At 38.2% G+C, this 144,179-nt stretch overlaps 1 protein-coding gene across 1 annotated transcript; it reads right to left on the bottom strand.

The window, feature by feature from the left end:
• Positions 1–24,876: 24,876 nt before the first annotated feature.
• SPATA6 (spermatogenesis associated 6) lies at positions 24,877–126,496 on the bottom strand. The gene is made up of 13 exons (XM_080922146.1): positions 126,296–126,496; positions 106,780–106,917; positions 105,521–105,569; positions 86,260–86,301; positions 85,119–85,243; positions 80,405–80,485; positions 75,333–75,626; positions 70,888–70,975; positions 66,917–66,957; positions 46,725–46,909; positions 41,116–41,215; positions 28,040–28,131; positions 24,877–25,694 (listed from the first exon to the last, which is right to left on the bottom strand). The coding sequence occupies exons 1-13, from the start codon at positions 126,344–126,346 to the stop codon at positions 25,514–25,516; spliced, it is 1,467 nt and encodes a 488-aa protein (XP_080778272.1). The 5' UTR covers positions 126,347–126,496; the 3' UTR covers positions 24,877–25,513.
• Between the last annotated feature and the right edge of the window lie 17,683 nt (positions 126,497–144,179).

Here is a 144,179-nt window from a genome sequence, read left to right as displayed (position 1 = left end):
TCTCCAAGAAAATATCTGGAGGGCTGGAAAGACAGTTCAATTCCTAGCACACATACAGTAGGTAGTTCGGAACAATCTATTTAGTTTCAGGGGAATCCAGTACCCTCTTCTGGCCTCTTTAGATGCTCCATGCATATGGTGAACTTCCTCACGTGCAGGTAAAACACATTTGCATAAAATATAGTTTTATTTAAAAGGAAGAAATAGAAGGCCTGGGATGCTGGGTACTGGTGGCTATGTAGAGGCAGCCATCACCTACCAGACTGATCAAGACTGCTCTAGCTGCGGATCCTTCTTTCTAGAGGACTGGCCATGTGGAAGGCAGCACAAACTCCAGAGACTAATAAGGACAAAACACATCGACCTCTTCAGCCTCACAAAGCAACTCTGAGATGCTAGAGATTCTAGAGATTTTGTCAAGGCTGTCATCCATCGGACCTGGATCTCAGTTTGACATCTCTACCCAGCTCTTTACTCTTCTCTTCCTCACATTGGGAAGGATTCAGAAATACTCCCTAATCAGCATCGTTTACTTTCATTGCAGTCTCAGAGGCTGAGATGGGACCAGACTGAGGAAACAGACGCATTGATCTTTTCATCTGATGGTTTATAATACTGTCATCCCATGCCATGCCCCTGTGACTTCTGAAGATGGGTTCTAGCTGAACCACAAACCTTTCCATTTCCTACACAATGCGGGGAGTGGCTAATGGCTATTTTCTGTTTTTTAAGACAGAGTAGTAATAGGCTTCAATTAACCCAGTCAGACAAATAACAAAAAGGCTTTCGTGTGTTCTATATCTAACACCTTCCAACCTGCCCTACAGACTCCCACAGCAGAAACCATTAGTCCTTGTGTGTTTTATTTCCTTTCTGCTGCACCCCTAAAGTGTTTGCTGATATTTGAAATCTGGTAATAATTGTTGGCCCCTAGCTATGTTTCTGAATCTTCAGCCAAGTTCATGGCCATCCCATTTTCTGAGTCAGACAGTATAATCAACTAACCGGTCTTGCTTCTAGACATAAAAGAGGAAGGAAAAAAATATCTCTCTAAACTTCAGGACCACAAAAATGTGCCCAGTGGAAACATTGCATGGTCACAGAAGAGAAGTGATACTAATAAAAATAAATATATTTGAGACGTCTATGCAAGGAAATGCATGGATAGAATGAGCCAAGATTGGGGAAGAGGGGGTTCCCATTCAGGACATTTTAGGGGGTTCATCTTCATTGATTTAGTTTTCTGTGACTTGTTTCTGTCTTTGAATCACAGCAAGTTAAGCACCATATATTCTCAGGGCTTCTAAGAAAAGTAGAAATTCACAAACTCTTATAAATAAAAGAAATTTCAAACAAATTTTTTATTGGCTGTATCTTATTTACATTTTGAAAGTTATCTTTTTTTCTGGTTTTCCCTCCGTAAAACCCCTATCCCATCTCCCTCCCCCTGATTCTATGGGGGTGCCCCTTAACCCACCCACCTCATCCCACATCTCCACCCTGACATTTCCCTACACTGGGGCATTGAGCCTTGGCAGAATCGAGGGCTTCTCTTTCCATTGATTCCCTTACTGCTTTTAATATTCTTTCTTCGTTTTGTGCATTTGGTGTTTTGACTATTATGTGATGGGAAGAATTTCTTTTCTGGTCCTGTCTATTTAGAGTTCTGTAGACTTCTTGTATGTTTATGAGCATCTCCTTCATTAGGTTATGGAAGTTTTCTTCTATAGTTTGTTGAAGACATTAACTGGCCCTTTAAGATGAGAATCTTCACTTTCTTCTATACCTATTCTTCTCAGGTTTTATCTTCTCTTTGTGTCCTGGAATTTTTGGATGTTTTGGGTTAGGAGCTTTTTGCATTTTGCATTTTCTTTGACTGTTATGTCTTATGTTTTCTATGGTATCTTCTACCCCTGAGATTCTCTATTTTAGCTCTTGTATTCTATTGGTAATGCTTATCTATGACTTCTGATCTCTTTCTTAGGTTTTCTATTTCCAGGATTGCCTCCCTTTGTGATTTCTTTATTGTTTCTATTTCCATTTTTAGATCCTGGATGGTTTTGTTCAGTTCCTTTACCTGTTTAGTTGATTTTTGTGTTTCCCCTTTAAGAGCTTCTACCTGTTTACATGTGTTGTCCTGTATTTCTCTAAGGCAGTTATTTATATTCTTTTTAAAGTCCTCTATTGTCATCATGAGTTGTGATTTTAAACCAGAATCTTGCTTCTCCAGTGTGTTAGGGTATTCAGGACTTGCTGTAGTGGAGGAACTTGGTTTTGATGATGACAAGTGGCATTGGTTCCTGTTGCTTAGGTTCTTAGACTTGCCTCTTGCCGTCTGCTTATCTCTGGTGTTAGCTGGTCTTGATGATTCTAACAGTGGCTTGACCTTCCTGTGCTCTCAGGTGTTTCAGTACTTCTCGGGACCAGTTCTCTCCCAGCAGGTTCTGGTCATAGAGAGTTGTAGCACAGTGTCAGCTCCAGGCACAGGCAGAAACCAGAAGTATCCTGTCCCATACTGCTCCTCAGTTCCTGTATCCTGAGGGCCTTAGGCAGGATCATCTTGGTCCAGGAATCTGAGCAGATGTGGTGGTCTCACCTGTGTTCTCAGATGTGTCAGCACTCCTGCAAGACCAGCTCTCTCCCAGCAGGGTCTGGTACAGAGTGCTCTGGCACCAGGTCAGCTATCAAATGATTTAATATTTTATACTTAGAGCTGTATGATTAACAGAGACCAACATCAACCAGGAACTCCCTCGTTTGGCAGCCATGTTGTATCCTCTCCATGGTACCAAGGCCATGTGCACAGTAGAAATGGGGCTCCCACAGTGGGGACTATAGTAGCTCTAGAGTTTAACATTATTTCCTCTTTTTCAGATCACGGAAGGAGGAAAGAACCATTCATCCAACAATGCATACTGTCAGTAGAAATGTAGAGTTAAGAGAACCAAATTGAGACAAGCTTGAGGCTGGGGACAGCATACCATTACAGGGACTGCCAGCAGTAGGCCAGGATGGAGACATCTCATAAGCCTACAGAAGCTCTTTGTTAAAAAAAAAAAAAAAAAAAAAAAAAAGCAAAACAAAACAAACCAACAAAAACAGCTGTTCTCTTTTCTCCTAACCTTAGTCCTGGACAACAGCTATATAGATTTCATTTGTGTGACTTCTTTTCCATTGGCCTTGGTGTGCATAATTATTCTACTATATCTGACTTTCCTACTTCTTTCTCCTTCTGAAGTGGTGGATTCTGTGAAACTAGATGTTCCTTGATGAAATGATTCTTAAACAATGGGAGATTGAGGCACAGGAGACACAGCACAGTCCTAATGGCCCGGGTGCATGCTGGGTGTTCTCATCTTGGAAGCAATGTAATAATTACACAATGGTAGTTCCATATTAAATCTTGACTTGCAAAGAAAGCTTGAAGAAGTTATTAGAAAATGAATTAGAGCCAACATTGGGACCCCAAGAAAGGAAAAAGTAATTGAAGTTATGAAATAAGTTTTGTACAACATTTGAGAGTGGTTCCTGGGTAAGGAAGTATAGAATGCATGAAATTATATACTAGTAAAAACTAAATCAAAACACTGGGAGTCTTAGGAGAGTCATTGTGTACAATGTACAGGAAGAGAAAGCTAGCAGAACTGCTGAGTTAAGGGTTAACTTGACTCTTTCTGACCACTGCCTGGTAGCTTTGTCCATGTCATTTATCATTAGAGCTTCACAGGAAAATGCAAGTAGCTGACCTCAGAGCTCTGAGATACAGTAAGTTAAAAGTTAATGTTTAAATAATGGTAAGTTTGCAATTATTGTTATTTTGGCCACAAGCCTGGGAATAGGGGAAGCTTGAAACTTTGGGAAACAATTGTAATTCTTAATTCTTTGTGGTATGTGGTTATTCTTTGAAATTTGATTTGGCAATGATTATGCAATGTCTTTTTTTTCTACCTGCTTTTAGAATATCAATAAAAGACTGGAACAAGAGAAAGGCCAGTGAGTGAGTGAGCAAGTGACCGAGCAAGTGTAAGAGTGTGTTTGAGCATGTGTGTGTGTGTGTGTGTGTGTGTGTGTGTGTGTAAAAGAGAGAGAGAGAGATCGTGAAAGAGATCATGAGAGGAGCATGTGAAGAGAGTGAAGAGAGAATGTGAGGTGTGAAGTGTGTAAGGAGACTGTGTGAGTGAGAGTGGACGTGGTGTGCATGAGATCTGTGTGAGGTGTGTATGAAGAGAGTGGATGGGGAATAGACAGAGGTGTGTATGAGTGTGGGAGTTCAAGAAAAGAAAAGCATAAAGAAGAAAAGTAGAGTGCACAAGAGAATGGAGAGCATGTGCAGCCTCAAGCTGCAGGTGAGAGAGAGAGAGAGAGAGAGAGAGAGAGAGAGAGAGAGAGAGAGAAATTGTCAGCTTGTACCTGAAAAGTAGGCCGAGTTTATTAATTATGCAGCTTCCAGAGATCCCTGCTTCCAGTTGAGAACGCCAATCCTGTGTCAAGGCTAGACCCCAACAGCTTATAACTTTAATTTTTCAAAACTCTACTTTTAATGGTGGGTCTAAAATACTTTAACCTCCCTTCTAGCCTACCACCCACCACAGACAGTGGAACAGAAAGGGTATGGGGGAAGTGGGCCTGTTTAGAAATTGTTCTTTGGAGCAACTCCCATCTGTGTTGTCAGAAATCAGTTCAGTTCACAGGTCAGCAGTGGCAGCTCAGTCCACTGGCAAACACTTCACAGACACCAGCAGTCCAGTTCTGCAGTGTCGGGTTAGCAGCAGCAGTGGCACAACCTAGCAGAGACAGCCAGTTCTCAGCCACATGGGTACAAGTCAGCAGGAGGGACCACGGCCAAGCGGAATGCAAGGCAAAGTTCTCATCTTTGCCTCTCTCAGCAAAGCAGAGTCAAGACCAAGAAGCATTTATCCCTCCAAGCAAGCCATGCTCAGCTCCTTCACTGTCGGTTGAGTCCTATTTATCCTCCTTCCAAACATCACTGGTCCTCCACATATCTTCCTCAGCATGTGCATCTGTCTCAGCTGACATCACTCTGCCCATCAGCTTGATCTGCAGAAATGGCAAAAAGCCACCAGCACGCCACCAGAAGATTTTTTGGTGCATTTCTCTCTATGGAGTCCAGATAAATGCAGCTCAACTATGCAAAGTAAAGCTGACTAATATATGCATATTGCTCGTGAAGAATCTTTCATCAACTATCCTTTTACATGCTTGCTTTAGCCGATCATCCTTCCTCCTGTGTCTGCTTCAGCGAAATGTTCCTTCATGTGTCTGCTTTCGAAAAACATCCTTTTATTTGTCTCCACTTCAGGAAAACACTGCTTCACGTGTTTTCCCCAGAAAAACACCATCCAACACTTTTCAAAGAACATTTAAATTTCTATTTCATAAGCTAGCTTAGAAGAGGCCATGCCACGGATACAAAGGTCTCTTCTCTAGTCCAACGACTGCTGTTCACACTGGAAGCCAGAATTGTCCAGTGACTATGAAGAATCACATGACATGCCTTAAATATATGAAATCTTCAATAATATTTTAATAAATCTGAAAACATAAAATATGTTCAGTGTATTTCAGAAAAGTAGGTTAAATGAACTGCTAGACAAAATTAAAATATAACTACTTATTTGAGAATTTCAGATATTTAGATTTCACCCATCAGAGACACATAACACAGTTTGGTGCTTTATGAATTTATATTACACAGAGTACAAAAGCCTATTCTGACAAATACTTTTCTTCAAAGGCAAGAAAACCTGATGCAGCTAGAACTGTCTTTTCCAATCCAGCTTCAACAGAAACACCACTGCTTTTTAGCTAGCTCAACTTCTCTTAATTCTCCCCAACAGAGGCATAAGAGCTTTCCTCCAAAACATCTGTGAGGACGTGGGCAATCATGTAGAGACTTACAGAGAACATGAGACATGCATCATTGCTGAGAGAGAAATCAGGGATAATCGATTCTTGCATTCCCCAAGCCCCAGCCTGGACTTTAATAGTTGTATTGAAAACCTGCAATTTCTACCACCTGTGCTTTGATTAAACGCCATCAAATAGTAACCGTATCATAACCATTCACATGGGCAAACACTGAGGTGATTTGACACATTACACACACACACACACACACACACACACACACACACACTGGAGCCTCTTAAAGTGCACAGCCTCCCCTGATCCCTGGTCACCTAACACACAAGTGTCCAGCATTCTCCGGTCTGCTTTCCCACCACATGACAAGTTTCACAAATGAGGCTGGAACAAGATGAACTTGCGTTGCATACAAGATGCTGTCTCCATAAACGCCAGGAAGGAAACAAAATGAACAGTCGGGACATATGGCAGTGAGCTGACAGCAAACCGAAACTAGTCACACTCGAACAACAAGGAACATCTTGAAATGCTCCAGACATATGTGTTTTTGGGGAGAAGACTGAAGTGTTTCATAATAAAAGCAGGACAAAGTGAACTGTGAGCACCGAATAAAGTTTTAATTAAAAACAAGTTTCTAGCCTTCGATGTGCATGTGCAATATGCTTCACAGATGGTATATATATATATATATTTATATATATATATGCCTTATCCAAACCAGAAAAGGAACGTGAGGCAAATAAAACTTCTGAAGATGGCATCAAGGCTGGAATGTATGTAAACAGTAGAAAGTTCTGGAACAAACACCCTTCTGTCAGCCACTTACTACTCGCGCACTGCATACGCTGGCCATGTGACCCACATCTGCTGCAAGCATGCTTTTTACAAGTTTAAACATATACTAAAGGAACTAGGAAACAACCCAGTAGCCAACAATAATTAATTGCTAAATTAAGTTATGATATATAAAGGCAAAGCAGAGAGCCAAGACAAAATTCACATATTATTTTAGGAAAATAAAGAATATACAAAAATTAATATTGCATTAAAATTGGTTAATTAAAATTGTTTGGTGTTTTTTGTTCGTGACGAAGGTGGGCAGTTTGGTGGAGCTGAGACAGACTGGAGCAGACATCAGCAGAGCTGGCTATGGGGTTGTTGGCTGAAGAAAGATCTCCACTGTTTTGTTTTGTTTTTTTAATTTCTTTGTTTGTTTTCATGTTTACTAGTTTCTACACTGACCCTGATTGTTCCTTTTAGTTTGCTCTTGAAGTTTGGTTTGTTCTTATTTTCTGAGGCCCTAAAATACATCATTAAGTTGTTTATTTAAAATTTCCTAAGGTTTATGTTTTTCTTCCATTGCTGGTGGGAACAAACTAGTACAGCCACTCTGGAAATCAACCTGGCATGTTCTCAGAAAATGGGACACAGTTCTACCCGAAGATGCAGCTATAGCACTCCTGGGCATATTCCCCAAAAAATGTTGCACCATACCACTAGGACATGTGCTCTACTATGTTCATAGCAGCCTTATAAATAGTTCATAATAGCCAGTAACTGGAAGTAACCCAGATGTCCCTCAACCAATGAATGGATACAGAAAATGTGGTTCATTTACATAGTGAAATACTATTCATTTATTAAGAACATGAACATCATGAATTTTATAGGCAAATTTGGTGGAACTAGAAAATATCATTCTGAATGAGGTAACCCAGACCCAAAAGTCTCCTGTATGACAGGGGCATGTCTGTCCTCTGAGAGACTCTACCAGCATAATTCCATCTTTTATTTTCCAATTACTGTGTTCTTATGAAGGCAAGCAGTTCTGTTTGGCTACCTAAGATGCTGGAGTTCTCTGGGAAGCCCAGTGTTAAGCCTTGTGCTCCACGAACCCCAGTATCAACATTTGTTTGAAGAGTACCAAGGAGAGGAAAGCATGTGACTCAAAGCTCTAGAATGTTCCCTAGCCCAAGGAGGATGCAGCCTGAAACAGATGCAGATACTTTTGAACTGAGGTCGGGGACCCCTGTGGAAAGAGTTAGGAGAAGGATTGAAGGGGCTCAAGATGATGGCAATCCAACGAGAGACCAACAGTATCAACTAGCCCAAAACCCTGGGATCTCCCAGAGTCTAAGCCACCAACCAAAGGATGGGCTGGTCCATGGCATCTGGACACATATATAGCAGAGGACTACCTTGTCTGGTCTCAGTGGGAGAAGTTGTGCCTAATCCTGTAAAGACTTGATGCCCTAGGGAAGAGAGATGGGGGTTGGGGGTGAGGTAGGAGTTTGGGTGAAAGGGGGATTGGTGGGGGAACACCCTCTGAGAAGCAAAGAGGAGAATGGGGTGAAGAATTCTTGGAGAGGATACTGGGAAGGAGGGCAACATTTGGAATATAAATAAAACATTTTTTAAAACTATGAGTAGTTATAGCTATGAATTTCCTTCTTAGCATTACAATGAGGACATGTGAATGTAATTACGAAAATGATTAATTAGTACAAAAAGACTCTATGCAGAGGTAACAGCACCTTCTGATAGAGAGATCTGAGCAAAAGCAGGGCTGCTCTGGCCTGCCTGACTTTGTTCCTTGGTGAGTGCATCTGCTTTGTTTTTACCATTGCGGTTGCCATCTTTTGTTGACATCCGAATGTAGTTTCTTTGGACTGAAAATCATCAGTAACCCAGAAGTCCTTCAAAACCATATGGATACTGGCAATGCACCTAGCTTTGTGGACTGAGCAGTTCCTGGGTTCTCAGTCTCCCTAGAGTGCAAACACTTTTAGACTACTCAACGTGTATTATGTAAACCAGTCTAATAAATACCTTTGTACTCAATTTGTAAATTCTGCTTTTTAAGAGAACCCTCACTAATAAATACTATGTGTAGGAAGAATAGAATAGAAATAATACAACTGTATAGTAATTTCCTAAAAAGTTAAGCCTCCTCTTTTGATGGAAATCTCCTAAGACATAGGATATAAAGGGAAAGTGAACTGAGAGGGTATCTTATAATGTATAAGAAAGTGAAGCAAGAGGTTGTTCTAAGGAAGTGGTTCTCAGTCTGTAAGTTGTGATGCTTTGAGGAGGGTAAAACTCGTTCACTGAGGTCTCACATCAGATGTCCTGCATATGAGATATTTACATTGTGATTCAAATGGTATCAAAATTTGGAAGTAGAAATGAAAATAATTTTATAGTTGGGGGTCATTAAAACATGAGTATTAAAGGGTCTCAGCATTAGGAAGGTTGTAAACTACTGTTCTGGAGTAAGATGACACACCTCACTTGCAGGGAAGTTTCATTAAAGTAGAAAGTCAACAACACAAAATAGCTTCATGAAATACCTGAATCTGAGCAGATTCACTGGGGTTTCTCCATTCCCTAAGGGAATATAAACAGAAAAGGCTGCTGAGTCACTCTCAAATGAGACAAGCTGCTAAGAAGACGCTTGTACCAGCCAAACAGCCCAAAAAAGAAAGAGACAAACCAAACTGCTTAGAAGAAACAAAGTCCAGCTGAGCTGCCTAGGAGAGGACACTTTTCAGTCTGTTAAACAGCTTCCAGTTTCCAGCTTTGTTGAACTGTCACTCAGGCAGTAGTATTAAAAGCCAGTTTCAGCACCACAGGACAAGCTGAGGCAGGGCACAGAGTCAGAGACTTAGAGCCAGTACCAATAGCAGCTAGTGACTAGAGAAAAGTAAAAAAGGGAAAAAAAAATCACACACACACACACACACACACACACACACACACATTGTACTGGCTAGTTTTGTGTCAACTTGACACAAGCTGGAGTTATCACAGAGAAGGGAGTTTCAGATGAAGAAATGCCTCTATGAGATCCAGCTGTAAGGCATTTTCTCAACTAGTGATCAAGGGGGAGGGCCCAGTTCATTGTGGGTCGTGCCATCTCTGGGCTAGTAGACCTGGGTTCTATAAGAAAGCACGCTAAGCAAGCCAGGGAAGGCAAGCCAGTAAGTAACATCCCCCCATGGCCTCTGCATCATCTCCTGCTTCCTGACCTGCTTGAGTTCCTGTCCTGACTTTCTTTGGTGATGAACAGCAATGTGGAAATCATAAACTGAATAAACCCTTTCCTCCCCAGCTTGCTTCTTGGTCATAATGTTTTGTGTAAGAATAGAAAGAAACCCGGACTAAGACACATATTCACACACTAAGTAGATGGAGCAGAGCTCCAACCAAATTTATATAATATGCATATATACATATATACACATTAGGTGGATAGAATAAAGCTCCAATGAGCAGGCTCCAACAATTTTTATGTATAATATATATGTATGTGTGTCTGTATATATATTATACATATTATACATACATACATATTTGGAGGAAGCAAGCTACCACAACCTTACTTTTTTTCTCTTAGCCTCTTTATACCATCTAAAAAAAAAGATTACCTCATAGCCACAAGTTACATATTCTCTAAAAACAATCACCATGGAAGCATATTCTTCAAGAACAGATTAAAATCATTACACAAAAGGAAATTAACAGAATTAATGATTTCATTCTTCTATTGAAACACATACCTAGCAAAACATTTACTGTCTACTTTTCTCTCCACAAGTTCATTATAACCCCAAAGCAATAATTCATTTATTAATTAACAAAGTTTAAGCAAGCCCGTCTATAGTAGCAAGATTATTTCTATGCTAAGCTGATGACAATTAGTATTTACCAAAAAACAGGTCATCCTATCTTACATCTTATTTTTGAAGTCTTGTTCAGCTAAACTAGGTAATCAACTCTTTTCTACTCTTATAATTATAATAGAATTATTTAGTCTTTATTTATGACCCTGTTTTTCATGGTGCATACTTAAACCTATGGCCACATCCCTAAATCACAAGATCCAGGAATTCAGACCCAACCTAGAATAAATGTTTTCTTTGATTATTCACTGGTCCCAAGCCTATTTTTCTCTTCCTAGTACAATTACAGGCTTGCAACACATGAAAACAACTGTTTTGTTTCTAACTTATTCTAACTTACAAAGGATTGTGCACTTTCTATTCTTAATTCTAACTTTAATACAACTCAGATAATCTCCTAAACTTCCTATTAGTCATCCTAAATTCCTAAAAGTATTAGAATTAAATCAGGAATTCTGTAAAATCATTAATTCATCTAAACAATATTATTTTACAGAAGTCATCTTCATATTGATCTGCATAAAACTGCCCAACAAATGAGCCTTCTCCAGAAAGATCATCTGCCACTAGATGCAGCTGTCTTTGAGTCATTTCTGCTCTTGTAAGTTACCAGCAGTCCATACTCCTATAAATAATCCCAATAAAAGTCATTAATTCATCAACCTGACCTTTGGTTTGTCCTCAGTTTCCTTTGCAGGTTAAATAGATAAGTGTACATCACATCTCTTCAGGACATGTGTCTGTCACTCCAGTACTCAGCAGAAGAATGGGGGAACCAGGCAGAACCATCATCATCAAACACCCTAAAAGAACAACATGTATACTAACTCAAGACTACTGCAAGATATTTCTGCAAGAGGGAAGATTCTAAAATAAAACAAATATGCATATATAATTATATATGTGATTATTTATTGTTTATATTATATATTATACATAATATATTATATATTTATATTTCGTTATATAAATATAGTTTATTATAAATTTATATATTATGCTTATTCTATATAATATAGACTTTTAAAGAGTCAAAATAAGGGCAATTTTAAATTTTAAAAATTGTATCAATCACAGAAAAGATCATCCAGAAACTGCCTCACCTAGGGATACATCCCATATGTGCCCAATAAACCCAAGCACTATTGCTGATGCCCAGTAGTGCTTACTGGCAAGAACCTGATATGGATGCCTCCTCAGAGGCTCTGCCAGAACCATACTGATATAGAGGAGGATACTTGCAACTAACGATCAGACTGAACACAGGGACCCCAATGAAGGATCTAGAAAAAGGACTGAAAGAGCTGAAAAGGTCTGCAACTCAGTGGGAAGAACAAAATTATCAACTATCCAAATTCACTACAGCTCCCAGAGACTAAAACACCAACCAATGAGTTTACATAGAAAGACCCATGGCTCCAGGTACATATGCAGCAGAGGATAACGTTATCTGACATCAATGGAAGGGGAGTCCTCTAGTCCAGCAAAGGCTCATTTTCCCAGTGTAGGAGAATGCCAAGGCACTGAGGTGGGAGAGGGTGGTTGGGAGAGAGAGCACCTTCATGGAGGCAGTGGGAGGGGAGCGAGGATGGGACTATGGGAAAGGGATAACATCTGAAATGTAAATACAGATAATTTACAATTTAAAAAATTGTTCACTTCCCACCCCCACCCCTATATCCTTTCTTTCCCACTACCCGTGGTGGGTAATGGGCTAAAATGAAGGTTAAAGCATTTAAGAACCATCATGTCATTTATCAATGATGCTCTCTGTGAGCTCGCAAGTCAGTTAAAATATGTCTCTGGTGACATTCTTTACAGACATTTCTTCTGAAGTTTAAGGTTTGCCATTTAGTGTCTGGACTTATATGGATGAGTCACAAAACTTTGATATTTAATCTCTAATCTGTAAGGTTGAGATTACATGTCTCCTTTAGCTCTTCGGTATGGAAGAATGTCAGAATATATACACCAATACCAAGTAAAATAGTGACCCTTAATATAAACTGAATATTCTTGGTTTCAGAATTTTAATATTTCATGATGTATAGCTATGCAGAAAAATAAAAGAAATAAGCACACACTTCTTTCTTCACCAGACACCTTCAAATGGATCAAGTGGGAATGGGGAAAGAAGGGTGAAGGAGGAAAATAAGAAGGGACATTTAAAACTCAGAGCAATTTGAGAACAATTATGGAAACTTAAAACAGTAGAAACTTCCAGAAATATATACATATATGTAAGCAATGAAATTGCTAACGTAGTGGAGGACACAGAACCACAACTGGACTTCTCTTGTCACCAAATGAAGCTTCCAGTACTGAGAATGGGCTACATCTAATTGAGTCATTGGCCAATGGAGTCTTATGAGGACATCCAAACAACCTCAGTTATTGCCAAGGATACTGGTTTCTTTCCATAAACTGACATTTAGGTCTTATTGCTAAAGACAATTCCTGCACAACTCATTGAACACAGAGAAGTTGAGCTGTTCCCTATCTAGAGCCTTTACCCGTATAAACTAGTGTTCATAGTAGTAAAAGACACTTTGTAAGTTACAGGAGAGAAGTGTAAATACTAACCCAGCTAAAAACCTTTCTATATGCAATGCTGACAATACCTAATGCAATAGTGCCACAGAACTTGTGGGAGTACCAACCAATATCTGATTCGACTTTAAGTGAAGATGAAACCCATAGTCGTGCTGCTTGGGTAGCCAAGAACTTGAGATTAGACAGACCAGGGACCTAGGGGGAAATTAAATACTACTGTTCCATTAAATGAATATGGCAACAATGACTTCTGAGGGCAGTTTGATATACTCATAGACCATCAGTAGTACCTTGTTCAGCCAACATCAGAGAAGCTTCTTCCTCTAGAAGACAGAAATCAATATAAAGACACACAACCAGACATGCAGAAATTAAGAGAGCTTGGAACATTTCGAGACATAAATGGAGTCTCCATCGAATTCCTATATTTTAGGGCTCATTCAACTTTGCAGAAGACCCAGCATGTAAGAGCAAGAGGGTACAGAGGACATGAAGCAAACAGGACATCTAGACATACCAGTGCTGGTGCAAATGTAAACACTCAGGACCTTCACAGGTTTGCACCTTCTGTTATCTTCTTCAATGTCTTAAAATTTTTTATCATACAAGTCTTTTACTTCCTTGGTTATAATAACACCAAGATATTTTATATTATTTGAGGCTATTGTGAATTATGTCATTTCTACACGTTTTTTTTCAGTCTCCTTGTCAGCTTTTATGTAGATGGATACTAATTTACTGAGTTAATTTTGAAAGTATCAGCCATAGGAGTTTACTGATAGAATTTTTAGATCACTTATGTATATAATCATATTATTTGCAAATAAAAGATATTTTACTTCTTTCCAATTTGTATAACCTTGGTCTCTTCTAGTTATCTTTCAGTTGAAATAGACTTCGAGTACACTAGTATGGAGAAAGTGAACAACCTTGTCTTGTTCCTAATTGATTTGAGTTTCTGTCTAACTTTATATTGGCTATGGGATTGCAGCAAACCATCTTTGTTATGTCTAGGTTTGTTCCTTGTACACTTAATCTCTCCAAGACTTTTCTCATGAAGGGGTGTTGAATATTTGTGTAAGACCATTTCTCCATCTACATAAATGATGTTTTTAGTTTGTCTATATGGTAGATTGTGTGTATTGATTTATATAAGTTGAAACATCCCTGTATCTCTGGGATGAAGCCTATTTGATCATGATGAATAATATCTTTGATGAGTTCTTGGACTTAGTTTGCAAGTATTTTATTGATCTATGAACATAAGGAAAATTGGTTTGTAATTCTTTGTTGAGTTTTTATTTGGACTGAGTATCAGGGTAATTGTGGCTTCATAAAATGAAGTGGACAATGTTCTTTATGCTTCTATTCATAGAATAATTTGAAAAATATTATTGTTAACTCTTCTTTGAAAGTCTGATAGAAAACCATCTGAACTTGGCATTTATTTTTTTATTGCTAGGTTTTTTATTCTATTTTATTAGGAGTTATAGGTCTATTTAAATTGTTTATATTATGATCTTGTGATAAGTCATATGAATTGAGTACATTATCTATTTCTTTTATGCTTTCCAATTTTGTGGAGTGTGCGTTTTTAAAATATATCCCTATGAATCCCTGAATTTGTTTCACTGTCAGATGTTGTGTCCCACCCTCCTTTCACCTTTAATTTCAATTTGGATCTTCTCTCCACCTTTTAGTTAATTTGGAATGGGGTATATCAATCTCCTTCATTTTCTCAAACAACAAACTCTATATTTCATTGATTGATTGTTTGTATTTTATGAATTTCCATCCTGTGTTTATCTCTTGCTGTCTACTCCTTTTAGATATGATTTCTTCTACAAATTTTAGTTGGACTGTTAAGCTGCTAATATGAGATCTCTCCACCACTTTTCAATGTAGGCACTTAGTGCTATGAACTTGCATTTAGTAACTACCTTCACTGTGTTCCATAAGTTGATATTCTTGTATTCATTTTCATTGTCATTCTTTCTTGACCCATTTTTCATTCAATAGTAATTTGTTCAGTCTGCATGAGTTTGTAAGCTTTCTGTTTCTGTTGTTGATATTCCGCTTTAATCTGTGGTGGTCAGACAAGATGCAAGGTGTTATCTCAAGTGTCTTGTAACTGTTGAGCCTTGCTTTTCTGTCTGAGTGCATGGTCAATTTTGTAGAAAGTTCCATCGCCTGCTGAGAAGAAGGTATGTTCTTTTGTGTTCCAGTGAAATGCTTTTAAAAATACACATGGTCCATTTGAGTTATAATGTATACTAACACTAGCATTTTTCTGCTTGGTTTCATCTGAATGGCCTATCTATGGGTAAGAGTGCGGCATTGAAGTCTATTATCAGTGTGTGAGAATCAATATATGAATCTTAACTGTAATAGTGATTTTATGAGCTTGAGTGCCTTTCTGTTCAGTGTATAGATGTTATGAATTACCGTGTCCTCTTGGTGTACTTTTTTTCTTTAATCGGTATGTAATATCCTTCCCTACCTTGATAAGTTTTGTGTTAAAGTCTCTCACATATTAAAATGGCTACACCAGTTTGCTTCTTAGGTCCATTTCATTGGCATATATTTTTCCATCCTTTCATCCTGAGCTGATATCTATCCTTAATGTTATTATGGCGTATCACTTAGATGTAGTAAAAAGATGGATCACGTGATCACATTTATTCTATTGGTCTGTATCATTTAATAGAGGGACTGAGACCATTGATGTTAAGAGATCTTCAATATTCAGTATTTGTTGGTTACTATTTTATTATTGCTGGTCTAGGATTATTATTTTGTTTTCTTGGCTGTGGTTAACCTCTCTAGGTTGGACTTTTCTTTCTAGCACCGTTTGTAGGGCTACACTTGTAGATAGATGTTAAATTTTGTTTTATCACAAAATACCTTATTTTCTCAATCAATTGTGATTGATAGCTTTGCTGGGGTGGCGTCTGTGGTCTCTGTATCACACCCATTTGGCCTTTCTATATTTTAGAGTCTCCATAGAGAAGTAAGTCAATTGTTATTTTAACAGTTCTGGTCTTTTCCCCTTGCAGATTTTAATGATTTTTCTTTGTTCTGTGTGTTTAGAGTTTGACTGTTATGTGCCAAAAGTACTTCAATTTCTGGAACAGCCATAGAAAATATTTTCTGTGCCCTTGGCCATTCTTTTCCTTCCTCTCTTTCTATTATTCTTAGATTTAGTCTTTTCACAATGCCCCATATTTCCTGAATGTTTTATGTCAGAGTATTTTTAGATTTAATGTTGTCTTTGACAAAGGTATCCTCTTCTGTTGTGTTTTCAATGCCTAAAATTCTTCGATTTGTCAGGTTTTGTTGGTGAAGCTGTCCTCTGAGATTCCTGCTCAATCTTCTAAATCTTTTATTTCAGATTTTCCTCAGTTTGGGTTTTCTTTATTGATTCTATTCCTACTTTCAAGTCTTGAACTGTTTTATGCATGTACTTCCACTGTTTGTGTCTCATAGATTTCTTGAAGTGATTTATTCAATTCTTCCTTAAGGACCTCTAGCATATTCATAAAGGATATTTTAAGGTCTTTTATGCTTTGCCAATCTTGGAACTCTCACAGCCTACTGTGGTAGCATTTCTGTGCTCTAGTGAGACATTGTCCTGGATGTTTTGTGTTTTTATGCTGGATCCATGCATCTGGGCTTGAGAAAGTTACAGTTCTAGGCTATGCTATCTTGTCTTGCCTTTGTTAAGTGGTTATTTTGTTCCTTTGCTTCTGTTGCCTTCTCTCATTCTTAGAAGAACATGGTGGCTGTGTGTTGCCTACTAGGGAATTCTTCTGGGATTCTGAAAGGCATGACCAGTGGAGGTTCCAGGCAAAATGTGTTTCTAGGCACTGGGAGCTGATCCTTAATAATAAAGATGGGGAGGGAGCTGAGGGTGTTCCCAGGATTCAAAGCAGGATGCTCCACCAGGATGTGCTTAGTTCCCTGGGAATGGGGACAGAGAGTTGGAGGGACCACAACAGATAATCTGCTACAGAGCTGAGATTGAGACTCTGGGGTTGGATTTAGAGTAGAGGAGGAAAATGAAAAATGTGAAGCTAGCCTACATGCCTACTGGCCTACTTGCTTCTTTTGCAGGTTTGACTGCTGGATTCCCTGGAAATATCTGCTGGAGTTGGGTCTTCAGTTGGAGTCCCTGGCTTGTCCCATCCCACCCCCCAATATGGTCCAGCAAATTGCATTTCCTCCCTCTCCCTCCAATCATACCTACTCAGAAAAGCCTCTAAGAAAAGGTGCAAAAAAAGTCAAGTCTTGCATTCCCAACATTCCTGACAGGTGTCCCAACCCCCTCACCTGAAGTCACATGTCACCCCTACATCCCCAGTCTCCAAAAAATTTCCAAGCCAGAATCTGCCTGCAATTTCTTTCATTTTCAACTCCTGAGATTGATGAACTCAGCCAAGATCCCATTCCCAAATAAACCTGCCTTTTTTAGACTTTTAATTTGGCTAAATTGGCTTATTTCTTTGTCATAGAGAAACTATCAAGGGCAGGGCGGCTGGCAGGGGGGAAGGAAAGTTACAGGAGAAGATATGCCTGAACTGCTAGAGAATGGGCAGAGAGAAGAGGGGGGGTTGCAGCAGGCAATCTGCTATAAAGTAGTTGAGACTGGGGGATTGGATTTGGAGGAGTAGAGGGAAAAGTGAAGATACACAGGTTACCTATTTCCAGGATCTGAGGGGCCAGTGGGTTCCCAGAGAATGTCTGCTGGAGTTTGGAACTGGGATAATAGGAAGAGTTGGGGGAAAGTTTTGAGGTAAAGGTCTGTGTGATCCACTAGAGATAGGGGGTTGGGAGGAGGGACATTTGCAGCAGGTGGTCTGTTACAGAAATAGTGTTGAAACTGGAGGAATGGATTTGAGGAAGGAAGAAATAAAGATCAGCCTTTAGACTACTTACCTGGTTAGAGTGGCCTCAATTCCCAGGGAATCAAATTATTTCTTTTCAATAAAAAGGGGGAAATAAACTGTTTTTTAAGTGAACAAAGATAAACTACCACACTGGGGTAGGAAGTAATTTTCAGTTTCATTCCAGGAATTTGAAAATTTGCGTATTATGGAAAAGAGTTAAATTTTATTGGGAGAGAAAGTTCTTCAAACAATCCCAAGTCTTTGGTCCTGAGTCTCCTGAATTCAATTAGACTTACTTTATCACACCTTGCAACAAAGGTTTAGCAGCTGGCCTTCCTTAAGTGAGCTCTGAGAATCTTGGTTTGCCAAGCAATGAGCAGAAAAGTCAAAACAAAACAAAGACTACTATAAAACCTCTATAAAACAGTGGAAGCCTATCTGTCTGAAACAAAAACAAACAAACAAACAAAAACTAGAGAAAACAGCTCTCTAAAAAAGAGGGACCACTGCTTTCTTGTTTGGTAATTCAACCAAGATTTTCCCTGCTATCTTTCCCATTTCTCTCTTGGAATGGAAACATACAAACATAGAAGGACTAGATGATAGCATTTGTAAAGATTTCACATCTTAAATCCACATGAAATTAGGCTTTGCATGGCAATTGCTGGCCCTTCAGATAGTTTTGTCTGTAATGTAGGTATTTTCCTGAGGGGTAAAAGACCTGACAAAATTAACCAGTTAGAAAAAGATGAATTCATATAGAAGTTCACACATATTATAAGACCAGATTCTGGAATTGGGAATACAGAGATGAAGAAAATTGCCCATGAGAGAAGAGTCCACACATTGTATGTAAATCATAGGTCATTTCGTAGATATTAGATTACCATTCTAAGTTTTCTATCCCACCTTAATATGCAGAATAAGTTTCTTAATTTCACAGATTCTAACCTACTATATGAGGCTCATGTTTAGCACTTTCATTGAAGTAATCTACTAATATGGCAACGTTTACTTTCTTATTCTTGTCAAACAAATGAGATCAGTTAACATAAAATTATATGTATTTTAGAAATATAGGCATATGCCATAAATGAACATATAAATCAAGTTAAATAATGAACTATCTTGACATAGTTAATGTATTTGTGTTAAGCTTTATAATTTCTTAGCAAATATTAGATACAAGATTGTCATCACCAGGCTGTGCATTAATGTCCAAGATGTACTCATTTGTATGGCTGAAAGTTTGTGCCCTTTGATCTCTATTATGCACCTCTTCTAGCCTATGCCAATCACTCTCCTACTTTCTCCTTTTAAGTTTAACTATTTTAGATGCCCATATGTGAGATCATGAAGTATTTTTTCTGTCTTATTTCTCATCATTTATGAGGTCAGAAATGACAAGGCTTCTTCCTAATTATAGGTTAAATACTATATAATAAACCAGTTTTATACAAATAAATATATTTGTATATGTTTTATAGAATATATTTATATATTATACATTGAAATATGCAGAATTACATTTTAGATAGATGTAGAATGTTACTCTACATATTAACAGATGTGAAACATTTTACATATATATTAATATGCAGAATATATTGAAATATGTATTAAAATATATGTATATATTTTATCTGTTGACAGTCACATAGTGGTGACCTCATCCCTTTGCTATAATATAGTGAGGAATATAGGAAAGCAGAATTCTTTGTGATCTTGATCTTACACACAGACACACCAGACACACACACAAACACACACACACACACACACACACACACGTATCTCAGGTGGGCATTATTAGATTATTATTGTATTTGTATTATTATTGTAGTTTGGGTGTTTTGTGCTTTTAAATGATTCATATTTTTTATTGTGCTGACTTTTCATATTTATTTTTGCTTGTGTGTTGTATTGAGCAAAGCAGCTCAATTTCAAGAAACTTTCTATTTTCTTCTGAAACCCTTAGTTTTGAGTTGATTTCTGTAAATAGAATCGAATCTGATTTTATTTTGTATCTGAATTTAATCCAGCTTGCCAAATTCTAATTTACAAAGAGCTGATTCTCCATTTTCAATACTTGATATCTTTGCTAAAGGCTAACCAGTTCTGTATGGTTTGCTTCTGAGCTCTCCACTGTTCCTTTTGTCAGTGTTTGATTCTGTGCCAATGCTGGTGTTGGACTACAGCTTTCAAATGTAATTCAGATCTGAAAGTGTAAGTACTTCCAGCTTTCTTCTTGCTCAGCTGCTTTGGTTATTTGAAGATATCAATGGTTCCATATGAAAACTATATTTAGACATTGCCATTAGAGTTCTGAGAAAGGCTGTTTTGACTATGGACATTGCTTAGGGTGGCACAGTCATTGAACAATGTAAACACTTCCAATTCCTGAACTTAAATGCCTTTGGATCCTCATCCTTAAGTTTATCCATTTCATAATTTTCTCGTAGTTTTTCATTTCTTTAATATCTGCACATTTATTCTAATTACAAATGTAAGTGGTATTACTCTTTTAAAATGTCACTCACTGTAATATCTAAAATGACACAGATTTTTGTATACTGATTTTGTAACTTCCTTGAACAGTTTCTGAATAATCTTTATTTCCTATCTATAGGATCATATCATCTCAATCTTACATTTCATTCCAACATTGTGCACCTTTAAATTACTAGGACTTTCAGGAGTATGCTGATCCTAACAGAGAGCAGGCGGTTTTGCCGCATTCCAAATCTTACACAAAATGTTCCCAGCTTTCTCCTCTAGCTACATCATAGTTACACTGAGTCCAAAGTGTCTCCAACACGTTTTAACATGTTTCCCAGAGCTCAATTCTTGGGAAGTAGTGGGAACAAGAATACAGATCTAATGTGATGTGTGAGCTCCCTAAAGGAACTGGGACATTTATCTCTTCCTCTGTCTTTCTCACATGGGCAGGAGATTTAATCAGCTTTGCTCTGTCACATGCAGCCTCACACAGTATGCTGCCCCATCACAGGCACAGAAGCAAAGATCAAACTCTCATAGGCTGGAACCTTTAAAGAAGAACCTTTGCTGTTTTAAAGTCATTGCTTATATATTTAAGTTATAGAAATAGGAAACAAGGTTTTACATGAAACACAAGTCCCTTGTATCTCTATTTTATAATGAAAAGCTGCTGAAGTGTGACAAATACTTTGCATCTATTGAGGGATCACTGGCTTTTGCATTTTACTCTGTTTCTGTGGTACATCATAGAGGTTGGTTTTTTTCCATAGTGAACTATCTTTGTATCCAAAGGATACATATCACTTGTTTGCAATGTGTGATTCTTTTAATGTCCCCATGCACAAAGCCATGAGAGTTTGTCACAGGCACAACAAGGTTAGAAAATTGGGATAGTGGTGAGTCATTCTCCAATTGCAGACATGCATGCAGATACTGAGAGCTGATTTCATTAAAAACCCAGTTATGTTATATGAATATGTCTGCTTTAATTCCACATGTGGGATATGGGGCTGCTTCAGTTTCTCCATAGCTGTTAACTGTGATTGTCTTGTGCTCTAGGAGGAGCGTGATTTTTGCCAGCTGCAGATAGTTTCTGGGGACTCTGAAGAGGGTATAAATGGGAGCGTCCTGGGGAGCTTGAGGTGGCTGTTGATTGATGCTGCTCCAGTTTCTCAAGTGGTCATGAGCAAAGAGACACGAAATTGGATATCCTGGTGATTAAGACTTGACTTGACCCAAGGAACCTAACATCCCCAATTAGCAGGAAGAAGTCTAAAGAGGTCTATGACTCATTTTACCTCTAAACTTTCTCTCCTACCTAGTGTTGGGAAGGGATTAGGTAGGGCAGAATTATAGAAACTCTTAAAATATTTTTAAAGGACATTAACAGTAATTCCAGTGAGGGATAAAGGAGCCAGGCCCCCATTGGATGACTTAGTAGTAAAAAGGAATACATACTAAAACAAGTTAAACACATGGACAGACTTTGAAAACACCATGCTATTTGAAAGAACCAGGACAAGGCATGCCACACACACAGTCTAATTCCATTTATATGAACTATGTGGATGAAGCAGAGAGAAAGAGTAGATTGAATGGTGCTTTCCAAGAGTTGGGAGCATAAGGAAGCAAGAAGAGGTTACCATTTGCATACAAGAGTTCTGGGCTGATAAAATATCTGAATTTAGTGGTTATGGTTGTAGAAGTCAGGGAACAGTGTAAAAACTACAGAACTTTATATTTCAAAAGGCTGTATCTCAATAAATTTATTAATAATTAAGTATATTACCAGTCCTCTGTATTTACTCCTTATTTTTAATCTCTGAAGTCAGAGTGCACCTCTCCTGCCATGGACATCCTGATCATTCACATTAATCCATTAAATAATTAGAGAGCTGAAGACTTTAAAATTAATCCCTTTATCACCATGTATGTCTGAAAAATCAAACATGAACAATAATATAGAACTTGAAACTATAACTAGTAGAACCAGGGATTTTATTTCTTCAATGACTTTAACATTTTCTTTCCTAAATATTCTGAGGTTTTCGGGGGGTGGGGTTGTTGTTGTTGTTGTTTTGAGATAAGATCACACTCTGTTGTCCAGATTGGCCTCAAACTCAGAGATCCTGTCTCTGTTCCCTCCCCTTTTAACTTTAAATGAGAAAAAAAATACATTAAAGAGAAAGGACTGGGAAACAGAAAAAAATATTATCACCAAAAAAAGGAGAAAAATGTTTTTTTCAAGTTAAGCCTAATGATTTTAGATTTTTATAAAATACAGTAGCATTCTATAAATGATAAAATACTACCAGTCCCTAAAGGCATTCCTCTATAAACATGGTACAGCATAAGAACCCATAGCCATGGAGTAATGAAGAACTATCCTTCCCCCCAGGGAACAGGGACAGGCACATATTTAGAAATTTTCCTTCATCCTTCATAGAGATGCCAATTTCACCCCGTAGCAAACACCTTCCAGAAAACCAGTTTCTGAAGCTCCCTTTGGAGCCTTCCCTAGTTTTGTTCTCCTCATACCTAATAGTCATCACAAGGGTAGCAAGGGCTTATTTATTTGGGTATTTTGATAAAAATAGAAACATTTTTAAATAACTTTTTTCCTTATCATCAAACAATTTTCTTTCCCTTTTAAGACAAACTGTCACTGTGAAGCTCTTGATGGCTTGACACTCACAATATAGATCAGTCTATTTTTGAATTTACAGCCCTCCTCCTGCCTCTGTCTACTAAGTACTGGGATTATAGGTATGTGTCACCATGCTTGGCTAAAGAGTAATTTTAAATGAATTAAAGTTGAGCTTTTCCCCCCTAAAGTAAAATACATCAATTTGCACTCAGATTATGGATTGTATATGTGCATGTTTATGTGTGTTTGCTCGTGTGTGTCAAGGCCAGAGGTCACCATTCATTAAGTAACTTCTGTAGATACTATCCACCTTATCTTTTGAGCCACAGGGTTTCACTGGACCTACAGGTCCCTGATTCAGCTGCATTACCTTGAGCTTGAGAAGTCTTTCCTCCCCAGCACTGGGGTTACAGAGGAAAAATGCTGCACCCAGCTTTTCCTTGCATGCTGGGATATGAACTCTGTCTTCTTGCTCACATGGCCAGCACTCGACCAGCTCATTTCTCCAGTCCCCCAACATGGCTTTTAAAAAGATCAGTATTCATGTTAACCTTTAGAAACATGGTGTGCAAATCATAATATAACCTATGTCAAGGAGGTCAGTGCTCACACACTGCAACATTTTGTTAGCCTATGTCCAAGCACATCTGAGAATGGCATTTGGAAATGTGGTACAGAACAGCAGAGTAGGGAGTGGTAGTCATATCAGCAAACATTCTTAGGTTAGAAAATGCTGAGTTAACTCACTGATTAAGGCACATAAGTTGGGAATATAAACTTCTGCTAGTGCACATCATGGGCACTAAAGCTTCTCTCATATAAAGCTTCCTGTAAATGTGGGAACCTAGTCCAAGGGTGAGTTTACAAGTACATCTACTGCACCCTCTATTCCCAATGGCTGTGTGTGTGTGTGCGTGTGTGTGTGTGTGTGTGTGTGTGTGTAGCAAGCAGACAGGAGCAGTAAAATAGTTAGATCTATGTTCTTATACCCATTTCATAGAATTTTGATTCTCATCCATAGGACATGGTTTGGGGGCTACTCCACATTCATTCTTCCTACAGCAGCTAGGGAAACTAAGAACAGCATTCAAGAGACTCAGCTAGGAAATGGCAGTGGTGAGATGGGAGCCTAGATGTGTGTGCTTGCCTATGATGTTATTTTTGATATAGTAGATTGCCAAACTGAGATGCCTTGACATGTTTAAGAGTTCTGTTATGATATAACATAAAGGTATGCCACACTTTAATATCAGATGTCTTTCTTTTTAAGGCAGAAAAGTAAAATTAACAAGTAGTAGAGTCAAGGAGAAAACACTGCCTATAGTTAACTCTCAAGCTTTTCAGACTCTCATTTCAGAAACTTTACCTCCCTTCACTCTGGCTCAGTACTAATCACTTTCTCTGCACTTTAAAGTGCAGCTGGCTTCATGGGAGCAGGAAGGGGGAAGAGACACATATTTTATCAATCCATCACTAGGTTTATGAGTATTTACTAAAAGCAACTGCTGAGTTATTTTCATCTCTCCATGTTTGCTAGTTTCCTGAGTCATGTGATACCTATGAAAATACCAGAGGTAAAATTACAATATCATTATTTTTATTTTCAATTATTTATTTTTAGTTTCTACATGCTTACTAACACAGGCTGTTTCATTTATTCTGTTTGCATCAAAATGTATTTTCGTAGAAGAAAATATTGCAAATAATTCAACACTAAAACATTAGCTACATTTGGGGTCGGTCATTCATGGTCTTTATTAGTGACTGAATGTAGCCATTAGTCATTCAGGTAAATCAGCTGGTCTTCTAGAGAAGGAGTGAGAGCATCTGTGAGCTTTACAACGAAAGCTAGCTTTCAGGACCTAAGAAATATAACAGCCTCTTCTAAGAGAAAAAGTAGATAATATTTGTTAGAACAGGTTTACATTCTTAAATTTTGTTTCTGCAGAGTACATTGTTTTACTCATTACTGATAACAGGAAGCTAATATTAATTAAATACTACTCAGATGAGATAACCAGCCAAGCAGGTGGAAAGTTGAGAGGGAATAATAATGGAAGAACATTTTAGAAAGAGCCTATTCTTCAGTTTGTCAGTGGGGATAAGAGCACATGTGGCAAGAGAGACTTGTCACAAATTAGAAGTTGTGACTATATTGTACAGGTTTGACATTGGAAACAGCACATTCTTCTGTAATAAAGGCTTGACTGTGATAATTTACCATTTGAAGAACTACACTGGATTCAAGTCTGTTACTCAGCGAACATCTGTTTTAAAGAAAGGCATACAAATACAGATCACATCAAACGCTTTCATTGAGAGGCTGACATGGACAGTTCTACAGTTTATGGTAGATGGTCTCAGAAGCTTTCCTGTGTATGAGAAACAGAACTACAGGCTTTTTGGTATAAATTCCTGTACATCTTGTCCATGCTGTTCTCAAAGACGGGTCGGTAGGATTTCCCTTTAAAAGAGGCTGCTCTGTTGGTCCGGCATTCACCATCATCCAAATGGAAAGAGCCCCGCGGCCGCTGAAAGGAGCTGAGGAAAGATGGTTTTGAAAAAAAAAAAAAGTTAAAATGGTGAAATAAAGTTAGAGGCACTACTATTAGTTCAAACGTTTACTGGGTATTTATGGATATGTGATACTCTGTTGTGGCTGTGAGAAACAAAACACATTAAGACTTTGCTTTTCAAAATTGGCTTTCTATGAGGGAAAGTTAACTGTTAATGTGAAACTATGTAGAATAAAATAAAAAAAAACCTAACTCTTAACATAGAGTTAAAAGCAAGGTAAAAACAACACAGAAGCCAGGCATAGTGGCACACACACTTTTAATCCCAGAACTTGGGAGGCAGGTCTCTGTAAATTCAAGGCCAGCGTGGTCTATATGGAGAAACCTTGTAGTAACAACAAAAGTGAAAATGAAAACAGCACAATAGAGTGTCAGGGTCAGTGAAGGACAGAACTTGTAAAGCCAGAATTCTCTGAACGCTCAGGAGCCTTCAGTTATCAGCTTTTCAGTTTCTTCCTCCTTAATTGTGTTTTTATATAATCGCCTGTACAATTCAAGAGAATACACACAGAGTGCACGGCACAGTATTTAGGTGATTATGATGCAGTGAGTGAAATACTTTCGTTATGCCCGGCAATCTCACATCAGCATAACAAGATAGTAAGATTCAGAATATCAATAAGCCCATCTCGGCTGACTAGGAAACTCCCCAGTGGCTGGCACAGATACTTACGGCACTATGCAAGAAGGTCTAGCCCAGCACTGGACACTGTATGCTACAATACCAGCCTGCATGCTAAGTGTACCCACCAGTGCAAAGGGGCATGATGGTCACAGATGCAACTGCTTCTCATTAGATATGAGGTCGCTTTCCACAGGGATAATTTCATGCCTGGTACTGCAAATCTAGTAAAAGCTCTTAACTGTGAAGGCCACAGGCCCTAGGGGAAAGCTACTGTTACCGTCTATCTAGTGGTACTGTCAAACTGCCTTCCAAACATGTATGCTGATAGATTTCCCTGGTTATCAGCGTCAGTCAGAGAAACTTATTTTGGCAGTTGGTACTGGTCAGTGCAGAGTGAAGACTGGTCAAAGTACTTCGTGTAGGTAACTCTGAGTGCTTAGCTGTGCAAGCATCAAACACCCCTCCCCAACCCTGCCAGCCAAGGCTCATACAAGAGTTGGAACCCAGGGAGGAGACCTATGAAATGCTGGTTTGGGAACACAAGGTGGCTGTGATGTCGTGTCACCTCTCAGCAACTATGATTGCATAAACAAAAGGTCCATATCAATTATATGATTTTAGCGGAAGTGGGGGACAGGTAGGGAATGGGAGGCAAGGGAATGGGGGTAGATTTGCTCCAAAATATTACATATTTTAAAACAAAGAAACAAGTAAAAGTCCTAATTGTGAAATACAGCGCTGAGCAAAATGAGTCTTAATATGAAGTCTAAGATGAGGTGCAATCACAAACGTCACTATCTTAAACATAGTATTATCTAGTTTGAGGCAGTGTAGGATCTCTGATAAATTGTGAACAAGTGAATTTTTAAGAACATTTTGGTGCAAGACAGCTAGAAAGGAATTAATTATATTTCATGGAACACAGTCCCTAAGAAATTTCACGATGAAAAAACTCAGAGAACACTCTATGGTGCAACAGCAATGACACCTGCAGCTACCCATGATTCATAGGTTTTCATTCGGCGTCTTATAGCCATTGGCACAGAACTTTCACATTAAAATTTGCTAGTGTAATCTTTCAAAAATATCTATTTCAAATATCCCTGAAATTTTAAACAAACAGATTTTTCTTACAGTAATTTGAAAAGATTTACTTGTCTAAAATTATTTTTTAAAAAGCTTTTTTAGTTTATGATAAATGTATCATGAAAGATATATATTTGCTGGTCAGTCAAATAAATTCAAAACAGGAGGAAATGAATCATCACAAGTTGGGTATTTGAGTGTGTGTGTGTGTGTGTGTGTACATGTGTGAAAATGGATGAGCATGTGTGTAGAGGCAGAAGTCAATGTATGGTGTCTTTATCACATGTTTTCCATGTTACTTGTGGAGGAAAGGTCTGTCACTGAATTGGGAGCTCATCACAGTACCCAGTCCACAGACCCTAGGGTCCTCTGCCTCTGCTTCCCTGTGCTGGTATAGCAAACACAAGAGCACAGCTCTGCTCTCTACCGGGAGATCACATGTCTCCAAACTCCAAAGGCATCTGCCCTCGAATGTACATATCCACATACAGACATACATGCTTTTATTTAAGAAAATTTAAATCTAGGGGAGAAAAAGAGAATAGGTCATCTTTATACTAGCTGTGAAAATATTTCCACACATAGAAGCAAGTCCATACCTATATTCAGGGTCACTGTCATAGGCAGAGTCTCTATATAAAAGACTTCTTTTCAGTTCCAGTTCATCTTCTTTCTCAGGGTCTCTCTCTTCCTGAAAAATTAAAAGATTTCCATTCATTTTCTCATTGCTTCAAACATAGTAGAAATTAATCTTCGGTAAATGAGTCTCTCCTGCCTCACTTTAAGAGTCTAAATCAAGTGCTAGGACATCCGAGGAGAGAAACAAACTGTTGAGAATACATTATCTCTCAATAACATTTTTAGATTATAATATAATTATATCATTTCTCCCTTTTCCTTCCTCCACATCCTCTCACATTCCCATACTTGTTCTCTTTCAAAACCACAGCCTCTTTTTGATAACTAATTGCTACATGCATGTCTGCATATCCATACATGTTCCTAAATATAACCTGCTCAATCTGTATAGTTGTTTGTCTGCATGTTTCAAAAGAGCACACTATAATGTGGTTAGTACTAGTTAGCAAAGACTAGGCATCCAGTAAACACTTTATAAACATGGGATAAATGATAGTAGATGTGACAAGATATGTAAATTAACAAAGCTACAACATTTTAATATGAACTTATCTGTGATAAATACTAATACTTGAGAAAATTACACAGATGCAAGCATGCATCCATGAATTGTAAAAGAAATGATTTGCTGATGATAAGCCAAAATAAAAAAACCAGAAAAGAAAAAAAAAATGAAATGAGTAAATTGGTATAAACATACATAGCCAAAGTTCACATTCTTAACTTAAGGGTGTTGGGAACAAAGGCATCTGAGCTAGTTTTACAAGCTGTACTGTCACAGTAAATTCACACAATGTTTCCTGTACTTCCTGTTCTAACCTTAGCCATCACCTCTCATTCCTCAGTCAACATGATCAGAAATACAGAAAGCAGGTCATAGAAACCAGCACTGGTAGAGGAAGGGCCCATCCACTTCAGGTATGTCAAAATACCAGTAAATAATAAAGAAGCAAGTTAAAACATTTTGCAAAATATACATATAATTTTAGTTGTCAAAACTTTAGGTCTTCCCATTATGAATAATTCATGCATTTCTACTGGCACTTTATTTTCCCTTTAACATTTTTGTCTACTATTAAAATAGTTAAATTAGTTTTCTTTTGGTTAGTGCCTAAATGATAAATATTTATCATTTATTTTCAAACGTTCCATTGGGTCTTTTTTCTTGACTGCCATCCAGCCACATTAGAGAGACAAGTGAGGAAAACAGTGGGAGGGCCGTCCTGAGGGAGTAAGCTCACACCACTCACACAGAACACTGCCAGTCTGGATCAGGGACGGCATGGTGGGGACTTCTGACCCAAGAACACAGACAGATGGCATTACCGATAAGAATACAAACAGAAGTTATCATCTCATGTATATATACACAGCCAGAGCATCCGACTAGAAAATGTGCTTGGGGGAAGGGAGACAGGCATAAAAAAAGTTACTTAGAATTTAGCCAGCTATGGCCATTGTTAGACCTCTAATCTACAGAAAGGTAAAATGATCAATTTGAGCAAGTAAAGTAATGATAATATATAATAGCAATTAAAAAAAAAAGAGAGACACAAACCCCCTAGTAAAAATATACCAAAATTGTTTGGGGGTTAGATGGGATAATTTATAGTAGACAGCTACTTCTGTTGCAAACTAAGAAAGCTGAAAATTAAATAATTTTTAGGATATTAGGCACAAAACCAATGAAGACTATAGATGTTAAGCTATTTGAGAGGTAATCCTTTCAAATATTGATCCACGGTGCACACCTTTTTTTTTTTTTTTTTTTTCCTGAAGTATTTGAAGATCTGGGTATGAACTAGAGGCTGAGTTTGAACAGCTAATGTTTGAAAAAAGCTCAGTACTAGGGACGGAAAAATTGTGAAGGCTTTCTTATGATTGTACAATACAAAAGGCATTTAAATTCTATAGCATCTTATAAATGCAGCAGTTTCTAAAACATGTCACATATTGACTCTCATAGCTTCCCCAGACATCAGGGAATAAAGCTAAAGGAAAACATCTGGGAAGCAGTGCATCTCCTATAGTCTTGCATTGTTCGGAGATGGGAATCACACGGCTGAGAAGCACTGTACACAAGAAACAAACCCACTTCAGTGTCCCCACTGAAACTCTTTATGAACCGCAGACACTGACTAGCTAGGCTAAACGTCCAGCCCCGGCCATGAAAAAAGAGACTAATTTCTAAGTATGATATATAAGTATATATATATAATGTTTTAAGAAACCCTCAAACATAGAGGATTAAAACCGAAGCCTAGAAAGTCCTCAAACATACAAAAATCTTCAAGATACTTGTTGGTTTCTGAAGTTGAGCAGACTGGGGACAAATATGCTAACCCCCAAAATGTCAAAGAAAATATGCCGTATAATCATGGCACCTAAAAGAAACACATTTGCCAGAAATATTGATAGAAAGCAGATGAGCACTAACGTCCTCAAAAGGATACTGAACTGACACCTGACTATTTGCAAGGAGAACGCACCTAAGGACACCTGCCTTCTGAGAAGTCAGAGGCTGGTCTCAGTCAGAGCAGCAGCTGCTGAATAGAGAAGAAACTGAATAGGAAAACACTGAACTGGCCATAAAAAGGTGTCACAATAAACAGAGACGGGAGACTTATATGCCATATGCCACTTAGGGTTGAGAAAATGCATTATGTTCATTTTACTGTATATACTTAAAGTAATGTAGCTATGACATTATCAGGTGATGCTGTACTCTCTGTGGTCCATCATCACATATGCAGAACACTGACTGAAACATTGCCATGAAATAACTTCTTAGCATTAGACGTAAAGAACCAAGCCTGTTCTCCAGAGTCAAGTATTCCCTGGGTCCATAGTTCTCTCAAATGGTCAAACGTCAATTCACACCTCTCACAAACATGCCTCACTGTATTGGTAAAGGCCTAATGACTGTAATTTAAAGTGGGGACTAGTGCCATAAGTGAGAGATGGGCTGGGATTGGTCAGGACTCTAAGGATAAACCGGAATCTATCAAAACTCAATATGGCCTAAAACCAGGTCCCTTTTGGATCAGTTATTTGCCCTTAATTCTACCTACCTAAAAGAGAAAATAAAACCCTTTCTTCACGAAGAAAATCAAAAGCATTTTAAATATATCCAGAGCTATATCTAAAAATAAACAAGGTACCTAGGGCCAGGATATCATCACTGCTGAAAAGAAAAAATTAAAAAAGACAGAGATGCAAATACAAACACATTCTAAATATTGAATTATAGAAGACAGACACTTCAAATTACTGTTTGTGATTAATATAACAAGAAAATGTATGGGATGCTGAAAATGACATGTATTTTTACAAGTTTCAGATATGAGTCCAGGAAGATAAATAAAAGATTTAGAATTAAAAATATAGGTTACTGAAATAATCAACTTAGCAGGGAAGTTTAATAGCACACTATAAGCTGTAAAAATCAGAGTTAAGTTTTAAAATAAATACCTATAATAAAAGCAAGCAGAATGATAAATATAAAAAGTCCAGAGCTCAAGATGGCTCAGAAGTTAAGAGTACTGGCTGCTCTTCCAGAGGACCAAGGTTCAGTTCCCAGAATGTACATTGGCTCACTTGTGTCTGAAACTCCAGTTCCTGGGAGTCTTGACACACCCCATTCTGGCCTCAGCAGGCACCAGGCACACAATGGTACACATTCAGAAGGCACAGTACTAAAGTAACACTAAAACATAAAAAAAAAAAAAAGCTTAAGAAACCTGTGAGACAGAAACAAAAAGTCTAAAAATATAGTTCAACATTCAAAAAGAAATAAATAATGGTATTCTTATAAGGCATGCTTGAAGAAATAATGGGCTAGAGTCCTAAATAAGCCCTGGCTGAACATGCTGAGCTAGCTTAGTCCCTAATCTCAGCTTTTACAACAGTGACAAGAAAATCAAGACTTCAGAATCAAAACGCATATTTCTAATCCAAAATTCAAAATACTTCAAGATTCAAATTATTTGAAGTGTCAGCAAAGGCTTTACAAACAGAAAATTCCACACTGTCCTCATAAAATGGGTCAAATAAAAATAAAGGTCAAGATTTTTAAAGCACTTAAATTCTTTTATACAATCATCTTTAAGTGTTGGGTATATTTAGGTGTATATGAAACATAAATGAGGTTCATGTAAAGTTCATCTCATTTCCAAGATCCCTCCTTCCCATTCTCCACTCCTCCCTCCTTTGCTCTTTTTCTCAATTCTCCATATATAAAGTTGTGTATGTGTGTGCATTTACACATATGAATGTGCATTGTGTGTGTGTGTGTGTGTGTGTGTGTGTGTATACTGTATTCAACTCATGAATATCCAAATTCCTGGTCCCTCATCAATTCCTTCTTAGTTACATTTCAATCTAGTGTGTGTACATCTAAACACTGCGTGTAGCAGTACATAAGCATTAGCCTCAAAATAGGAATACAGTAACTGACTGAGTTAGCCTTTGTAAAAGGTCAATTCTTAATTCTGCTATTGTGCCCATTGACAGCGTGTGAATGAATGACCATATCTTTCATATGCAGACACTTAGGAAGGGAAGGGCAGGGGGAAACCAGGTGGCATCCACCTGATGACTTCAATGCATCAGTTTGTGAGCAGCCACCAAAAGCAGATATTTCCAACTCCTCCAACAATGAGCAGAGTCACAGGAAACTCCACAGGAGCTAGAGCCACCTGGGGATCTATTAGCTCTCAAAACTAACCAGCGGAGTTTCCTTTCTTCATAAACTACACAGTAAAATAACACCTGGGAACAGAATCCAAATTAAACAAAGAAATAGGAGGGAAGAAAATTAAAAATTTGATGCAAATGGGAAGAGAAAGAAAGCCAAGATATGCCAGAAACTATGCTGTGCATTTTGGGAGGTAAAAATGATTTTAAAAAATTATAGGCTACACATCTTACAAATTACACTAAATCATACCCTGTCTCTGAAACTTCAGGAAAGTATTGATAAAAATACACTTATGTATGCATGAGGTGCAAAAAGTTTAGGAAGAAATAATTTCATAGAGGAAGTTCATGAGTTGGTTAGAGAGGAAAAGACAGCAAACAAAAGCCAGAGAGTATCCATCCAATCCCGAGGTCTCCACCACAGCTGTGCTGAACCTTCACTGATGGCCTCTGGCCTCTCAGCAGGGACACTGACCTAGCAAACAGTGTCAAGCCTCAGCTGCTCTCCCAGACCCCTTCATGCCTTCAAAACCAGTAGCAGGTAGGAGACTCTTACAAATTACATACCAAGTTCAACTGTCGGCTTGAGATGCAACCTAAATCCCCTCTACACCACAAATACTGTGTGCTAAATTCTGGGGCAAAGTTCTTAGAAATTTCACATCAGTGATGCTGTTCCCTTGTTAGTCACAGCTGGTTATTTCTTAGCCTAAGCTAAGTAGCACCAATTGTCCCAGTGGAACAAAGATTTTTAGTTCCTTAGATTGATGGTCAAAAATATTACATCAATAGCCCAAAAGATTCTCTCTTAAAGATCACAAACCAGGTCTTCAGTTCCCACTGCATTGTCTTCCTAGTTGACTTAACAACTCGCTATGCTTGGAGCATTGACTGGATTTTTGAGTCAAATTGTTCAAAATCTTCTGCTTTCCTCCCACAAAACATTCCAAGGCAAAAGTACCTCATGATCATGTCCATTACAGAAAAATCCCATTCTCTGGTATCCATTGTATCCGGTTTGCTTCTCTTTTGCTATGATAGAACGCCGACTAAAAACAACTCGGGAAAGGAGTGTTTGTTTGGCGTCCACATTACAGACCATCATAGATGGAAGCCTGGGGAGGAGCTCTCATGTCCACGTTAGGCTGGCCCTTCCTACATCAGCCATCAAGAAAATGCCCCACAGACATGTCCAGGCCAGTCTGACAGAGGCAATGCCTCTGTTGAGAGTCCCCCTTCCCAGATAACTCTAGGTTTTGAGTTAAGTTGGCAAAAACTACACAGCCTATATGAAAATTAGACCCAACATATATGTGACCAAAGTTCCTGAAAAACAAATCAAAGGGCAGGAAGCAGAAGAGATTACAAAGAATCCTAAATGTGTTCACAAAATTTTAAATGAATAATAAAACCAATAAGAGCCAGCACACTGTCTTTAAGTGTGATTATTAAGCTTCAAACTCTCCTCTCTCTCCTCTCCTTTCTCTCTCCCCACCTCCACCCCCACACCCGAACACCTGCAATAAAAAAATTACAAGGACGTTGAAATATCTCCAGTGAAATTCTCTGTGGAGACAATTGTGTGTTTTAAAAGTAATCTAGGAACTGGATATGCACCTAAGCTAATGGCATAAAAGCTACAGATTAAATACCAAAACTCCCATTTATAACAGCAATCTGTTAAAATACTTTAGGCACCTGCAATGACTGAAGACACCAAAATAAAAGTCAACTGTGAACAGAATATTTATACTCAGCACCCTAAATGAGGATTAGAAAGGAGACTACTTAAGGCTCTTATAGAACACATTCTGAAAAATATAGACAATCAGAATTGTGGGAAAATGGAGGAAGAAAAACTGTGAAAAGCATGCATAAGAAAAATGAGTTATTATCAACAACTTCGTCTTTGGTGATAGTTTGGTATTTAGTCCTGAGAATATTTTAATAACAAAATCAGAACTTAGGTATCACACCACAATTCCAACCATCTGTTGGGCCCTTGAGGAATGAGTAAGGAAATGGTCCAGATGAGCTTCTTAGGTCAATGATAAGAGACTTGAGAGAGAACCTGAAGAGTTTCCTACCTTGGCCCGAGTTGAGCTCATTTGAACATTAATAGATTCACTAGCTGAAAGACACGGTATCTCACCAAAGATGTCCACGTCAACAAGTCACACATGGAGAAAGAAAAGTCTTTAGTTGGTCTGGAGCTGTTAATAGGCAAAATCTGGTCTGTTAGAAGTGTTAGAAGGTGAGAGAAGACAGAGGTTGGTTGGTTATGGGAAGTAGTTAGCACAAAGTGACATTCAGGAATACGTTATATTAGGAGAAAGGACAATCTTGAATGCCACCACTACTCCTTGAGGCGAGAGAGCATTAAAAGAGACAGGACATTATTTTAGAGACTACATGATGTCTCTTAAGGGGAAAAAGAGGCCTGGCAGTGAAAGAACACTTGCTACTCTTCTAGCGGACTCAGATTTGATCCCCACCGCCTACACAGTGGCTCATAACTCCAGTTCCAGTGGCTCCAATGTCCACTTCTGACATCCAAGGGCTCCAGGCATGTGCACAGGCTTACATCCAGGCAAAACATCAATAAACAAACTAAATAAAACAAAGACCAAAAACCAGGAAACAGCTTCATTGAGAGGAAAAATTTAAAGGAAAAGAAAGATATATGCTGTGGACAGAATGAGCAGTGGTCCCAGGGAAGTGCTTTTAGTGAAATCTCCCACCTCCTCAAAAAAACAAAACAAAAGAAAGTATCTTTAATATCCCTTCACATTGTGATTAGGATATTCTAATCATATGATTTAGTCTAGGGTATCCCATAAGAAGGGCAATAGAGGAGCCACGTACTAGGTAAGGTACTAGGGTAAGCAGGTCTAAGAACTGAAGTAAGCTGGAGTTTAAGATTCTAACTCAGAGAGGCAGGGGTGGAGCTTTAGAAAAATGATTCCTGCATTGTCTTCACACTGTGTGATCTAGAGATGTAGTGATCATCAACTTAAAGGGACAAGCCAAGGATCTAACACTGTGATAACTAGAAAACCAAATAAAGTATTTTGTTTATACAAAAATAAAGTACTTCAGCAAACATGTTACGATGCCACTGAAAAGTCCAGAGGGCTATTAAGGGTCAGGTCCAAGCAGTGCCCTGTTTTTAAGAGACTTAAATCTATGTTGATGGTAAAATAGGAAAAGAAAATAAAAATAGATTTGGGCTTTCCTATACAAGGCATTCTGTACCTTGGTGGCTATGTGTGCCACAAGAGAGTCACTTCTGGAAGTCTTGAAAAACAACCAGAGACAGGCATTTTCCCCACAATGGGCAGGCTCAGGAGACACTCTTAGTGACACATGCACCATCCTTCCCAACAGTGAAGTGTAAAACTTTAAAAACCCAAATTCTGCATCTTTAGATAACTTTGTAAAACGGTATTTCAGTCTACATTGTGCATGAGTTCAACAATGAAATCCCCTGGGCATCTGCAGCTCCCCACCTCTCTGTGCCTTCTCTGGTTTGGCATTTCAGTGTTTGGAAGTTTTTTGTTTGTTTTCAAGGACCCTTTCTCCTTCCTCTGCAGGGCCTTTTTAGGCATTGGCTCCTGTTTTAAAGGCTCATGTTTACCGGAAAAACCTGCGGATCTTTTGCTAATTTGCCATTTACTTTGACTTTCTGTGTCACTTAAAATTTTATTTTATCTTCTATGTATGCTTATTATATCAGGATATATTTAACATTCATCACTGTAGAGTGGAGTGGTTAAAGTCGAGGATGTTACCTGGACTCAAACCCTGGTTAAAAGCATCTGTAGTGGCTATGAAACCTTATAAATGCAACTTAACCTTTCTGAATGTCAGCTTGTTCGTTTGAAATATTACTTATTACATAATAATACTTAATTTACAAGATCATTGTAAGGAGAAAACAGACTAATGTGTACACAGGCCTAACCTCTAGCAAACGTTACTATTCCTGTATGCTCATTTCACGTGTTCTCTGAGAGACTGCGTCATGCTTACACTTCGTATTCATGTACTTGATTGCATGCGGTCGCACACTGCTTTCTTCTTCTCGGTGTCATGCTCATTCGGTGGCTCATTAAAAACGCAGTGTATGTTCCTTACAGGGAGAAAATTTGATTTTATGGGAGCCTCTAAGCTTTGCACAGTGCAGTGAAGAGCACACAGCTACTCGTGGAGGGGATGCTGTATGAGTGAACACAGGCAGGAAATACTGGGTAATGACAAGTTCCTGCTCGGTTTGCTGCTGGACTGGACTGTAATTAGTGCCTAGCACGAGCAGCATTATCTTATATCCCAGAAAGGCAAACCAGAAGCAAATGCAAAACTAAGTTAATTTTAAAGAGTGGAGTGAAAGTCTCTTGCTTCTAAACAGGACACAGTAGAGTGAGTACATTAATTCTTCTGCCATTTAAAAGCACCGGAAAAAGCTGCTCAAATAACTGTAATCGGGGTGACAAGACTCCAGAAAAGGTGACCCCACAGGGATGAGCTAATGGACCACCTGGCTTTCTCCTTGGAACATCTGTGGATTTTGAGCACAGAACAAATGCCAAGATTCTGTGCTTTCTTTGTAAGGTTCACTGCTGGAGGACAGGGAAGTCAGCAGGGGTTGGTAATCCCCTATGCTACCCAGACAAAATTAAAGACCTAAGACTCAAGTTCCAGTGAGACTCCCCTACTGTAAATCTAAGCTTCAGGCCCCAGAGTGAGAGAAGGCATTAAAGCAGAAATCCTGCCGGAGTACCAAGAAGTATGTTCCATACTGAGCCAAGAAAAACTACAAGCAGGGCCTGTAAGGGGAAAGAAACCTGGAATCACAGCAACCTCATTAAAACTGAGAGGGCTGAAAGGAAAATCAATAATGCTTTACCTTATACATTTTGGAAGAAGATTTTAATTTTAAAAGTTGCAAAGATGGTACCGAACGATACACAGAAATACCACCTTTCATTGAGTCTCTTTTCGTGAACATCTGACAAAATGAGGGTCCACTAAGCAAACCTGACTCTGAACAGTACAATACTTCACATTAGCTGTATGTGGGTCTCCCATCTTCTCAACAATGCCCTTCCGCTGTTAGAGGGCTCAGTTCAGAATACCAGGTAGCATTAGTCCTCAGTTCTCCTCGGGTTTCTCTAATCTGTGACCAGTTACTTGGTAATTTGGAGGAGTGTATATTTTATAGTTTTGCTTCTGAGCCTAGCCTTTAACTGCGGAGCCATCTCTCTAGCCCAGTGTTTGCAAGTTTTAAAGACAGCCTTTCAGCTCAGCTTTGTCTTATGTTTTCTCAAGTTAGACTAAGGTAACAACATTGCAGAGAAGAACCCTTCACATCACACATCATGGAAGAGAACATGATAATCACTTGAAATGTGAACTTTGTCTAGTCCCTATTCTTCTCAGCCCCACATGCATCTTGATATTCACCCAGGCCCCACTGAAAATATTTTCACCCAGACTACGGTTTTCCATTCTTCTACCAGTGACTTTCATAGGGAAACATACATTTTATAAGATCCTATTTAATTTGGTTTTGATTGGTATGGGTGTGGCATGTCAAAATAATTCATCATTAAATTTAAACTGTCCACATTGTCTTCTGTACTTTCCTTTAAAAGTCCTGTAACACGTAAGGTCTCTTGATCTGATGTGAATTACGGACCATGATAATTTTTTTGTCATTGATGATGCTGAGCTTTTGGTTTGCTTTCATACAGAATCATTTGTTCAAAAGACAATACTACAAAGTGTTAACTGTATAGACAGTTGAAGTGTCTGCCTTGAAAGCCAGAGGACCCAGGTTTAACCCTCAGCACCAATGTAAGTAATGCAGGAGCCGTAGTATGCTTCTCAACACTGGGGAGAAAAGACAAAAGCTCCTAGAACTCCATTTAATTGACTTTGCACCTCCCTTGCTTATCAGCTATAGCGTTTAGGTCAGTCAATCTGTGGAGTCTCTAGTCCATTGTATTCATTTGATAGGTCGTAGACTGGAGAATGCTGAACTGCCTTTGACGCTTATGACTGGTTAGAGAGCTTCTCAGCTTTGCTCCTTTCAGGGTTCAGTGGACAGGACCAAGAGGCAGTGGATAGTTACTGGGAAAGGGAGAATCACTGTTTTCTGGAAATGTAGCCACTGGTAGGTTTCCTATGCTCCAGCGCACAGTACACATAAATGTCAACGTAGTGGGGCTTTAATTTTGGTTTCAGGAGTAGAAATGATGGTGGAATGAGTTGTTTGGAGATGTGGGAGGAGTTGAGGAGTTTAAGAGAAAGACATGATCACATTTCATTGTATATATGTAGGAAATTCTTAAAAGTATTTCCATTGTATTTTTTATTCATTGTATTTACGTGTGCCTATGCATCTGTGTGTACATGTGTACGTAAGGACACATGTGATGGAAGTCAAAGGACAACTCTGAGTAATTTTCTCCCCTCAGCTATGTGAGTTTCCAGGGATGGAACTCTGGTTGTCAGGTTTGGCAGTGAGCACCTTTGCTTACTGGAGCAGCTCTTCAATCCTTCCTTTCATCTTAGAAGTTCCTTTGCTTTTCTGTGTGTCTTTTAGATTCCACTTGCCAACAGTTGGTTTTTAAAAGTAAGCTGGGGTTTTGATTAAGACAACATCAAAAAGATGCTGGAGACATGACTCAACAATTGAAAGAGCTTGCTTCTCTCACAGGAGGGCCGAGTTCAGTTCCCAGCACCCACTGTGGCTTACAACCATCTGTAGCTCTAGTACTGGGGTATTCAGTGTCTGTTCCAGCTGTCTGTGGGCACCAGGCATACACATGACAAATACATGCATTCAGGTGAAATATTCTTATATTTAAAATAAAAATATTTTTAAAAAATAACGTCAAGTGATGTGGTATATAGTTCACTGTCACTGCCTAATATGCACAGGGCTCTGGTTTCCATTCGCAGCACTGAAAGGAAGCTAAATCTTACATCATGGGATCTAGAAATCACTGAACTTTCGAATACCAAGTCCTCCATCTGTCTGCCTAACACACTGTTCCTTTTACTATCCCCTCGTCTGTGTCTGCCCCTCCACTCCAGGCACATCCCAGATATGTTTTGCTAAAATTATACATAAGCACTTCATTTTGATACCACTGAATCTACTATGGATTCCAATGTAAAAAGTCACAATTTCTTATGGCTAATATATAACAAGGATGTATAAGCCTAAAGGAGATGATTATTATTTTAGGAACAACAACTTTATATACAGGGAAATAAAATTCGTGATAGTAAACATACAAAAAGTTCAGTGTTCTCATGCCTCGATACTATTTGAAAGGTCATCAAAAATAATTTGCAATGTATATATATTGGAACAATGGGCCAAGTAATAGAATAGTTTTTAAAATAGAATAATTAAAATAGTAAAAAGAAAAACAAGTTATAAAATTTAACTTAAACCATTAAAATGCTAGATTTTTATTTATGTAAAAGAAGACTGATAAGACTTAAAAGGTACAAACTATGATAAGTAATTGTTTTAAATTAATGAATGAAATTTAAAAACCTAATACAAAAATATTATATTGTTATGACTCCATGTTAGCATGGAGTCAACTGCATTTACTTTGTCTCAGAAAATGTTATACACTGCTCATATATAACAAGAAATCTGACCTACTCTTCTTTCTTTTGTATATTTATTGACATGTAAATCACTCTGACACCTGATTTCTCCTACCTCATACCTCCCTATGGAAGTAAATGCACCTTCACCAAATGCACTAAACAAAGCCTCAAAATGATTATTATGAAGTAACTGTTTAGTGAGTTTTTATGAGATCATGACTAAAACTGCTTGTAGTTTTTGATCATGCATACAAATACGATAAATACCTAATGCTGAAACATGAAACAACAACAACAAAACCCTAGGAGCCCAAGATGGCTCAATCAGTGAAGGCACTTGCTTCCAACCTTTGATGACCTGATTTGGATCCCCAAGAAACACAAGGTACAAGGACAGAATTGATAAACTGATTCTAGCAATGTTGTTCACTGACCTCCACATATGTCATACCACATGTGTACTCATACACATACACAAAATATAAATAAATGTAATAAAATACATAAAGATATAAACAAAAGCCATCTCATGATTCTGGCCATACAGAAAGTTGCCTATGTTGATCACAGGAAATCTGGCGACTCCTTCAGAGAATCATTTTCCTTCTCTGTAACTAACAATTACAACCTGTAAGCACCTTAGCTGCTTTGAGGAGCCACTTAAAAAAATGTCTTCAATAGAGAGAAAGTTTTAGAAACTAACACATAAATGTCTTGCGTGGGCTTGATGTGATTTCAAGACATCTTTCACCCGGTCATGGATCTCCTCGCAGTTTGGAGGCGAACACCAATCAGAGTGGAACCTGTGGGCACGAAAGAAAAAGAAGAAAGAAAAAAGAGAGGAGAACTGTTAAAGACAGGGAAGAAACAAAATTTCCCCCTAACTTTATGACCTTAAAATAATGTAATTATGCCTTTGGCCAAATATACTCAGCTACACTATTAATTTTCTATAATGTCTAAAAATTAGTCTTAGTAATTAATTTTGACATGTATCTGGGAGTCTATCCCTACATATCTGATCATCTTAAGATTTTTTTGCACATCACTCTTTAGCATTTAATTCTAAATAAACATTTAAACTCTCACATTAGAACAATAATTCCATGTACAATTCTTTTAATTAGAATTTATTCTCTAAAAATTTAATATATTTTGAAACTATGTGGAAGAAACAAAAAGCTACATTCAGCAAATAAGCTTTATAATATAAGCAATAGCTTATATATAAGAGATAAAAATACTACTTAGAATCTACTGATATTTCCATTCTTTTGGAATATGAATAAAATGGTCCCTTCTTAACAAAGATGATGTCACCTCTCTATGCACTATGAGAATTGTATTTTTAAAAGTGAAATATTAAAATGTAGATTAGAAAAGTATGACTTTAATTAGAGTCTGCATATTGGGATTTAAAATGTCAGAGAAGAAATAAAGCATTTATTTCTTTTCATTGTGCCCTTCTTTGGTTCAAAATTGACATCCATATAATTAAGCTATTTTATTTTATCCAAGTCATCATAAAAATTTCCAGATTCCTTAATTATAGCATATATTTGAAGTAATATTGATAATTCCCCTATAAAGAAATAAGAAACATATTAATATATTACTTAACTTTGGCCTTTTTTTCGTTCTTAGCTCGTCTTAACACAATTAGAATATTACATTTATTACACAAAGTAAAGATCATTAAAAAACTGAATGGTTTAAAGGATCTACTTTAAAGGAATAAAGAGACAACCAATTTAATAAACAATCCCAAATTTAATCTGTAAGATTAGGTGCAGCTATGCAAGTGGATTGGCGGAACAACTATCTCAACACAGGAGGCCCCGTGTGGAAATCTGAGATGCAACCGTGCAACTCCACGGTCTCCACAGAGACACTATGAGCAGGTCCACTAGTCTGTGCTATGGAATAGCAAATGCTGGCCTCAGGAGCTTTAATATGATCCACAAAGAAACAACATAAGCATGATTTAAAATGGTACCAATTCCTTTTTAATTAAGTATGTTAATATTCAAGCCTTATTTTAGTAACAATGGAAAGTGTAAAACCTGGAGTTACAATATTAATATTTATACTTAAAATATGCTTCTGAAATACTTATAATCAAAACTGAAACCATTTTATGGCATCAGAACTTCTAGATGTATTTTTTAATGGGAGAAAACAGCACCTTCACTAAAATAAGTAATTGGCTAAAACTGATAAAAAATTTTAATCTGTTTATTAAAGAACATAATCAAAGGCTTACCATCTTATTTCAATCTTAGAGAAAATATAATTTTAATGAATACCATACATAAAAATTTCTGCAGCTGTGTCTCTGACATACAACTGTAGAGAAAAAATACCAATTTTTCCTTGGATATGCAATATACATTTACATCATGTTATGCTGTTCCATGACTTCAATGGATTCTGTAGACACCTGCAAATATATTACTAGTGACCTAGAAACACCAAACTCAAGACCACCATCTCCTTAAAGAGGGCTACTGAATATTAGGAAGAATAAAACATAGTTGCCCCTAATAATATGAGTTGAACACTAGGTGAATGTCCTTCTTTTCTAAATGCACTGAAATAAAGCTGTTACACATTGGTGGGAAAAAAACTGTTATGCTTGCCACAAACAATACATTAATAAAATTTTAATTCATCTTGGAGAGTTCAAATTCGTTTACCATTTATTTTAAGTGTGCCTTATTTTCGTCCAATCAGCCAATCAAAAGTAAAACAGGCAACGATGGATGAATATTTATTTTATCAAAAATCTTAAGTACATTTATTCACCAGGAAATAAATGTCCTAACCCTCCTGAGGTAGACACAGGTGGATCGGAACAAGTCGGGCTATGTCACAATTTTCACGACAGCTGGGGTTACTTGTGTAATCAGATCTCATAAAACTCAAGGCAAGGTGAAGAGAATGAAAATGGTAATATTTATTCTGAAGTTATTTCTCCCATGGAAATATAACTGAAAAGTTCATTTTAGCTACACTCCATAGAGAATTCACAGACACTCAAACTGCAGATACAGGAAAAATGACTTCTCAAGATCCTGTGCTATTGCAGTATGTGTAGAATTAGAGTATTGTACAAAATATGTTTAAAAGATGGAAGGTGGTGCTGCAGAGATGGCTCAGTGGTTAAGAGCACTGGCTGCTCTTCCAGAGGTCCTGAGTTCGATTCGCAAAAACCACATGACGTCTCAGAACTATCTGTAATGAGATCTGATGCCCTCTTCTGGTGTGTCTAAAGACAGCGACAGTGTACTGACATAAATAAAATAAATTTTAAAAAAGGTGAAAAGCCACAAAACAATATTTACAAATATTTATAATATAAGCAAAAGCACTCTTGAAATCCTATACACATGGCAAGTATCAGAACAGAACCACAGTACCATAAGTCTTACAAAAGGCTTAACAGATATATTCACTGTAGCTGAACAGCCAAGCAAATGCAGAAATCAAGGAAAGCCTCCTGATAGTGAGAGGAAATTAAAGTCATCAGACTTCTTCAGAAGCCCTCACTTCAAGAGTTTCTAACAAACTTCTAAATTGAGGGAGTGGGTGCTTGTGTATGCACATGTGTACACATCCTATGAGAACACTCCTTTTATCCCAATGCCAATCACGAGGCATAATCCTAATGAACTAGAAATGACATCAATCAAATTTCTGTATCTCACTCCACAACTGGTCAAAATACAGAAAAGTGCTGGCAAGGTGTCCAGCTCTAATTGGTGGTACATATACAACACAACCTTACACTGAAGGCTCATAGAATATGACAGGAAGAGAGAGTGGGAAGATCTTACCAGTCAGTGGACCACTATGCCTCCTGCAAGATAGTGTCTAGTTTTTTTTTTTTTTTACTTTATTTGAAAAAACAAAGATAAATGTACAAATTTTCAGCATTTTTGCATAAAAGTATACGAATACATTTTTTAAGGTTGTAATTAAGTATTTGTGGGTACATATACACACACATATGTATATATGTAACAATAATATAGGAAAAGAGGCTATTAATTTGAGGGGATAGGAGAGAAACTAGGAGGGGCTGTAGGGAGGAAAGGGGGATGTGATACAGTTCTATTTTAATTAAAATATATTCTTTTTTTTGTTGTTGTTGAACTTCACACAGTCTGTGAGTTGTTTCTGGGGTGTTCAGAGCTTTCTGGGGTTAGTATCCCATTATCAGTGACTGCATACTATGTCTGTTCTTTTGTGACTGGGTTATCTCACTCAGGATGATATTCTCTAGATGCATCCATTTTCTTAAGAATTTCGTTAAGTCATTGTTTCTGATAGCTGAGTAGTGTCTTGTAACCATGATCTCTTGCATAAACAAGATCTATGTAATGACAGTACCAGGTAACATACTGAAATGGATTAGAAAAATTTCCCAAGGACCAACCCTACATGAAGAGCTACAGGAAGTCAGTGGCGGCTAAGAAGAATCAGACTTCTCTAGGGAAGAGACCTCTATAGGTTGTATAATCGTAAGTGGTTAGCCAAAGCACATACACATATGAGCAACACTAAATGCATTTAGGAGGTATATATACGCACATGTGTACATATAATAATTATATATGCAATATACATGTGTGTATATACAAACATGTGTACAATAATGATTATAGAAGTCATGAATTTAAGAGGGAGCAGAGGAGACATGGGGGAAATTGCTGATGCTTTGTCTTTTGCTGTGTGCTGCACTGCTAAATACTGACCCCCAAGGCCTGGTTGCCCCCAGGGATGAGAGAATCCACAAGTAGACCCAAGTGGTGCTATGTGACCTTGTACCCCAAATTATTCCTTACTGGTAAACAAAGATGCCTACAGCCTATAGCTGGGCAGAAGAAGAGAGACAGAGTTTGATTCCTAGGCTTGAGGTCTAGGGATCAACCATGAGGAGGAGGGCGAAGAAGAGGAAAAGGAGGACTAGGAAGATAGAAAGATGGAAAGATGCTATGGGTTGGGAGAGTCATGAAAACATAGCCATGAAGGCTGGCCAATTGGAGTTAAGAAAGGCCCAGATGAAATATGCCTAGGTTTAATTCAGGGTTATTGATGGGGAAATAGAAATTAATAGCTTAGAGGGTAGATATCTTCCCATCTTTATTGTTGATTAAGGCTTATTATAAAAGTGGTGTGTCTTTATCTGGGAACTGAATAATCAAAGGTGGGGTAGAAAACCCAACTTACGATGAAATATTTACTAAAACCGGGACTTGTAGTCAGAGAGGATAGAGGAATGATGTAAATATAGCACTCAAGCATGAAATTCTCAAAAAAATTAAATTAAATTAAAAATATTCAGTATGTCAGTAACAAGTGGCCAGTATCACACACATACTCACATTACCTCCCTTTTCCTTTCTCTTCCCTCGTCCAGATGCTTCCAAAGCTGATGAAGGAACAGATAAACCTATCTGTTCAGAGCAGGATCTTTTTATATAGCAGCCATAGTTCAACGTAGCTATTTTCATCTGGTCTATTGATAGAATTTCTACAGCTAATTAAGTATTTGTTAATGAATGAACTTAACATGTTTTAAGAATTGAGCGGCTACTTTTTTATGCCATACATAAATATGGGATGTGAAGGTCAAGGTGTTAAAATTGTATCTCTTAAGTTGTAATTTTTTTATAAAAAACAAAATAGCCTAGATATTTTTAATGGGAAAATGATAGTTTTATGTAACATGGTGAGTTTTATTCCTATGCCCACGTTTAACAGTCCTTCTGATGTGGAACACAAGCATTCTTAGAGAGAGAGAGCTTGACTTTTTGCATGATTTAGATTCTTCTCGGTTGCTGGAAGGAGGAAAATGAGAAGCCAGATACCACACACAACAATGCGTGTTTTACCATTGAGATTAATCAGAAAATTCAGTGTAGACTATTTGTATCCTTAAAGGCAAACCAATTATAATAAATCACCAGGAGGTCTACTAAGACAACCTACCACACATTCAGATTTTCACCTTTAATAAATTACATTAACTAATTAGAAATAAAGAGCCAGATCTGACTAACAAGTTCACATCAGACAAACTGTGCTAGAGGAGATACTAACACAATTTATAATGTACTTGAAACAAACAATTTAAGTAAGTCTCAAAAACAAAAATAAATTTTATAGATAATCACTTCTTATGAATATGCTGTTTTCTGTTTCTAGTGATGAATATTCAAATAATGACAGGTATAAGCCAGGCTGGATTTGAACCCAGGATCTTTCTGCTCAAAATGAAAGATGAAGAAAAAAAGAAATTATACTTACCTTTCCCTGAGAGAGGCTCTATTTAGCACAGGACTTGCACAATGCTTTGGTATCGTGGAAGGTGCTGAATGGACTAGTAAGGTCCTTGCAGAATGCTGGGGCTTGCTACATGTCCTTGGGTTCAAATATTCTTCACACCTTTCAAAGGGATCCTCGAAGTCTCTCCCATGTGGTGATCTGATAACCTATTTTTAAAAATGTGTACATGTCTATGTATATATATGCATATATAGATTGATAGATACATATGTACTTACAATAAAATTTTTATTATTTCTTCCTTTTTTATTTAATTATAATCTTAATTATTTTTTAAATTTTTGGACATGGTGATTATATTATCCTTCCACCACTTTCTTTCCTGCCTCCAAATGTTCCTGTATACCCCTTGCCTTGCTCTCTTTCAAATTTATGACCTCCTTTTCATTAATTGTTGTTTCATGTATATCTCTAAATATATAGAAACAACTTGCTCAGTCTGTTGTTGGCTAATCAACTGGTGTGCTCTTCTCTGGGTAAAACTTTCTCCTACTCGGAGAATTCTTTTGTCACCTGTAGTTCCTTGTGTATGGCTGAGGACATCTGGACTTTCCATCCACTTAAGCATATCTTTGTTGTTCTTGTTCAAGTCAGGTTTAGATAGTCATACAAGATAAAATTTCATTAACTCAAAACATTTTTGAGTACAGATGGGAAAAGTATCTAGATTGGTGTATATAAAATAAAGAACAGATATGAATGAACAGCAGATTGCATAGTTTAGCTGCTGTGGTACTTGTAATCTAGTAGGATTATATTATGGAAAAGTAGCTTTAAGACACAGAACAGGATACAGACATAAAATGTAATGCATTCCAGGAGTATTAAGTTCCACCAAAGAAAGAAAAACAAGAAAGAAGGTCAGAGATGCTAGAGTGGAGTGGAAGCTGGTGACAAGGAATAATTTTAACAGGAGCATTCAGCAGGTGCCTCACAGTAAGAAAAGCATCATACTAAGGATCCGAAGATACAATGGCCACGTTAGTGAATCAGCCCAAGTGCCCATTCACAGGCGGATGGAGGATGAATGAAGAGCGACAATGTGGTACATCTACACAATGAGAGTTTCATTCAAACGTAAGAATACAACTAACCTTTGTCTGTCATACTGAGTTCAACAAATCTAATGATGTTTAAGGGAAAACATCTAACTTAGTGAAGTAGGAAAACCCAGAACACTTACATCCATATGGCCCACCTTCATTCCACAGGACTTCTGAGAAGGCTTCCCTTCTAAAAACAACACTGATTCTTCTCTTTGTATGAAGAAGCAATTCCCTTCTCCGAACAGTTGAATACTTTCTCCCTGCTCCACTGTTATGACTTGCTAGACCTCTAGCCTCTGTTTATTAACCCTAAGCTTTTATATACTTTCTTAATTAGACTCTCACATTTAAAACCTTATTAAAATGTTCATGATTCTAAACTCTATAAATATCATCTCTTAACATTTCCCTTTCAGAGACACTCCTGTCAAGGTGGTTCATCTCCCACCCCTTCCCTTTCAGCACTATGCCCTAAAAAGCTTCCCTTAAGATCAACCGAGCATCCGGATCGAGAGAGACAACGAGTGGGTTATCTGTTGACAGCTCTGAGCCCACTAAGGTATACAGAGGCAGAGATTGTAGACACCGATAAAACCCTCAATGTGTAAATAGCACCTTCCTCTATGATCCTCTAAGATCACTCCAGCTTCCTTTCTCGGGGGTCTCTCTGGCAGCCAGGGTAAAAACTCTTGTAGTGGGTTTGTTAAACCAAGTCCAAAGCTAGGTTCTCAGTCTTCCAGAACTGCAGAACCCTCTTCATGACATTTTCACCTGTTCATTAGACTTGAAAACTGGAAATGTATTGCTAATGGTGCTACAATATAACTGTCTTATATTTTGTATGAGTTTATAGGAGGAAGTTTCATGTACATAAACAACTTTGAGTTGCTAAATTCATCTTTGAGCTGCTCAGGGAAGGAGAGCTTTAGCTTTTATTGCAACAGCATCCTAGGTTACTTCTCTGGTTGTGTATTTTGATTCGCTTTTTGGAATCTGCTGGTGTTTGCTTTCGTCACAAGTGAACTGTCTCCTGGAGAGCTCACCCCTGACTTAAAATCATAGACTCAAGTCCTCAACTTGAGATATTATGGTTGAATTCCCAACATAGCCAGCACTGACAGACTTTTATGGACTTTTTTCAGTTTTTTACATGCTCCTCCCAAGCCAGATTTAAACTTTTCAAATAAAATAAGGCTTTTATGCTCTAGACTATTTATTTAACATTAATAATGATCAATTTTCTGCTCATTTTTAAATGACATAATCTCACCAATGATTCATTAGAACCAAAGATTTTCTCAAGATGCCTTCCAGTTCTTGATCATGTTAAATCCTTTGTATTTTAGCTGCTATAGTCTGATTCTTACAAGCTGTGCAAAGGCCTGTGTGATAAGTTTAATCCTCAGAAAGGATCCAACAGAAACTGGTGGAAGCATTAAGAGTGGAGCCTACTAGAAGGTCTTTGGAGATGGTAGGACATGGTGTACATCTCCCAAGCACTCTGGCTCCTGGTGGAAGCTCCTGCCACATGCTTCCACCGTGATATGGTACATCACCAAAGCAATGCAGCCAATGAACTGTGATCTAGAGCCCGAAACTGTGTGAGTCAGGATGTTTTTTTTAATAAGAAATAATTTCACATATCTGTTATGATAATCAAAGCTGGGGCTGGAGAGATGGTTTCAAGGGGGTTATAGCACTTGTTACTCTTGGATAGGACCCAACTTTGGTTCTCAGCATCCACATAGTGGTTTACAGATACCCTTACCTCCAATTCTATAGTATCTGATGCCCTCTTCTGACCTTCATGCGCATAAAGCAAACAATTGATACACATGCAGGCAAATACATACCAAATAAAATAAGACAGCCAACCATTGGGCTGAGCACAGGGTCCCCAATAGAGGACTTAGAGAAAGAACTGAAGGCGCTGAAGGAGTTTGCAACTCATAGGAAGAACAACAATACCAACCAACCAGACACCACCCGCCTCCCCCAACCCTGAGCTCCCAGGGATTAAACCACCAACCAAAGAGCACACATGGAGAGACCCATGGCCCCAGCCCGATATGTAGCAGAGGATGGACATCAGTGGGAGGAAAGGCCCTTGGTCCTGGGAAGGTTCCATGCTCCAGTGTAGGGAAATGAAGGAAGGCAAGAGAGCAGACAGGTGGGTGGAGGAGCGCCCTTACAGAAGTAGGGGGAGGGAGGATGGGATAGGGAGTTTTCAAAGGGGACATGGGATAACATTTGAAATGTAAATTAAAAAAAAAAAACTAACGGGAAGGTGATGAGCATAATGCCAAAGCATTATGTATATCAGCCCTGGCATTTCATTTTTTTTTCCTTAGAAATAATTTATGCAGCAATGTAAGCCCCAAACCAAAAAGTCAGAATGTTAAAATATTATCAACCTTTTAAAATCAGATCAAATTTGTATTAACATTTGTGCAAAACAGCAACTTCAATTTTTAAAATGCAGTCATAAGTAGTAACAGTTATAGACACAACTCAAAATCCATCTTCAATTTTGAAAATACTTTTCTTGCTTATTTTTCAAAATAATATGAAAAATAAGCCACCTCTACTCTGATGAACATGATTTTATTTATTTATTTTATAAAATATTATTATAGCTCACAAAATTTGTTACATAATATATGATGAATACACGATTTTTTCCTTTTTCATTTTTCCTAAGAAGGACTGACGCTTCCACATGTTAGCCTTCTTTTTTTCTTTTCTTTTTTTTTTTTTTTTTTTTTTTTTTTTGATTTTTTGAGCTTCATGAGGTCTGTGAATCGTTTCTTGGGTATTCAGAGCTTTCTGAGGCTAGTATCCAATTATCAGTGACGGCATATCATGTGTGTTCTTTTGTGACTGGGTTATCCGTGGCATTTCTTGTGGCCCAAATACACTGGGTGCTATGAACATCCACCTTACTATGGAATACCAACAACAATGAAGATGATTTCCAGTTGTGTTACATTTTTATTTCCAGCATGACAGTTTCAGTCACAAAATACTTGTCAAGGGGCAGGAAAGAAGTTCAAATCTAGAAACCATTAGACATCTACCACAACACATCTTATCTTCCTCCAAGGCAACCTTTGCCTCAGGGGTGGTCAGTTCTTGGCTACCAAACATAGACAAGTGCCTATTCCAATACCAGGCACTTAAGAAACAGAGCCTTCTCTGTGACTACAAAGGTGCCTGTGAAGTCAAAGATTAGGAAGAGCCACAAATAGGTTAACACATAGGATGAAACAGAATTTCAGAAGCACCTTCTATTTTTTAAATGATAAAAATATAAATTTCTACTATATTTAACTTTTGAAGTTAAGAGTTTTATTTGTATAACAAATAGCATTACCCTAAGCAACTCAGGAGTTGATATTTTAATATACTATCCTTAACATAAAGCTAAATATTCATTTATGCATTCCATGAGAGCAGGCAGCAAGGGAACAGATATTTGAGGATATAAAAGTTAAGACTCATATAAAACAGCAGCAAAATTTTTTAATAGAATTCTTGCCTGAACTAGGTTGAAAAACAGACCACAGAACTTCCAAGCTTATGTCTCTAAGGAAGCAGCAGGGAAGGAACATGGGTTGCAATGACTCCTATCTGCATTTAGCAACAGTTCTCAAGAAGTAATAAGCTGGACATCCCTAGTAATTGGGGGAAATGCAAATCAAAACAACCCTGAGATTCCACCTCACACCAGTCAGAATGGCTAAGATATTGAGAAACCTTCATAAATGTATATCCCTACTATGACTGTGAAACATGTCAGGTGTCACATGAGTGTCACAGACAGAAAGCACATGCCTATGCAATATGGCCTACTCTGTATTTATTTGTAAAAACTGAATCATAATTTAAAGCGTATGTCAATACTAGTTTGAGTTCCTAAAAAGAGGTGTTCATGCTTGTACCAGGTAAGTGTATAAAAAGATTAAGTGCTTTTTCTTTTATTACTTGATTATTTTCTTTAAAATCAGCTATTACAGGATATTTTTTTATTTTCTACATGCTGTTTTTTAATTAATATGTACTCACTGAACTGAAGTTTACTAAATTTCTTTTATGAGGTTTGTAGTGTTACAGAATAACTAACCTGGGATTTATAAACCAGCTGTGATTAACAATGTATTAATTATTGAACTTGAACCAGACCATTACGAAATTATGTTATTTCTTTCCTGTGTATGCTCTTAAGGAATTTTTTCCCCATACTGTTTTTGGGATACTTTGAGATTTGAGGAGAGAATGCATGTATGAGGCTCCATAAATTCAACATTCTGTACTGTAGGTGACAACTATAAACAAAATGTATCTTAGCATTAATATCCTGAACCTTGAATGTCATATTTAATACAGGACCATCTTAGAAACATTCAGTTATCTGTAGATTTCCTAGCTTACAAGGGCTAGATCTAAGATTATTCTCATGAGAAATGTTGAATTTATGAAGAATGGATTTTGAGGCTTTGAAAATGAAAATGGTATCTCAAAATATGTCACTATCCAAACATCTATGGTTTCGTTCCAGGAGCAAACATTAGCTAGCTGGTCAAACAGTCGTGACAATATTTGTCACACAGGGCCTATGGTTTGTTGCTGAACAATATAGTACTTTCCTCATGTGACTCAACACTATAGCACAAGTATTATTTTCCTGGATTCTCTGAAGGAGCATCTCAAAGACGGGTTTCTGACAGTGTTTGCTCTTTTAAACTGTTTTCTTTTACCCCAAGTTGGCTTTGCATCTATTAAGTTCTTTAACGGCCTCCTTAGAAGGAATTCTATGAGGGCAACACCTTTTCTGCTTTTCATCTTGTATTTAGTTTACTGTGTTAAGATATTTGATTTCAGATTGAATGAATGTAAATAGAAATTAAATGCAAATTTAAATGAACATAAAATAGAAGTGATTTTTTTTATTACCTGAGAGAAAAATTTTAGTATACATATTTACTGTAGTATACATAACAGATGTATAATCTTATTCATTAACATGTTAGATATGTTCATGTTATATTTAATAAACTACTTTTATATTTAAAAAAAAAAAACTCAGATGACAGCAGATGCTGGTAAGGATGTGGAGAAAGAGGAACACTTCTCCACTGTTGGTGGGGTTGTAAGCTGGTACAACCACTCTAGAAATCAGTCTGGCAGTTCCTCGGAAAATTGGACATAGTTATTCTACTTCTAAAAATATACCCCAGAGATGCTCCAACATACAACAAAGACACATGCACCACAATGTTCATAGCAACCCTATTTATAATAGCAGACACTTGAAAGAACCCAGATGTCCTTCAGTAGATGAATGGAAACAAATATTGTGGTATATTTACACAACGGAGTACTACTCAGCTATTAGAAACCATGACTTTATGAAATCCCTAAGAAAATGGATGCATCTAGAGAATATCATCCTGAGTGAGATAACCCAGTCACAATGGAACAGACACAATATGCAGTCACTGATAATTGGATACTATCCTCAGAAAGCTCTGAATACCCCAGAAACAACTCACAGGCCATATGAAGCTTAAAAAAAAAAAAAAAAAAAAAAAGCAAAAGCCAAAAGGTGAAAGCCTCAGTCCTTCTTAGAAAAAAAATAAGTGTATAGCACCCTCTCAGAGTGTGGTATACCTGGACCTTAAATCATTAACAATTCAAGAGCTAAAAAGATAGCCTTGTGGCAATTTTTGGTATTTTTTTTAAAACGACTTTATTTTACAAAACAAAAATGAATGTACAGATTTTAAACATTTTTTGCTTAAAATTATACATTTTTGTCAGTACTGTTTTTGCAGACATTAAAATAATTTTTACATAAAACCATGTGAATATATTTTTTTAGTCAGTACTTGATTTTTTTCAAGGGCTTGACAGTATGCATTGAAAACCTAATAGTTACAATAAGCATAAAGTACATGCAAAACAAAACGCAACATGGAAATAGTCAAAGTATTCTTGTTTTGTAAATATATGTATATTTTTTTGTTTTCTTTATTTCTTGGACTTCATACAGTCTGTGAGTTGTTTCTGGGGGAGTGCAAGCCTCTGGGGTTAGCATCCCACTATCAGTGACTGCATATTATGTCTGTTCTTTTGTGACTGGGTTATCTCACTCAGGATGATATTCTCTAGATGCAGCCATTTTCTTAAGAATTTGGTTAAGTCATTGTTTCTGGTGGCTGAGTAGTATTCCATTGTGTATATGTACCACAATTTTTGTATCCATTCATCTTCTGAAGGACATCTGGGTTCCTTCCAGCTTCTGGCTATTATAAATAGAGCCGCTATGAACATTGTGGTGCATATATCTTTGTTGTGTATTAAAGTGTCTCTGGGGTATATGCCCAGAAGTGGAATAGCTGGGTCTTCAGGTAGTACTATATCCAATATTCTGAGGTATCGCCAGACAGATTTCCAGAGTTGTTGTATTAGCTTGCAACCCCACCAACAGTGGAGAAGTGTTCCTCTTTCTCCGCAGCCTCGCCAGCATCTGCTGTAATCTGAGTTTTGGATCTTGGCCAATCTGACTGGTGTGAGGTTGAATCTCAGGGTTGTTTTGATTTGCATTTCCCTGATGGCTAAGGATGTCGAGCACTTCCTCAGGTGTTTCTCGGCCATTTGGTGTTCCTCAACAAAAAACGTTTTGTTTAGCTCTGTACCCCATTTTTTAATAGGGTTATTTGATTCTCTGGTGTCTAGCTTTTTGAGTTCTTTGTACACCTTGGATATTAGGCCTCTATCTGATGTGGTGTTGGTAAAGATCTTTTGCCATTCTGTTGGTTGCCCTTTTGTTTTCGTGACGATGTCTTTAGCCTTACAGAAACTTTGCAATCTCATTAAGTCCCATTTGTTAATCTTTGACCTTAGAGCTTGAGCCATTGGTGTTTTGTTCAGGAAATTTTCTCCTGTACCTATGTGTTCTAAGGTTTTCCCTACTTTCTCATCTAATAGTTTCAGTGTATCTGGTTTAATGTAAAGATATTTGATCCACTTACACTTGAGCTTTGTACAGGGAGATAAGAACGGGTCTATTTTCATTCTTTTGCATGCTGAGTGCCAGTTGGACCAGCACCATTTGTTGAATAGGCTGTCCTTTTTCCATTGAATGTTTACTGCTCCTTTGTCAAAAATCAGGTGACCATATACATGAGGGCTCATTTCTGGATCTTCTATTCTATTCCATTGATCCACATGCCTATTTTTGTTGTTGAGGATGGATTTCGCTATTCTAGGTCTTTTGTTATTCCATATGAAATTGCACATTGATCTTTCCAATTCCATGAAGAACTGGGTTGGAATTTTGATGGGGATTGCATTGAATCTGTAGATTGCTTTTGGTAGGATGGCCATTTTTAAGATGTTGATCTTTCCAATCCATGAGCATGGGAGATCTTTCCATTTCCTAGATCCTTCTCAATTTCTTTCGTTAGAGGTTTGAAGTTCTTGTCATACAGGTCCTTCACTTGCTTAGTTAGAGTCACACCAAGGTATTTCATAGTTTTTATAAGGATTGTGAAGGGTATGTTTTCCCTAATTTCTTTCTCCACATGTTTGTCCTTTGAGTATAGGAAGGCTACTGATTTGTTTGAGTTAATTTTGTATCCAGCCACTTTGCTGAACTTGTTTATCAGCTGTAGGAGTTCTCTGGTGGAATTTTTGGGGTCACTCAAGAACACTATCATTTCATCGGCAAAGAGTGATGTTTTTATCTCTTCCTTTCCGATTTGTATCTCCTTGATCTCCTTTTGCTGTCTAATTGCTCAAGCCAGGACTTCCAGTACTATGTTGAATAGGTAGGGGGAGAGTGGGCAGCCTTTTCGAGTCCCTGATTTTAGTGGGATTGCTTCAAGTTTCTGGCCATTAAGTTTGATGTTGGCTGTTGGTTTGCTGTATATTGCTTTTATTATGTTTAAGTATGGGCCTTGGATTCCTGTTCTTTCCAGGACTTTTAACATGAAGGGGTGTTGGATTTTGTCGAATTCTTTCTCAGCGTCTAGTGAGATGACTATGTGATTTTGGTATTTGAGTTTATTCATATGGTGGATTACGTTGATGGATTTCCTAATGTTAAACCATCCCTGCATCCCAGAGATGAAGCCTACTTGGTCATGATGAATGATCATTTTGATGTGTTCTTGGATTCGGTTTGCAAGGATTTTGTTGAGTATTTTTGCATCAATGTTCATAAGTGAGAATGGTCTGAAGTTCTCTTTCCGTGTAGGGTCTTTGTGTGATTTAGGTACGATGGTTATTGTAGCCTCAAAAAATGAGTTGGGTAATATTCCATCTGATTCTATCTTTTGGAATAGTTTGGCGAGTATTGGTGTTATATCCTCAATAAAAGTCTGATAAAATTCTGCACTGAACCCGTCTGGACCTGGGCTTTTTTTTTGGTTGAAAGGCTTTTGATAACTTCTTCTATTTCTTTAGGTGTTATAGGGTTATTTAGATGGTTTACTTGGTTCTGGTTTAACTTTGGGACCTTGTATCTGTCTAGGAATTCGTCCATTTCCTCCAGATTTTCCAATTTTGTGGAGTATAAGTTTTTGTAGTAGGATCTGATGATTTCTTGAATTTCCTCAGTTTCAGTTGTTATGTCCCCACTTTCCTTTCTGATTTTGTTAATTTGGATACTCTCTCTTTGCCCTATAGTTAGTCTGGCTAGGGGTTTATCAATCTTGTTGATTTTCTCAAAGAACCAACTTTTGGTTTTGTTGATCTTTTCAATGGTTCTTTTTGTTTCTATTTGGTCTATTTCTGCCCTAATTTTGATTATTTCTTGCCGTCTACTCTTTTTTGGGTATATCTGCTTCCTTTTGTTCTAGGGCTTTTAGCTGTGCTGTCAGGTTGCTGATGTGAGCTCTCTCCAGTTTCTTTTTGGAAGCACATAGGGCTATGAGTTTTCCTCTCAATACTGCTTTCATTGCATCCCATAGGTTTGGGTATTTTGTGTTTTCTTTTTCGTTGAATTCTAGAAAATCCGTAATTTCTTTCTTTATTTCTTTTTTGACCCTGCTATCCTTTAGCAGAACATTGTTTAGTTTCCATGTGTATGTGGGCTTTTTGTTGTCTTTGCTGTTGTTAAAGACCAGCCGTAGACCATGGTGATCTGAGAGGATGCATGGGAGTATTTCAATCTTCTTATATCGATGGAGGCTCATTCTGTGTCCAATTATGTGGTCAATTTTCAAGAAGGTGCCATGGGGTGGTGAGAAGAAGGTGTATTCTTTTACTTTAGGATAGTATGTTCTGTATATATCTACTAATTCTAGTTGGTTCAAAGTCTCTGCTAGTTTTGCAGTGTCCTTGTTCAGTTTCTGTTTCCCTGATCTGTCCATTGGTGAGAGTGGGGTATTAAAGTCTCCCACTATTATTGTGTGGGGTAAAATGTATTTTTTGAGCTTTAGTAGGGTTTCTTTTATGAAAGTGGGTGATTTTTTATTTAGAGCATATATGTTAAGGATTGAGAGTTCCTCCTGACAGATTTCCCCGGTAATGAGTAAAAAGTGTCCTTCCTTATTTTTTTGATAAGTTTTGGTTGGAAATTTACTTTATTCGATATTAGAATAGCCACTCCAGCTTGTTTCTTGGAGCTGTTTGCTTGGAAGTTTTTTTCCCACCCTTTTACTCTGAGATAGTGTCTGTCTTTGTCTCTGAGATGAGTTTCCTGTATGCAGCAAAAGGCTGGATTTTGTTTATGTATCCAGTCTGATAGTCTATGTCTCTTTATTGGGGAGTTGAGACCATTTATGTTAATAGATATCAAGGAATAGTTGTTTCTGTTTCCTGCCATTATTGCTTTTTTGGGTTGAGTTGTGTCTGTGTTTTTTTCTTCTTTTAGTTTTCTTGTTAGGAGTTTTCTTGTTTTTACTAGGCTGTATTTTCCCTCATTGTATTGGGTTTTCCACCTATAATTCGTTGTAGTGCTGGGTTTGTGGTTAGATATTGTGTGAATTTTGATTTGTCTTGAAATGTCTTCGTCTCTCCATCTATGGTGATTGACAGTTTTGCTGGGTATAGCAGCTTGGGCTGGCACTTGTGCTCTCTTAAGGAGTGCATGATGTCTGTCCAGACTCTTCTAGCTTTCATAGTCTCTGTTGAGAAATCGGGTGTGAGTCTGATTGGTCTGCCTTTATATGTTACCTGACCTTTTTCCCTTACTGCTTTTAGTATTCTTTCTTTACTTTGGGCGCTTGATGTTTTTACTATCATGTGTCGGCAGGTATTTCTTTTCTGGTCCAACCTATTTGGAGTTCTGAAGGCTTCTTTTATGCTTGTGGTCATCTCATTCTTGAGGGTAGGGAAGTTTTCTTCTATGATTTTCTTGAAGATATTTACTGTGCCTCTTTGTTGATACTCTTCTCCCTCTTCTATTCCTATTATCCTTAGGTTCGGTCTTCTCATTGTGTCTTGGATTTCCTGGACATTTTGGGTTAGGAGCTTTTTGTTTTTTGCATCTTCTCTGGCTGTTTTGTCTATGTTTGCAATGTTGTCTTCTGCCCCGGAGATTCTCTTTTCGATCTCTTGTAATCTATTGGAAATGCTTGCTTCTGTGACTCCTGATTTCTTTTTTTGGTGTTCTGACTCTAGGGTTATCTCTTTTAGTGTTTTCTTTATTGTGTCAATCTCTGTTTTAATTTCCCTCTTCCATTCCTTTATTTCTTTGGTTCTGTTTTCCTCTAGTTCTTTGAGTTCTTTGAGTGTTTTTTTCTTGTTTCTTCTTTAAAAGCTTCTGAATCATTTTGCTTTTCCTCCCTTTCTTGTTTAAGTAACTCTATCAGCGTCTTGAGGCAGGATTTCAGGTCTGTGTCTTCTTTTTCTGGAGTGTTTGGAATTCCGATGTTTGCTGTTATGGGAGAGCTGGGCTCTGGTGTTTCTAGATTGTCTTGGTTCCCTTGGGATATACTCTTTCTCTTTCCTCTTGCCATTTTGTTGTCGGTGATATGTTCTTGCCTTTCCCTTGTATCTGGTCTGTGTCCCTGGTTCTCCACTGGTTGAGGTGTCAGATGGGTCGAGCCCTGTTTTATGCCTCAGAGTCGTCGGGTGTGAGCAGAAGTTCCAATGTTCTGTTTCTGCTTGCTGGATCAGGCACGGCAGGGCAGGGCAAGGCAGGGGGTGCACTTTCTGTGTGTACTCCACAGAGATCTTTCTGCTCCCCTGCAGCCCAGGTCTCCCACCCTGCAGTTGCTCAGCCTCTACGAGCCACCGTTCCGGGTGGCAGATGGGCCAGGCTCTGCTCTGTGTCCTGAAGTCGCCTCCGGGCAGAAACAGAAGTTCTAATTTTCTGTTCCCAATCGCAGTTGCTCAGCCACTATGAGCCGGCGATCTGGGTGGAAGGTAGGCCAGGCTCCACTCTGCATCCGGAAGTCGCCTCCGGGTGGAAACAAGTTCTAATTTTCTGTTCCCAATTGCTGGATCAGGCAAGGTGGGGCAGGGCAAGTTACAGTGTGCACTTTCCCTGTGCACTCCGCAGATATCTCTCTGCTCCCCTGCACTCTTGGTCTCCCACTCACCAGTTGCTCAGCCTCTATGAGCCGCCATTCCAAGTGGCAGGTAGGCCAGGCTCAGCTCTGCGTCTGGAAGTCGCCTCCGGGCTGAAACATAAGTTCTAATTTTCTGTTCCCAATCGCAGTTGCTCAGCCTCTATGAGCCGCTGATCCGGGTGGCAGGTAGGCCAGGCTTTGCTCTGCATCCGGAAGTCGCCTCCGGGTGGAAACAGAAGTTATAATTTTCTGTTCCCAATTGCTGGATCGGGCAAGGTGGGGCAGGGCAAATTACGGTGTGCACTTTCCGTGTGCACTCCGCAGATATCTCTCTGCTCACCTGCAGTCTTGGTCTCCCACTCACCAGTTGCTCAGCTTCTATGAGTCGCCATTCCTCGTGGCAGGTAGGCCAGGCTCCGCTCTGCGTCCGGAAGTCGCCTCCGGGTGGAAACAGAAGTTCTAATTTTCTGTTCCCAATCGCAGTTGCTCAGCCTCTATGAGCAGCTGCTCCGGGTGGCAGGTAGGCCAGGCTCCGCTCTGCATCTGGAAGTCGCCTCCGGGTGGAAACAGAAGTTATAATTTTCTGTTCCCAATTGCTGGATCGGGCAAGGTGGGGCAGGGCAAGTTACGGTCTGCACTTTCCGTGTGCACTCCGCAGATATCTCTCTGCTCCCCTGCAGTCTTGGTCTCCCACTCACCAGTTGCTCAGCCTCTATGAGCCGCCATTCCGCGTTCCAGGTAGGCCAGGCTCAGCTCTGTGTCTGGAAGTCGCCTCTGGGTGGAAACAGAAGTTCTAATTTTCTGTTCCCAATCGCAGTTGCTCAGCCTCTATGAGCCGCCAATCCGGGTGTCCAATTTTTGGTATTTTAAAATCATTATGTTTAATCTTTACACACCAAGAAAACTCTGACTGTTTCCATGTTATTTTCTGTTCTACATGCACTTAATGCTTATGGTAACTAGAAAGATTTCAATGCATACTATCAATCCTCTGAAAGAATCAAGTACTGACAAAATATATTCATATAGTTTTATGCCAAAATGCTTTTAAAAATCTGTACATGTATCTCTCATTTTTAAATAAAGTTGTAAGAAAAAAAAGAAGTAATGAGCTCATATGAAATCAACATAAACAGTCGAAAATTGTAAAAATGTAGTAAGTATAATGGAATATTATGTGACCTTAAAAAGTAGGAAAGGCCTCCTATTTACAACAAAATGCATGCTTCCGGAAGTCATTTTCATAAAGAAGTCAGACACAGATAGACAAATGACTATGACCTCACTTACCTGTAGAATCTGAAAAATAATTTGAGGAGGAGGGTGTAAAGTACTAATCACAAGTACATGGACATACATACACGCTCTAATATAAATGTGTGTCTATGTAAAACAAATTCCCTACAGAAACTATAAAATTTTGCCATTTACACTTTAGAAACTGAGGAGTTATAGGAAGAAAGTGATGTTCTTAGAAAAGAACTGTTTTGAGATCAGAAATTAAGAGATACAGAGTCAGAAGTTAAAAAAAAACACAAATGGTATAAGGTTAAGATTAAAAATTGTTTGAGAATTAAAGCAAAAACAAAACATTAAGGCTTTTCCATTAAACAGAAGGACTAAAAGAAAGGTCAGGTTAAGAGGTTGCTCTACAGGAAAGTGCGTTCTGAACAGAATGTTATTAACACTAGTGCCAAGAAGAATCAATAAATGTGAACTAATGAAAATGAAAAGCAACGGACACTGTCACATTTGGAAAAAGTAGCTACACAATAGTAAAGGGGGATTTGTACTAACTGCACATCTGATAGAGGGCTGATAATGAAAATACATAAAAACTAAAAAAGAAAAACTGGAGATAAAAAACCAACCTAATTTAGAAATGGGGAACAGAGGTAAGGAGAGAATTCTCCAAAAGGAAACACAGAGGGCTGAGCAGAACTTACAGTCTCAGTATTGTCAGAAATTATCTTAGAAATGTTATGTCACATTACGTTAGAAATGCAGGCCAAGCCTACTCTGAGATTTCACCCTACACTAGCCAGAATGGCCAAGATCAACCAAACAGTGACAGCTCATGCTGTAGAGGATGTGGGATAAAGGGCAAACTCATCCATTGCTGCTGGGAGTGCAAACCTGTGCAGCCACTATGGAAATCACTGACAGTTCCTCAGGAAAATGAGACTTGATCTATCTCAGGATCCAGCTATATCTCTCTTGGGCACATGGCCAAACGCTTCACCCTTCTGCAGAGATACTTGCCCAACCTTGTTCATTGCTGCTCTATTTATAATAGCCAGAAATTGGAAACAACCCAGGTGTCTGTCAATAAATGAATGGAATAAAGAAAACATGGTATATTTACAAAATGAAATATAACTCAACCATTAAAACAGAAAAAGCATAATAGTGCAGGTAAATGGATCGAACTTGGAAAAAAATCACTCTGGATAAGGTAACAGAAATAAAATTATGGCATGAATTCACTTGTATGTGGGTGTTAGTGTCAAGTGTTTGCTTTAGTAAGCAAACTACAACCTATACAACTATAGAGTATGTATAGAGGTAAAGGACTGGGAATAGTGGGAAATGATTCCTAAGAAAGAAATAGATGAGTTGTTCCCAACCTTCCTAATCCTGTGACACTTTAAAACAATTCTACACATTGTAATGACCCCAACCATAAAATTACTTTGTTACTATATCATAACTGCAATTTTGCTACTCTTCAGAATTATAATGTAACTATCTGACATGTGATCTATAAAGGGGTCATGATCCACAGATTGAAAACCACTGAAACAGATTATTATAGATAACCAGGGGTGGGGGACTGGGAATGGAGGATCAAGCGAGTAGTAGGAAGGAAGAAAAGTATGAAGAAGGAAATACAGGCAGAGACCACTAAAACTAAGAGCCATTTGAGGGGACATACAGAAACATTGCAGTAATAGTAAAATACATACAAACATGAAGGTGATCTAAATTAAATCACTAAAATAAAAGGGGAGACAGAGCCCCAATTAGACATCTTTCATAACCAACGAATCTTACAGAACTGGGAATGGGTTATATCCAAATGAGTTCCTTGCCACAGGGGTCCTCTGGGATCTCTCAAACATCCAAGTAACTTTCAAGCATATTGGTTGCTCTCCACAAACTGTCAAGTAAAGTTGTATTCTTGAAAACACCTAAAAACTCAGAGAAGTCGAGTTGTTACCTACCTAGAGTCTTCACCTTCATGGACCTATGTTCAAGGTACTAGAAGGTACTCTTTATGCTACCAAAGAAGAAAAGTAAAGACCAAGTTAGCCATAAGCCCTCCAGTCCACAAAGGTGACCTGTATATGAGATAATCTTGTGCAATGGTGACACACAGCTGATGAAGAGTTCCCAAGCAATATTTAATATGACTTAAGCACGCTCCATGAGATGCATCTTACCCAGCATTGCTTGGGTGGCCAGTTACCTGAGACTAGGTAGGTCAAGGACTAGGAAACTTAGCAATAAGAAAATTCCTAATGATATTCTGCTATACACTTAGATCAGTGCCTTGCTCAGCCCTCATCAGAAAAGCTTCCTCTTGAGGCAGAAAGAAACAGATACACAGCCAGATATTATTTCAGCACTAAATGGAATCTCTCCGTCAAGCTCCACCTCTCATGACTCAGGGAACTGCAGAAAGGGTGGGAAAAAAGTATAGGCACAAGAAGTGATAGAAGACACCAAGGAACCAAGGTCTTCTAGATTCAACAGAGCTGGTGCACATAAAGTCACAAAGCCTAAGGCAGCAGTGCACATGGCCTGCAGGAATCTGTACCAGATGGGGCTTCAAAATGAAGAAGTGGACACATGAACTCATCCCTAACCCTAAAGCAATCTCCAATTGATAGTCACTTACAAATGAAAGATTAGTTTTCTCCAAGGGAGTCGCACTGAGGAACAAAACATTCATTAAAGGTAGGTCCATGTCTAACAGTCAATGACCAACACAAAACAAACAATATTTTTGCAGCATTTTTCCTTTAGTTTCTTTCTTTTTTAAAAAATTGGGATGCTTCTCAATTTCAGCAAGTTGGCTTCCTATTACTTTATTTAGAGATATAAGAACTCCTTAGTAATAATAAGGAGAGGCAGCATTCATTTGAATCAGATGGTTAAAGGAATAGACATAACATGGTAGACCATTTGGAGTGTGTGTGTGTGTGTGTGTGTGTGTGTGTGTGTGTGTGTGTGTACACGCATATCTGTTTTGAAACTTGGAAGAATCAACCAATACAATTTAATTATAAGAGATTTAATGTACACTTTAGGAATAAAACAATATATTGAACTATCACTCGTTTATAAACTAAAACTTGCTCATTCTTATGACCATCTGGCTATCTCCCCTGTCTCTCTCCATGCCTGTTGCTTAACCCTCATCAAACCTCTCCCCATCCTCTCTCCCACCAAGTTTCCTCCCTTTGGGGTGGGGGGGGCATCATAAGGACATACCACCTGGGATAGGGGAGGCTCACAGAATCAATGGGGTGATCTTAGTTGAGACTCACAGCAGTGAGGATATGGAACCTGAAGATATTACTTCCTGTAGCCAGACATACAGTCGAGCGATAGGGACACCAATCTACCCACAAAACTTTTGACCCAGAATTTATCCTGTCTACAAGAGATGAAGGGACTGGGGATGGAGCAGAGACTGAAGGAATGACCAAGCAATGACCATCCCATGGGTAAGCAGGAATCCCTGACACTATTAATGATATTGCTATGCTTGCAGTCAGAAGCCTAGCATTGCTGTCCTCTGAGATACTCCATCCACCAGCTAACTAGACCAGATGCAAAGAACCACAGCATTGGATGGAGCTTGGAGACTCTTATTGAAGAGCAAAGGGGTATGGGGCAGAGAGACTGAGGGCCCTAAAGGGTACAGGAAAACCAACAGGGTCAACTAACCTGAACCATTGGGAGCTCTCACAGTGAACTACTAACAAAAGAATACACACAAGCTGGACTTGGTCCCCTCTGCTCATATGTAGCAGATGTGCAGTTCAGTCTTAATGTAGGTCTGGAAGAGGGGGCTATCCCTATTTAGGGGGCTATCCTAAAGCTGTTGCCTGTCTGCAGAATAGTTCTTCTAGCTAGATCTCTTGTTTGGCCTCAGTATGAGAAGATGAACCTAGCCCCACAGAGACTTGATGTGTCGGGGTAGGGGGAGACCCAGGGGACTTCCACTCTGAGGAAAAGAGGAGGGGGGAAGAAACTGTGGGAGGAGGGACCAGGAAAGGGGACAGTGATTGGGATGTAAAATGATTAAATATTTTTTTAAATTAAAGAAAAATTCAAAGAAAATCACAGTATATGGTTTTAAAGGAGCAAATAATTGTATAATACATTCCTATGATATAGTGTATCATAAAATAATGTAAAAAATCACTGAGTTTTGTGTAGATATAAAACTCTAGGTTCTGATAACGACTACAATGCTTTTCACCTGTTTAACATTCTGAGTGTCTTGAGAGCCATGTGTGATATGAAATAAATCTTCAGTTTTCAAATCATCCTACTCTTTGCAGACCATCTGTCAGCATCCATCAAACCACTTTTCCTTTGTAATTGTATTAATAAAACTGTAAACACTCAAAATATCCTTTGAAGATGTCTTTACCAATGAGAAGCAATGTATTAAGTGTCTATTATACACAAGACATGGGCAAGTGCACAGAAGAAAGTGGACACTGGTTAAGAATGGAATAAACAGTTGAACAAAGATGAGCCTAAATGAATAATTATGAAAAAGATGATTTTAAGCATCCATATTAAGGAGAATCTAATTTGTTCAAAAGATCAAATCAAAACTGAAAATCTAGAAACTGTCACGGAGGAGGCAGAGGCTGCACCAGGTGTGTGGCAGCCTCAGGATAAGGAGGATGCGGTCATCCCTCAGCACAACCATTCATTCAAATCCATCACTAATTTCTCTTTTCTCAATGAACCCTGTACTTCCTCCAGCATCTCCTCATGTTGCTTTCCTTCTGAAGACTTACTCATTCCTTTCTTCCTATATGTCTCCAGGGACTTCAAAAAGTGCCCTTGTCTACAAACTCTGGAACACTCCAAGCTTCATAGTTCTTTCCCAGTTGAAACTCTTTATTTTTCTACTACCTGAGTATTTATCAGCTAACTACTATTTGTCCATAAAATTAATCTTTTATTATTTCCATAGTCAATGAAATAGATGCATTTCCATAAAAAAATATCCATCCTGGATTAAAGAATCATCTGTGAAATTACTCCCTACTCATTGTCTCCAAGTAAAGCCCTAAAAGTAATGAATCTATAGGACAGTAGAAGATTAAAGCTGATTTGAGAACACACTGGGAAAATGAACTGGTCAACTTACATCCAAATTAGTGTCTGAAATTATCTTGTTCTTTCCATATTTGGTTGTTTTAGCAATTTACTCACACAATTTGCATTATACACACACATGTATAGTATACATATCTTATGTATCATTATACTAGATAATAGCAATTATTAAGAAGCAAAATCAATAAAATGGTCACCCTCTCAGAGTGGGGTACACCTAGACCTTAAATCATTAATAATTAAAGAGCTAAGAATATAGTTTTGTGGCAATTCTTGGCATTTAAAAATCATTATGTTTAATCTTTACACACCAAGAAAACTATTTCCATGTTTCATTTTGTTTTATATGTACTTTATGCTTATGGTAACTAGTAAAATTTCAATGCATACTATCAAACATTTTTAAAAAATCAAGTACTGACAAAAATACAGTCATATATTTTATGCAAAAATTCTTTTAAAAATCTGTACATGTATCTCTGTTTTTTTAAAAATAAAGTTGAAAAAAGTAAAATGGTTGATATCCTAAGAGTTATTGATTAAAAATATTGCAAAGATGAAAATAAATATATAATTATAAACTGTGTAGCATTAATTAAAGGAAATGAATAGAGAAAGTCTGCCTTTAGAATAACTAAGAAATCCTCACTATTCTATGTAGAATATTAGACATGATGTTATCTCTCCTGTGGATGCAGGTATGTACATATAGATATTATATTCATATGTAACATATATACACATGTGTATACATATATATAATTTATTACATAAATGCATTAAATATATACTTATATTACAAAGGCAAATACATGTGTCTGTGTGTACATATATTACATATATGTATTAAATACATATCTCATATTACACAAACCAATGCTTGTGTACATACACACACAAGTGCATCTGGGGGTGTCTCTCCCCAGTATCTCTGTCCGGCTGTCTGCCTCTCTCTCTAACACACAGTTTCAACAATTAGTCCAAATAGATAAAGAAAGCCACAGCATATGTGTAGGAAGACATTCAGGGAAGGCCTATTGCACCCCTTGGCACAGATAAAAAAAGCCATGACATATCATACTATGACAATTATTGACTTCATGTTATTTTATAAAATGAAAGTGATCATTTCTGCCAGAATTTGTATAGCAGAAATATACTTATGCTGTCTGAAAACCAGGGACGTTGTCACAATATAATTGGTTTAACACACCTTGTAGTCCTTGGATCCGCAGCAGCCAAGATGATGATGATCTGCAAAAGGTTGTACAGAACAAAGGATCAATGATCAACATCAGAAAGGCAAGAAATTAGCTTCATTAGAGTAGAAAGTTATTATTACACAGAGACACAAGAATAATTCTTTTTGTTATACCAATGAGTCTGAAAAGAAAGGGGTTCGATTTTAGTCACTACAATGTCTTACCATAATCTGCTCCTTACACCTACAGCAGGGCATACAGAACATGCAGACTTTGGTGGTAGGCAGCTGTCACTCAGTACCTCAGGCTGCAGGGCTGACTGCATGGTCCCAATCATTCTCCGTAAACTTTTAGGTCAATATTCTGAATTGGTTTGATGTCCATCTCTTACAATCTAAATGTTGTATATTACTAAAATTGCTAATGATTAAAGTAGAATTACAAGCAAAAAGGTAACTGATTCCAATATCAAATTTTAATTCAAGCTAGCCTGAGCTCAATTTCTAATTCTGTCACTGTAGATACATTTTCCCAGTCAAGTTACCTACTCCATCTCTGATTTAGTCCTCATTTCAAAGGCATGAAGACAATGCTTATCTATGTCAGAATCTAAATCCAGACTTACATTACGTAGCCTGTGAGAGATGTAGCTAGCAAATAGTAGCTTTGAAATTGAATCCTAAATCTCAAATAATGACACCATAGGGTGTACAAATATTAAGTAACTCACAACTTGATTTAAGCTGTGAGTTTTATAGTCCTTTAGATTGTTAGATTTTTTTCAGTAAGCAAGTCAGAATCCTAATTGTTATTCTCCATTACATATTCTAGTCAAAATTTTCTATGTTTTATTTTTCTCCACTTTATACAGAATATGCAAAGGTATCAAGACACAGGACAGTTTATGTTCAATATGTTCTTTGCCTTCTTTTGCAGAACAAAGTGTTTGTTTCCTTGATGTCTTGAACCATGTTAGATGTCAGTGAAAATATTAATGTATTTCACACAAGTTTAATGTCTCAACTTACTATCAATAGGAATCAAATTATTTAACTACTCTTTTTTTTAATTGAACAACTTTATTTTAAAAAACAGATAAATGTACAGATTTTAAAAGCATTTTTGCATAATAGTATATGAATACATTTTTGTCAGTACTTGATTTTTTTAAAGGTTTAATAGTGTGCATTAAGATCTTACTAGTTAAAATGAGCATAATGTACATGTAAAACAGGATGTAACCTGGAAATAGTCAAAGTTTTTTTAGTCTGTAAATATTAAGCATAATGGTTTTTATTTTTTTGGCCTTTTCAAAATTAAAAAACATCTCACTCCTCTGCAAGCTAATACACATATGATCACAAACAGCAGAAGAAATCAAAGTCTGTCAAGGTCATGGTTTATTTCGCGCACACACACACACACACACACACACACACACACACACACACACACACCAACAGTATACATATTAACATACTGGTATGTCGTCTACTTTTCAAAACCCATTTATAAAGTCAGCATATTTGACAGCCTTATACTTCTATTTCATTTTTTACAAATTGACCTTATACTCTGATGTTCAGTTTCCCAATGTTCATGTTTAATCATTTTTCACAAGCAATTAGAAACCAACTAAGCTTTAAATAAGCAGGAGACAGAGAAGATAAAAATCATAGCCTATAAACATGAGGAGATAAGAATCTATTTTAGTTATATTGTACAATGTTTAACAACAGAAGCATAAAAGAGCAAGCTAGACATAGGAAAGATACAGACAATTAACAGTATAAAATGTATCAGAGGGTAATCCATCAAGGTTAAAAGCAATAAAAAAAGATTTGTAAACCTGGAGAAACTTGAGAAATAATAAGTCTCTAAACTTTCATAAGATTTCTATTGATAATTAAACAAATTTAAGTAGTCATAATAGCTGCTAGCAAAAAAAAGATTCTGAAATTTTAGTTATTGCTCCTTATTCAATAATGGCATGAAACATGTTAAAAACTATATATCTGTAAGATTACAAACTCCTCCTGTAAGATTCCTATGATCAAGCCCTTACTTCCAGTGTAATGGTTTTCTAGAAGATGATCTCATTTAGATGAGGCCATGACAGTGAGCCTCAAGACATAATTATTGTTCCTGAGGAAGAGATACCAGGAACTTTGTTCTTAGCGGCTCACTTTCTTGCTCTGTCTTTCCTCTCCCTCCTCCCTAAACAAAGTCAAGTGAATCCTCAGTGACACGGTAGAAGATAAGCTATCTTCCCAGCATCTTGGACTTGGCTTTCTGAAGCTTCATAAATGCAGAATATGTCAGTCATTTGCTTATTAAATGAAGCAATCTATAAAAATTTTTACAGCATCATGGGCAGCCTAGTATAATGAATAAAATGAGATTTTCTTATTAACAAAAATATGGAAAATGAAAGTATATTCAGACATAAAAACACTAAATTATGGATCTCTTAACTAACTGGATATGACAATTGAAAGAATCAACTGCTAAGTAGTAACTAACAATCAGAAATCATTTCCTTCCATGCCAGCTGTAAGAAAAACAGACCCATGTAATCTCACAGATATTTCACAGTGGGACTCCTGTAATAAATCTACCTCAACACCTTTCCTCTTACCCTAGCTGAACCTTACCAACAGGTTCATATGATTCATTTCCTAGGGTCCAGCTGTGACCTCAAGCAAGGATTTAAAGTGTTTTACTCTAAGTTTTAGCATTTCTGAATAAACTCATTCTCTTTGTCAAAGTAATTCTCAAGCCCCAGGCTGACAATTATAACTAAGTTTCCTGTGTCCATCTCTATTTGGGCAACTTCCATAGTGCTCAGCTACAAAGGGCACTATGACCTGCTTTTGTCATGATGCCACGAAAATGTACCTTGCTCTGTAAGTTGTTTACTTACAACAAAAATACACCAATGTGACTGTGTATCTGCTTGAATATTCAAAGAGCCTCTTCTATGTTATCTTTTACTGTCTCCTACCCTTGGTCCTTTATCTAATGTTCACTTAGCACATTAAGTCTGGTCTCTGCTGTCCTGTGAATCATCATCAAACTAATGGAAATGTGGTTGCCATAACTAACTCCCTACAACCACACACAAAGCTAGGCTATACATGTTTAAGAAACAAAACTAGAGTTCAATATGTCTCTGACCTGGACCATCAAGCCATTCATTCCCCAGGGACAGGGTCCTGAGAGGACAAGGAGATTGGAAAATAAGAAGAAAGATCAAGTTTGGGATCATGGGGTTTTATACAAGCTATGGCAAGCAAACTTATTTAAAACTATAGCATTTTATATACCATTACAGGAGAAAAACATAACAGTTAGCAGAAACTATCATACAATGAGACAAAGAGACTAATCAAACAATGTTGCATAAAGGGAACACAGGATATCTCAACAATGTAGACTTCGAACACAGTGGGCTTTGGGCTGATAACCATAGCACCTGTGGTAGGAAGGCTTGAGTTCTCAGAATCTGAACCCATGGATCCCCCAAGACCCTGGCTCCAGGACATTAGCAATACTGCCAAACATATTTCTGGTTTTAAAGAAGAAGCTTTGTGTATGTGTGTGTGTGTGTGTCTTTCAAACCCATAACTGAGCTATCTCATTATGGTGACACATGTTAAAGTGAGAAATGTGTTTCCTAGTCAAATTAGTGTATAAAACATTGAGCAGAACACAAGTTATTTTAACTGAAAAGTAGTACAGTATTTAATAGGATAAAATTAGTTAATATTCATTTTTTAATCTCAAAGAATAAAATTCTTTTAATAGGACAGAAATCTTATTCTTTCTAGGAAGTATATATAAGTCTCCAACAGTTGTAAAAAAAAAAAAAGTTTTATCGTGATATCGAATAATGCAGCAAAAAAAAATGTAGTTTCATTTCTCAGTGCCATGTAAGGCTTGACACTAGCACAAGCAGCTGGAGTAAACACAGCTCCCTTACCACTGTGCATCCTGACCCATCCATCTCGTTCACAGTCTCTGCCAGGCGATCCAAAGTAATTGTCAGTCCTGGGACTTGGTGGATCAACCTGGAGGAAAGAGGATATGCAGTGTGAATGAGCACTTCAACCTTTCCCATCTCAGTCTTACTGCACTGCAAAGCAACTGGAAAGCATATGACACATAGCAGGTGAATTCCACGGTGCCTCTCTGTCCCAAGGTCAGTTTAATCGATTATGTGCAATGCATTTTTAACAAAGCTGAAGTTAAATGCCACCGCAAAAGAACAAATTTGCAATTAAGAATGTACTACTCAGTTTCATAGTTTGTTTTACTACAACACTATACAAAAATTAAAACATCACATGGTGACCTCCTCTGCCTTCCTTACAAAGAGTCTACCAACTTCCTACATGTCTTAGGAAACACACTGAACTCAAAAACAGTGCCTGTCTTTGCTAAGCACTTTGTAGTTGACAAAAAAGGTCTACTACATTTTCTAACTAACAATAAAATATGTCACCGTGTGGTAAATGCATCAAAAAGATGGGCTACTGACAAAAACCAAAAGCTTTGTGAATCAAAAAAATAAAAAAACAAGCAAAAAGCTAACTTGGGATAATGAAAATGTAGATCATGTGTAGTAAAAATTTTGACTTCCTTAAAAGCCCAGTTATGTTATATGAATATATTTTTGTTTTAATCTCAGGTAATGGGAATAGAGCTGCTTCAGATTGTCCACAGCTGCTAACTGCTAATTATGATTGTCTTTTCCTTTACAAGGGACATAATTTTTGCCAGCTGCAAATAGTTTATGTCTGAAATTTTGGTTATTCTAGAGAGGATATAAATGTGGTCACCCTAAGAAGACCGGACTGGGGTGGCTGCTTTTCCCCCTGCTGCTGCTTCCTTCTGCTGCTTTTGCTGTTGCTGAATTGCTGGGCTGCTGTTTTGCTGGAGCTATCCTGATAATGGAGATTGGACTTGCCCCAAGGAGAACCCAATGCCCCTAAATCAGCAGGAAGTAGTCTAAAGAGGTCTATGCCCCCCTTTCCCTCCCCTCTCTCTCCTACATAGTGTTGGGAGACTGGAAGGGATTGGTGTAGAATGAGGGTTGGAAGGGTTGTAGATAATGCAGCCCAATAAAGTAGCCCAAAAGCATTCCAACCATCATGTATCTGATAAGAAATTATTACCTAAGTCATAGGGAGAATTCCTACAAGTCAAAGCAGCAATAAAAAATATTGTAAAACGAGCAAAAGACTTGAAAATATATTCTAAAAGATATTCACAAGTGCATGAAAAGATGATTTAACACCATCATGTTCTAGAAAAATGCTAATCAAACTGCAATGAGATGCCACTCACACTAAGAGGACTATAGAGAAAATTCAGCAGGCTTGGGCTAATACTTGCCTGGATCCAAGAGGCCCTTGCTAACCCACTACCACAGAAAAATGGAGGGGGGCCCACAAACAGAAAAGAGAAGGTGCTTGTGAGAATCTAAGAACTGCAATCCCCTTACACAGCTGGTGGGAATGCAAATTGTACAGTCACTCTGAGGAAGACTTTGGAAAGTCTTCATATTAAATATAAAATTATGATATGACTAAATGGGTCTATTCCTGGGTCTTTACATAGAAGCATTGAAAACAAGCATTTATTCAAATATTTGTACACACATTGCTCATTAAAGCATTGTTTATAGTAGTCAAGTATGTAAGCAACACAGGTATCTATCAACAGACATATAAACAAAAAAATGTATAAGCAACAAGAGACATATATATTCTATACAATGTAATATCTAGTGATTAAAAAGTTGGGTGAAAACACGTGTGACATCAGTGAGTGGTGCTAAGATTAGTCGTATGACTATTTAGGTGAAAAGGCAGAACAGACAACCATATAGAGACAAAAAGATTAGAGGTTTTGAGAGTGGTGGGGGGCAAATAGTATGGGTGCACTTCATGAGAACATGGTTCCCAGTGGGGCAGATCTTAACGTGCCACATGAGAATCCCCTTGGTACCACTGAGTTTTATGCTTTAAAATAATTGAATGGTAAATTATGTGTGTTTAACCACCAGCAAAGAAAAAACAGATTAAGTTAGCCACAAGTGAAAAGATGGCTGACTCCTCTAGGGCAATCACAGCAACATATTCTGAGCTTGTTAGCTGATTCTGAAAGTCCCTTCTTATTTAGGATTGGCTTTTGAGCCATGGACTGTTCATTTCATTAAGGTTTTTGCACAGACATGCATAAAATTAAACCTATTTTCTACCAGTTTCCTAAGTTCTTCTGAAACCATGAATAGTTACTAATCCCTAAGTTCCCTTTAAACCCAATGCCTACTCAACCGTATAAGCAGTTTTTACATTTATACTTAGAAGTACACATTTTTGTTCACACAAAAGGTAAGGGGAAATCCTCTCAAATAAAAGTTGTTTGCTTTTATTTGTTTTTGAGAAAGAGTTATACTATGTAATCCTGGCTGTCATAGTACTTGCTATGTAGACCAAGCTGGCTTTGTACTCAGAGGCCTGTGCCTCTTGAGTACTGCAATTAAATGTGTGTGCCACCTCATCCATCCCTGGATACCTCAATAGCATAGTTACCTAAGTAAGACCTGAATAATTCCAACATTAGTTAACATGCCAACATGGATGGGGAAAATTTCACAAGGTCCAGATTATGGCTTTCAATGAAGAGCTATTGACAACCTGTGGCTGCTGAGAGGGAGAATTGGTTATATTCCCAAGTACATGTTTGTGTGTATATATATGTATATATAAATATACATATATAACAATAATTCTGTAAGAACTTATGAATTTGGGATGTGAAAAATCTAGAGAGAGAAAGGGGGTGGTAAGTGATATACTACAGTATTCATGTATGAAATACTCAAAATTTTTGAAAACTTAAAAATGTTAACTTAGAAAACAGATTTTGTTGCAAAGAAAAAACACTCATGAACTATACTTTCAAATACTGCCTTGGGATACATTAATAAACACTTCAAGAGCAGCTGTTTCTCAAACAAACTATGTGTTTAACTCCCATAATCCTTAGATTTCATATTTTAATTAAGACTTAAGTGTCTTCAGATTAGAAAACACTCTAGCCTTTCTTTCCCATTTAATTTGTAATTCTAGATAGTATTAAAGTTAAAGGCATTCTCAAATTTTCATCAGAAATACAAGCAAACTAATGTCTGAATAATATTTGACAGGATCAAACTTGTGATCAAAATGAAACAAGACTATGTTCAGTGCTAGAGAGACGACTCAGTGGTTAATAAGAGTATTAGCTGCTTTTCCCAGTCCCAGAGGATCCAACACTTTCACACAGAGAAACATACAGAGAAAACACTAGTGCACAGAAAATAAATTTTATATATATGTACAGACATATATAATCTTTAATAGATGTTACCATTTAAATAAATGTATTATACTGTAATTTTATAATTACAAAATTTACAGTCACTAATTTTTAATTTAAAAATTATTAATTTATTCTGAAAGAATAAAGGATCGATTCTTAAGCAAAACAAATATGGCATAAAATGTTGCATAATTTAAATTTTAAAGGTTGTCACAGAGAAAACTCAAGAAATTCCAGATAGAACATATCTCTGAAGTTCTACATTTAAAAGTTTTTTGACTTCCAAAGAGGTACATTCTAAAATTCTAATAAGATGTTTTAGAATTTAGGAAAAGTAAATACTTGCTTCTGTAAACCTAAAGGTTTGTATGTGTATATTCAAATGCACAGTATTTGTTAATAAAGAAGCTTTTGGTAGAGTGGCTTCTCAGGTTAAAGTACTTTACAAAACTTCAACAGACAGCCTGTGACCGTGCCAGACCAGACTCTCCAGTTTAATCAAGTCTGACTCTCAGGGACACAAAGCTCTAACTTCCATCAGGCTGTGCACAGAAAGAGTAGAACTAATTTACCCACAAGTCCAAGGGCCTCCTACTCATACCCTACCAGCCAAGGCTGGCTTCCAAGATCCAGGATCCAAAGCTTTCCCGAAGGACTTACTCTCAGAGGACATCTGCTTCTACTATCGTTCTTTGAAGGCTGGAATGGGTTCCTTTGTTATAGGAAACTTTGTTTTCTCCTTTAAAATCTTACTTTAGCGTTTTATCAATTACAACCAAGCTTAGCTGTGGCGTTATAACACTGCCCACTGTGTAAGGTAGAAGGGATGGGGACTTAGAAAAGCTGATGTGGCATTTATAATGGTGCTTGATCTTTCAGCATTAAAGGTTTAAAGGGGGAACAAAAAGCATATGTCAGTTTTCTATCTCTAGCTGCTGGCTAAGAGTTCAAAAGAGAAAATTATATGCACTATTTATAGAAATCCATTTCAGCATAATATTTTAGTGGCAGAGCAGGTTTGATAAGTTTCAAATGAAAATGTGTATAAGCACATACATGTCTAATCACAAATGGAGGCTTATCTGTTTCCTTTTTGAATTCATAGGGTCCCAGATTTAAATGGGCCAGCCGCCGCCGGGTGTCTTCTGAGAGCTCACACATTCGTCTCTTCGTGTAGGGAGATGGAGAATGTGACTTTGAAGAAATCGTAGGCTGTTCGTAGTTCTTGGTGTTTATGCAGCATTTACTCCTCTCGGGTGACTTGGACTTTTTCTTCTGTGATCTCGATGATCTGCATTGCAGTCTGCCATGGGGTTTTTCAACTGGAGCTGAATGGTAAGCAAATTTATCCTAAACATAAAAATAAACGTTCATGTAGACAGAAGGTACTTTTTAAAACTCTACAGATAGAAAAAAAAACTTTTAAGAGTAACTCAAAGTACACAAAAGCTACCAAAATCAACTGGAGCTGTCATTATCTGTGCTGTCACACACACACACACAAAAAAAAATCAAATCGTATTCTCCTAGTTAATAAAGTTTATTGTATCATACTTCTTTAAGTCTAACATGGGCTTAATGCAAATTAAAAGCCAATGCTTATTCACTTGTAAAATTCCAAGAAATAAACTTATTTTCAAAATAAGTCACAGATTTATTTTTCAGCAAGCTAAGAATACAATTTAAATGTTTATTTTTTATATTAACATATTCAAGTTATAGGCTATAAAGTTTAAAACTAACTTTTAAAACCACATGCCAAGTACAGTGTGGTCACACATGTCTGACCCTGGCTAGGATACTGAAGCAGTTTGCTCGTGGAAAACAAAGGACCCTTGTCTATAAATAAACTGTCTAGTTTATTATAAAATCATGAAGTAAACTACTAAAACCAAGTTTTAGTTATTTCTATAATCATCTATAACATATGTACAACACAACAATCTAAAGTACTTGATAGCTATTTTACTGAAACGTTTTACTTGAATTACACCCAATATAGAACAATGTAAGATCCAAGACATAACTGGACAATTCAATAATAACACCAACTTTTTTTTGGATCTATATTTTTATAAAAGTAAACATGCATAAAAACAGTATAAATTTTATTAACTAATACTTGTATTTTTATAAAATGGTTGCTGTTTGAAATTTTTTTAATTTATAATAAATCTAAGACAGGCTCAGCAACATATAACTACATATGTAGTTATGTGGAAGGCTGAGGCAAGACAGTTTTCAATGCCTCAGGGTTTTAAGTCAGGCTGAACAAAATAAATGGGGTCCTATCTACAATAAAATACAATAAAAATGAAAACAAATCTGATAGCTCCAACTTGGCTACTATTCAGGTAATCATTCATTCTGCTACAATCTGCCTTACAAATGCCTTCCTAGTTAGACTGGAAGTAAATCATCTATTTCTTCAGACACTCTCTAGAGTCACGGTTTTTAGTTAGGAAAATAAACAGCTAAAGATCTTTATCTTCTTGATTTCGGTCCCTTAGAAAACCACCAGTCCAAATTTCTTCTCCATTTCTCAACCCCCTTCCTATGTAAGAGGACAAAGTGATTTTGTGTGTGTGTATGTGTGTATGTCTGTGAGTGTGTGTCTGTGTGTGTGTGTGTGTGTGAGAGAGAGAGAGAGAGAGAGAGAGAGAGAGAGAGAGAGAGAGAGAGAGAGAGAGAGAGAGAGAGAGATAAGAGGTAGTTTTTCCAAGTCAGTGATACAAAGAAAAAACTCAGAATGTTTCTACTGAGCACAGTCCCTGAGTTCTATTCAAGCCAGTACATCAGGTTATTTTCTCCTCTGCTTCGTGATGTGCTCCAGCACCTTCTCCCACATTGGTCAGTGGCTCCAGCACCTTCTCCCACATTGGTCAGTGGCTCCAGCACCTTCTCCCACATTGGTCAGTGGCTCCAGCACCTTCTCCCACATTGGTCAGTGGCTCCAGCACCTTCTCCCACATTGGTCAGTGGCTCCAGGACCTTCTCCCACATTGGTCAGTGGCTCCATCACCTTCTCCCACATTGGTCAGTGGCTCCAGGACCTTCTCCCACATTGGTCAGTAGCTCCAGGACCTTCTCCCACATTGGTCAGTGGCTCCAGGACCTTCTCCCACATTGGTCAGTGGCTCCGGGACCTTTTCCCACATTGGTCAGTAGCTCCGGGACCTTCTCCCACATTGGTCAGTGGCTCCAGGACCTTCTCCCACATTGGTCAGTGGCTCCAGCACCTTCTCCCACATTGGTCAGTGGCTCCAGCACCTTCTCCCACATTGGTCAGTGGCTCCAGCACCTTCTCCCACATTGGTCAGTGGCTCCAGCACCTTCTCCCACATTGGTCAGTAGCTCCAGGACCTTCTCCCACATTGGTCAGTGGCTCCAGGACCTTCTCCCACGTTGGTCAGTGACTCCAGTGGGTATGGCAGGCCTTTCTCCCTTTCATCCACCTCTGTGACATCAAACTGACTCTCATACGTGAGACATTCTAGAACCACAAAGATTCTTTGATGCCTCCTGAGACATTCAAGCAGCTCTTCAAACACCTAGAATTTGGCTCAACTTCAGTCAGCTGTTAACCTCATCTTCAGTTTCTCAGCTGTACAGATCCACTACATCTGTTGTCTGCCTCACAAAATCTCTTTTCCTCAACCTATTTCTTCTACAATGTCTCTGTTATTAATCCCCAGTGGCATCTGTCCCTGGCCTTCTATCTCCTGTTCCTTATACATTGTTGGCTTCCAGGCACAGCTAAATTCCTAAAGCTATGCTTGACTTCTTTTGTATGTACCCATCTCTGATTATACCCAATCTCAGATACCATCTCTTTTCAGTAAATTTGGCTTATGTACATTTTCTTAATGAAGTTAAAAATATCACGGTATCAACCACCAACTCATGGTGTCCAAACATGCCCATGCCTTAACACCCCTAGTTTTGACTACTTAAAGTTCAGATACTGGCAGTTTATACCCTAACAAAAATGACTTCAATAATTTCCTTTCCTATATCTACACCCTGGGCTTCTTCCCCAGGACCATGCTAGGCTTGACTATGAAAACTACCTTTGATCAATAGGTCACTATCTCATAAAGACAGTGTATTTAAAAAGGCTGCCAACTCTTCCGAGATACTTCCTACAACAAATGAAGAAGTCACAATGATTATCCTGGTATGACCATCACCCTAGCTGAGATCAATGACAGAGGTGAACATTTCCACTCCACATACAACTTCTGCCAAATTCCAAGTTTGAGGAAAATACCCCAAATAATTCAGGTTTAGCCAACCAAAATGGACTAAAGAAATCACTCTGTAGCTTGCTATTTTAAACCACTGAATTAACAAAACACTGAGCTTTACAGCAAAACTTAAAGGATAAAGTGCTTATCAGTATACCAAAAAGCCTGTAAATGTGTCAATATCTATGTAACAGTAAATTCTACTTTGAAACAGGTTAAAGAATTAGAAAATTATTTTTTCTAGAAATTCACATCAACACACAATATTTTGAATCCAGTAAATTGCTGACAAATACAAACTGTAAGTTTCAAAACAGTATTTCCTCCTTCTCTCCCTCTTCCAGCCTTCTCTCCTTCCCGCCTTGCTTTCCTCTCTCTCTTTTCTCCCCCTCCCACCTCCTCCCTGGTCTCTCCCCTTTCCCCCATCTCCACTCTCCTTGGCTTTGACAGGGAACTGAACCCCGGACCTCATGCATGGTAGGATAAATGGCCTACTGAACCATATCAACCTGTATCTAATAGACCTAAAGCACAGTTTTAAAATGCCTGATATAGAAACCTACTCTCTTAAGTCTTTGTTTAGTAAACATCAAATGACTACTCAAAACCAGTAAAAAGAACAGCAATTTTTCCAGAAAATGTTAGTCCATTAGTACATAAAGTTCTGTCACCCTAACTAATGCGGAGGGCCTTACATTTAGAAAGACTCTTGTGTTAAGACAAACACTTGGAATGTTTAAGCTTTTCTGCATGAATGTTTTATGTCACATAAGAATTAAAAAACAAAAAGATTTTTTTCTATTCATTCATGAGGTATACTCCAGTTCAGAGAGAAAAACTGAATCCTAGTCAAAGCCTTTTTAACAATTTACAAATGCACACTGTGAGTCTCAGAGACAAGTTGGTCAAGTTTCCCATACACTGTAAGCATAGCTGGTCAGACTTCCAGCATCTTTGTCCAAATGAAAAATAGCTACAGACTGACAAAGGCATCCTGAATATCCTGCTAACAAAATAACACTTCCTCCGATACTCTGGAAACTCACTGTACCTGTCTTAGCCAAGGTCAGTTATTGTCTTCAGAAAGTTAACTTTAAGACTGTAATAGAGAAAATTACTATTCCACTTTGTCCACAATTGGCCCAGTTCTGCCCCAAGTGAGTCCTCTAAGCTTTGTACATGACCAGTCCTTCATCACAGCTAGCTCACTATCACATGACTGTTAGCGCTGAAGAGATAACCATGGGCAAAGTCACTTGCCCCTCAGAAGACTGGCCTGTGGCTCAGTAACAATTAGAAAGTGAGGAATAACAGGTGCAGAAGCTTATTGAAGAAAATCATCACAAGCAAGAGTTGTTTAGGCTGGAACGTCCAAGCTTGCTTTGATCTGACAGGACCAGTATTGTCACTCCACTGAACAACAGTCCGCTAAGGAATTAGACGCATTCAAGAAGTCGCATTCAATAAGCATCAAGTCCCCAGTCTGAAACCTCAATCACATTTGCTTAAAGCTACCTCTGCCCTCTGTGCAGTCACCTATAACATCTGCAAGATGTTCGGAAGTCTCCAGCTGAGGTTTTTTTCTGGCCATTCCTCATCTCAACATCCTTCTGGCACTTTGACTCGGTCCTGTATTAAGAAGTCTATGAAGTAAAGTAAATAATCAAACAGACATGGCATGGTGCCCTCTGCCACAAGGCTGAGCCCTGGCCTTCTCCTGTGCTTTCTGTCTCAGGGCTGAGCTTGGCCTTCTTCTGTTTTCTAAGATGCAGTCAAAGCTGCTGAGTTCTTTGTCACCTGCTTTACTCAAACCAAGGATTGAAGCCTGCCAGACCCCAGGGATGTGAATCAAAGGAACCTTAAACAGTAAATCATTTTAACCTGAGTGCGGCACTTCCTTGAGCTTATCAGACATTCGGTGATCACTGAAGTTGTAGAAAATTCCAGCTTTGGAGCAATTCCCTGTGAGATTAAAAAATGGTATTACTACACATTGCCATGAAAAAGATACAGTTAGTGGTGAGAAAAGGATCTAAAATAACAAATACTTGTCAAGACTGAGCACTGCATTAGTTTGATCTGTTTATTATTGTAAAGAACAGAGAACACAGAAATGATAAATGTTACTAATTAGCAGTTTCCATGCTAATGACTTTGTTAGGAATAATCATATTACTTTTATGGAATAATTAAAATTTGTTTTCATTTTCAACTGTCTCTCTGTCAAAGTGTTTGAAGATTTTAAATTATGATGTATTAGTCATGAATGTAAATGTATTTAATTGATTTCAACTCTCTTTATATTTACAATTTAAGCCATTTAACTATATAATCAAAAATGCTTTATTTAGCCATTCTATGAATTCTACATACATCAGAACACCATTGTCTATCATAAATATATAATGTTTAACTATTAATTTTTTATTTTATAATTTACTGCAATTTGCTTAAAATAGAATTCCATTACGTTTCCCTTCTGTTTTCTCCCTCCAGCTCCTTCTATACCTCCTGACTCTTTAATTTTTTTCTCTATTAATTTTTTAACGAAATAATTTGGATGTACCCGGGTTGTGCAATCTTCAGACAGAGGAGGTCTCTGAAATATTTCTGTAGCCTTTTTTCTATAATATAGTTTATATTCAGATGTAGATATTATTCTGCATTCTATTTCTATCAACATTTCAGTAATCAGATTAAACATTGTAAGATAAGTGGAGAAAAGGAGACAGTTTAAAGGGACAGTTACAAAGCATCACATTACACATGCTCCAAGTGTTAGCCATGTCAGATATCCCTAGATTAGCTTCTCCCCAACACAATAGAAGTCAGACACTGAACAACCCTCTTCAAACCCTCTCTCTGACCAACTTCGTTTAGAACTTAAAATACATGCATTACAAAGGGTAAATCTGAGTTGCCTAAGAATCAATATCGCTGGTCTACTACTATACATAATATATTTCTCTAAAACTTGGTAAGTGTGGTTCATATTCAAAAACTCAGAACTAGACTTTTTCAATAGATATATATCCTTTGACATTCCTATAAATTCCATTCCTTTTACACAGAATATATACTCATGCTCCCAAAAGGAAACAAAAAGAAACAAGAAGTCTTAACCATTTTTACAACCTTACAAACCCAGTTTAAAACCCAGTGTTGGCATGTAAAGTGAATCCTCAGATAAGAAAGGTGCTTTGGTTAAGGATCTGTATAGCTCCTGGAACACAGATCTTCACAATCAGAAGACCTATGAACTAGGGAGTCAAGTAATCTATCTATATGACAAACACACACTGTACTCATGAGCAGCAAGTACTGGGCAGTCACTGTGGACGTTCCTATTCAAAGGGGGAAAAAATGAAGATAAGAATCACTAGTGCCTAGCAGTGTTAAAACCCAGACAGTGAGGTGTAACTCTTTCTGGAAATACAGTCAAGTGCCACTTAATGATGAAGATCCAGACTGAATAATGTGTCATTAGGCAATCTGTTACAGTGTATACTTCCAGAAACCTGGTTAGTATGGCTTGTTGTGCAACTAACTGTAGGTGTAGTCCAGTTCCAGTACAAAGGCCCAGGAGTATTATCACCACCAATTCTGTGGCTTCCCACTTTAAATATCTCTGAGTATTGATCGTCATATGTCAGTTCCCAAAAGTTAAGGCAGTATTTTTACCAGCTCTTTGAAGTCTAGCATGTAACAGGACTATTCCTATACATAGAGAAATTTGCCTTAGGGAACTAATTCATACCATTTTAGGAGATAACAATTTGGGAAATCAAAGGGCAGATTAGGTGGAAACTAAGGAATAAATTGACACAATTTTGAGCATGAAAACCTATAGAGCATGCTGGAATATTATAAATAGCTAGGAATTTCTATTGCTTCCATGAGGCATAATGCTTCCTTCCTCAGAAATCCATAGCGTTTGCTGCTGCCATCTGCAACTTGAGATGAAGACCATTTGCATTGTCAAGTAGCAATCTTTATTTTAAGTCAATCATTTATGAATCTTCATCACATTTTCCAACTCCTTTACAGTAACATCCAGATTACTGTATAGGCGCTAGAGCCTAGTCAAACTGACAAAATGAAATCACGTCTCTCAAATGTGAATTTCTCCATGAACTCTTCTGTAAGAAGTAATTCATTCAGGAGTTCAGTCAAGAAGCATCTGTTAAATACCACTTCATAAGATACTGAGTATGATTACACCTCAAAGATGAGATGCTGTGGAGCTCTGTGTTTATGGAAGAAATACCCAGGACAACCACAGTTAAAACATATGATCACCCCAATGTTCAATCAACCCATCCATAAACCCAATCTATCTACAGGTAACTGTGCTCTGTCCAAGGTTACTAAGAAATCCATAAGAGTGCCATGATTTAATGTCAGATAAATGAATTCTTGTCACCGTAGTGAGACTTCCGGATAGTACCTCAGAATTAAAGAATTCCAAAGAGGAGTCATTGCTGCTTGCCAGGATCATAAGGCACTGACTAGAGCGCTTATTTTTACTTATATGTGAATACAATTATTGATAAGACTAGATTTAAACCTCAATTTTGATGTTCAGTTTGTATTCTGTTCCAAGTCTTCTGTATTCTACAGTTGTTTATAGAAGCCACCTTGAGTTCCTTACTTTGCTGACTTTCCATAATAGGTGAGAAGATAAATTCATAATTATGGCTAGTTTCTCAGGGCTTCTTTTTCATCTCCCACTGTCTTCCTTGTACATAACTTTTGAAGTAAGACAGGAAAGAGAGAGTGTGTGTGTCTCTTAGCCCTCTAGATCTCCCTATCAACCTCCTAAAAGGTGTGTTGTTGACCCTAGTCAGAAGTGCACTGAGCCTTACACAACTGTGAGGTTTCTCCATCTGCTACCAACAGGACCCACCATAGTTAGCTGACAGAACTAAACCACTCACCCCACTTCTCAACCCTTGGCGCCAAAAGCGGCTGTTCTTTGTGCACAGTTGTCACTGAGCAGAAGTGCATGGGGCACGTCCCAGCAAAGGAGCCCCAAATTCTTACTATATTACCTAAAACTGGAGCCAATTTTCAAGCATAAAAATGTCATGTGCTTGCCGTATTGGTTGGTCAGCATTCACAGTCCAGTTTGATTATGACAACTTTGTCCAGCTTCACACTTGCTAAGTATACACAGACGTCCTGTCAGACCCCTCACGTAGCTGTCACTAGACATCTGATGTGTATATATCTTTGCTTCCATAATCAAACACCTTGCAAACAGCAACTCGTTAAGTGATAAAGGAAAATTCTTGTGAACAGTTTACAGTTGGCTTTCTATTGCTGTCTTTGTATGATATTGCAACTTAAACTACCTTAAAGAAAACATGAACTTACAATATGATTTATTTTCCTATGTAGGCTTCTACTTGGCTCTCAAAATACTCAGTTATATCATAAAAACTGACAAATGACATAAAAATATCCCAGAGAGGATTTTCATAAATTATTACAGTTAACATTTATGCTTTCAGTAAACTGAACTTGCTATCTCTTTAAACACAGCTCATCATAAACCCAGGCATAGAGGAAAATACTTAATTCACCATATTGCCTCATATACCATCCATTTTACTTATATTAAGATTCCACAAAACTAGTTTTAAAACTACTTGCCCAAGTAACTGCAAGCTCAGCAACTTTTCCTTCTCTGCTTTTGAAACAAGGTGGGCATGTCTCAGTTTTTCAGAGTAGCAGGCAAATTGTCATGAAGATTTTTTAAATCGTGAAGTTGCAGGAGAGGATGGAAGATCCTTTCATGGCAGCAGTATGGGTCTAATCATATTGAATTGTCACACAAATATTGTCACTCAGAATGAGAGACTCTCTTAATGCAGCATTTGAACTTATCAATGTATCTAGTGAAGCTTTATACAAGCCGGGTGTTTCAGTTATTTCTCTTTTCTCACTGTTAACACTGTAAGGAAACATCTCACTCTGGGGCTGTGGTTCAGTGGTGATGTCTAACACTTGGAAGACCCTAGTTCCTCTCTCTAGCACCAGGGGTAAAAACAGTGAAAAGGAACTCTTGATATCCCAGTAATAATATATTTCAGACACATATGTAAAATTGTTGGCCTTTATTAAATAATTTTGTTTTGATTTTTTGCAGCTTATATCTACACATCAAGCATACAAAAGTTTTCAATTTGTAAATATTTATTAGTATTTTCTAATAAGTCATCTATGTCCCAAAAACATTTTTTTAAACTTTGTTTCCCTTAGTTATTGTTCAACTGAACCTTCCCTAAACAGAAAAGGAGAAAAATGACAGAGACACTGGAGAGCGTGGTGAGGATTGACAATGCAGAGGTAAAGGAGATGCAAGTCCTGATGAATGTCAGCCAAGATGAGGTGCATTACCTTTGATGATAAATATCAGTTTTTGTTAAATTACTTTAAATTACATTCATGATGCTTAAAATGATTGTCTAGAACAAGTTTGAAACCAAGCTGAATCTGAGTTAGTTTTACACATACAAGGTACAGAGATGTATTCTAGTTCTCACCCACGAGCCTGTGGTAAAAGCTGATCAGAAAAAATGATCTCACTTACTCTTAGGCCAGAAATCCTCCTCATGGTAACCTGGCGGTTTGAATCATGGTGTCCAGAAATTTGGTTTGGACCCGGGAACATGAAATCTCGTGTATTTTCATCATATGTAGACAGTGTTTCTCCCACTATAAGAAAGATATCCTATGATTCAAATTATAACAAAACATTCTATTTAGAAGCAAAATCATCAAGTATAATATATATACAATGCCTGATGCCTTATTGTATGCCTGCTTGAAGACAATGTTTATCTTCTATAAAAGGAAAATTAAAATAAGGGTGCATTAAGTACTTTAATACATTTCTATTTTTCAGAAATACACTATACATTATGAATTATCTGCCTGACACCTTTGGAGAATAGGTATATTCATATACACTCAGCAAGAACCTAAAAACTCTCAGAAAAGGAAATTCTTTAAAAATATAAAGTTGCATTAAATTTATATATCCAAAGCTGATTACCATCTTTAGCATCTTCCCTGTCTTTTGCATTTTCTGTTTGTTGTCATGGAGTATAAAAATGGACACTAAAAATAATTGAGATATTTTGTAGACTTTATGGCTAGTGACTTATGTGTGCAATGCTGAAAATTCTGGGATTACTTATATTTAATAAAAAATAGGTATCTGCTTCATAAAATAATGATCTAAGTAAGGTTTTTAATAATCTTAGAACTTGGTATCAGCAATAAAACTAGTCTTTATGTTTTAATATAACATCTTTCCTCAGTAACCAGTGTTCATCTTGTAGGTAGGGCTACCATTGTCTCCATTCCCAATAATAGTCAACACACAAAAACAAAACTGGTTTAAGTGACAAAAATATGTAATTTTATTTATAAAATTGAAAATATTGAAAAAAATTAATTTACATTACTGCCACAAAATATTCTAAAATGATAAAGATGTTACCTTCTACTTTTAATTATTTTAACACATTTAATTTCAGAGCAATGCAGTCAATTGACATTTCTATCAAACTTTCTGTACATATTATTTTATCATATACACAGTAAATCAATTATGTAAAATAGGCACTGCTGTTCATTTGTAAGAAGAGAGGAATGGAGATATTTAGAAGCATTTCACTGGGATGAGATGCCATTGAGAGTCATTTTATCAGTAAGTAATACAATACCTGGTGGAACTAGCTGTATCAACTCAAACACTGCGGTATCATCTGAAAGTTAGAAGAAAAATTTCCTTAAGTTGAAGTCAGTAACAAAAGGTGGCATTAGTCTGCCTCATTACAAAGGCACAATCACTTTCTTCCTTTCGTTAGCTTCTGCTCCTGTCCATGAATGGAAGTCTCATTTCAAGCTTCCAACCATGTCTAGAAATAAATATTAAGTCCTCCACTTATGGCATAACCCGAGGCTTCAGTAAGAAAAATAAATATGATCCTGTAACTAATTTTTCAAAATATATTTTTAACGGTGGTTTTTAAATGCTTTAACTTCCCTTTTAGCCCACCAGAGGTTGAGGTAAAGAAAGGATATGGGGAAGTGGACCCCTTACCTATGTTGTCTAGAAATCAACAATTCAGTTTACAGGTTAATAGTGACAGCTCGATCCACACTTGCAAACACTTCACAGACATACCAACAGTCTAGTTTGATAGAGTCGGGATAACAAACAAAAATCAGTGGCAGTAACACTACCTAGCAGAGACACCAGGCCTCAGCCTAGACATAAGTCAGTAGAAGGGACCCATTGGGATGCCAAGAGAGATTCTCAGCTGTGTCTCTCTCTAGAGAAACAAAGATCAACAAAGATGTGAGACCCACAAGCATTAGATAGCTAGCTCTATCAGCAAGCCAATCTCCACCTGTCACTGTCCAATGAGTCTTTTTTACACTCTCTGCAGACATCACATGCCCTTCATAGGTCTTGCCTCAGCATGTGCATCTGCCTCAGCTGACATCACTCTGCCAATCAGCCCAAGTCCGAAAAAGCAACGAGAAACTGTAACACACCATCAAAAGTTGTTTGCTGTGTTTCTCTCTATGGATTCCTGATAAATATAGCTAAGCAACACAATATAAGGCAGACCAATACATGTATGTTGTTAGCAAAGAATCCTTCATCACATGGTCTTGTATGTGTTTGTTTTAGTAGAATGTCTTTTTTCTTTTGTCTACTTTGGCTAAACATTCCTTCACAAGTCTTAGTCTTTTACCTGTGTCCACTTCAGAAAAACACTCCTTTACATATTTACCCCCACAAAACACCTTCCAACACAACTGACTCTACAAAAAACCCTTAAGTTTTCACTTTATGGTCTCTTTTCTTATATCCTTCTTCATTTGCCAAAATATCCCCAGGGAGGTGGATCTAGTGTGTACTAGCATTTGCTGCCCTGTCTGAGGACCAGAGTCTGAGTCTCTAGAACCACATAATAGAAGCAGGGAACCAACCGCCCAACATATACCTCTGACTCCACAAGTGCCCTAATGCACGAACAAGTGTCCACACACACACACAAAATAAACATTAAAAATTAAAAGTCCAAATAATTACTTATTTATATATAAATATATATAATGTTTATATATATATATATAAATAAAATGTTTATCTTTTAGTAGACTGTACATGTTTATACAAATGTCTATCTCTTAATCCGATAGCAGTTATTAAACTTTTACTATATTTGAAATATTTTGTGATAACTTTACAAAGTAGAAAAAGTAAGTGAATCATCTCTGTACTCCGAGAACTCATTAAAGGGCACAGCTGCTTCCTTCCTTTATCTTCTACGGTGTTGGATAAGTGGAGTCTCACTCCGCCTTCTATACAAATTCCACCTATGGAGAAATTCTAAATTCTCTGCTTACATTGCAGCTCAGAGCCACAATGAGAAAAGCAGGTATGGGTCTCTTTCTTACACCTTTTCTGTTTTTTTCTTTGCTCATCAATTTGAGGCAGGGCTTCACTATATACCCTGGGCTGGCCTAGAACTCCTCGTCATTCTGTCTTAGTCTGCTGAGTGCTGAAAGTACAGGAGATAAATATGGAATGAAATCCAAACATCAATTAATATGTAACTATAATCCACAAATACAGTGAAAGCATTGGATAGTGTCATAAGATCACTGTAATTAAAATGCCTAAGCCAGTCATGGCAATGAAAGCTCTAAGTGGTCTTCAGTGCCTATCTATAGCCGGAGTTAAGCAATGTTAACAGGGCCTTGGGGAGCAAGGGGTATAGAGTTTCTCAAATTAGAAGAACCAAACAGACAAATGCTCAAAATACAGCAGAGCAAGACAGTCAAGAAGGTGACCCAAGCATTCTTCTAAAATCAACTGGAAAAGGAAGAAAACTAAGAAAATAAATGCTAACCCTAAGCACTAAAGTATGTAAAACAGAAACTTGGCATAAAAAGGAACTCCAGAGAGGGGAACCAGGCCTGGGGGGCTGCTATTTTGCTTGTTTGGTTGGTTGGTTGTTGTTTTCTTTCTGGTATCTGACAGTTCTGACAGGTGGCTAAGAGGTAAAAATATTAATCAATGACTTTTGGTAAACTCACAATATGAGCCTTAGAATACCTGATCAAAGTGAAATGTGTCGTTGAAAAACATGGCCTTGGGGGAGTTCGGAAGGGGAGGTTAAGAAATCAAATCACTGGCCTGGGAGCCAGACTGATGAACAGGCTTGGGTCATAGAAGATTAAATCTGTGGTGGTTTGAATGAGACAACCCATCATACATATCTGAGGATAAGGAACTGTGGCCTTACTAGAACAGATACATGACTGAGTGTGGGCTCTGAGGTTTGCAAAGCTCATGCCTTTACAGCTGCCCCCCTCTCTGCTTCCTGATTGGCATCTCAACATGTGAGCTCTCAGCTACTGCTCCCGTGCCAGCCTGTCCGCCTGCTGTCAGCTCCCTGCCATGATACTCCACTCACCCTCTGAAGCTGGAATAAGTGAGCCCCCAATTAAATGCTTTCTTTTACAATTTCTTTGCTCGTGGTGTCTCTTCACAGCAGTAGAAAAGTAACTAAGACAACACCTAAAAGTAAAGGAAAAACTAAAATATAGCTAAATTTAAAATATCTCAAATCCATTCTGAATTGAGATAATTCAAGTAATTATTTCTATACTTTTATAGCATTTTGTACCTAAGCAAAAATCAACTAGGTATATAAAAACTAGATAATTGAGATTAAAAATTAAGAAAATAAAGTAAAATATTCAGAAATCAAGTCTTCTATGTACTCAGAAGATGCCATTTAGGTCACTTACAACAGGAATCTAATTAAATCATTTAAGACACAGGTTTAAAATGTGTTTTAAAAGGGTTTACAAACTGGGATGTAAGGTTCTTGGAAGGATTTATGCCAGCCTAAATGATGAGCAAACCCTCTAACACACCTCCATAAGGTGACCTCACAGGAGGACAAAGCAAGTGAATGACAGAAATCACAACAGAGCAGAAATCCATCAGCAGAGGCCTCTGTGACAGCTTCAGAGAGAGCCTCACTGTGAATGTTGAAGAAAAGTTCCCTGTAACTCCCAGGAGAAAGGAAACATTTGGAAGTATGCCAGAGCATTCAATTCTTTGTAGCAAGCTCTTCTCTCTGGATGAATTGCTTTTACTCAAGTCTATCTTCCATATTGTTTAAAAAGAGCCTAATCAACCAGATACAAGGGAAGTTCCAATTCTAGACAACTTCAGGCGGAATACTCAAGTACAACACCTCCTCTTTTGTACATGGGAGAAAGGAGATACTCAACTATCCAACCATCCTGACCTAGGGAGAGATAGACCCTGGAAACACTGTCAGAGTTCCCAAGCAGGGACATGGGCTCATCAAAGAGAAGCTACACTCATAGAAGACAGAAGAGCTTCTCCTTATACTTTAGCAGACGCCACACTTCCTTCCTCAGTTTCCCATGATTGGCTTTCAACAAGGTGCATGGCAAACTAAACAAGAGAGAAAGTGAGTGCAGTGTGGAGATCTTGGCCACACAAATGGAGTCATTGAAGGATGCAATCAAGAATTTTTAGAACTTTTAGCTGGGGCTATAGGATAGAGTAAAAAACTTGTGAAGCATGTATAAGACGCTGAGTTTAATTCCCATTACCAAAAGTATCTCCACAATTTTTAAAAACAATAAAATTCAAAGAGATTTAGTACAAAAAGTAAGCAGTATGCAAAATAAAAGAGATGAATAGAGGTATATATGCATATGTGTATGTATATGTGCGTGTACATATATGCAGAGATGGAAATTCTAAGAATTGAACAAAAAATGCTATAGATCAAAAATACTACAACTGAAATGAAGAATACCTTTGGTAGGCTTATTGGTATGTGGCACATGACTAGAAAAAAAAATCTCATAAGATTAAGGATGTGACAATAACAACTTTCAAACCATCAAAGAAAACAAGATGAGTCAAAGACTATATCTAAGAACTATGGGACAACTATAGCAGATGTAATGTACAATAACAGGAACAGCAGAAGAGGAAGAAATAGAAGAAACCCTGATGCCTCCAAGGATGGGAGGGGTGGGACAGGATGGATTACTAGAGTTACTGAAGCTTTAGTGAGGCAAATAGAAACATAAAGACCATTCTGCTGAGGACAACTGCTAGAGGATAAGCAAAAGGAGGCAGTGAGAATACTACAAGTGCCCAAGTTTCACAAATGACATCATTAAATGCCAGATAAGCTCAGTGAACACAGGAAAAGGTCTTCGAAGCAGCATGAAGAAAGCAACCAGGCATTTTGAAAGCATCGTTTAAATATCCTTGCAGCAGAAAGAATTACTAGGAAGTCTGGGGGCCAGGTGGTCAGATACTAATACTTGCAAAATGCTAAAAGAAATGCTCACTTAAGAATTCCACATCCATTTAAAAAACATCTTTCAAAACTATTAGAGAAATTAACACATCACAGGCATGCACGGTCATGAATGTGAAAAGAGATCTGTAGAGAAGGGAACATACTGAGTGGTATGAAGATGGGGGAGTGCTGAAGTGAGAGTCTCTGATATACATTGTGTACATGTGTGAAACTATCAAAGAATATGTTAATTAAGAAAAAAGCCAGGGGATTTTGTTACCACTAAACATTCCATGCAAGAAACATTTACAAGCATCTATGCTAACTTCGAACAAAATACTTAAAAAAAAAAAAAAAGACAAAGTAGGACATACGTGAATTAAAGGTTCCCAACAAAAAGAGCAAAGCTATTAACATGTACACACCCAACAGCAGATCATGAAATTATATAAAACAAAAACCATTAATAGAAGTGAGAAATGAGTACACTACAAATTAATAGAAGATTAAATGATCTACACTTAATAGTTGGTAAAACAATGAGACAAAAAATAAAAATTCTAAAACTAAACCACAATAAGCCTGAGATTTAATAGATATATATAACTGGCTGTGCATGGTGGCAAACTCTAGATATCTTATCACTGAGAGGGCTGAGTTGGAGAGTTACAATTCAACGCCAGGTTGGATTCCAAACTAGCCTGGGCTATAGAGTAAATAGAGCCTCGTCTCAACAAAAAACAATAAAAGGCAGAAGAAAAGACCAAGCTGTCAAACAGCCATGTAACACTCTACAGCAGTGCATATGTTCTTCTCAAGGGCACATGGGACATTTTCCTGGGTAGATCATATATTAGGGTACAAATTAAGCCTCAGTAAATTTAGAAGGACGGACACTGAAAAAGCCCATCCGTGAACAACCAATCAGTTAAACAAGAAATCATAAAGGATGTTTGAAATACATTGAGAGGAATGAAAAAGATACAGTATATCAAAATTTATGAGACTCAGAGAAAACAATGCTATAGTAGAAATTTCTAACATATACATGTATAAATTAAAAATTAAAAGTGATCTCAAATGAACAGCTTTACAGGTTAGAAAACTATAAAATAAAGAATAAATTAAACTTAAATCTAGAAAAAAAATAAAGTTAAATATTAGGACAAATATGAGGTAAAACAGAAAAATAATAGAAACATAAGTAGAATCAAAAGCCATTTTTCTAAATAGCGACAGAATTTTCAGACATTTCATATATAAAAATAATTGCTACTACTGGTTTTAAATACAAACACTTGTGCAAAACTGTATTATCTAGATGAAACTGACAAATTTTTAAGACAAATCAATAAAAACTAATTTTTGAAAGCATGAAATCTGTTTCTGACTTCAAAGCAGTCAGAAATTCCCCCAAGAAATAAAGTGCTAGACCTGATTTTCACAAGGGAATATTGAAGAATTAATACCTATCTTTGTCAAGTTTGTTAGAATAAGTTGAAGAGGAGGTGATATTTTGAAACTCATTCTATAAAGGATGTATTTTCTTAAAACCAAAGCCAAACAAGAAATCTATAGAAAAACATCCTAGTGTTAAAACTCTGAATACAAGCAAACAGAATTTAGCAACACATTAGAAGTATTACAAACGGTGAATGCTGTGATTTGAATGAGAAATGTCTTCTATAAGTTCCTCATTTGAGCACTTTATCCTCTTTGGAAAGCCCGTGGAACCTGTAGGAGACAGGTCCTTGCTGGAGGAAGTACATCACTGGGATTAGGCTTCAGTGATGTATAACCTGGCCCCACTTCCTGTTCTACCTCTCTGCTTCCTGACAGTCAGCCTAGCCTCAAGTTCCAACTGAAAGCCTTCAGTGCCACAGTGGACTGAACCTCCTGTAGAACTGTAAGCCAAAACAAATGCTTTGTCTTATAAGTTGCTTTTTGTCAGGGTATTCTTCTATTATAGCAACAGAAAAATAACTAATACAATAACAATAAGATGTATCCCTGGAAGGCAAGGATAGTTCAATATCTAAAATGTGATTGATGCAACACACTTCATTAAGAAAATAAGAGAAAACATGTGATCATCTCACTTAAAAAAATTTATAATAAAATTTCACAAACTTTCATAAAGAAAATTGAAAACCCTAGGAATACAAGTAAACTAACTCACCATAATAAAACCTCACTGATGGAAAACCCTTAATGAACATTGCACAATGATCAACTACACGCTCCTCTTCTAAACAAGCAAAGCAAGAACAATATAAGGATGCCCATCGCAACTATTCTACTAGAAGTACTAGGTAGAGCAAGGCAGTAAGAAAAATATACAAAAAGCTTTCAAATCACAAAATAAAGATCAGCTGTGCTGACACACACAGCTTTAACCTAGCTTTTAAGCAGGAGTATACACCAGTTAGATAGAAGAAAGAACTCAGAAATAAATCCTTCCAAATTTTGATAAAGTGCTCATACCATCCACTGAGGAAAAAGAGAATCTTTTCAATAAATGGTAACGGAAAAAGTGTTACATATGCAAGAGAATGACTATATGCCTCTACCTAAAATACCACATATAATAATCAACTCAAAATGACCAAAGACTAAATGTAGTCCTCAAAACATTAAAAAATCAATAAAAGGAAAGCTTCATGACATTGGTTCTGGGATGAATTTTTAAATAAGATTCTAAAGAAACAGGTAACAACAAAAGCTAGTACCATAAAATTGTCTGTGTGCTTAAAAATAATAACAGGAAAGGCAATGCTAGAAAACTAAATCTTTTAAAAAATCTTACTCTCCAGGATAAATAGAAATCATCTACAATTAAAAAATTAAAAGCAAACAATCCAATTAAAATATGACCAAGAGTTTAGAGAGATGGCTCAATTGTTACAAGCACTGGCTACTCTTCCTGAGAACCTTGGTTGATTCCCAGCACACAAATAGCAACTCAGCTCTCAGTAATTCAAGTCCCAAGTGATCCTATGTCTTCATGTGGCCTCCACAGGCACTGTATACATGTAGTTCACAGACATACCCACAAGCAAAACACCCACAGACAAAAAATAATAATAACTTTAAGTTATCATAAGATTTGAATAAACATTGTTCCAGAAGAGACACACATATTATTGATGTATACATAAAAAGTTTATCACATCACTAACAGTTAGGAAAATTTAGATCAGAACTAACATGCTCTCACACCCATTAGGACACTTGTGCCATAGGTGGGGAGATAAAGTGGTACAGCTGCTGTGGAAATACTGATTCCTCCAAAATACACAAAGGAGAATGGAAAAAACTCATTGCATAGCAACATTATCCACAATATTGAAATGCTAGAAACAAACCCAAGTACCCATCAACAAAGAAACAGGAAAATGCTTTATAAACATATAATAGAATTATCACTGAAGAAACTTCTGACATTCTGTTTCATGATCCTTGAAGATGTTCCATGTGAAATAAGTCAGTCCCCCAAAAAGAACTAATACCAATTTCCTTTTGATAAAAGCCGTCTTTTCATGATCATAAAAACTAAATAGAATAAGTAGAGATGGAGAATAAAGTTATTGTTTAATGCTGCAGTTTTGAAAGATAAATTAGGGAGTTAGAGAAATGCATGGTAGTGATTGTCACACAAAATTATGAATGTATTGAATACCACTAAACTGTAAACTTGAAATTATTAAAGTGGTAAATTCTATGTTATTTATATTTTACTACAATTAAAAATACTTTGGGGAGAAAGATATTCAATTATTAAAAGGAAAGCTTTCTATAGAACTGATCAGCTGGAGGCCCAACAGTAAGTTAACATAAACATATCTCCTGGAACATGCAGGACAATCAGTCTCGTTTTATGGCCTCACTTTATTGTATAACTAAGAACTATATTCCTATTTCCTCTCTAAAAATCCTCATTTACACACATATTATTAGTTTGAGTTACCAATTAAATGTGTTGCAATACTGGAGAAATTCTAGTCACATGAAGCAAACAAAAACCTGCATTAACTATGTCGAGCAGAAGTGCCAAAATTTTTAGGATGTACTTGTGTCCTTCAAGTATATTGGACTTAAAAATAATTTAAGCCTGAGTGCCACAAGCCTCTTGGGGTATTTCGGGACACTCCCATTCAGACTCGGGAGGATTTATTCTCAGCCCTTAAATACCCACCTAAAATCACTTTCAAGCTCCCAGACACCAGGTAAGTGTTAGTTCCCATAAACTGAGAGGTACCAGCTCTAATGAGCATGCTACTTTTCTCTATAGGCAACAGAACTCAGTGAGTTCTACTAATCTACTAATCTAACAAATAAAAGCCACACCTCTTTATCAAATGTTGAAGGAAATGACACTAAAACAGATCATCTATTTTAAATTCTCAAACACAAAATATTCTCCTGAAGAAAGGTTCATAGTACACAAACAAACAAGTCAACAAGATAGTTCCAGAAGTTATAAAGTAGTGTAAAAGAGAAATGCTGTACTTATACTATATTTATATAGGTATATCTAGTATATTTTGCATATAGTTATATTCACTAGAGTCACAAAGTGAATAAAAGGGAAGAAAATTACTGCCATTTTATTAGATTAAAAAAAACTATATATTAGTGTTAGAGAGAAACAGTCTATTGTTTTGTTTGTTTATTTCTACAGTAGTGTCCTTTTCACATTTTTTGTTTTGGAATTAATATCAACAAATTTGTGTTAGCTTCCCAGTACTGTAACAAAATAACCGAGGCAATTAAATGCAAAAGTATAAAGAGAAAGGCTTTTATTGGGGTTCCTAATTCTGGAGTTTCCAGCCCAAGGTCAGCAGTTTCATTAGCTTAGAATCTGGAAAAGAAAATGCAACAAAGCAGAACAAAAACATGGCCTCCGGTGCTGAGAAGCAGAAGAACAAGGAGAGAGACCAGATCCCTATCATTCCTTTCAAGATGATACAACTAATGACCTAAGAACTTCCTGTAGGGCCCTCCTTCTAAACATTGCACACCTGTTGATAGTGCTACACTGGAAACCAGGCCTTTAACCCAGACCTAGGAAGGCACTTGTTTTATGGTATGAAGGGTGCAAACTATTTCTATAGCCATTCACTCTTAAAATATTCTAGTGTAGAAGAATTTACCTCAAAGGTGTCCTAGTTAAGGCTGTGATAAAACACCATGATCTAAGCAGCTTGGGGAGGAAAATGTTTATGTGGCTTAAACTTCAATGGCACTGTTCATCATCAAAGGAAGTCAGAATGTGAACTCAAACACAGCAGGAAGCCAGAGGCAGGAGCAGATGCAGAGGAGAGCTGGGTACTGGCTTGCCCATCATGGCTTGCTCGGCCTTTCTCATAAAATCTAGGACCACCACAGGCTTGGTTGCTGTCTTTTCACAGTTGAGGTTCCCACCTTTGTAATGACCCTAGCCTGTGTTTAAAATCAACCCAGCCAGCACAAAAGGTCACAGAACAAAGACTTCAGTACTGACAAGTGTGGGGAGTCTCTTCTACAGGTGGGAAAGAAGTCCTGTCTGATTTTATGATGACAAATTCAACCTGTGGCCAAAAACTAATCAGGAAGCAATTTTCATACAGCACAACTGTCATAGTCATGTGTTTGTCTCTGTGTACTTGTGCCTGTATGCGCATGAGATGGTGGGGTGTGTATGTGTGTGTGTGTGTGTGTGTGTGTGTGTGTGTGTGTATGTGTGTGTGTGTGTTTGTGTGTGTGCGCGTGCACGAGCATGTGTGTGTAGAAATGAATGTGTACCTTTCAGAAAGAAAAGGTGAAGAGTAGACAGTTATGAAAGAATTTAAATACAAGTTGATACAATGTGTCCACCAAACTGCCTTCTTGTTTATGTCTAGATTAGTTCCACTTTCAGCTTTGTAAAACTGTCAAACTAACACTGATTCACATAGTATGCAAAAACACAGAAATAGCCAAAATAAGTCAAAAGACTTACACAGTCTGGCTTCAAAGTTTCTGTAAGGCTACAGTGAGTGAGACAGTAATACTCACTTAAGAATAGATGTGTAGATGAATAGAACAGACCAGAAAGCTCAAAGGAACCTTCACATCCACGATTAACTGGCTTTTAAGTAAAGTACAAAAATCAATTTGATGCAGGAAAGGATAATTTTATAACCAGTGGGGCAACTGGATATTCAACCATAGAAAGAATAAGCACAAATACTACCAAAAACTATAAAACCTCTCAAGGACTCTTGCCAATTAACAAAACCAATTGAAATAAGCCTAAATCTAAACTCCTCCAGTTCTAATTAGCAGCTTATATAAAACAAGCAATAAACAAGCCAAACAGAGCTCCGGTAAGGACACAATTAGCCAATTTAAGAGACAGGACATTCTGAAGGATCTAGTTTTTATTCCCAACATTAAGAACAAACAGCAAAATGTGGAACACTATTACAGATAAAAAGAAACTAAAGAAATAAATAGCCACATAATGTCGACCCTGAGAAGATAGATTCTAGTTTTAAGAAACTAATTTTCAAAAGACATTTGTGGGACAGATGAGGAAATGGGAACAAGGACTAAACAAATCAATGACTTTATTGATGAGCACAGTGGCTAATCTTTTATAGAGCCTGCATTTGTTCTGCACCTGTAGCATAATGACACAATGTATAAAATATGCATTTAGACTCCCCAACTATACTGCAGGTGGCCAGCAAGAACATGGGTTATGATTAATGAAACCTCACAACTTACTGGCTCCAGGTGAAAAGTGCCCAAGCAGGCATCTCCCCATTGAGTGCAGAGGAGTCTTATTTTTTATTTTACATATAAAATATTTAAGGGGGAACAAAGAAGACTGTACAACAAGAAGAAAGACCAAAAGAAAAAAAAGAGTTTGTGGATGAAGACTGCAGTGAAAGTCATCTGAGAATAAGCATACAAAGTCAAACTCTGTGCCTTAAGAACAGAGCAAAGTGGCAGAGCAGAGCCAGGCCTACCTGCCAGGCGGAGCTGCGGCTCATAGAGGCTGAGAAACTGCGATTGGGAACAGAAAATTAGAACTTCTGTTTCCACTCGGAGGCGACTTCCAGACGCAGAGCGGAGCCTGGCCTACCTGCCAGGCGGAACGAAAGCTCATAGAGGCTGAGCAACTGAGATTGGGAACAGAAAATCAGAACTTCTGTTTCCACCCTGAGGCGACTTCCAGACGCAGAGCTGAGCCTGGCCTACCTGCCAGGCTGAACAGCGGCTCATAGAGGCTGAGCAACTGGTGAGTGGGGGACCTAGACTGCAGGGGAGCAGGGAGATCTCTGGGGAGTGCACACGGAAAGTGCACACCATAACTCGCCCTGCCCCGCCCTGCCCAATCCAGCGATTGGGAACAGAAAATTAGAACTTCTGTTTCCACCCGGAGGTGACTTCTGGACGCAGAGCAGAGCCTGGCCTACCTGCCAGGCTGAGCGGCGGCTCATAGAGGCTGAGCAACTGCGATTGGGAACAGAAAATTAGAACTTCTGTTTCCACTCGGAGGCGACTTCCGGACGCAGAGCGGAGCCTGGCCTACCTGCCAGGCAGAACAGCAGCTCATAGAGGCTGAGCAGCTACGATTGGGAACAGAAAATTGGAACTTCTGTTTCCACTCGGAGGCGACTTCCGGACACAGGGCAGAGCCTGGCCTACCTGCCTGGTGGAACTGCAGCTCATAGAGGCTGAGCAACTGTGCCTGATCCAGCAAACAGAAACAGAACGTTGGAACTTCTGCTCACACCCAAAGACTCTGAGGCATAAAACAGGGCTTGACCCATCTGACACCTCAACCAGTGGAGAACCAGGGACACAGACCAGATACAAGGGAAAGGTAAGAACATATCACTGACAACAAAATGGCAAGAGGAAAGAGAAAGAGTATATCCCAAGGGAACCAAGACAATCTAGCAACACCAGAGCCCAGATCTCCCATAACAGCAAACATCGGAATTCCAAACACTCCAGAAAAAGAAGACACAGACCTGAAATCCTGCCTCAAGACGCTGATAGAGTTACTTAAACAAGAAAGGGAGGAAAAGCAAAAAGATTCAGAAGCTTTTAAAGAAGAAACAAGAAAAAAACACTCAAAGAACTCAAAGAACTAGAGGAAAACAGAACCAAAGAAATAAAGGAATGGAAGAGGGAAATTAAAACAGAGATTGACACAATAAAGAAAACACTAAAAGAGATAACACTAGAGTCAGAACACCAAAAAAAAGAAAGCAGGAGTCACAGAAGCAAGCATTTCCAATAGATTACAAGATTTCGAAGAGAGAATCTCGGGGGCAGAAGACAACATTGCAAACATAGACAAAACAGCCAGAGAAGATGCAAAAAACAAAAAGCTCCTAACCCAAAATGTCCAGGAAATCCAAGACACAATGAGAAGACCGAAACTAAGGATAATAGGAATAGAAGAGGGAGAAGAGTATCAACTAAGGGGCACAGTAAATATCTTCAACAAAATCATAGAAGAAAACTTCCCTACCCTCAAGAATGAGATGAACACGAGCATAAAAGAAGCCTTCAGAACTCCAAATAGGTTGGACCAGAAAAGAAATACCTCCCGACACATAATAGTAAAAACATCAAGCGCCCAAAGTAAAGAAAGAATACTAAAAGCAGTAAGGGAAAAAGGTCAGGTAACATATAAAGGCAGACCAATCAGACTCACACCCGATTTCTCAACAGAGACTATGAAAGCTAGAAGAGTCTGGACAGACATCATGCACTCCTTAAGAGAGCACAAGTGCAGGCTAAGCTGCTATACCCAGCAAAACTATAAATCACCATCGATGGAGAGACGAAGATATTTCAAGACAAATCAAAATTCACACAATATCTGACCACAAACCCAGCACTACAACGAATTATAGGTGGAAAACCCAATACAATGAGGGAAAATACAGCCTAGTAAGAAAAAGAAAACTCCTAAACAAGAAAACTAAAAGAAGAAAAAAAACACAGACACAACTCAACCCAAAAAAGCAATAATGGCAGGAAACAAAAACAACTATTCCTTGATATCTATTAACATAAATGGTCTCAACTCCCCAATAAAGAGACATAGACTATCAGACTGGATACATAAACAAAATCCAGCCTTTTGCTGCATACAGGAAACTCATCTCAGAGACAAAGACAGACACTATCTCAGAGTAAAAGGGTGGGAAAAAAACTTCCAAGCAAACAGCTCCAAGAAGCAAGCTGGAGTGGCTATTCTAATATCGAATAAAGTAAATTTCCAACCAAAAGTTATCAAAAAAGATAAAGAAGGACACTTTTTACTCATTACCGGGGAAATCTGTCAGGAGGAACTCTCAATCCTTAACATATATACTCCAAATAAAAAATCACCCACATTCATAAAAGAAACCCTACTAAAGCTCAAAAAATACATTTTACCCCACACAATAATAGTGGGAGACTTTAATACCCCACTCTTACCAATGGACAGATCAGGGAAACAGAAACTGAACAAGGACACTGCAAAACTAGCAGAGACTTTGAACCAACTAGAATTAATAGATATATACAGAACATACTATCCCAAAGTAAAAGAATACACCTTCTTCTCACCACCCCATGGCACCTTCTCGAAAATTGACCACATAATTGGACACAGAACGAGCCTCCATCGATATAAGAAGATTGAAATACTCCCATGCATCCTCTCAGATCACCATGGTCTACAGCTGGTCTTTAACAACAACAAAGACAACAAAAAGCCCACATACACATGGAAACTAAACAATGCTCTGTTAAAGGATAGCAGGGTCAAAGAAGAAATAAAGAAAGAAATTAAGAATTTTCTAGAATTCAATGAAAACGAAAACACAACATACCCAAACCTATGGGATGCAATGAAAGCAGTATTGAGAGGAAAACTCATAGCCCTAAGTGCTTCCAAAAAGAAACTGGAGAGAGCTCACATCAGCAACCTGACAGCACAGCTAAAAGCCCTAGAACAAAAGGCAGCAGATATACCCAAAAAGAGTAGACGGCAAGAAATAATCAAAATTAGGGCAGAAATAGACCAAATAGAAACAAAAAGAACCATTGAAAAAAATCAACAAAACCAAGAGTTGGTTCTTTGAGAAAATCAACAAGATTGATAAACCCCTAGCCAGACTAACTAGAGGGCAAAGGGAGAGTATCCAAATTAACAAAATCAGAAAGGAAAGTGGGGACATAACAACTGAAACTGAGGAAATTCAAGAAATCATCAGATCCTACTACAAAAACTTATACTCCACAAAATTGGAAAATCTGGAAGAAATGGATGAATTCCTAGACAGATACAAGGTCCCAAAGTTAAACCAAGACCAAGTAAACCATCTAAATAACCCTATAACACCTAAAAAAATAGAAGAAGTCATCAAAAGCCTCCAAACCAAAAAAAGCCCAGGTCCAGACGGGTTCAGTGCAGAATTTTATCAGACTTTTATTGAGGATATAACACCAATACTCGCCAAACTATTCCATAAGATTGAATCAGATGGAATATTACCCAACTCATTTTTTGAGGCTACAATAACCCTCGTACCTAAACCACACAAAGACCCTACAAGGAAAGAGAACTTCAGACCAATCTCACTTATGAACATTGATGCAAAAATACTCAACAAAATCCTTGCAAACCGAATCCAAGAACACATCAAAACGATCATTCATCATGACCAAGTAGGCTTCATCCCTGGAATGCAGGGATGGTTTAACATTGGGAAATCCATCAACGTAATTCACCATATAAACAAACTCAAAGACCAAAATCACATGGTCATCTCACTAGACGCTGAGAAAGCATTCGACAAAATCTAACACCCCTTCATGTTAAAAGTCCTGGAAAGAACAGGAATCCAAGGCCCATACTTAAACATAATAAAAGCAATATACAGCAAACCAACAGCCAACATCAAACTTAATGGCGAGAAACTTGAAGCAATCCCACTAAAATCAGGGACTCGACAAGGCTGCCCACACTCCCCCTACCTATTCAACATAGTACTGAAAGTCCTGGCTGGAGCAATTAGACAGCAAAAGGAGATCAAGGGGATACAAATCGGAAAGGAAGAGATAAAAACATCACTCTTTGCCGATGACATGATAGTGTACTTGAGTGACCCCAAAAATTCCACCAGAGAACTCCTACATCTGATAAACAAGTTCAGCAAAGTGGCTGGATACAAAATTAACTCAAACAAATCAGTAGCCTTCCTGTACTCAAAGGACAAACATGTGGAGAAAGAAATTAGGGAAAACGTACCCTTCACAATCGTTACAAAAACTATGAAATACCTTGGTATGACTCTAACTAAGCAAGTGAAGGACCTATATGACAAGAACTTCAAACCTCTAAAGAAAGAAATTGAGGAGGATCTCAGAAAATGGAAAGATCTCCCATGCTCATGGATTGGAAAGATCAACATCTTAAAAATGGCCATCCTACCAAAAGCAATCTACAGATTCAATGCAATCCCCATCAAAATTCCAACCCAGTTCTTCATGGAATTGGAAAGATCAATGTGCAATTTCATATGGAATAACAAAAGACCTAGAATAGCGAAATCCATCCTCAACAACAAAAAAAATCTGCGGGAATCACTATCCCTGACCTCAAGCTATATCACAAGGCAATTGTGCTGAAAACTGCATGGTACTGGTACAGAAATAGGCATGTGGATCAATGGAATAGAATAGAAGATCCAGAAATGAGCCCTCATGTATATGGTCACCTGATTTTTGACAAAGGAGCAGTGAACATTCAATGGAAAAAGGACAGCCTATTTAACAAATGGTGCTGGTCCAACTGGCACTCAGCATGCAAAAGAATGAAAATAGACCCGTTCTTATCTCCTTGTACAAAGCTCAAGTGTAAGTGGATCAAAGATCTCCACATTAAACCAGATACACTGAAACTATTAGATGAGAAAGTAGGGAAAACCTTAGAACACATAGGTACAGGAGAAAATTTCCTGAACAAAACACCAATGGCTCAAGCTCTAAGGTCAAAGATTAACAAATGGGACTTAATGATATTGCAAAGTTTCTTTAAGGCTAAAGACATTGTCAAGAAAACAAAAGGGCAACCAACAGAATGGAAAAAGATCTTTACCAACACCACATCAGATAGAGGCCTAATATCCAAGGTATACAAGGAACTCAAAAAGCTAGACACCAGAGAATCAAATAACCCTATTAAAAAATGGGGTACAGAGCTAAACAAAACTTTTTCAGTTGAGGAACACAGAATGGCCGAGAAACACCTGAGGAAGTGCTCGACATCCTTAGCCATCAGGAAAATGCAAATCAAAACAACCCTGAGATTCCACCTCACACCAGTCAGATTGGCCAAGATCCAAAACTCAGATGACAGCAGATGCTGGCGAGGCTGCAGAGAAAGAGGAACACTTCTCCACTGTTGGTGGGGTTGCAAGCTAATACAACCACTCTGGAAATCTGTCTGGCGATACCTCAGAAAATTGGATATAGTACTACCTGAAGACCCAGCTATTCCACTTCTGGGCATATACCCCAGAGACACTTTAATACACAACAAAGATATATGCACTACAATGTTCATAGCGGCTCTATTTATAATAGCCAGAAGCTGGAAGGAACCCAGATGTCCTTCAGAAGATGAATGGATACAAAAATTGTGGTACATATACACAATGGAATACTACTCAGCCACCAGAAACAATGACTTAACCAAATTCTTAAGAAAATGGCTGCATCTAGAGAATATCATCCTGAGTGAGATAACCCAGTCACAAAAGAACAGACATAATATGCAGTCACTGATAGTGGGATGCTAACCCCAGAGGCTTGCACTCCCCCAGAAACAACTCACAGACTGTATGAAGTCCAAGAAATAAAGAAAACAAAAAAATATACATATATTTACAAAACAAGAATACTTTGACTATTTCCATGTTGCGTTTTGTTTTGCATGTACTTTATGCTTATTGTAACTATTAGGTTTTCAATGCATACTGTCAAGCCCTTGAAAAAAATCAAGTACTGACTAAAAAAATATATTCACATGGTTTTATGTAAAAATTAATTCAATGTCTGCAAAAACAGTACTGACAAAAATGTATAATTTTAAGCAAAAAAATGTTTAAAATCCGTACATTTATCTTTGTTTTGTAAAATAAAGTCGTTAAAAAAAATAGAACAGAGCAAAGTGAAGTACAGAGACAAACAACAGAACGCCTATCTTGGACAATATGGAAGAGGGGAACTCTGAAAGGGTTATTAGAAAAGAGAATACCACTTTAGAAGTAGAGGCTTAAAAAAAAACAACAACAACAAAAAAAAAAAAACCCAAAAAACAAATCAGGAAAATCAAGACACTTTTCAAATAACAAACATCAGTAGCTAGTAACCTGATACCCTAAAATTTCTAACCTAATAGTGGGGAAAACATTATTTTTCGCTCAACGGAAAAATTGTAAATGAGAGAAATGTTAATTCTCCCTGCTTCTATTATATGGTTTTCTGGATAATGAACAAGATATTGAGGAAATATTAAATGCATAGTAGGCAACAATCCTCACTGAGCTGGTCTACCACACTGGAAAACATGTCAGGTCCTAGAACAGAAATGAAATAACAGGATACTGGCCCTTGTTACAAAGTAGTCTCTGAATAAGTCAGTAAATCACTATTCCCATTAAAGCAAGCAGGCAGGCTTGTTCCCACCCTCCTAAACCCTAAGATTCAAGCTTGTGCCTGTTTCTGTGTTTCTAAGTTGCTAAAGCACCACCCATGGAGTGAGGAGACATAGGAGCTGCCCAACACCAGCACTACTGGCCTTTTGAGATGCAAACATCAGTCTGTTATTTCTGACTTTTCTACTTTTTTCCATTTTTTTAAGTTTGATTTTATTTTTAACTTACTCACTTTAAATCCTGCTCAATGCACCCCCCATGATCTCCACTCCCCCAATCCTTCTCCATACCCTTCCCTTTTCCCCTGAACAAGTGTCCCCTCATGTATCCCCCCCCCCATCCTTTCTATTTTTAAGCATAAATATCAGTCTTCCTTTACACAACCAGGGCCTGAATGGGCCTCACCCAAGTATATACACCCAGCACTGCTGTCCCTGTAGCTTTTTCCAGCTAGTCCTGTACAGATGTACTGTCATCCTGAGCCTTGAAGAATAATTGATACCTATGGAGGTAAAGGCACTGGTTTTTCCAGTCAGGCTACCTTGGGCTTCTGTGAGTCTGTTGACATTCCTGACTCTTACATTGAACAGTTTTGTTCATCTATTATGACCCTCCATCAGAACACTCCAAGACACCTTGACCAAAAATTATCTAAGTAATTCTGTATTTGCCATAAACCAAAATGGAAAAAAAGAAAAGGTTTCAGTTCATCTACATCAAAAAGATAAATGCTTTACCATTTCAGGAAGACTTTGAAATTCTAAAACTTACAAAAATGTCTCAGTTCAACATTTTTTAAATCCTACTAGACTTTTTAAACTTTTATTTAACCCCAAATCAAATTATAATAAGGATGACATTTCTAAAATATTTTCAGTAGTAATTAAAAATTAATAACTCACACTCAAGCTGAGCAACCACATCTCCAGGGTCCACTGCTTCTGGGAACACCTGTGGTGAGAGGATGAGAGGGCAAGTGAGGGCACAGCAGGAAGCCAGAGCAGAGGGAAGGAAGACTGTTTTCCCACTCCCCAAAATGTCCTTCCTTGCCCAACCAAATTAAAAAACTTGGTTTATTTGAGGGATTAGGTTGGGTTGGGTTGGGTTTGGTTGGGTTGGGTTGGCTTGGCTTGGGTTGGGTTGGGTTGGGTTTGGTTTGGTTTGGTTTTGGAGAGAAAGATCATTATGTAGCCCAAGGTTGGTCTTGAACTCTCAATCTATCTGTCAAAGCCCCTCAAATCCTGGGGTTTCAGAAATAAATTGCCATGCAAATCCTGCAAACAAACCTTCAACAATACTGAGAAGTTCCAGTTTCTCTCCATTTCCTGTAATTTCACAAATACATTTCTAACTAGATCTGCCTCCCTTTCCAACATCACCCACTGGGGCTATGTCTCTTCAAGATGATCCTGTCAACCTTAGTATTCTAATACAATAAGCTAACTCCTTACAGGAAACCTTTGTTTTTGTTAACTCTCTATTTAGAATTCTCTCCCCATAGTCTCCTAAACAACTATTAGTCTCATTCAAGTTTGGTTTAAATATTATTGTCTTCTTAGACAATTTTTAAAAAGTCTTCCCTATTTTCTTACCCTTCCTTCATTGTATTTATGCATTTATTAAATAACAGGAAGGAATAGTTTTGCTTTATCATATGTCAGTACCTATGTAAGTCCACGGAACAGAGAAGAAAGTGGGTTGTTTTATTTGTGAAGGGAAAAGGAGGAAGGGAGAGAAGACTTCCCAGTAAGGACAAGGTAAGTCTGGTGGGAAGAGGAGTATGATTGGTAATAATTACCAATTCCAGTCCTTTCAAGGATAATAGAGAGAGGAGGTTGGTGAAACAGAAAAGCACAGGATATTCCTAAGTAAACTCAGCATATGCTTACCTCTTTGTGCCTTATTTTGTACAGAAGCTGTTATTCAGCAGTCAGGATGCCATGCATTGCATGAATCCCACTAAGATGACTTGGAAACAGGCAACTGATTTAATGCATAATGTAAGGAATATTTTCAAAAGTCTAAATTTGTTACAACTTTCCTTTTGAATTAAACCAAAGCACATAGTCAGCAAATAACAGTTTATGTTGCAGGATTTTAATCAAAACCAGAATCACTTCAATTATTGTTGGTGAATACTTTATTTGACTTTTAAACTCACCTTTTCAAACACCATTCTGGCATTGAAGACCAGGGGAAAAGTGGCTGGGACACATTGTGTCTTTTTGTATTGGCCAAACACACAGATACTAAGATAGATGTCCTCCTTGTCTTTCAGCACCACTCCTGGACAAGTTACCTGAAAGCAATTAAATAAGTGGCTATAATGCATTGTAATTCACTGAGCTCTCCCACCAATGTGCTAGCAAACAACCACTGCTCACCAGGATGGCTCACAGAGTTCAGTGAGATGCCTTTATATCCCCTTCCCTATTTGAAATCTATCATTTTCTATTTGGGTATTTGTGCCACATTTAAAACTCTATATACTGGTTCTGGGGACATGCCCTAATAATTTAATAATTTTAAACAGTCTTTTAGCTTTCATTTTTCTGCTGAATGCTGACATAAACTTATTCGACTCCATTAAATCACAAAGGACTAGCACTCAGCAAAATAAAGCATTATACTCAAGGGCAGAAACAAACCCGAGAAAAGCATGAATCTCTTATTTCCCATCACCCTGAAGAGTAATTCAAAAGTGATAGGATAAAGTTTCAAAGCCAGAAAATTAATTGTATAACCTAATCAAGAATATTTTAAATAGTAAATAACATTCACCTAGCCTCATTGTTTTGGTTATTTTTCCATTGCTGTGACACCATGAACAAGGCAACTTACAGAAGAAAATGTTGATTATCGGTTTACAGTTTTAGAGAGTTAGAGTCCATATGTGGCAACAGGCAGGCAGTCATGACACTGGAGCAGTAGCTGAGAGCTTACATCTTGGTCCACAAACACAAGGCAGAAAAGGCTAACTGGAAATGGTTTGTGTTAGGAAACCTTGCTGATTAGGTAGTAGTCCCCTATGACCTCATGGCTTTCTGAGCTCAGTGCAAAATGGGGGATTCTCTTTCTTAGCAGGGCTTCCCTGTCTCTGCCTCGGTCTGGAAAGTATCCCTGAACATGGGTGGCTAGCTTTTTCTGAAAAGTGACCTTGTACAGGGCTCTCTGTAAGGCTGCATAACCCAGCATGTATATTCCAACCTAGCTCCTGCAGAATAGTTAAGTGCTGTTCTAAAACCATTTCATCCTTCCTACCCACTTGATGCCATGATCAATTAGCCCTTTCCAACCATACTCCTAAAAATGTCTCTATATACACTGTCTCTAAAACAATAAAGTAGACTTTATTACAGCCACAAGAACCCTCAGCTCCAGGAAGAAATAGAAGCCCACAGTTTGGGCTTTTGAAACCTGAAAGCCCAGCCCTCTGCTCGAACAAGGTCACACACCTCCTAATCCTTTCTAAATATTTTCACTAACTTGAGCCCAAGTATTCAAATGGATGAGCCTGTGAAGATCATTCTCACTCAAATCACTGCATTCATTATGATTGACAAAGTATACAGAAGAAATATTGAGTTTATAAACAGCACACAACAGTCTCTTCAACCTCTGACATATTCAAATATTATGTTTCAGTCATATCATTAAGAGGATATTAAAGATCTTTTAAGTCTAAATCCAAATATTATATTATATAATGTCCCACCTTTAACTGTATACTCAGAATATAAAGAGCCAGTTTTAGTAATTCTAACACTCAAAGCACTGAGTCAGGAAGATCACAAATTCAAGGAAGTCCTGGACTACATAAAGAGACATTCTCTCAAGAGAGAAGATATTTTTACTTTTTTTCCAAACATACACATCAATTTTTTATCCCACACTCATCCATTGCCTACATAATTAAAATTTGGTAGAAAGTAAGAAACAGGAATTCTGCATCTTACTCTTCTGTTCCATTTCATGTGTAGTTACTTCTGCCATCCACCAAGCCATATGTAACTGTCATCTCCTAACCAAAACATCTTACCTCATCAGTTATGATAATTCAACTTCATTCAAACAGGTGGTGCTATCTTAATGGCACACATATATGATTTCAATTCTAACAATCCTGTATAATTATCTTACAGTGAGACTATTATCTGTGTACATCTAAGGAAGTGGAATGGATGTCTTACCTCTTTAACCTGGCTATAAATTTCCTAACAGAGATTTTTGGGCTTTTTTCATCGCTTATACCAAAAACCTGAACTTTCAAAATTAAAAACTTTATAAATTATTTAGTACAGCAACAGATATTTTATATGTGAAAACATTAGAGTCCCAAGAAAGTTAAGGTGACTACTAACAATGTCACACGTAAAGGACTGATAAAATCCAGTTAGTACATTCACAGCCCACAGGACAATGCCTGACTTCATCAATGTAGTCACCAATACCATTCTTTTTTTACCTATTCACTACACATCCCACTCACCGTCCCCCTCTCCCAGTCACCACCTCTTACAATCCTTTCCGTTATCCCTATGCCCTCTACTCTGAGTGAGTGGGGCCCTCCTGGTATCCCCCATCCTGGCACATCAAGTCTCTGCAAGGCTAGGCATGTTCTCCCACCGAGGACAAACAAGGCAGCCTGGCTAGTAGAACAGATCCACACACAGGCAACAGGTTTTGTGAGAGCCCCCACTCCAATTGTTCAGGACCCACACGAAGACCAAACAGCACATATGTGTGGGAAAGCCTAAGTCCAGCCCATGTATGTTCTTTAGTTGTTGGTTCAGACTATGAGAGCCTCAAGGGTCCAGGTTAGCTGACTCTGTTGGTCTTCCTGTGGAGTTCCTATCCCTGTTAGGCCCCCAAAAGAGAAAGCTACCAATAAATACTATTCTTATTCAGAATGAAACCCTCTCAGTTCACCATGTGAACACTGAGAATGGCACTGAACAGAGGGTTGAAATCACATGTGCCTTGGTACACAAAAGTTGACAATACATTTGTGCCAGCTATTTTGACTCTATTTTCTTCTCTACTAATCCATTTTTTTCACTTTTCCCTTAATAATTCACAACTGATCATGAAAATCAGGTTTCTCTGCAAATTTCATTCTGTTAGCTTAATTCCCTACTTTGGTTAAAACTAAGGTTGTCATATTGTCCTCACTGGAGTCCCTTTCCAATTTGTAATATATACAAAAGTGGTGGCCAGCAAGGCTCATGGGGAGAGAAGCCTGGTGATCTTAATTTAATCCAAAGTATAATCATCATAAGCAAATTTTAAGAAAAACAGTCACTTAAACATTCACAAAAACAAATCTTAAAAGCAAAGAGAGAAAAAGATAACATGAAGCTAGAAAATAAGTAGAATAGCTTAGCTTAAAGAAGAAAACTTTCATAAAATAATTTAATAAAAAGAAAAACTGTTCTTCTCAAAGAAGGGGAAGTAAGACATTGTCAGATTAAAACAAGGGTAATAATCCATCACTAGCAGGACTCTGGCACAAAAGTATTAAATTCCTTCAGGTAGACATACAAGAATACTAAACAGGAACTCATATCTACATGAAGAAATAGAACAGCAGAACCAAATGGTGTTTTGCTTTTGTTTTGTTTTATTTTGTTTCTGCAATTTTGAATCTTACTTATTTCAAAGGCTGAGACAATAGCTCCATGACAGAGAAATTGCCTACAGTGCCTGAGGCCCTAGTTTCAATCCCCAGCACCAACGGAAAAACAAGCAAACAAGAAAAGGTAATCCCATAAAGTAAAAATTACAAAACAGCTGCAAATCAACTTCTGTGGGCCATTTAAAAAGAAAGAGAGAAAGGAGGGGGGGGGAGAGAGGGAGAGAGGGAGATATATATATATATATATATATATATATATATAGAGAGAGAGAGAGAGAGAGAGAGAGAGAGAGAGAGAGAGAGAGAGAGAGAGAGAGAGAACACTAAAGTTTGGAGGGGTTGAGGAGGTGGGATAGATCTGGGAGGAGCTAGGGGAAACAGGAATCATAGGGAGTAAATGTGACCAAAATATAATGTTTCATGTGTGAAATTCTCAAGTAAGTTTTGTATATGCAAAGATGCAATTTATGACAAGACTATTATATTGTATATTAAAGATTCCAATTTAGTGTTTTTTGGGGGGCTTGTTGTTTTGTTTTATTTTGTGTGTGTTTCTTGCGGAGATTTGAGGGGGCTGTTTGCCTGTTTGTTTCTAAAACAAAGGGCATGGATTTGGGTGGGTGGGGAGATGAAGAGGATCTGGGGGGGAACAAGAATGGGGATTAATGCAGAATATACTGTACAAAATGTTTTCAGTAAGAAGTATTTTTGAATGTTAATTGTAAACCTCATCTCAATCACTCATAAAATGAAACTGAAATAAAGCGAAAAGAGAACAAAAAAGAAGAGGTTGTAGTGGTTTGAATGGAAATGCCCCCCTAGGCTCATAGGAAGTTGCACTATTTGAGAGAATTAGAGAATTAGGATGGATCTGTGGCCATGTTAGAGAAAGAAATTTTCTAGGGTGAGGGTGAGGGAGTTCTGAGGTATCAAAACTCAGCCAGGCCCAGTGATTCTTCGTAGGTTGATGTCAGGGCGATACATGATTGGAGACAACGGGGACAAAGTTAGTAAAGCTGAAAGGGAAGAGAGAGGTGAGAGATGGAGGAGGAGGCAACATGGAAACAGACGTGGATGTTTCTCTGTGTATCTCCAGATGGATAAGGTTGTTATGATTATTTCTAAGGGTTTCAATTAGTTAATTTATCTTATTTAGGTGGGCAGTTTATATCTTTGTGAATTGGTTGTAAGTTTATTGTGTAGAGGGATAATGGATTGAGAATTTAACATATAAACCTGTTTGATAAGTTAATGATTGTGGAGTCATGTTTTTACTGGGTGGTGGAGGACAGTGTGTGAAAGCAACATGCTGAGGTGGTCAAAGACCACCCGGGACAGAAGCAACCAGGATGGGCAGAATGAATCACCTGGGAAGGGAAGTGAGTGGACAGTGCAGCTTTCGGATTGTGTGACAGAGTCTGTGAGTTCGGCTCCACACCAGAGAAGCATCTCTGGAGTGAGACCATGGTGCTAATAACAGAATCTTTTTAATATTTACCACAACAGTTCTCTCTCTTCTTGGGGCCTGCAGGATCCAGAAATAGAATGCTCAGTTACTTTTCTCCAGGACCATATTTGCCTGGGTGCCACTGTGCTTCCCACCATGAAGATAATAGACTAAATCTCTGAGACTGTAAGCCAGCCCCAGTAAAATGCCTTTCTTTATTAGAGTTGCCATGGTCATGATGATTCTTCACAGCAACAGAATATTGACTAAGAGGAAACAAAGTCCTACGGCACAGAGGACAAATAGCAAAATGACAGCAGTAAATATGTCTTTTTTACAATTAAATTAACCAAAAGCTCACTAGGCATACCCATAAAAAGGTACAGGCTGGATGAATTAAAAACTACCACCCAATGTCCTATTGCTGGAGGTAAACAAAGGGAAGCTGCTAGATTAAAAGATGTCAGACTCCAAGACCCTTCCATAAATAATTTCTAAAGGTCCTCCTGGAAAATTAACTCAGTTCACTGTGAAACATGGAAGATGTGAGCACCTTGCTTAGTAAAATCTCATAGCCAGATCCAGACTTACAGAAACAGCCTCATGAATTAATACAAGCCCAATTCTACAGCAGTTTAAGAATCACAGAGAAAAATTAATGGAAGTAAATCCAAGCATATTCAGATGCTCTACAGCAAATCCTAAGGATGGAGGCAAGATACACACCACCCCGACATCTGAGAGAACATACTATATGCTGTTTTCTCACACCATCTGAAACTCATCCTCACTCCATGAATTCCTCCTTTGAAGATCTCCAGGGGGACTGAACAAATGCTCTGTAGTGAAGAGCACACACTGCGAGTTCAGTTTCCAGCACTCACCTTAGGTGGCTCACATCTACCTCTAATTCCAGTTCCAGAAGATCCAAGCCCTCTTATGGTCTCCACAGATACTCCCACACATGCAGTACATGTAGTACACGTACACACACACACACACACACACACACACACACACACACATGCTAGAATAGGTTGGGAGCCAGAAAGTAATGATTTTAGACTGGTATCAAAATCCAAATACGTATGGCCTCTATTCTACATTGTTAACTCAATTCTACTATTCTGATTATATGTACAGGACAAAGAGGAAAAGCTAGACACTAAATGTCATACATATTATAATTATGTATAAAATCTCTATTCTAGGACATATTTTTCAGTAGTAAGGAATAAACATGAAACATGGACAGAGTTCAATAGAATTGTTGAATGAGAGAAACAAGATATAAGGACTACTGCTAGGATCAGGTAATGATACTACAAAAGCACTTTGAACTACAAGATCTATTATGATACATTTTAATCTAGAGAAGATTGAAAGCCCTACAACTTTCCTTAGACTTGGTTTCCATAATTTTCCTTTCTTGACACTTTCAACAGACCTCTCTAATCTACCTGAAGTTGAAACCCACCAAGGGGAAGCATTATCTGTAATCCCTTCTTAATTTATATCAAGTAATCACATATCACAGCAGGAAAAGATGAAGACTGATACACACTGGTCATGCCTTGTTTTACCACTATCTTAGCCCAGTCCTGTCATGGTTTAAATCTAGGATGTCTCTACATGCTCATATTTGGAGTACTCGGTCCCCAGCTGGTGGCAGTATTTGAGATGTTATGAAAGAATAGAGATGTGGGACCCAGCTGATGGATGTAGACCACTAGGAACAAGCTGTTGAAAGTTATAGTAACAAGTGGTTCTAGTCTAGCTCTGTTCCTGGCCTGCCATATGGAATCTGCCACACACTCCTTTGGAAATTATGAACCAAAATATACACTGTTTCTGTCAGGCATTTTGGTCACTAAAATATAACAGCAGTATTGATTGCTGCTACTAAATCTGATCATGTAGTTTCTAGGCTTTGGGGACAGATTTGCAAAGGATCATGGGAGAATTTAGAGGTACAAGCTATAGCAGCTCTGGAACACTGTGAGCGAAGCTTATCAAGTCATCTAGGAAGAATTCAGAAGATTAGAATGCTGATTGAAAACCCCAGTATCTAATGGTATACACAATATAGGTGTATATCTGCAAGTGTTAAAAGAGTAAACAAAAGCCTCAGGCCACTCACACTGATAGGAAAGGTGCCTGAGGGTAAAACAACCCACTTGAAAGACCTTTAATTTGGAAGGATAACTCACAACACTGCTGTTAGGACAGATGTTAGTTGTAATAGAGACTGCCCTGGGTAGGACATAAAGAACATAGGTCACAGTGGTGGTGTACAGCACTACCCTCTGGGCATAGCAGACATTGTGCTCCTCAGAACAGCTGTGATTCCTTGAAGAGAACCTCATTATCAGGCTTGCTTACTGTCAAGTTCCTACATAGAAGGGGTGGGAATGGGAGAAAGGTCACTGGATCTCAGCTAGGATTCTACATGCTCAAGCCTACACATCTTAGCCAAGGCAAGTAATTCTGCCCTAATTGTGTGTGGCTTTGTGGTCTTGGGAGGTGCTAGAGTATATAGAATGTGGGTAGTTTACTGAAGGGGGACCAGGTACATAGCTATGGAAATGTCATCCACAGTGGGGTGAAACTTTCTGGTGGTGAGGCTGCTTTGAGGTCATCTACCCAGTAAACTCAATGGTTTCCCAAGCTGGACTACAGCAGAGTCATGTTTTGGTTTTGTCATTGGAGCCTTGTAAGAAAAGGAGAGGTATTTGAGTCTCCCAAAATGAAGACTGCCAGCAACAGGTAATTACTCCAGCTTGGCCATCTAAATGCTGAGAGAAGGTCACTTGAACCAAGATGTGGAGATAATGTGCAGTGGTCCCTCCAAATGGACAAGCTCGGGGGTCCCAGAGCAGGATACAAAGTCCAATAGGTGGTAGTGGTCTCTAGATGGGTCAGCTAAAATCAACTTCATAGTCATCCTCACAGAAGTATTCAGAGTGCTATTACATTAGAGAATGTTTTCACTTTAGGTCATACTTTCTTTATTCAAAATAGAATGAATTATGGGTAAAATGAGCCTGGGAGATTTGGGGGAAGAGGTACACCCATGTCCTGGAAATGCCACCTTTGAGGAAGGTACAGTGGAGAGAACAATAAAAGAGAAATATCTGTAAGCCCCATGCCTGTTGCGTCAGGACCACTGCTGCTTGTCTAGGTCTTGCTCCTATTCTAAGAAGCATACTCTTGTATTTGTGCTCTAATTAAACTCTCTTTTGACTGTTTAGTTTATTACCATGTTACATTAGAATTATTTTTTTCAGGAGCACAAGGATAAATAATGCCTCCCAGGTCAAAGTCAGAGGAAACTGTAGATATCCCCCACAGAATGAAAGAAACATGAAATAACTGCTGAAGGAAGATGGCCTAAGAAACACTGAAGAGAGGTGGCCTAAGAAAGAAACAGCATGTATTGTCAATGGTAAGCCCACAAGAGCATAGATGGTGCTAGTTCATGCCCCAGTGCTGGACATGGAGCCCAGGTTTTAATGTCAGCCCTGCTTGGTTCTGGTCTTCCTTTGATGCCACTCTCTCCAACTATACTACATTTCCTCCTTGGAAAACGAGAATGTTTGCCTGGAAGCTTTATGTATGAGCAACGTATAACTTGCTTTTGATTTTTAATGTGCAGGTCTTGCTTAAAAAGAAAATTATCTTGCATCCTAGTGAGCTTCAGCTGTCAACTTGATGCAGCCCTGAGAGCCTGTGGGAGTCCCAATTGTGGGACTGCCTCCATCTGCCTGGCCTATAAGACTAAGTTTGTGGGGATTTTCTTGATTGCTTATTGATAGAGAGCTTATCCCACAGTGGGTGGTGCCTAGATAAGTGGAACAAAACTATAAAAGAAAGCTAAGTGAACAAGACAGAGATAGCCAGACAGTAAACAGCATTCCTTCATGGTTCCTAACTCCAAGTTCCTGCTCGATTTCTCTCAAAGATAAACTTTGACCGGGAAGTTTAATATTAAATAAACTTTTTCTCTCCAGATTCCTTTTGTTCATGTTGTTCATGATAGCCACAAAAAGATAAACTACAATAGAAATGTGTGCCAGCAGTGAAGTTTCAGAGGGAAGTTTGAGAGTTCATCAAAGACTCTATCAAGGTGATTAAAATAATATATTTGATTTAAGAATCTATAAGTAAAACTCTCTGTGCTTGAGTGAAACAATAAACACTGGTCACCTGAGAATGAAAAAAGAACTGTGATTAATAAAATGTTGATGGATCATTTAGACTGAAATCTGCAAAGTCAGAGGCAGATGTGGACAGGACTCAAGCCTATGAGATAAGCTGTGTGTGCTGTAAAAGGCAGTGATCCAAGAGTGATCCAAGCCCTTTAGCCCCCAGAAGATCATCACTGAGTTCCAAACCTCAAGGCCTAAACCTTGAGCTATTTACACTACAGGCTTTTTGCCCTGTTTTTACTGCAACCGAAATGGTTCTTCTCTCCTGTTTTCTTGCTTCCTTGTTTTTCCTTGTTTGGTTGTTGTTGTTTTATTTGTTTTTGTTTTTTTTTTTGTTTGTTTTTTTATTTTAACTTTACAGAATCCCACAGTTAGAATAGCATGGACTCTTAAATCATTGGAATTTTTTTAAGACAGTGGGATTTTAAAGTTGTACTGTATTCCATACTATAAATGTGAGATTTTAGGGAAGACAAAAAAGGGAAAGTTAGGGTTTAAGGTAACATACTGGTATGGCAAGTTGACAAGGAATTGAATCTCCTAGTTAGTTTCCACATCAACTTGACACAGCCCTAAATTATCTGAGATGGTCCCAGTTGGAGGTCTGCCTCAATCAGATTGGCCTGTGGGAATATCTGTAAGACATTTTCATAATGGCTAATTAATTTAGAAGGACTTAGCCCACTGAAGGTGTCATTATCTGAGACAGGTAGCCCTGGACTGTTTAAGAAAGGTAGTGGAGCAAGCCAAGAGTAGACAGCAGGGAGCATTCCTCAGTGCTTCCTACCTGAGTTCCAACCTCATTTCCTTCACAGATGGACTTTGATCTGGAAGTGTAAGATGAAATAAAAGAGTTTCCTCCCATAGTTGCTTTTGATCATTTTTTTTATCACAACAGCAGAAAACCACAGTAAAATACCTTGAGTCTGAACAATGTTAAGACTATGGTGACATTTAAATTTTGAATGAGCATATTTTTCATTATGAAACCATATGACCTTTCAGTGGAATGTCATGCTTTAGATCTCGCCTATCCTCTACAGCTTCCTGTTTTCAGTACTTTGTTTCCCGTTGAGCACTGTGATGTCTTGGAAGAGGTCATAGAACCTCAGATATAGGCCCATGGAGCAAGTCACTGAAGGGGATTCAAACCTCAAGCTCCCATTCTGCCACCAGTTTCTGGTCTACTACAATGTGAGGAATCTTGTTCCAAATGCCATGAACACTATCATGTGTTGCTTGCCTGTCATGATGAAATTATGAGCCAAAATAAATATTTTCTTGATTAAGTTGTTCCTGTCAGGTATTTTGGTCACAGTAACATGAAAGTAACTAATGCCAGTACCAGAAAGATCCCTTTACAATACATCTGTTCTATGAGCCTAACATAATTCTCACAAGTACTTTGTATACGCTCCAAGCCTACTGAGTTCCCGTAGTTTTAAAAACTGTTTCCCTGAACTTATCTATTCTCCCTTTCCTTGTCGTAAAATGGAACAAATAAATTTCTGAATTATGTTGATCTATAAGTTCTCCCAATCCTTTAATACATTCCTCCTTTATAAATTAGGAAAACTGTCGACTTAAAGGGTACTATCTGCATTTAGTCCTGCATCCCCTAATATTTAGCATATCTTGTTCTCATTTTTTTGTTATCCTCTACCCACATGCACAGTTGGTTACATATGCACATATATAATTAGCTATATTCTGATTAAAGAAAACATGGTTTATTTGTGTCTGAGATTGTGTAAATGCAAGTAACAGGCATAAATTATGAAAGAGGTTATAAAGCTAATTATTTTTCTAGCTCTAATTCTGCCACAAACTTTTTTTACTTTGGATGGTTAATAACAACATAAAATATATTTGTCACTAAAACTATGAAATTTAAAATGAAGCTTCACAGCTTCCATGTTGAAGACAGTTCTAACAGTATATAAGTTCATTGCTTGTATAGTTTCAAGAGTAGTAAATTTTGATGTGTGATATTTTTATTTGCAAGCTTTTTAATGTAAAGTTTATAAGAACAAAGCTACTACCATCTACTTATATAAATTATATAAGTTTATATAAAAGTCAGTTAAAATCCAAGAACATCTCTCTAAATTAAATCAGCAAATCTGAGAACATGTTCAGCATTGGTTGAGATTAGGAAAAGACACACAAACCACAATATGATTATCTATTCCAGTTATTAGGATAGCTATAATAAAATATGGACAAAAAGGAAACTGTAACTTAAATAGGCTATCAATACCCATAAACACCATAAAGGTACTGTGAAAAAGGTTTGAAAGTTCCTCAGAAGAACCAAATAAGCCAATCATAAAGACCAACAATCAGACTCCTGGATTCTCATGCCCACTGCAAGCTCAATTCCATATAAAAATGAAGACACCATTATAGAAGTATCATTCATAATATACAAACAGTAGATACAATTCAAGTATTGTTCAACCAATAAATATATAATGAAATGTAATATCCACACAACAGATTATTATTTAGACCTAAAAGACATGTTGTAGCACTAAATATTAGAAAAGTTCCTTCAAATCATTTTCTACATACCGGAAAGCCCTGAACAAAATGTAAGCCTCTGTCCTCTAAAAGCTTGCAGGAAACTAGGAAACAAAGGAATTTCCTTATTGATAAAAAAAAATATCTAAGAGAAACTCTAAATCTAACAGCAAACACAATATTGAAAAATTTCATGCTTGCCCCTGTTATCAGCAAAAAGTTAACAATATCCATTTGAAATAAAACAAGGTTCTCTTCTAGGTCCCAGCCAATGCAATAGAACAAAAACAAAAACAACAAAACAAATGAACAAACAAAAGGGGAAAAAGGCATTTTAAATGGAAGAAAAAACAAAGTTTACAGAAATAAAATACTATATTGAGAACATTAATCATTAATTTGCTCAATTACTAATAAACTATTTGAAATAATAAGGCGAATGAAGACAAATGATAGAAGGCCATTATATTCAAATATACTGTATTTCTAAGAACCAACTCTTAAGAGGGTTTTTAATATTTATAATAGCATCAAGAAAAACAAACTACCTGTGATAGTCAACCTTATTTGTCATTTGACTGGGTTTAGAGTCAGCTAGAAGATTGTTGAGGCAATAGCACAGGTAAATGTTTAGAGAGCACTGATTGCTAAGGGAAAATGACCACACTACAATGGACAATAGCATTCCTCTGTGCTGTAGGCACAGACATAATAAAAGATGGAAAGGTGAAAGCCAGCCTAGGGCTGATGTTCTCCTTGGATCTCATGGAGACTATAAAGAAGCACCTCCAAGTCATACTTTCACCAATCTGATATTCTACATGACAAGTCTAAAAAGCATGGTGCCGACTGACCATGGACTATATATCCTTTGATCATAGGAGCCCAAAAAAAGATTTCTCTTTTAAAGTTGTTTCCAGTTTCCATCAGATATTTGGTCACAGTGATAAACCTAACTAATATAGGCAAACATATGGATATACAGAAGTAGGGTCATGTTTATAATTCAGTCTGACTTTGTAGACTGAGGTCTGTTCAATAATTTGGAAGTTTGGAGAAATAGGCTATAAGGTTTTACATGCTGTAAGCAGAGCTTAACAGGTGGTTCTGCTGGGAGTTCAGAAGACTGGAACATGGTGCAAGACAGTAAAGACAACTCAAGAGGCTTTCAGAGAACAAAGACTTACCTGGGAATTGGACTAGAAGTCATCTGTGTTATATTTGCCCAGAGAAATTGGCAACATTTTGTCTGTCTTAAGATTTTTGTAGGAGTTACTATTAGATAGTCCCAACTCTGAAGTGATATAAGAGGAGGGAAGGCTGGGGAGGGAAGTCACCGCCCAGCAGCTAGGATGGTAACCACCAGCATCACTCACTGCTGGTGACTACATGCTTGGGTTTGCACACTTTCTGAATCTATGCTATAGTTTTATAGCATATGCTAACTGATTCTTACTCGTCACTTTAAACTTTTAAGTCTACAACACTCTTGCTGGTAAAACAATTTACAAAATAGAAAAATTAGTGTTCCTAAAGAAACATGAAAAACAAATAAGCTTTTCCTAAGAGATCATTAGAAAGTACATTACCTGTCACCAACTTTTTTTTTGTATTCAAAGTATGTTCAACAAGAAAAAAATAATAAACCATTATATCCACTCCTTGGGGCAGAAGATAAGAAAAGGGCCAGTCATAGAAAAGTAAACTGCTAGATCAGAAGCTCCAGTTACACAGCTACAATCCAAAACATTTCTAGAGCCACCAGCTTGGCATCACATTTACTTTAGGTTTCTGGCCTCCAGAACTGTGAGAAAATAAGCTATTTTAAGGCATATATTTTCATAGCAGTCCTGGGAAACTAATATGAATGATATAACAGAAGACTTAAAATTCCTGTCCTAAGTCTACTCACTGGTGAGTACTTCCAGGCCCCACCTGCTAACAGATCCAAAAGCACTGAGGGAACAGCTCAGTGCAGAGCACTTCCCTAGGATGCCCATGATCCTCAGTGCAGCACAACAACAGTAACAACAACAACAAATGATACCAATTCAATAAACAAAACTAAATGTTCCAAAATGTTCTTCTTAAAGCATGCATTTTACAACTGACCTATACCTGTAACAAATAAACCAAGTATCCTAGCAAAAGAGAAAGAGAAATAAATCACATAACAAAAGCATGTCTACATGTAAATACTTGACCAAAGCTAATCCAGAAGGCATGTTTGTACTTGTATTCAGAATCTGTGGGTACTTTTAACCTTGACTCACAAGTAGAAGGGAGAAAAATAGGACCAAAGGAAGAAAGAAGGCCTAAACTACATGTGTTATTTGATTTTTTGAAACAAGAAGAACCTAAAATGCAGAAATTATTAAATGGAGGAAGTCATAGTATCTACCATTTATATTTTCTTCTGTTGCTAAATGAGGGGAGTCATATTGTCTTCTACTTAATTTTTTTTCTGTTAGTCTTAAATATTTTGTAATTAAAAGTTTCTAATGGTAACATGAGAGTGTCTGATTGGGTAAAGTATGAAGGGTTTAGATGGGTGGAGCCTGGAAATGTTTGCTGTATGCTGTCATTAGCTTGAGTTAGGGAATGAGGGAAAATAAATAGAGATGAAAAGTCAGAATTACATAAAATTTACCAAAACTAGCAGTAAAAAATGTTCTCCACTTTCCTTGGTCATCTACTTAAGCTCTACATTATTTTCTTCCTTCTTATAAAAAACTGTGAATGTTGAATAAAAGGCACAAAGTTGAAACTGCAAAAGTGCCCCTTTCCAAAGGCAAGTGTTCAATACTAAAAAATGTAAAGAAAACTTAGAGGATGTAATTCTTTAAGTAGTCTTTTAAAACATGTGACTTAGCATTGTGTGTCATTCCTGAAATGTCCTTGAGAAAGTCATGCTTTTCTTCTAGCAATATATTTTCTCACATGTCACGTGGCTTTGTTAGACAACACAAAATGCTGTGTGATATAGTCCAATTTTTTCTGCCTTCTGTGTTTTGCTCTAGTCTTGACTATGATACATGTCACACCTACCAGGTCACCCCTAATACCAGGCTGAGGAAAGCAGTAGACATGAGAAGAAGAGAGAGGAACTTTGGTAAGAACAACTCTTCATAGCATTCATTGCCCATGACTATCACAAACAGGATGCAATAAATAACCAGTAAGAGAACAGACAGGTCAACTCAAAATGCTCATACATATCAAAGGAAGCTATTAAACAGTGTAAGAGACAACTAATGGAATGGAAGAATGTACATAAAGTATATATTAAATAAAGGGTTAGTATCAACATATGTAAGGAATAAAAAAACTCAACAGCAAAAAAAATCCCTAATTTTAAAATGGGGCAAAAGAAAATGCAAATAATAAAATACTACCTCAAATGAGTCAAAATAGAAAAAGATATTTTTATGGACCAGAATATTGATAAATAGGAATCATTCAATGCTGATAATGGGAATGTAAAATCACTACCATTATAAAAATAGCATGAAGAATCCTCAAATAACTAAAAATATAACTTCCATATATCCCATTCCAAGATATATACTCCAATGCTATAAAATCTATATATGGAAGACAAATCTACAAACCCATATTCAATGCAACATTATTCTCAGTCAACAAGACAGGGAATCAACCTAAGTGTCCATCACTGGAAGAACATTGACTTTAGATTGCACTAAACATTTGAGACATGGTTAAAATGAAGGAAAACCTAGCATTTGCAAAATATGCATGAGTCTGGAGGGAATTATACTAACTGTAATAAACCAGGTACAGAAAGACCAACACTGTGTGTGATCTTACCTGTAAATAAAATCTTTTAAAAAGTTAACTCACAAAAACACAAAGCACAATGCTGGCTGTCAGGGACCTGGGAATGATGAATGGGGATATAGAGATTTTGGTTAACTGCCAGGAATCTGGGTGTGACAAAAAGGAATATAGAGATATTGGTTAAAAGGAACGAAGCTTCAGACAGGATAAGTAAGTTCTGGGGACACAGCACATGGCATGGTAATTATAGCTAATAAATGTGTTGTAAACTTGAAACTTCCTAACAAAAAATTCTTAAATGTTTTCAATACAAAATAATGTCATGTGATAGATGTGTTAAACTGCTTGATCTAATCACTTCATAAGGTATACATATATCAAAACATCATTGTTATGGTTTAAATAAAAAATATTTCCCCACTTGTTCATGTGTCTGAACACTTGGCTTCCATTTGGCAATGTTGTTTTGGAGGCTATGGTGCCTCTAGGACACAAGCTTTGGCTAGCAGATGTAGGCCATTCAGGGCAGGTTATAGTCTGACCCCGCTTCTGATCCTCTGTCTGCTTCTTGATCTGCCAAGATATGAATTGCCCTCAAGGAAAGCTCCTGAATCATGGGCAAAGCCACCTCTACTTCCACACTTTACTCACCATGGTGGACTTATATACCCCTGATACTGTGAGCCAAAATAATCCTTTTGGGATGGTTCCTTATAACCTCATGTGTTTAAATACTTGGTCTCCAATTGTGGCAGTGCCTACAAGTGTCTGGGTGGTGGAACCTGGGGACGAAGCCTTGACAGAGGAAGTACAACACTGGGGCAGACATAAGGAGCTTATGGGCTCATTCCATTTCCTCTTCACTCTCTGCTTCATGTTCACAGATGACAATGTGATCAGCCATTTTCCAGCTCTTACCACCACATTATCCTTGACTACAGCCATGCCTTCACCACCATGACAGATTCCAACCCTGTCAAGCCATAACCTAGTATAAACTTTCTGACCCTCACAGTGTTTTTGAGCAGGGTATTTTATCACAGCATCATCAAAGCACCTGCACTTCTCTACTCTAATTGCTTCTGCCGGGTCATAGAAAGATAAGGAAACACAACCACTTCATACACTGTAAGCATACATGTTTTTATTTGCCATTTTAAAACAAGAGAATGTTGTCTGATACATATACAAGAGAATATTACTCCACAATTTAGAGAAACAACCCACTAAAACATGCAACGTTATTGAATCACCAAGTCATGACCAGCAAAAGACACCTGGCGTAAAATATTACAGCATCTCTCCAATATAAAGTTCTAGTTCCCACAAACTAATCTCAAATTGAGAAATCAGAATATCAGTTTCTTCCCAATAAGGAACATGGGAGAACTTCATACAGTGATTGATATATATTTCTAAATATTGATCTGGGTAATGATGACATGAATGTGTGAACTTGCCAAAATCCACTGGTAGTTAAAAGATAATTGAAATAAAGAATTTCCTATAATAAAATGAACTATAAGACTATCCAGTAGCCAATTTTATTATAAATTTTGGATCTTGGCTTAAAAAGTTAACTATAAAAATAATTTTTGTGATAACTTGGAAAACCTAAATATATACACAATATCAAGATATTAGTTACCATTAATTACCCCAATGTTTATAATGGAATTGTGGTTATGGACAAATACCCTCATAGAGCATGTGTGTTGAAATATTTAGGCATATAATGATATCAGAAATTTTCTTTCAAATTGTTAATGCAACATATGTTGCAAATATACATGCTCATATACACAGACAAATCAAATTAACATACACAGGTCATAAACAAGAGTTACTCATTAAAGTGTTCTTCCTATTACTCTGTATGATTGAAATTTCAAATTTAAACAGCCAGGGAGAAAGCAAGACAGTAAGTGCTCTTCACAGGTGCAGAGAGATCTCTAGGATATATTAAATAAAGTGCAGTTTATATTTTGCAATATACTGCCTAGTGTGCAAGAAAACAAATATATGTGCTTTGTTTGAGAGTGTGTCTCTGTTTATATAATTACAATGGTTACCCAGAGCCATGAATAGGTGTGTATTTGTTTATATCCCGACAATGGCAATGGTTACCTATAGTTATGAGTAAAAGCAAAAAAAAAAAAAAAAAAAAAAAAAAAACTGGTTTAACATAGAGCTTCTCATATTACAGTTTTGACCTTTATATAATGTCAATGTATAAAACATTAAACAAAGAATTACAACTGGAAAGACATTTAAAATATTTGTGGTCCTATGACTTTTCGCTTCAATTAAAACCAAATTAATCTTATTTAACTTGTATGCTTACTAATGGTCCTTTTTGCTCCTTCTTAACATGAGAAACATTTAAAAGGCTTTTGCTGGTTAGAAACTATAGCACAAAGAATAGGTAAAGAGGTGAAATGTCTTAGAAGATTTGAAGAACTATAAAATATAACTCAAATGTTTATTAAAGTAGGAATATTTGCGCCAGGATACTTCAGCGATACCGCTAACCTTTCTCTTCAGCAAACCGGATGCTAAGAAAGCAGCATAGTGGAAAAAAAAGTCGCTGACTCCCTTGGGCTACAATCACAACAAACTACTTCCTCTCAGCAAAAGATTGGCAACCAGGGCAGCCAGCCTGTTAGGCAACCGCAGTCTGCCAAGCTGCAAAACCATTGGTTACAGAGAGAGGACCAGCAGCCAATAGCAAAGCTATAGACTGAAGCTCATTGTTTTACTAACTGCTCTGAGTTTAGCATATTTAGAAAGCATTATGCATTATTTTGGTAAACTAATCTTACTTTGCAAAAAAAAAACATTCCCAAAAAAGTTAACTTGTGATGCAAACACAGAGGGCTAGGGACAGTAGTGTCTGAATAAAAATCCCTGTGTCCTGAAGTTTGAGTCCCTGAAACTTGCAAGCACTCCACCCCTGCGGCACTCTGCCCCACCCAAGCTTCTTCTTAAGACTGGGGAATATAACAACAACAACAAAGATCTGAAAGAATTGCGTGACTTTTATGATGGTTTAAGTTCAGTGCTACTGCAGCCTTAGGGAGAGGAAAGGAAAGCTAGAGAGAAGTGGGTGCTGCAAGCTTGGGGTAAGTGCAGAGAAAAGCTTAGTTTGGAGGCCAAAAGGGGAAAAAAAAAAAGACTGGAAATGTGTACGGCTATCCCTACTAATGCTGTGATATCCCTACTAAGGCTGCGTCTTAATGAGGGCACTTCAAGGATAACGGCATGAAAACCAGGGAAATAAATTGAAGAGGTTCTCCTAGAATGCGGAGTTCTCTAAGGGGAGAAGAGAGGTCTTTTGGGAATGACATTGAAGGACTTCAAAAATCTCAGGAGACTCTGCAGCTATCAAAAGTAATGGCGGGGGGGGGGGGGCTTCTCAACACCTGGAAAGACCTCGGCCTCTCACTGGAGGGCAGATGGGGCTCCCCACTTCAGCTAGATCTACTGAAAAAGGCTGAACAGTCCCGTTCAAAGAATGTTTAGTGTAACAAGCTCCAAGTAGCAGCTGTCCGGAAAAGCTGACCAGGTCCCTGGGAGGATTGGAAGGATGCTAAAGTCAGGAGTGTTTAGGGACTGGGGGGTAGAGGGGAGGAGCTGAAGTGGCTTCTGAAGAGTTTGGGTTTGTTCTGAGAGGAGAAACTAAGAAAACTTGGTGCAATGACGTCACAAGTAAGTTGTTTTTGGAGTTGGGGACTCCTCCATGACCGAAAAGGCGTTCCTACTCTAAGCTTGGGAAAGGATCTGAAAGCCTGAAGCGATTGGGCGGAAATGCCACACACCCGCAGACTGGAGCAAGGGTTCAGGAGTCCCTCACCAGAAGAGGCATAAAGCTGAATTCAAAGGGAACTACTGCCCCGGGAGCGGAACTCCAAGTGGCGTGGAAGAGATCCGAAAGCACTCCAACTGGAAGTTGGGGTGAGGCCCTCACGAGGCTGGAGTGGGAAGGCACTGGAGATCTCCAGGGGTCCCCAGGGCCGGGGTCGGGCGGCGGACTTGGAGGCTGAGGCGGGACAGGGCCGGTACTCACAGAGCGGATCTCCAGCGCCAGGGCGCATTGCAGCGCCTTCACCTTCGGCATCCGCGCAGGGTGGGACGGCGGGGAGGGACCCCGGCCTCCGGCCCGACTACGGCGGGAAGACGCGGGGTGGGACGGGGACGGGGAGGAGATGAGGTGGCGGCGGAGGTGGCAGCTGTGGCCCCCAGGCCGGGGCCCGCGGTCCAGCCTGGGTCCCGCCCGAACAGCAGCTGAGCGCGGGGCGCGGACTCGTTGTCATGGCAGCCTGGAGGGGCGGGGCCGGAAGAGCCACGCCGAGGCGGGACACGCCAGAGCCAGAGGCAGTGGGCGGGGCCTGGAGTGTGACGGGCAGGGTGGGGCGGGGTGGGGCGGGGCGGCTCTTCTGTGATGTCAAGCTGCGAATGCAAATCCTAGAAAGGGAACAGCTGTGCTTTGGGCCTCAGCTCAGAACTGGGAACCCTGGGTTCCAAAGTGGTGATGGCACCAGGAGCAAGTGGCGTCAGCCTGTGGCTTCAGTTTTCCTAACCATTCTATAATTAGTAATCTTCCTTGAGTTTGAAGTTACAAAACCAATTATAAGATATAGGGAATTATCGCCCAAGACAAAGGCAAAAATGGGGCTGGAACCCGGGATCTCTCAAGTAAAATTCCAGATGCCTTCTGGAATCACCATTATGGTCCTCTTATTAGTCACTTGTTTTGTGATTCTCTTTCAGTGTGCCAGTTTCCCTTCAGGACTTCCTGTCTAGGTCACCACTACAGGAATCTCAAAGTCTATTGTCAAGACTGAACTCTCAATAACAGACTCACAGAAAAGAGGAGCCTAGCCATAGATCTCCAAAGATAAAAAGAACCTAAAAGACTGTCTAGTTAAAGTCCTTGCAAAAGTTATGTTAATACATTAACTATAGAGCACATTCCAACAATGGAGGGGAAACCACCTGTGATTTTATCACCCAGTTAATAAACAGGATGTTATTGAGCATATATACATATATATATATATACACCCTGAGCATTGCCTTACCACCCTGCAATGACCTCCATTACTGTATAAGCCTTCTATGCATTTCCAAACTACATCATTGTTCAATTTGTCTTGTTTTATGTTAAATAGATTTAATACTTATATATTCTTCTATGATTTGCTTATCTCCTTATGTTATGGGAGCTATCCAATATTGATGTCAAGTATTTAAAATTGCTTCCAATATTAGACAATACTACAATACAGAAATATACATGACCTATAAATGCACATTCTTTGTCCTATGTACTTTCGATGAGTACTTGTTCATATTTTAGCTCTCATTAACAATACTGTTATGAACATTCTGAAATATGTTAGCATTTGAGAGGTTGGTCAGCAGTGGAAAGCATTTGCTCTTCCAGAGGACTAGAGTTCAATTTCTACTACCCACTTTGGGCAGCTTACAACTACCTGTAACTCCAGCTACAGGAGATTTGATGTGACTTCTGGTATCCTGATACCCTTATGTATACAAATACACAGACACACACAGATACATAATATTTAAACCTTTAGAATATATCTATTAATATATGTGTGTTGAGTTGGAATGGACCCTTTGCAGGTTTTCCGCATATGGAATCTGTAGAGTAATAAACAACATCTTCCAAAGCTGCTCCATCAAGAAAAAAAAAAATGACTGCTTCTTTCCACCTTTCCACCATGGATGACTGCATATTTAATCTTTGTATTTCTGGTATTCATTGGATTTTACTTTTGCATCTCTAGTTACTGCTAAGTTTGAGTACCTTTGCATGGTTTTATTAGCAAGCCACTCTCCGGAAGCTTCCTAGTAGATACAATAACCATTTTCATTCAGTTCTTTCTCTCTTTGTTTTCCTTTTAAATTATATGTTTAGATAATTATTTTGTCTATTCTCTGTGTTGCAAATATATTTCCTTTTTGTGCTTGATCTCTAATTTTTCATGTGCATGTAGAGAGAATATCTTATATATTATATGGATGCATCACCTCTCAATTTAAAAACCTATGGGCTATGGCTTAAGCAGGAAATAGAAGGTGGAACATCCAGGAGGCAGAAAGGATTTGGGGATAGAGCAAAGGTGCCAGAAGATTTGCAAGAGAAGATGGAGATGGACACATGTACCTGAGCACAGGTAACCAGCCAAGTGGCAGAGTGCAGGTTAAAATAATTGGGTTATTTTAGTTATTACCTAGTGGGAGAAGAATCAAGCTACATGGACAAGGTGTTTGTAAATATATTTTGAGTCTAAGTCTTACTATTGGGAGCATGGGGTTGGGAGGATGAACACAGCCTCAATTTTACATGTGCAAATATGTGTCTGTGCGTATGTAATGAGCAGAAAAGTGATTAAGTATTGAAGTGTAAACAAATCATTCCACTGACATCTGGAGGTCACAGCCCCACATCCGTCCCAACATTGCATTATCATGTTCTCTTGGTAACCCCAACATGGACAATACCATCTTGTTTTGGATGTTGTCAAGTTACTAGTGATCAGTCTTATCACAGGGCTTTGTCAGTGCAAGAATTTCTTCTATCTTTACTGTAAATTGCTCATGTACTCTATTTTTTTAATGGGGTTCTTTTTTCTCATAGTAATCCCGTGTGTCTGATCAATTAATAAATTCCATTTGATATATTGCAAATGTCTTTCTTTGTCATAGAATTATAAGCTTTGTCCATATTCCATAATTAATAGTAAAAAAAATCTAAATTCATTATCATCAACCTACCAGTCACTTTTATCTTATATCTGTGTCTCTTAGTTAATTTTCAATTGATGTGATAAAACTCCATGACCAAGGCAGTATATAAAAGAAAGTGTTTAATTGGGGCTTATGGTTTCAAAGGCCTAAAGACCATGATGGTAGAACAAAGGCATGACAACAGGAACAGGTGAGAGCACATATCTTGATCCTCAGGAAGCACAGAGAGAGAGACAGAGACAGATAGAGACAGACAAAGACAGAGACAGACAGAGAAGAAATGGCACACATCTTTTAAAACTTCAAGGCCTACTACCAGAACACACCTCCTCCAACAAAGCCATGCCTCCCAATTCTTCCCAAACAGTTCCACTAACTGGTGACCAGGTGTTCAAACACAGGAGCCTGTGGGTTTTGTTTTTTTTAAACCATCACAGTTGGTGTTTAAGCTTTTCACATCTTAAGAAAACAACAGTCATTTTTTAAGTAATATGTTTTTCCCATGAATATTACAGTTTTACTTCCACATTTTGATACTGAATAAACCAAGACTTGTTTCTTGTACATAATATTAAAGTAAGCCATGATCCAGTTTCTTACCTGACAGGGTCTACTAAACATGCAGTGCCCCCTCGTGCTTGGTGAAAGTACCTTGTCATATGTTAACTACTCACGTTTAAACTTCAAGTTTTATATTCTGTTGCAGTGCCATGCTGGTTACTCTTTAAAGCACCATACTGACTTATTACTCTGGTTTCTAATGTGGTGGTTTCGTCTTTTAAATTAAATATATTGTTTATTCAATTTTGAATTAAAAGTGTTATTTATTCACAAAGTTTAAACAATATTTATTAAAATATATCATTGATTGCTCTATTTTCTAATGTAGTTTTACTCTTTAATAAATCCACACATATATGCAATGACATGTGATCATATACATCCCAACTTCTCCCTGAAATTCCTTCCATATCTTTCTCAGTACCCCCCTCTCCCGACAAGCTTCATGTCTCCATTTTATTTGTTTGTTTCGATAACTCACTAGTTCCAATAAGTTTCTTATGTGCATGGATTTGGGGTGAAACCTTGGATCATAAGACCCCTACCAGCTGCCACTTCCTTGGAGAAGAATGCCATTACCTTCTCTAGCAGCTATAAACTCTTAATAACTCATTAGGACAAATTATTCCCCAAACCCATGTGCATTCAAGCAACTTGTTATAGATTAACAAAGCCTGAGCAAGCATTTTCCTCAGCCAGTTTCTCTTGCTGGCAGGCTACAAAGAAAGGATCAATTATCTTATTAGTTATTTTTAAAAGTAATCTCATAACAACCATAAAAATCACAAATTTGAATTTTTATATAAAAAGTCAGTCATGTCTACTTTAAATCCTAAGAACGCTTATCTACTCATCAGAAATTCTCATAAAATCATCAGCAGTCCAGCCCCAGTGAGAGTCACATCAGCCAGCGCTGCCAGTGCTCTTGTTCCTGACCTTAAAAGGTCCCTGGCTTAACTAATAAGAATGAGCCTTTCTGAACCTCAAATTGTCCCCTAAGATTTTCTACATCAGCGTCAGTAGTAAAATCATCTTAGCGTAGCTTCGTAAACAATTTTATTTTTCCAAATGCTTTTCAAGGGTGGCAGTCATTGCTGACAATCTATGTCTCCGAGTTCTTTCCTAGGGTGGTGATTAAATCATTAATCTGCTCCAGCAGCACAGCCTGAGAAATATCAAGAAGTATGGTCATGAGTGCCGATGATACCGCTCAGTGAAGGGCTGGAGGTCTCTTTAAACTGTTCATCTAGTTCTTGGGTGAAGAGGGATGTGAGGAAAGCAAAGCTCCAGAACCGCATGAAGTCCTCAGGACTCGTGGTCTTCAGGGTCATGCCACACCAAGGCGTACCCGTGGTGACTGTGCTAACCACTGGGCTGCATTTCATGAGTTCTAAAGCCATTTGTCATTCCTCCTGAACAGCCCTCGGCAAATACATCCAAGAGCATGGGATGTATATCTCTTTGCGAGTCTATACTATGTGTCCATACCAGAATTTTCAGGTTTTCTTCACAGAAATTTTATAGCATTTCTAGGCATTGAACTAGTTTTTTTTTTTTTTCCTTTATAGTAATGGAGACCAATTTTCAATTTTTTATTATATTTACTAGTTTGTAAATACAATATATATATATAGAAATATATACATACATGTACAGAAATGTTATTGTTACCGCTTCCCTGGCTAATCCGCGGAAATCTTACTGATGAGCAATTTCTATTTGTTCTATTGTAGTTATTGGTGTTATTCTTACTCTACTGGAGGTTTTTAGTGCCCTCAGAACAAGTTACCACAAACTCGACGGTTTCCGGCGCCTCAGATTCTCTCTCCTACAGTTTAGTAAATTGGAAGTCAGACACAGGCGTTGCCGGCCTAAATCCAAAGAGAGAGGCCATCAAGCCTGGCTTCCTTTCTAAAAGCTCTGGCAATGGATTTATGTCAGCTTCTAGAGGCCTTCGGCATTCCCCAGATCATCATTTCCTTTTACCATCTTTCAACCGTTGCAAGTCAAGTATGTCTCATTTGTTCTCACTCTCCACCTCCTCTCCCACTTGCACAGGTGTGGTTTTGTTTTGCACTTTTTTTTGCCTCCATCCTGGGGTGTAGGAACTCTGCCAGGCAGCCTAGAAATGGAGTGCTAGATTTCATTTTCACTGTGCCACCATCCTACCATCAGGTGCTGGGCTAGAAGGAAGCAGCGCCACAAACTGCTCCAGGGGTGGGAAAATGTGGCAGCCTAAAATGTGGGAGGCCAAACCTGGGTGTCCAGTCACTACTGAAAACCATGCAGGGGAGTCTGCAAGGGAGGATCGGTGATGAGTAACCCCGGGCGGAGGGTGTGGGGGAAACTGCTGGACATCCAGATGCATCTGGGCTATAAGGGAGTTGGGCTGAGGAGCAGGAGGGGCGGGGCCAGACTCCAGCTTAGCGCATCATTGATAGTCCTTAGCTTAGTGGTGATTGGGAGCGAATGTGGAAGGACCTTCTATGAGAGACTTAGATGGCACAGCTCTGTAGACGAAGGCTTCCTCCATGCTCCCCATGGCAGTTCTTGATGAGAGAACTTGGTGACAAACTGTTTATCGGTTGTTCATCATGGAAAATGTGCATACCAGCTCCTCAGGATGAACCAAAGATTAAATACCTTTTGCAGGAAGGAATGTTCGGGAAGGGAAGCTTATTGGCTAACTCTAGATACCTTATTAGCATTGAGAACTCTGTTCTGATCTATATGACCATAGGTCACGTCCCTGTGTAGGGAGTGTGGTCATGTGACAGGAGCCTGGTTGAAAGCATGTGAAGCTTCCACGGCTTCCAACCCGCTCAACCTTACCAAGTTTCCTGGCACAGTCCATTGTCCGCCACGCAGACCCTTGTTAGATTGGATCTCGGGAAGCAAGATAATCTCTGTATCAATCTGTATCTCAAATTTTTGCTTGTCCATGTAAAATGACATATATAGAGTTCTGGTGTGTTGGTTAGGTTTGGTTTTTTGTTTTTTGTTTGGTTTGGTTTTTGTTTGTTTGTTTTGCCAATTTGACACTAGCTAGTGTTACTTGGGACCTGAGTTGAGAAAATCCCTCCATCAAATTGTTCTATAGCAAACCCATAGCAGTATTTTCTTGATTAAGGATTGAACCTGCCCACTGTGGACAGTATCATCCCTAGGGAGATGATTCGTTGTAATATAAAAACAGGCTAAGCAAGCCAGAAGGAATAATCCATGAAACTTCTTTCATGGTGTCTGATTCAGGTCCTGCCTCCAGGTTCCTGCCTTGAGTTCCTACCTTAGCATCCCATTACAATGCACTGTAAACCAAATAAACTACTAGTTCCTTTTGGTTATGACATTTTACCACAACACTAGAAGGCAAACTAGAACACTGTGTTTAGAACATGATATTGTTCTGTTAGCACAAAGACAAAAAAAATGACTGAATTGCACTGAAACACATTAATTTTGTTTTCATTTCACATTGGAAGTGTGACTCGAAGCAGGGGTGGGAGAGAAAGCAAGGGTCAGCTCTGGATGACTTTAATAACTAATCTATTTTGAAGATTCATAAATAAAACAATGAATTCATCCTGGATGCTTCATTTGAAGTAAACTACAGAGTGACCAAAAAATTGACAAGAAAACTTTCTTTATAGAAAAACTCCCAGCTGTCGATAGGAATCAAAAGATAGATTATCCATTATTGCTAAAACAAGTACTGAGATGACGACTCTCATGGTTTGAGTGAGCTGTTTCCTACAGTCCAGGCATTTGCATGCTTAGTCCCCAGTTGGCTGTCTGAGGAGACCTAGAGGGTATGGCCTTACTAGTAGTGTATCACTAGAGCAGGCTTTGAGTGTGTACCATTCCATGTTTGCTCTTTCCATTTCCTGTCTGAAGTTGGAGATGTGAGCTCTCAGTTGTCCTGCCACCATGCCTGCGCTGGCTGCCATGCTTCCCCACCCTGATGCTGACAGATGCTTATTTTTCTGGAACTGTAAGTCCAAGATAAACCCTTCCTTGTGTGAGTTGCTTCGGCTATGGTGTTTTATCACAGCAACAGAAAAGTAACTGAAACAAGGATAGGGAACGACAGAGTGAATAGATGAGTCTGAAAACAAATACAACCTCAATGCTGGCACAAAAGGAGAGACAATTGCACAGTTGCAGGTGAGCTGCATTTCGTACATTGTTGTTTTGTTTATTCCTTTGTTTGTATTTCTACATCGGTTTGCTTTACGTCAACATATACAAAGGCTGACAGATGTGTCTAAGAAGATTGCTGAGTCAGGAACATGGTGGCCTGAGTTTGGATTGCAGCAAGCACTCCCAAAGTCATTTGGGGTAGTGCACTCTAGTACCCCAGTGCTGAGGGAACAGAAACAAGTGGTCAGCTGTTGGCCGGCCAGCCTGGCCTCTGTGGCAAGCTCCAGGTCCAGTGAGAGATCTGGTCTCCAAAAAAAAAGGTGGAGAGTGATAGGATAAGGCATGAGAAGATTGTTGGCAGAATCTAGCCAATAAAATATGCATATGTGTATATTATATATGTGTGTGCACAGTATACCATAAAAAAAGAACAAGAAAGGCTAAATATTAGGGGGTAAGGAATGACTAAATGCAGCTGATGGATCTGAGTTCTGTAAGAGGGTATAAAGTTAATTGTTTCTCTTGTTATAAATATATCAGTTTTTTTCATTTTTAATAGTAGGTAAGTACGTTAAATTATGTGCAATAGTTAATGTGTAAGATCCATGATGATGCTCTATAGATTCAGAATGCCTGTCCTAACTGTGTAAGAGCTCACTGTTATGTATCAAGTGTGGGTCTGTCAGTTTTGATGTGTGATGTTTATTTTATTTGAAAGTTTTTTTAATAAATAAAGTTTAAGAAATAAAGATTAATCTCTGGTGGGTAAAGTCCATGCGTAGACACACACATGAACATGTACATACTCATAGATTCACACACAGACACACACACACACACACACACACACACACACAAATAGATGCTAAGTGTGTTCAAATGCCCTTTATATATTGATTATTGACATCATCATATAATCAGTAGTAGTGATTTATGAAGTAAATTACATTAGTAGATTTTATAGCTGTCTGATCAAATAAGGACGCAACCATGTGCAACCCACAGCTCCCAGAAGCAAGAATTCTTTCATCTTTCTTTAACCCCCCCCCTTATATTATACAGAACATATTTTCTCTTAAATTCTCAAACATGTCAGACATGGTGGTACACAAGTTTCCTCCTAGAACTCAGAAGGCACGGGGACAGGCAGCTGGATCTCTGTGAGTTCCAGACCAGACTAGTATAAGTAGCAATTTACAGGCCAATCGGGGCTATATAGTGAACTCATTTCTAAAAAATAAAATAAAAGCCTTCTATTTCTCAAGTATAATTACAGTATTTGCAGTGTTAAAGTCCTGTGTGTGTGCCTGTATGTGTGCGTGCGTGGTGAATGCATATGTACTGGCGCTCAATCATCCAGGTGTATGTGGAGTGCAATTAATTATCCACCTTGTTTTATGAGATGGTCCCTCACTGAATCTGGAGTCTTCTGTTCAGCTACACTGCCTGGCTAGTGAGCCCCTGGGACCCACCTGCCTCTTCGGTCTGGATAGGAGTCACACAACCACATCCAGCCTTTACATGGGTGCTAGGGATTTGAATTCGTGTTCTCATGATTGTGTGTAAAGGTGTATATGGTGTTCAGTTATGTATATGGTGTAGAATTAGGTAGAGTTCTTTAGCTCCCCCTTTCTACCTTTACATGGGTCCCAGAGGTCAAACTTGGTCATCGTTCTTGCACAGTATGATCAGCCATCTCACTGGCTCCTGAATATTTTAATAACACACTGTTCAACACTGAACTCTGCTTTCTTTGAAGTGTTGATTCTCATATTAGGGGGCAGTTTAATTACTGGCTGCATATTTTAAAAGCCGAGTGGATATAGCGGTATACTTCACTAATGAAGAGCCTCTGGTGTTTCTAAAGCCCCCAGTAACTGGTAGGATTTAACTTAGTTTCTGAGTCGTGTTCCTCTCTAGTTTGTCAGGCTTATTTACAGGCTTGGCTGAGATGAGTCCACTGTAGACCATACTTTGTTGGAACAAAAACACAAAAAGCCTTCTTGGCTTACCAGCAGTAGGAACCTCAAGGTCTCCATGATGGCCTTGGCTAACCTAGCTTTGTTGTAATCCTTGGACAGAAGAGAAAACAGTATACTGGAAAAAGTATTCTCATAATCTAGGCTATATCTTTGCTCCTCCTAGTACACCTGCTCTTGGGGAGGCTAGTGACTGCAGCAGAATGACCCAACACTCCAACTGAGTACTCTGTGGGGTGCTGTCACTGCAGCAGGTAGGGTAGTGAGGTGCCTATAGGCAAGACCCCATCCTCTCTGTTGCAGCTTTCCAGGTCCTGGCAGACAAGCTTGACACAGATTATAGATTTCTGCTTATACTTCCTGCCCATCCACTAGTAATAAGCTTGCTTTGCCTGGTGTCTTCTATAAAAGATATGCCTCATTGGACCCTAAAGGTTGGGTTTGTGTAAACCTAAGAACTTCTACATTTACAAAGTATTATGGTGAGGCAGTCTGTTTGGAGTTCCATTCAGCCCTAGCACATCTGATCTTAAGTATGTCTATGCTGTCTGGATCCTGTAGCAGCTGCTACCTGGAAAGCCCCAAGGGGTCCCACTCCATGTAAACCAAATTTATCCCTCTGCCTTGAACGTTTGAGGAAATCCCTCATAGCTTTCTGGGGTTCTCTCTGCACAGTTCATTTTTACTCAGATTGCTTGAACTAAAGATTGCAATATCCCAAACTACCAACCTGACTTTTGCCTCCTCAGCTCAATGGGGCCACAATGTAGTGCTTAGATACCTGCTCTCATTTCCACAGACCGAGACTCACATTGTGACCAGACTGCTGCTGCCTGTCATCCAGTGTTAGAGACGAGTTGTTCAGTGTATGACTTCTAAGTTTACATTTATTTGAAGCAGAAAAAGCTAATCTGACTCCAGTCATTCAAGTCTGAGAAGTGATACCAAAATACCAGAAACATTCCCATTTTATATTAAAGATCATCACCTGGGTACATGCTAACAGGCAACTTTTAAAAATTAAATAAATGGCATGTTTCAGAAGGAAGTTTAAGATCGGTGTTTGAAGTTAAACTTGTCTTGGTAATACATGCTACAAAACACATTAAGAATTCACACTGTTAAACATCTTTAAATGGTTAGGCCTAGGTTTTTTTTAACCCTTTACTAACCAGAGGGCAGAGAGACAGTATCCAAATTAACAAAATCAGAATTTAAAAGGGAGACATAACAACAGAAACTGAGAAAAATTTTAAAAATCATCATATTCTACTACAAAAGCCAACACTCAACAAAACTGAAAAAATCTGGAGAATATGGACAATTTTCTATACAGATACCCGGTACCAAAGTTAAATCAGGATCAGATAAGCCATCTAAACAGTCCCATAACTCCTAAAAATATAGAAGCAGTCATTACATTTCCCAACCAAAAAAATCCTGGGACCAGATGGGTTTAGCATAGAATTCTATCAGACCCTCATAGAAGACCTAATACCAATACTCTCCAAACTACGCCACAAAATAGAAACAGAAGAAACACTGCCCAATTCATTCTTCGACACCACACAAAGACTCTATAAAGAAAGAAAACTTCAGACCAATTTCCCTTATTCAATAAAATTATTCAATAAAATTATTGCAAACGGAATCCAAGAACACATCAAAATGACTTCACTTCAGAGGCCTCACTTTCCTTACTTGTGAAATGAGTACCATAAGAATCCCTACTTCATAGGGTTTGTATAAGGTTAAATCAAGCACAAACAATAAAAGAACTTCCCTGTTAATTAAAGTGTGAGTTAAGTGCTTAATTGTGTTATTTTTACAGGAATTTTACTTACATTATAGTCTTAAAAAAATATCCATGGGGGGAGGGAGTTGGGGGTGGATTTGATTTTTCAAATAGTCTCACTTTACAGATCAGGGGAAGAGAAAATACACTTACAGATCAAGTTAACTTGGCCTAGATCTTGTCCCAAGATTATAAACTCCGATTTGGTAAGCAGTAGCAACTTAGCTTTCCTTTTGTTTTGTTTGTATTGAAAAAAGTTTGCATGCAAAGTGTGCCGAATTGCAAATGTGCTGAGTCAGCAGACATCGGGGTGAGGGGGTCTTCGGTTCCCACGGATCTCTTAAATTTCAGCCCTTAAATTCAACTTACCAGGGGACTGTTACTACCTTTGCCACCCACCAGCCCTATGACCGGGCCTCACCCTCCTTGATTATGTGCAACCTACCTCACATGTCCCAAAATGAAAAAGTACCAGGTTTGTGACAGCAGGAAACAGTGGCTTCAGAACAGGCAACAGGGGTGATTTCTCTCCTTTCTCTTCTCAGATCAGCACCATCCAGGTTAGAAATCTTCTGAAGGCCACCAGGTTCAGTTTGAATTCTGCAAGTTAACCTTCAACAAGGGACAAGAGCATCCCTGCCTCAGCCTAGAGCTGGCTTTGCATGTCACTCTTGTCCCCGAGCTGTGACAGACTCCAGGTCTCATCACATTCTTCTGTGACTGCATTAAAGTCATGTGCTAGTCCCTAAACCCTGGGCATAGAACTTTGGGAAAAATACTCAGAGTGAGAGGCAGCGCTTTCAGTAGTGACACTTCTGGAGGATTTAATGTGGGCAACAATAAAACCGACACTGCACAGCTTCAGAACTTCCCCCTTCTCCCCTGCATGAAACCTTCTAGGAAACAAGCCCAGTGGAAAGTGTGAGTCCTAATATCACTGCCTCATTTAAGGAACACTTTGAGAGAACTTTGTACCCTCTACTCTGTATTTATGTGAAGTGAGGATGATAACTCAGAATAGCCAAACAATCAGGAACATTTTTAAACACCTCTGTGGATGACTGACACTCATTCGTCTTCAGTATCCATAAGGGAACTAAGCTCTAAGAAAAATTGTCTTCATCAGTAAAAAGAAAATTGGCAGGCATCATCTCCAGTCAATGATACTGCGTATCAGGTGCTGTACAAGGTACATTAGGAACATGATGACATGCCACATGTGATTCAGCAAGAGTTCAGTATTCTATTTAACAAAACGGGAAGCAAAGTTCAAATAAATCAGCTTGCCCAAGAACAGTGACAGTAGAGCCCGAATTTACAGTTATAAGTATCTTAGTTCAAAGGCAGTCCTCATTCTGCTATAAAATGATGACTTGGTATTGTGTATTTTAGCATTATCAGTAAGAAATATGTCAATTAGATGAGGCAAAATACATCAAATTCCCAAGACGGCTGTGGTCATTATTGTACTATCACAGAACAGATGTTGCACAAATCACTTTGTTATCTTGTACTTGAGTAGAATTCTATTGTGAAAAGCATGTTCCTGCCATCTAAATTGATACCTCCACGCACCTTAGAGTAGAACCATTTCTAATCTTTCATGCTTTGCTGACTTCCATCACTAAGAACATTATGAAAACCTTAGTAGAAATGGAATTTTCAATTCTCTGATACATTTTATGATTAAAAAAATAATCTTCCCAGAGCCTGGGAAGATGGCTACGTCAGAGAAGTGCTTGTTGCGTAAACATGAGGACCTAAGTTTGGTCTCTAGTACTCACATGGTGTAGTGGCATACCTGCTACCCCAATACTGCAGATCCCAAAACAGGACTCCAAGGAGAATGCTAGCCATCCAACTAGCCTACTCAGTGAGCTGCAGGTTCAGTGTGAGACCCTGCCTCAAAAATCAAAGTGGAAAGTAATAGAGACAGCAATGTTGACCTCTGGCCTCATGAGTTCCTACAAATGGGCATGAGCACCCCTATAAATATTAACATGTACAGACATGTACAAACACACTGAATCAGAAATCACTGTGTTGTAAGAATTTTCTTGTATAGAGCAGTATGAATAGTACCCTTTGAAAACATGCAACTGGGCTTAAGATGTATTCTAATAGTACATGTAATAATAGATATGCTTTGCTTTATTAATCTTGTCTCCCTAAGAAAGATGCTAGCTCAGTCAATAAGAGTCAGAATGCCATTGTTCTGGCTGAGCTTTAGAAAGTACTAAGCTAGTGAAGGATCATGTCCACATTTTTAAATAACACCCTCGGGGTAAACAGACATGAGGAATGGGCCAGGTGGGAGTGGTGGAAATGGAACAGGATGAAATTTCAAATCTTGGTTTCCAGCCACCTCTTGAAACTTGGCAAGATTTCTGACCCAGCCAAAGGCCTCCTGAGGCCCAGTCCTACTTTCTCCATTACAAAGCAGCCAGAAAGCCGGTCAGCACAGCTCTCTACAAGCTGGCCTACATTTTAATCAGTGGGAGCAATTAGTGTGCTTTCCCATCGTCTTCATGAGATGAGACTAGGATTTTGACATACACTATGCATAGCCCCGTGAAGGCACCGAGTGAAGGCAGCTATCTGCAAGGTAATGAAAATGGCTTGTTCTAGATGCTTCCGTGGCTGTGATAAAACACGGACAAAAATGACTTGGGAGAAAAGTATTTATTTGATTTATTGGTTACAGTCCACAGTCGAGGAATGGAGACAGGAAGTGAAACCGGAGCTTAGATTCTATTACATAAAAGAATGCTGCTTGTTCACCTTGGCTACTTTGTCCTCTCTTTTCTTTTCTCTTCTTTATATTCTTCTCTCATATACTATATCCTGACTGCATTTTCCCCTCTCTCCCCTCCCCTTACCTCCCCTTTTCCCCAGATCCATACCCCTTTTGCCTACCCCACCCCAGGAGGCCTTTCAGGAATATTAACTAAATATATCAAACTGTTTTCTTAAAACAGCCCAAGACTACCTGTCCAAGAATGGCACCTCCCACAGTGGTGAGGGCTCATCAACCTCAATCATTAATAAAGAAAAGACCACCATAGACTTGTGCTCAGGACACTCTCTTAAAGGCATTTTCTCAGTTGTGGTTCCTTCTTTCTACATGACTCTAGCTTGAGTCAAACTGACAAAAATGATCAAAAAAAAAAAAAAAAAAAAAAAAACCAAAACAAACAAAAAAAAAAAAAAAAAAAAAAAACCCTCAACCACTAGTCAGCACAGACCTTTGTCAACTTGACACACAAATGCAGGACTATTAAGTCATAATGTTTCCTTTCTTGTTTCTCCTCAACATATCATGCTAATATCACAATAAAAGGTATATAAATTTTAAAGTTCTAAATTCTTTAAAAGTTCAAAATCTTTAAACAATTCAATATCTCTATAAAATACAAAACAGCTCAAAATTCAAAACAGCTCCTGCTTTAAAAAAAAAAAAAGTTATAAATTTCTTACTCGTGTGAGATTAACCAAGAAAGATACAGACATAATTAAATCCAAGTAAAACTGAATCCCAACAGCATAATTAGCTCAGTGTCCATCATCTGAGACGTTCTCATGGTCTTCTAGGCTACAGAGAATTTGGGAAGCTCTGCTTCTGGCGTATATAGCTTGTTTAGTAGCTAAGGCTGGCTCCACTCCATACCTGCTGTTGTTCTTGGTGGTGATCTCACAGTCCTTGTGTGGGGAGATGGACTGTGTGAGGAAGCCTGGTAAACTCAAACTAAGGCTTAAACCCTGAAGGGACAGTGGGAGCTTTGCCTGCTCCTGGCACCAGGCTCCTGTCACGTAGCCACAACCCCTATCAAGAGAAATGTGGTCATCAGTCACGAAGGGACAATGTCCCCAAGACCTACCCCATGTTGATGAGGCATCTCAGGCCAAGCCGATAGGAACCACCTGCTCTCAGACCCAACTCACCCGAAGACTGTATCTAAGATCCTATCCAGAAGGAAAAAGTTTGTGTGAGAATTACTGTCTGAGAGCATCTGTCATAAGAGCTGAGACGCTGCCTGGTAAGAGAAGTTTTTGCCACCAGAAGTTCCCCTGCACTTCGCTCAGCAGCCAGCTCTGCTAGGTGCAGCCAATGCAGGTTCTTAGAGCAACAGCTTGTGCCCTATCCCCTTCACTTAAACCCTCCCACTGCGCTGGGCCCAGGGTCTCCATGGAGAGCCTCCAGTAGACAGACTGACATCCTTGCATCTCCAGTATTTGGGGCCTCTACTGAAACCAAGGCTGCACTTTCATTAGTAGCCTCTCCAGGACCCTCTTCAAGGACTCCAACCTTCCCTCGTAAGGCCAAGCCTCCACTTTTCCCCAGGCTCTCTCCAAACCCTGGGGCCTCCACTACAATTTAGGTCTCATTTTTACCAATGGCCTTTCCTGGCTTCTTATAGTGCTCCATCTGGTCTCCGTGACTGCTTTAATCCTGAAGCAAACCAGTAATATGGGAGATTCTAACATATTACAAAGTTCAGCTGACAGTTTGAGAAGCAACCATGATCCCCTCTGGACCACAGCTTCTGTGTACTGAGCCAAAAGAAATACTTCCTGAAAATTTCAATTCAATGCTGGCTTCTTACTAATCACAGATGAATTTTCAGCTCTAGCTAATCCCAATAGAAAGTATCAGTAAAACAAAAGTTTTACTTCAGAGGTGCTGGCTGGTCCATTGTTAATTAAAGCTGAATCTTCAGCCCCAGCTGGCCAGAAACCAGAAATTCTCAGTTAAAGACATCATGCAAACAGCCTAATAATGAGTCTTTACTTCACTCTGAAATTTGACGAGCCAAGTCTTAATTGCTAGCATTTCCCTCTGTATCCTGATCTTCAAAGGTTTCACAGAGCACCCCACTAATCTATAAGCGCTCAAGGGCCTTTCCATCCCTAAGTTCCAAAGATGGTCCACAATCCTCCTAAAAACAATGCATGTCTGACACAGCCGTACTCCACAAATCTGGTAAAAGTTTCTGTATTAGTTTGCTTTCAATTGCTGTGACAAACACCATGGCCAAAGCAGTTTGGAAATAAAAGAATTTATTTTAATTTGCATATTACAGTCAACCATAATTGGAAGTCAAGGCAAGAACTCAGGAACCTAGAGCAGGAGCTGATGCAGAGGCCATGAAGGAGTGTTCTTCACTGGCTTGTTCCCCATGGCTTGTCCAGGCTGCTGCTTTACACAACTCAGGGTCACATGTCCAGGTGTGGCTCCTTCTGTAGTGATCTGGGCCCTCACTCATCAACAATGAATCAAGAAAGTACCCTCACATAGGCCAAACTGATGAAGACATTTTCTCATCAGAAGTTCCCTCTTCCTAGATGACTCTGGCTTGTATCAAGTTAACAAAATACTAACTAGCATCAGTCCCCAGAAGAAAACAACTTGACCCTCTGATCTCAGATGTCTGCTAAGCCACTCGTCTATGGTACTTTGGATGACAGTCCTGGAAGCCTAGTACAATATTAATTCTATAAAAAGTCCATTGAGTATTTTCATCAAAAAATAACTAATTCTTTGAACTAGTAGCTTTTATTCTCTTGTAGTGATTGTCATTTCCAAAGGCTTATTGACTTTGTGCGCAAAACCTTGGCCTAGTCATGGAAGTTAATAGCTTCCATACAATCTTACCTAGGCTTAGAATGTTTTCAGTCTCTGAAACTTATTGCTGAATAAACTCACCCCTTTCTAGTTCTCTCTAATCATTGGCTGGCTGGTCAGCTCAGCTGTTCTAGTTCAAAACTCCTTTTCATGCTAACTGGTTCAATCTGGCTTCTCTCAAACTAACTTTGGCAATATGTATGTTCTAACCTTTTTGCTCCTTTCTATTCTCTGGCTTGTTCTGTCTTCACCTGTGTCTAGCTTGTTCTCTCTCTACAACCTGTTTCTGTTAAACTGCCCAGGGAAAATTTCCTCCTTCCCCTACTCTCTCTGCCTTCGCTTATCTATTGGGAGTTAGGCATATCCTATTTTGACAGATCTATCTCTGATTCATCAAAATCTGTCACTCAATTAGACATCACTTTCAAACACAGTTGCTCCCTTCTACAAACTAATTTTACCTTTATTGTTGGACTTTAAAGGTATGTGCTAAGGGCATTTCTGAATTTCAGCAAGAGGGATTAAAGGTGTGTGCTAAGGCTGACCCACACCACAAAGCAAAACAGGTTTTTGCAATAAACAACACAATCTCGGGGTTCATAGTGTGATCAAATATCATGCAACAATAAACATTATTATAGGCTGCAGCTCTTGTGATACCAAAGAGATTTTAAAAAATTATAATGGCATGAAGCTTTAAAAAAATATCAAAAACTCAAGTAAAATGCTCTTACTTACAAAGAGAAAATTCAATTACCTACTGCTTACAAAATATTCAATTTTCTCACCGCTAAGCCCACAGTTAGTTGGTAGCAGCTGCTATAGAAGTTTATTATATTTCGAAGTGCTGGCTTCTTCCATCTTTCCATTTTATGAACTGTAACACTTTCTATCATTATTAAGGTAGTTCTTTGACAATTTTATACATGTATATAATTCATTCTGGTGACTCATGCCCCCCACACTTCCTATCGATCGCTTCTTTCCCTATCTGTTCTCTTCCTAGATTTATGACTTCTGGTTTTATTTCCCTTCCAATTTAATTTAACCAGAGCTATCCACCTGCCACTGAATT

This window comes from Micromys minutus (assembly GCF_963924665.1).
Source record: "Micromys minutus genome assembly, chromosome: 9".
In the NCBI taxonomy this organism is placed as follows: Eukaryota; Metazoa; Chordata; class Mammalia; order Rodentia; family Muridae; genus Micromys; species Micromys minutus.
Note: the sequence above shows the minus strand (reverse complement) of the source record. Positions and strands in the feature narration are given on the sequence as shown.

Bases quoted from the DNA above. Each gene is read 5' to 3' on its own strand.
- SPATA6 (XM_080922146.1), bottom strand. From the start codon at position 126,346: ATGCCGAAGGTGAAGGCGCTGCAATGCGCCCTGGCGCTGGAGATCCGC. The intron at 80,486-85,118 runs GTAAGTGAGATC...TTAATCTCACAG, and splicing joins GGAGGATTTCTGGCCTAAGA to GGAATTGCTCCAAAGCTGGA. The intron at 66,958-70,887 runs GTAAGGGAGCTG...AACCTTTTGCAG, and splicing joins ATGGGTCAGGATGCACAGTG to ATCATCATCATCTTGGCTGC.